Here is a 143,706-nt window from a genome sequence, read left to right as displayed (position 1 = left end):
ATATCTGAGGTTATTGATATTTCTCCCGGCAATCTTATTCCAGCTTGTGCTTCATCCAGGCCAGCCTTTCTCTAGACAATAATAATTTGGGGGTAGGGGAGACTTAGGGGTGGCAGGAACCGACAGTGGAAGGGGGACTTTCCTAGACACACCCCAATGACCTCATAGCTCTGCTGTCCATGAACTGGTCTCGCAGTCCTGTTCCAAGGAGGTGCCAAGGAAGTTCAAGTTCCTGGGAGGAGACACTGTGAGTGACTTCCAGAACAATGGCCTGGAAGTCAGTCTCAGCTTTGCCCAGAACTTGCTGTGTGACCTCAGGAGAATAACTCTCCTTCTCTGAGCTTCAGTTTGGGGTTTTGATTTTTATTGAACTTTCTTGTGAGCAACAGCCAAGTAGTCTGTGTAGTTTGTAATCAGGAATAAAAATCAGCCTCATAAAGCTTTCCTTCTAAAGAAAGCTGCCAAGGGGATGCCAGAATTCCCAAAGTCACATTAGATCATGAACTACAGGGCCACTCTTTTCCTGAGACCTTAGAAGACAGCATGAGGTTAAACCCCGCGAGCACTTCCTGACTGAGGGTTGTCCTGGACTGGAACACTCTCTTCCTTTCTCAGGGTCAGAGGACGGATCGCCTCACTTCCGAGAACAGGATGGGGATCATGGAGAAGCGATGTTCCCATGGAGAAGACGTCCCAGCCTAGTTAAGAATTAACTGGGTCCTTGAGCCAGCCCCCTCCCATCTACAGGCAACTGTTCCCTCATCTTTAGGCGGGAGGGCGGGGAGGATGTCCCTGATTTCCTCCCATCCTGGTGAGTTACTCAGGTTCAGTGCGTTTCCTCTTGCGGCCCCTTAGGACTCTGAGCACCACTTGTCTCTCTTTTACCAAACACAGGAGCCAGATGATGTGAAATCTAGGCAGGGAAGGGTGGGGGATTGACTGAGATGACCTTTTACTCAGGATCCCTTAGGGCCAGGGAAGGGGTCCCAGAGGCCACCTGCATCCTCTGTGACTAGCCACCGCAGCCAAACCTAAAGCCTCGCTCTGTCCACCCCTGATAGCTCAGCCAGCTCCAGGCAGAGGGCAGTTCTACCAGATGCCACTGGAGGTGATCTTACCAAAGGCAGAGTGGTCTCTCTCTCTCATCCACCGGAGCCCTAGAGGAGAGACCAGGGCTGGCCCCACTCACCCTGCCAGCCTGGGCCAGCCATCTCCAGCAGAGAGGGCTGACCCTAACTAGAATGCTTCCCTTCACAGATCTCAGAGCTCTGCAAATCCTTCCTGGTCATTCAAAGCCGACTTCTATCTTCCACCTAAGCCACTGCTGGGGCTTCAGGATGTTAGAGAGCCAGGAAGGGGACCATCTGACTCATCAACTCTCACCCTTTATACAAATCAGAAAAACTGAGGTCCAAACACAGACAAGCCTTGTCCATATCACAACCCAAATCAGCGATACAGGCAGGACTGGATCCCAGCCCTGGACACCCAGGGTGGGTCCTCACCCGTCATCAGTTCTTGCACAAGCACCCTTGCACGGTAGCTCTTGGGCAGGGTGTGGGGCCAGGATGAGGCACTCTGTTTATCCCCTCTCTTTCCTCCCTTAACTCAGTTGCTTTAGCCTCCCCAAGGTTGTAGGTGTTAATCTGGGGGCCTCTGGATTCTACCTTATCAGGTGACAGCAACAGAAACATGAGGGCCCAGAGCCTCCTCCTCCTGGTGACCCTTCTGGGTTTGGGGAGCCAGTTACATGCTGCCTTGGGCAGGAGGAAGGGAGGTGAGTATGGGTAGGTTCCTATGCTTCAAGGACAGAGCTGGTTTCTACCTTTTAGGAGAGAATAAGAGTTTGGGGAAAGGCAGGCAATGAAGTGTAAGTTGTGTGTGTGTGTGTGTGTGTGCGTGTGCCCGCTTCTTAGTACTTCCAGCAGCTTCTCTCTTGTCTGTACATCTTCATGCCTGTCAGCCTGCTTGCATGTGCAGTTGTAAATGTTTTCTTGCCAGTTTCCCGGTGCTTGCCTGTCTACACGTCTGACTGTAGGACTGTGTTCACACACATGAGTCTACCTCTAGTTATACGTGTAGCTTTGTGCCTGAGTGTCGGTGTGATCTGAGTCTGCCCATGTATCCCTAGGGACGACCGCACACATGTGTGTCTGAGCCTGCATGGGCGTCCATGTGAGAACTCGTGTCTTCCTGTGCCTCTGCGGAGGGTGGGAGTGGATGGTTGGTCCCTGCTCTTTGGTGTCTCCATGGGAGTGTCTGGACATGTGGGTCTGCACAGCAGGGAGATGATCTTTTCTGTCATCCTCCATGGCGAACTAGGTCTGGTCTGGCCTCCTGCCCATCTTGTTTGTGTCCTTCTCCAGGCTTCTCTGTCTCCCAGCCCAATCTGTGAAAGGGACTCTGGAGTTGAGTAGTGGGCATGGTCTCCGGAATCCGGGATTTTCGGAAGGAAGCTCTACCTACCCTACCTCTCTCCTCCTCTGCCTCCTTTAAAAGGCTGAGTCTGATGACTGTGGCTTTGTAGTAGAGACTGAATTCAGGCAGGTTGATTCCTCCAGTTCCATTCTTCTTTCTCAAGATTGCTTTGGCTATTCGAGGTTTTTTGTATTTCCATGCAACTTGTGAAATTATTTGTTCTAGTTCTCTGAAAAGTACCTTTGGTAGCTTGATAGGGATTGCATTGAATCTATAGATTGCTTTGTATCATATACTCATTTTTACTCTATTGATTCTTCTCATCCATGAACACGGTATGTTTCTCCATCTATCTGCATCCTCTTTGATTTCTTTCATCAGTGTTTTATCATTTTCTATATATACATCTTTTGTTTCTTTAGGTAGATTTATTCCTAAGTATTTTATTCTTTTCGTTGCAATGGTGAATGGAATTGTTTCCTTAATATCTCTTTCTGTTTTCTCAATGTTAGTGTATAGGAATGCAAGGGATTTCTGTGTATTAATTTTATATCCTGCAACTTTACTATATTCATTGACTAGCTCTAGTAATTTTCTGGTGGAGTCTTTAGGGTTTTCTATGTAGAGGATCATGTCATCTGCTAACAGTGAGAGTTTTACTTCTTCTTTTCCAATCTGGATTCCTTTTATTCTTTTTCTGCTCTGATTGCTGTGGCCAAAACTTCCAAAACTATATTGAATAGTAGTGGTAAGAGTGGGTACCCTTCTCTTGTTCCTGACTTTAGGGGAATTGCTTTCAATTCTTCACCATTGAGGATGATGTTGCTGAGGGTTTGTCATATATAGCTTTTATTATGTTGAGGTATGGTCCTTCAATTCCCGCTTTCTGGAGGGTTGTTATCATAAATGGATGTTGAATTTTGTCAAAGGCTTTTTCTGCATCTATTGAGATAATCATATGGTTTTTATTTTTCAGTTTGTTAATGTGGTGTATTACATTGATTGATTTGTGGATATTGAAGAATCCTTGTATCCCTGGGACAGAGCCCACTTGGTCATGATGTGTGATCTTTGAATATGTCGTTGGATTCTGTTTGCTAGAATTTTGTTAAGGATTTTTGCATCTATGTTCATCAGTGATACTGGCCTATAATTTTCTTTTTTTGTGGCATCTTTGTCAGGTTTTGGATTAAGGTGATGGTGGCCTCATAGAAAGAGTTTGGAAGTTCACCTTCCTCTGCAATTTTCTGGAAGAGTTTGAGTAGGATAGGTGTTAGTTCTTCTCTAAATTATTGGCAGAATTCAGCTGTGAAGCCGTCTGGTCCTGGGCTTTTGTTTGTTGGAAGATTTCTGATTAGAGTTTCAATTTGCTTGCTTGTGATGGGTCTGTTGAGATTGTCTATTTCTTCCTGGTTCAATATTGGAAAGTAGTACTTTTCTAAGAATTTGTCCATTTCTTCCAAGTTGTCCCTTTTATTTGCATACAGTTGCTGGTAGTAGTCTCTTATGATCCTTTGTATTTCAGTGTTGTCTGTTGTGATCTCTCCATTTTTGTTTCTATTTTTGTCAAATTGATTTTTCTCCCTTTGTTTCTTGATGAATCTGGCTAATGGTTTGTCAATTTTATTTACCTTCTCAAAGAACCAGCTTTTGGTTTTGTTGATTTTTGCTATGGTCTCTTTTGCTTCTTTTGCATTTATTTCTACCCTAATTTTTAAGATTTCTTTCCTTCCACTAAACCTGGAGTTCATAATTTCTTCCTTTTCAAGTTGCTTTAGGTGTAGAGTTAGGTTATTTATTTGACTTTTTTCTTGTTTCTTGAGGTAACCCTATATTGCTATGAACCTTCCCCTTAGTACTGCTTTTACAGTGTCCCATAGGTTTTGGGTTGTTGTGTTTTCATTTTTATTCATTTCTATGCATATTTTGATTTTTTTTTTATTTCTTCTGTGATTTGCTGGTTGTTCAGCAGCGTGTTGTTCAGCCTCCATGTGTTGGAATTTTTAATAGTTTTTCTCCTGTAATTGACATCTAATCTTACTGCATTGTGGTCAGAAAAGATGCTTGGAATGATTTCAATTTTTTTGAATTTATCAAGGCTAGATTTATGGCCCAGGATGTGATCTATCCTAGAAAAGGTTCTGTGTGTGCTTGAGAAAAAGGTGAAATTCATTGTTTTGGGGTGTAATGTCCTATAGATATCAGTTAGGTCTAACTGGTCTTTTGTATCATTTAAAGTTTGTGTTTCCTTGTTAATTTTCTGTTTGGTTGATCTATCCATAGGTGTGAGTAGAGTATTAAAGTCTCCCACTATTATTGTGTTATTGTTACTTTCCCCTTTCATACTCATTAGCATTTGTCTCACATATTGCGGTGCTCCTATGTTGGGTGCATATATATTTATGATTGTTATATCTTCTTCTTAGATTGATCCATTGATCATTATGTAGTGTCCATCTTTGTCTCTTTTCACAGCCTTTGTTTTAAAGTCTATTTTATCTGGTATGAGTATTGCTACTCCTTCTTTCTTTTGGTCTCTGTTTGCATGGAATATCTTTTTCCAGCCCTTCACTTTCAGTCTGTATGTGTCCCTTGTTTCGAGGTGGTCTCTTGTAGACAACATATATATGGGTCTTGTTTTTGTATCCAGTCAGCCAGCCTAAGACAGAAATACAGATCAATGGAACAAAATAGAAAGCCCAGAGATAAATCCACACACCTATGGACACCTTATCTTTGACAAAGGAGGCAAGAATATACAATGGAGAAAAGAAAATCTCTTCAACAAGTGGTTCTGGGAAAACTGGTCAACCACTTGGTAAAGAATGAAACTAGAACACTTTTTAAAACCATACACAAAAATAAACTCAAAATGGATTAAAGATCTACATGTAAGACCAGAAACTATAAAACTCCTAGAGGAAAACATAGGCAAAACACTCTCCAACATAAACCACAGCAAGATCCTCTATGACCCACCTCCCAGAATATTGGAAATAAAAGCAAAAATAAACAAATGGGACCTAATTAAAATTAAAAGCTTCTGCACAACAAAGGAAACTATAAGCAAGGTGAAAAGACAGCCTACAGAATGGGAGAAAATAATAGCAAATGAAGCAATGGACAAAGAATTAATCTCAAAAGTATACAAGCAACTCCTGCAGCTCAATTCCAGAAAAATAAACGACCCAATCAAAAAATGGGCCAAAGAACTAAAGAGACATTTCTCCAAAGAAGACATGCAGATGGCTAACAAACACTTGAGAAGATGCTCAACATCACTCATTATCAGAGAAATGCAAATTAAAACCACAATGAGGTACCATTACATGCCAGTCAGAATGGCTGCCATCCAAAAGTGTACAAGCAATAAATGCTGGAGAGGGTGTGGAGAAAAGGGAACCCTCTAACACTGTTGGTGGGAATGCAAACTAGCACAGCCACTATGGAGAACAGTGTGGAGATTGCTTAAAAAACTGGAAATAGAACTCCCATATGACCCAGCAATCCAAATCCTGGGCATACACACCGAGGAAACCAGATCTGAAAGAGACACGTACACCCCAATGTTCATCACAGCACTGTTTATAATAGCCAGGACATGGAAGCAACCTAGATGCCCATCAGCAGATGAATGGATAAGAAAGCTGTGGTACATATACACAATGAAATATAGCTCAGCCATTAAAAAGAATACATTTGAATCAGTTCTAATGAGATGATTGAAACTGGAGCCCATTATACAGAGTGAAGTAAGCCAGAAAGATAAACACCAATACAGTATTCTAACGCATATATATGGATTTAGAAATATGGTAATGATAACGCTGTATGTGAGACAGCAAGAGAGACACAGATGTATTAAACAGTCTTTTGACTCTGTGGGAGAGGGCGAGGGCGGGATGATATGGGAGAATGGCATTCACACATGTAAATTATCATATGTGAAATGAATCACCAGTCCAGGTTCGATGCATGATACAGGATGTTTGGGGCTGGTGCACTGGGATGACCCAGAGGGATGGGATGGGGAGGGAGGTGGGAGGGGGGTTCAGGATGGGGAACACATGTACACCCATGGAGGACTCAAGTCAATGTATGGCAAAACCAATACAATGTTGTAAAGGAAAATAAATTAATTAATTAATTTTTAAAAAAATAAAAAATAAATAAAAGGCTGAGTCTGACCTGTCAACAGATGGGAGAGGCTGGGGCTGCAGAGATAGTCAGAAAGGTGCCTCCCCACCCAGGCGATGCCTCCACCTCCATCCCTTCTGGGCCTGTAACACTCTGACCACACCGGTGTGTGTATATGACTGTGTCTCTGTGTATATGTCTGTGAGTGGGGAGCCTGGATTTGGAGAGAAGGTTAGGGAAGGCAGATGCAAACTTGAGAGTAATGCACGGGGCAAAAAACAGGGCCTGCGAAGAGAAGCAGCTTGGAGTTGATCAGGAGCCGCCAAGTGGAAACAGGGTAGAAGAAGACACCAGAGAGATGGGCTGGGGCCAGACCAGGCACGGTCTAATTGCCCAGGTGGAGATTTTGAACTTTGTTGGTTTTTTTTTTTTCCTCTGCCTTTTATGTCATCTGAGTCTCAAACCAACACTGAGAGGATTCAGTCTAGCTTCCCATTTCAGAGACAGCAAACTGAGGCTTGGAGTACAAAACAAAATAAAACAACAACAACAAAAAAAGCCTTGCCGGCCATTTACAACAGCATGGATGGACCTTGAGGGCATTATGCTAAATGAAATAAATCAGACAGAGAAAGATAAATACTGTATGGTATCATCTAAAAAAATCAAGCTCATAGATACAGAAAACAGTTGGTGGTTGTTGCCAAAAGTAGGGTGTAGGGGTGGGAGTGAAATGGGTGAAGGGGGTCAAAATGTACACACTTCCAGATATAAAATAAGTCACGAAGATATAAGGTACAGCCTGGTGACTACAGTTAATAATGCTACAATTCACATTTGGATGTAGCTGAAAGAATTGATCTTAAAAGTTCTCATCACAAGAAAAAAAATTATAACTATGTATGGTGACCGACGTTAACAAGACACTGTGGTGATCATTCTGCAGGACATACGAAAATAAATCATCACGTTGCACACCTGAAACTGATATATTACATTTCACTTTAGATGTCAATAAAAAAATAAATAAAAAACAAGCAAGCCCATTCCAAAATTTAAAAAAAATATTGCAAACGATGGGCAAAGAAGTATGGAGTGGAGAATTTAGATGGCGCAATCCCCAGGACAGCGCTTATACTGAATTCTGAACTGCCTCCAGTGGCAAAATCTGGGGAGTTCTCTTACAGAGAAGTCTGGGGGCTGCCCACCGGATGACGGGCCCTGCCTCCTCTCGGTGCCTGACCAGTGTCTGCACGACAGCCAGTGTCCCTCAGGGATGAAGTGCTGTCGCCAAGCGTGCTTCCTCCAGTGCGTGCGGAAGGTCTCAGGTAAGGGTCCCTGTCCACCGTGCTGACTCCAGCCAGACCCCAAGCCCCAGGGCCGGTGCACCGGCAGGACTCCCCCGGTCCCTGTGTTGCAGTTAAGATGGGCAGATGCCCCGAGGACCGTCTGCGATGCCTGAGCCCCGCGCAGCACCTCTGCTCCAAGGACTCGGACTGCCAGGGCCGCAAGCGGTGCTGCCTGGGTGCCTGCGGCCGGGACTGCAGAAGCCCTGTCTGAGGTAGGGCTGTGTGTGCTCGGGCCAGCTCCTCCCCTCTCTGAGCCCCAGCCCTAAGAGATCCCTCGAGTTCAGCCAGCTGAACAGGAACCGCCCCAGAAGCCTGGGCCTCCTGTGGCCAGCCCTGGAGAAGTGGATGGGCTGGGAGGGGTCCTCCTATGATGACAGGAACCGGGTGTCCCTGTCCTCTTGTTGAACTTGTATCACCTGGACCACGGCCCTAACGCTCCGAGCTTCAGTTTGCCCCTGTGAAGGAGGGTGGGGGGTCCTGCCCTCCTGGCTGGGCTGATGGGGTCTGGATGGGGGAATCAGACCCAGAGCCCAGAGCTTTATTATGGAAAGGGGGTTAACCTTTTCCTTGTCTCTCCTCAGGCTAATTCTGGCTTAGGATCCATAACTCTGAACCATGGGATGGGGTTCTCTGCAGGAAGAAATGAAGATGGGTGGGGTCTGGGATCCAGCAACCCAGAGAGAAGCTGCCCTGCCAGTGGAAATTCCAACCTTAATAAACTCTGTTCTAGAAGAATTTTCCAAACACCAATCTGTTCACAATGTTCACCATACCTGCAAAATAGCATCATGATATTTTGTGTATTGCCTGTACTCCTATTGACCTAATGTTTTTCTTCCAAGGGACTCACTTTTGTATAAAAATAAATTTACTTGAGAAGAAAAACTGGATATCACTACTTTAAATGGGATAAACAGGGTCACTTGTCACAAACAGAATGTAAGTGTAAAAGCAGATACAACGAAAGCAATTAACTTCCATGTAAGTAAATCATGCCTGATTAAATGATATGAAATAATAATATTAGATTCTGGCTAGATACTGCCACCTGCCTGTGAGCCTGAAGCCTGCTCTCTGTCTCTGTTGTGATAAAGGATGATTAACGAGGGTTAAAGAGATGTTAAAGACACAGACCTCTAATCTGGGATATTCTTGCCAGCATACTCAGCATTGAAAAGAACTTTCTCGATGCAAGAGTCACTGTTGTATGATGTTGCATCCAGACACACCCTAAGATCATTTCAAATTGCTCCACATTTGGGGAAATGTTGTCTGAACAGTTGAGATGTCATTATTTATGGGTGGGTCTGACTCTACCATTGGATAATAAGTCACTGGCCTCTATTTCTTGTGGGCCTGGTCCAAGGCCAGAGCTTAATGAGTGGGGGTGTTAAGGGAATGACAGCCATCCCAAGTGGCACTAGTGGTAAAGAACCTGCCTGCCAATGCAGGAGATGTAAGAGATTATGGTTCAATCCCTGGGTCGGGAAGAGGCCCTGGAGAAGGAAAATGGCAACCCACTCCAGCATTCTTGCCTGCAGAATCCCATGGAGAGGGGAGCCTGGTGGGCTACAGTCCATAGGGTAGCAAAGAGTCAGACACTACTGAAGCAACATAGCGTGCGCGTACACAGGCACACACACACACACAAACACACAGAGCCATCCCAACGGACATTCCTGAGAGTGATCCCTAGCAGACAGCAAGCAGGAAAAGAGGGAGGTCCATCCTACAACCAGAGGGAAATGAATTCTGCCAACACTCTGTGAGCTGGAAGAGAACCCCAAACCCCAGATGAGAACCACGACCCTGGCTGACACCTAACTTCAACCTAGTAAAACGCTGAGTAGAGAATCCAGCCATGTCATGCTCAGATTTCTGACCCACAGAAACTATGAGGTGATTAATTTCATATTTCTTCAAGTTGCTAGGGAGACCAGGTTCCAATCCCTGGTTGGGGAACTAGATCCCACATGCCACAGCTAAGAGTTTGCATGAAGTGAAGTGAAGTCGCTCAGTTGTGTCCGACTCTTTGAGACCCCATGGACTGTAGCCTACCAGGCCCCTCCATCCTTGGGATTTTCCAGGCAAGAGTACTGGAGTGGGTTGCTACTTCCTTCTCCAGGGGACCTTCTCAACCCAGGGATGGAATCTAGGTCTCCTGCATTGCAGGCGGACACTTGACCGTCTGAGCCACCAGGGAAGCCCTGGTGTTTGCATGCTGCAACTAAAAAAAAAGAAAAAAGAACCCCGCATGTTGCAAGTAAAAGAGCCCACATGTGGGGCATCCCTGCTGGTTCAGATCGTAAAGATTCCACACACCGCAGCTAAGACCTGGTACAGACAAATAAATAAATATTAAAAACAACCAACTCCCCCCCAAACAAATACCTGGACTTTGAAGACTTAGCACAAAAATGAAAATGTAAAATGTATCATTCATAATTTCTTTATTGATACCATGTTGAAATTATATTAATAATATTGGGGTGAAATAAAATATAGTAGTAAGACTAATGTTACCCCTCTCTTTTTACTGTTTTTAAAAGTTGCCTTAAGAAAAACTTAAAGTCTATTTGTGGCTCACATTACATCTATCAGACAGTCATGGCCTAGAGGACTCAGAAGTCGACCATATGACCTTGAGCAAGTCACCTTACCTCTCAAAGCCTTACATTTCTTATCTGCAAGATTGGAATAATAATAATAGTGCCTATGTCACAAACATTTTTCAGTTTAAAAGATGAGGTCTATAGAATATTGGAACCAAGCCCAATAAATAAATCATCATTATTAATAACAATATCTGTAAAGTAGGAAACCTTTCTTGTATAGTCCTAATCTTCAGGACCAGGCACACAGTAGGTGTTTAATAAAAGCTTGTGGGTCACACACCTTGACAAAGCTCTTTGGCAGGGTTCTGTCTTACCCTTGCCACTGTGAATCAGGAATTCTGTGGGCAGGTGAGGACACTGAATTTCGGGGGCAAAATGATTTGTTTCAGGCTTCCCTGTTTCAACATGTCCCTGCTGAAATATTGGAATATGTGAGTCCCCATCCCAGGTCCACAAGGTCTAGCTAAGTGCCCTGAGCAAGTGACACTTGTGAAACAGGGATGAGAAGACCCTGTCGGCAAGAACTTAGATAGGTCACCTGAAGCCCAGCCCCTGGCCCATATTAAGCACTCAACTAAGGAAGCTATTATTCCTGCTGTCCTCTAGGGACCCCCCACCAAATTACCCCTCATCCCCTGGCCTCTGACTTGGTGAGGATGCCCGGGCTGTGGGGGCCCAGTCTCCACACACCCTGCTTCTTCTCTCAACCGAGTCAGGAATAGAAACCACCGCTTCCGGGCTCCCTCCCAGGGCAGCGGCAGCGATCAATAGACCTCAGCCACCGGGGACGGAGGAAGGTTGGGCAGAGGCTGCAGGCTGCAGAGGCGCAGAGGGGCCGCGGGGCAGAGCGATCCCGCCAGAAAGCGGCTCTCCAGCCTCTGCGCCTTCGGGAACCACACGGCCCGCGGGCGCCCTGGAAAGGCCCCTACAGGTACGGGACCTCCCTTGCGGGGCGGGATGCGAAGGCGAGGTTAGGGGAAGGGGCGTGGGCTGCAAGAATGGGAAGCCAGGCTGCCCCTGGGATCCGAGTGCCCGAGGCCCCACGATGAGAACTCCCTCAAGGAGTGAGCAGCGTGGAATTGGCTGAACTTTGAGGCTGTTCCATCGGCTCATCTGTACAGAAGGAGTTGAAAATCTCCCAGTCAGGGTTAGTGGAGGGATTAAACTCAGTGAAGAGTATCTAGAGCCCAGAGAATTGACCAGCACATACTAGGTGCTCAAAATTAATATATGGAGAGTCTTGAATCAAAAAGTCTAGTCTCCAGTCTCAACTGTTCCATGGGCTAGCTGGATAATAATTTTCAGCAAATCATTTAATCTTTCTTACTGATATTCAGATTCTTGTCAGAGAAGGTTCGTTAAATTATTCATCCTGTTTCATAGAGCAGGAAGGTGAGTTCTAGGCAAAAGGGAAAAGGATTTGCCCACAGTCATGTGCCTAATGGGTGATGGAACTGGATTAGAAACCCCATCTTTTGAATCCAAGTCCAGTAGAGGCATAGAGGCTGTATCACATATGTATTTATTGCGCATGAATTATGTGCCAGGAATGGTGCTGCCCATAAGCAATTTGCCTCATTTAATCCTCCAAACTTCTCATAGAACCTAAGATGTTCCCCAGTTCGCAGATGAGAAAACCGAAGCTCAGAGAGGGGCATGATTCTGGTCAAGGTCAACAGTTAGTAAATGGCAGACGCAGAATTTGAACCCAAGTCTAATGAGGGAAGTGCCATGAACTGACATTTATTGAGCATCTATTGTGTTCCAGAGGCCTCTGCACATGTACTCACAATAACTCTTCACCGGAATGTATTATGTCCATTCTGTCGATAAGGGAGCTAAAACCCAGAGTTGCAGGAGACTGGCCAGAGGTCACACAAGTGACAGAGATAAGGACGAAATCCCCGCCTACCTAAACACCAGGCCTAGGGTGAGTGAAAGGTACTCTGCGTGCTTCCTGTCAGGCCAGTGGCTAGATACACACTCAGTCTCCGGTCCACCCTGAGAAGCAGGCATTACTGAAGCCACAGACCAGATGAGATTACTGAGGGTCAGGAGGTGAGTCACTAGCCCTTGAATCCAGCAGAGCTTGGAGACAGTGAGTAGTGGAAGGATCTAACATTTCCTGAGTATCCGCTAAGGCTGAGCATGTCCATAACCTACCTTAATCCTCCAGCTTTTGAGAGCAGGTGCTATTGTCTGCATTGTGAATTGTGCATCGTGCCAGAAATAGAAATCTGGAGAAAAGCATCTTCTTCAAGGCTCCAGATGCATCGGGGTGGCAATAAACCCACCTGCCTAACTCTGGGAGACAGTAAAACAGGTGAACGACTTTTCATACCCCTTCTGGAGCCAGGCCTGCTAAAGGCATTAGATAATTTAATATTTTTGACCACTCTTTTTAATAGTTGACAGAAGCTCTGAAAGGTGACATGACTTGCTTATGGTCACACAAGAGTTCAAAATTCAGTCAGGTTGAATCTTATGGTTGCTGTGTAGTCACCAAGTTGTATCTGACACTTTGGGACCCTATGGACTATAGCCCGCCAGGCTCCCCTGTCCATGGGATTTTCCAGGCAATCTACTGGAGTGGGTTGCCATGCCCTCCTCCAGGGCATCTTCCTGACCCAGGAATCAAACCCATGTCTCCTGCATTAGCAGGTGGGTTCTTTACTGCTGAGCCCCCACGGAAGCCCTCTGACAGACTCTACAGATGTTTTAAAAAGTCTAAGCCAATGACTCGCAATCCTGACCGTGCATCAGAATCACCCTCCAAACTTGTTGAAACGCACACTGCTGAATCTCCTCCCCTGAGTTTGTGATTCAGCAAGTCCCCAGCAGGCTAAGAATATGCTGCATCTTTGACAAATCCCCAAGTGATGGTGACTCTGCTAGCTCAGGGAACGCACCTTAAGACCTTCTGGTCTAAATTGATTCTCCCAATAACCCTAGATAGTAAGCATTGCTATCCCATTGTGTAAAAGAGGAAACTGAGGTTCAAAGTACTGGCTTGTCCAAGATCCCGTAGGAATGCTCAGGTGTGCGAAAATCCAGGTTTGGGCAAGGAGACATACTGTATGGGCAGCCAGCAGGTGCCAGGACATCCTGCCTTCAATAGCTCTCATCATCCAAGGTACAGCTCAGCATTTCCTTTATGTAAATGAAGGAGGCGGACTTGGTGATTTGGCCAAAGACCCCCCAGTCGGGGAATGAGAGATATTCAAACCCAAGCCTGACTCTTGAGGCCAGAGGGCACCTGACACTGTGCACCTATGGCATACCAGACGCTTGACATGGAGCCTCCAACACGCCTGGCTGGTGGATGGCGCAGGGGGGAATTTAGACCTGGTCTTTGGGGAAGGGGCTAGGCACTAGGGCCTCCCTGATGACTCAGATGGTAAAGCATCTGCCTGCAATGCACACAGGGTTGGGAAGATCCCCTTGAGAAGGAAATGGCAACCCACTCCAATATTCTTGCCTGGAAAATTCCATGGGTGGAGGAGCCTGGTAGCCTATATATAGTCCATGGGATGGCAGAGTTGGATGCAACTGAGCAACTTTACTGGTTCCCTGGATAGAGGGACTTCCCTGATGGTCCAGTGGCTAAAAACTCCACGCTCCCTATGCAGAGGGCCTGGGTTCAATCCGCAGTCAGGGAACTAGATCCCACATGCTGCAGCTAAACATCCCAAGCACTGCAACTAACACCCTGAGCAACCGAATAAATTAAAAAATAAAATGGGTAGAAAAATGATTCAGATCCATTAAAAGTGACCTTATGAAAGAAACTACTGCTAAGAGAGAAACTGATAAAAGAGGAATCCAATAAGAGAAGGCACGTTCCAGGGCTTTGCCATGGTGACCAGGGAGTGTGGCTTCTGTTTCAGAGGTGGCAACATTTGTGATGTCCCGTTTGTAACCGCCAATGTGAAGACTATCTGGAGTTTCACGGAGAGTAGGCAGAGGGTATCTGATGTTTGTTGACTGCCCCACTGTATTTTGGTACCTGCCTTTTGAGTTCATACCTGAGTCTTTTTAAAAAAAATTTTTTTTATTTACTTGACTGTGTTGAATCTTAGATGTGGCAGGTGGGTTCTTCTATTATGGCAGGATCTTTAGTTGTGGCACGCGGGAACTTTAATTGCAGCATTCAAGCTCTTAGATGCGGCATGTGGGATCTAGTTCCTTGACCAGGGATTGAACCCGGGTCCCCTGCATTGGGAGCATGGAGGATTAGCCCCTGGAACACCAGGGAAGTCCCCACACTTGAGTCTTGAGAGGCATTCTGGACCCCTGCTGCAGACACTGAACAAATCATGCTTCACCCTGATAGCTAGGGCTGCACTAAGATGCCTGGCAAATCTGATGCTCCTACCTGACACTTAGATCTCCACTGAGTGACCCTAAGCAGCAAGGACCAAAGGGCAGCCTTTCGCAGGGCAATGCAGTACTTTCCTCCACAGCAGCACCCAGTCAGGGACCACTGGGGGCTGCGGTGAGTGTTAGGACAGAGTAAAGGTGTTCACATCGCACAGTTGTTGAGCTGTGGTTGGCTGTGACCACGCTGCCTGGACGCTCATTCTTACAGTGCCCTGAGCCTGAAGCCTCATAACTCCATGAGCCACGCTTTGCAAAGTACATTCTCAAGGGAGCAGAAGCTGAGACAGAGTTAGCAGTGCAAGTTTCATGGCAAAGTAACATCTGTGAAAGGGAAGGAGAAGATGCAGGACTAGGTACCAGGAGCATCACCTTGCTGACCTGATCACATCACTGCCAACCCCCTGGGGCAGCTCTGGAGCAAGGATTTTCCATAATGGGGGTCCTCCATTAGGCAGAAAGGGAAAGAGCCTTGAAAGACAGCCTTACTCTGTTCCTGGCCAGGGGCTTCCCCGGGTATAGTGTGATCTCAGCTCAAGTACCAGGTGTCTGAGAGGCACTTCCTGTCCGTGATCAGCTAACACACTCCTCGCAGCTGGGTGGCGAGCTGCTTCTTGAAGGAACTCTGAGCTGCACACCTCCTTCTGCTCTGGGGATCCACATCCCGTTCACACTGGGAACAGCTCTGGTGGGCTCTCTTCCCGTAGGAAACCATAGAGGGTGGGGTCCGTGGGGCAGACTACAGCCGCAGTCCCTGCTGCAGGTGCTCGCCATCGTCATCACCCCTCCTCGTCACCCCATTCGTCTCCTTGTCCTCAGCTACCATCAGAGCTACTCTCAGTGGCTTACCTGGTGGTGTGACCCAAACCCTCATCCTGAGTGTCAGCAAACCCTTCTCAGGCCACGGTCACGGCACTGGTCTGTTTCAGGTCGTGTAGGGAAGGTAACACCAAGACATTATGCTTTTCCTCTGTGCGTCTTCACCGCTCTCCTCCAGTTCTGCTGGGCCTGTTCTCTCTGAGATGCAATTCAAGTTTAGGAAAAATCCCTCTGATTGGCTTGGCAAATCAGCTGTTTAAAAGCCTGTACTCTAAATCTCATGAGCTTTGTTTTCAGTCCCCCTTTGTGACACTGAAATATTATTCAGCCGGCTCATCCTTTACCCAGCCTTCTCATCCTCAGAACCTCGGGGCCAGGACAGCAGCCAAAAGGGGTGAGAAAAGAAGCTCATCTGTGAAATATCTCAGGATCACTTTTTCTCATTCCATGGTGATTTCCACCAACACGCTTTATTATATTTAGTTCTGCTTCTTTCTTTAAAAAAAAAGAACTAATTAAATAGCTCGTGGTCTCACTATTTTGTAGTGTTTAAATAGGACTTTTATTTATTGATTAGATATTCTACTGTTTTCCTATTCCTGATTTTAGAAATTTTAATTATCTTTTTTATTATTTTCCTTTTAGTTGTCCTTTGGTTTACTCTGTATTTTTTTTTTTTAGGTCTTTATGTTAAATTCTTGATTTTTTTCCAACATTTCATTCTATTATTCATGTATATAAATGTTATTCAGCCATTAAAAAATAAGAAAATCTTGCCATTTGTGACAACAGGATGGATCCTGAGGACCCTAGGCTAGGTGAGATCAGTCTGAGATAGACAAACAATATGTGCACTGTTACATTTATTGCCGCGTTTGTCACAAGAGCCAAGGTACGGAAACAACCTAAGTGCCCATAGAGGTGAATGGATAAGGACGATGTGACATATGTAGATCCATATATAATGGAATATTACTCAGCCATGAAAAAGATGGAAAGCCTGCCACCTACAACAACATGGATGGACCTTGAACACATTATGCTAAGTGAGATAAGTCAGACAAAGACGAGTGTTGTATGAAACTACTTATATACGAAATCTAAAAAGCCACACTCATATAGACAGAGAGAAAGATGGTAGTTCTAGGGTATGGGGAGGTATAAGAGATGGATTATTTAAGGGTACAAATTTGTAAAGAGTAGGAAATAAGTCCTAAAGATCTAATCCACAGTAGACTGAATAAGTACAATAATATTGTATTATGATCTTTAAATTTGCTGAGACTAGAATTTATTTCATCCACTAAAAAAAAGATAATTATGTAACATGATGGTGACACTAATTATTGATACAATGGCAATCATATTTCAATATACGTGTATCAAGTTAATATGTGGCACACCTTAAACTTACAGAGTTATATGTCAAATATATTTCCATTTAAAATAAATAAAATAAATGTAAAAGGAGGAGCTGTGACAAGGCAATTAAACTGATCAGAACAGCTCAATAGAAAAGGGAACAAGGACATGAAAAGGCAGCTCATGGAGGGGGAGAAAGTGTTAAGTAACACCTGAATCGATATGAAAGATGCACCATCTCTTTGATCATTAAACACCAGTTTGAAAAACATGATTTCCATTGCATTTTACTACAATATATTTGATTCACTAACAACTTTGGGCAATTCTTTCCCTCCTCTGGGTTTTAGTTCTATCAACTGTAAAATGAGGAAGCTGGAGAGATTATCGCCAAGGGCTCCATCAGTCCCTTAAACAGGGAAAGAGGCTGAAAGATTCTACAGGAGCTGTTGTTCTCAATATTGGGAACCTGGAAAACACAAGGAGCTGAGATCATTGAAAAGGAAGAATAAGGGGGAGCCAGAGACCCCATTGAGAATAATTGCCTTGACATAGAGGATAACTGCCTTGACATTGAGGATAATGGCCTTAACATTGAGAATAGCTGATTCAACAGATTTGTAGAGGATCATCTCAGCCAAATTGCTTCCATCTGCATCATCTTCTCCATTTGTATACGTTTCCATCAACATATTTCCGTGTGCTGTCCCATCACTCAAGAGTATTGATCTCATCTTAGGGACTGCCCTGCAGGAAACAGATTATGCAGTAGTGACAACACGATCAAGAAGTTAGTTCTACATCTTGGTTGTGGACCCAGCTGGAGAAGACGCTGTGACTTTGGAAAGCCCGTCCTCTTCCTCTCTGAGCCTCAGGTTTTTCATGTTTAAGTAAAGAAGTGGTTCATGATCATCTCAAAGTGGACTGCCTGTTCTAACTAGAGGGAAGGCTGTGTGATCAGGGAAGTTGCCAAGAGCTGATAAATACCGGGTGCGTGTTTCTGACGCCTCGGACTGGCACCCCGAGAAGGATGACACACGCCCAGTGGGAAGAGAGCATCGCTGGTCCTGTTCTTAGGGCATCAGAAGCACTCAGAGTTTCCTGTAACCTTTGAGTGATGCTCAGTTGTTCTGCCTCAGGGATGACCAGGAAACCTCAGAGACGGGCAGAAGGCTCCCAGCCTCTGATGGGCGCTCCAGGTTGTTGGATGCTAGATCCAGCAGGTGGAAGTAGGGAGCAAGAATGAGTCCTCCCACTGGCACTGAACATTTGATGTTTGTTCTTCTCAAGCTACTGTGCATAGCTCAAAGGGCTGTGTGTGTGAGTGTGTGTGTGTGTGTGTGACCTCAACAGTGCCTGGAAGTCACAAACCCACTTTCTGACCCTCCCCCTGACTTCCTGCCTGGAGTTATTCACATGTCAGATATGCCTGTATTAGGTTCTAGGTTATTTGGAGTTTTAGTGCAAAGAGCTTGGAAACCTCCACCTGCTCTGGCCTTCTCTTTTACAGATGGTGTCAGTGAGGTCCAGAGAGTGTGTGGAACTTCTCTGAGTCTAAGTGGATTGGGCACAGTACTGCCTGCTTCTGAATCCAGCAAGGACAGAGAATAGCAGGTATCTGGAAGGAATTTGAGGCTGGATGTCTGAATAGGAATGAAAAGACTCTCTCCTCTGCCCAGGTACAGGCTCCCAAGTCAGCAGAACCTGGTCCAAATGGGGACATGGAACCGATGAATCCTTGGTCCAGAGTCATGTTTCCCCATTTGGGCCCCTTATCATGATGTGAATCCCTTCTTTCTTTGAGTGAATAACTCCCCCTTGACACTATACATGATTAAAATTTTTTAATGCCAGTGCGCTCCACGTGTCAGAAGACAAATGTTCAGGCATCAGTCAGAACCAGAGAAATTTACATTTACAAGAGTTTGATCAAATCAGCAAGTTCCAAAGTTAGGTAGAATGAACATTGGTCTAGGAGAGAGGGAATCAGGTCTTGGTGGCCCTGATTTGCTGAGTGAAATTGGTAAAAGCATTTCTTCCTAAATTTCACCTTGTACAACTGATATAAAACAAAGAGGGAAAGTACATCTACCCACAGACTTTTCTTTTTTATATAATTTTATTTATTTATTTTTGGCTGCAATGAGTCTTCACTGCTGTGCATAGGCTTTTCTCTAGTTGCGGTGTGGGGGCTACTCTCTAGTTGCGGTGTGGGGGCTACTCTCTAATTGCGGTGTGGGGGCTACTCTCTAGTTGTGGTGTGCAGGCTTCTCTGCGGTGGCTTTGCTTCCTGCAGAGCATGGGTTTCAGGGCACACAGGCTCAGTGGCTGCAGCTTGTGGGCCTATTTGCCCCACTGTATGTGGGTTCCTAGATCCCGGCCCACGGATCAAACCCATATCCCTTGCATAGGCAGGTGGACCCATCTGAACCACCAAGTGAGTCCCCTCCACAGACATTTTATTGTCCCTGACCCCTTGCTTCATCTTTTGAGCTATTTGAAACCCTAAAAGATGATTCTTGAGAGTTCCTTGGACAGCAAGGAGATCAAGCCAGTCAGTCCTAAAGTCAATGCTGAAGCTGAAGCTCCAGTACTTTGGCCGCCTGATGCGAAGAACTGACTCATTGGAAAAGACCCTGATGCTGGGAAAGACTGAAGGCAGGAGGAGAAGGGGGCAACAGAGGATGAGATGGTTGGATGGCATCACTGACTCGATGGACATGAACTCTGGGAAATGGTTAAGGATGAGGAAGCCTGGCTTGCTGCAGTCCATGGGGTCACAAAGATCGGTCGTGACTGAGTGACTGAACGACCCAACAACAATAACAACCACCCCTTCCTTGGATTGTTTTGTTAATCTGGTGCCAAAATCACCAAGGGAGGCTGTGCAGGGGCAAAGCTATTGCATCCTTGAAAGTTGCTATGAAAGTAGAGCTTTAATGTTCTCACCATAACAACAACAACAATAAAATAGCCCTTACCCGAGGAGAAGGATTTATGAACTATTCATACTGTGGTAAATATGTTGAGTGTATACATATATCAAATCACCAGGTTATACACCTTAAACTTGTACAATGTTATATGTCAATTTTATCTCAATAAAATGGAGGAAAGAGACAAAATCAATGGGGGAAATATTTCTGTCTTCACTATACAGAATCTTCACATTCTGGAACGTGTTAATTATTTATGCAAGGCTTTTTTATTTCCTACTTGAATACTTGTTTACATTTCTTTTTTAAAGTTCTCCCTTCTGTCATTAAGTTTATTTGTTGAGTGGTTTAATTGTGTTGATATTAGTATTGGGAATTTTTCCTATTTTCTGATTATTGCTAGTTTATAATAAAAATAGGATTCATGGGACTTCCCTGGGGGTCCAGTTAGGGCTTGGTGCTTTCACTGCCATGGGCTGGGCCTGAGTTCAATCCTTGGTTGGGGAACTGAGATCCCGTAAGCTGTTTGGTGCAGCCAAATCTTAGGAATAAAATAGGATTTAGTTGCACCCCTATGTTCATATAGCCCTCTTCAAATAGCCAATACATGGAAACAACCAAAATGTCCATCAATAGATGAACAACAGCAACAAAAAAAACAACCCCAAACAAGTGGATGGATAAAGAAGGCGTGGATTTGATATACACAAAATGGAGTGCTATTCAGCCATAAAACAGAATGAAATAATGCCATTTGTAGCAACTTGGGTGAACCTAGAGATTATCACACTAAATGAAGTAAGTCAGAAGGAGAAAGATGAATACTATATGATATCACTTACATGTGGAATCTAACATATGACAAAAAGGACCTTATCTATGAAACAGAAACAGACTCACCGACACAGAGAACAGACTTATGGTTACAAGGGGGTGGGGGTGGGGAGGGGTGGATTGGGAATTTGGGATTCGTAGGTACAAACTGTAATACATAGAATGAATAAACAGCAAGGCCCTCCTGTATAGCACAGGGCACTATATGCAATATCCTGTGATAAACCATAATGGAAAAGCATATTAAAAAAATATATGTATGGATATATATATCTGAATCTCTTTGCTGTATAAAAGAAATGAACACAACATTGTAAATCAGTTATACTTCAATAAAAATTTCAAAAAAACTAGGACTTATCATCACTAACTAGCTCTGTGTCTTTGGGTGATTAATGATGCTTTCATGGCTTCAGTCTTGTTGTTGTTGTTGTTGGCTGTGCTGTGTGGTTTGCAGGATCTCAGTTCCCTGATCGAGGATCAAAGCCATATCCTCTGCACTGGAAGTGCAGAATCTGACCCATTGGATTGCCAGGGAAGTCCCATGGTTTCAATCTTTTAACAAAATTAAAGAGGTGTATATGGCCCATCTGAGGGAGTTCTAATGCGAAATAAGACAACACTTATGACATGTTTAGTACAGGGTCTGGAAGAGACAAAACACTAAAACAGAAACCGTCCTCACTGCCAGTGGTATATTATGTTTCTCAGGCCAGAAGTTTAGGCCCTGCTCTTGTCTGTGCTCCAAGATGCGTGGTCCAGTCCATCCCCTGGAGAATCAGAGGGAAACCCTGGCTCCTGGGGTCGGGGGTAGTGTCTAAGGGACACTGGGCTATCTCTCGCCCCCAACAAGGCCTCTGCTCCCCAACTCCCCTCTAGAATAGCCCAACACACACACACACGAGGAAGAGATGTTTCAGCGCCAGAATATCAGGGCTGAACTGACATTCATTACTAGACTTCCAGCATAATTTCACCCAACTCCCCTCAAACTAAATAGACAAAACCGAGGCTCAGAGAGAGAAAGAGATTTATCTGCAGTCATCTAGCAAGTTGGGAGGAGCCTAGAACTAGAACTCAGGTCTCCTGACTGCCAAGTAGGGTGCCCACTGAACCCCAATGCCCCTCCCACTTCTTCCTGGAGAACTCCATTGCACAACGACAGTGGGGCAGATGAGCCAACAGCAGAGCCATGAGGTCATCCAAGGTTACCCAACATACGCCCTCCTGCTGTCTTCACTCCTCCAGTCTACTCTACCCCAACTTGTATGTCCTCAGAGAACTTTATTCAGCAATCAAATGGAAGATCGATGTGTCTTTCCTCCTCATTCACATCTTGAAATGGAAAGCTGGGAGAGGATATTGCTTCACCCAGAGGAATTGTGTGTTATTGGGGGTCATCTCAGGTGTGAACAGGTGAAATGCTTCGAGAGCAGGGATTTCCTGGCATCTGTCTTTCTGTCTTCTTGGAGGATACAGATTCATGGGAAACGTTAGAGAAAGGGAGGGAGGGAGTCAGAGGTTTAGCCAGGAGGGCTGGCTGGTCACACTGGCAGGGTTGATCATAGCCAGGTCAGAAGTGGAGGTCAATGGGAAGGTTTGGGGGCTTTATTTCCCTGGTCCGAGGCCAGAGGACAAATGTCTAGCTTTCCATCTCCTGGTGAAATGGAGGCTGTGGTTCTTGGGTTGATTTTTGGATTTCTACAGTGAACCCTAGGAACAGGCCTCTTGTTCCTGCCCCTGCTCTCCTTCACACCCCAAGAACATCTGCCATGGGTCCCACTCCACTCTCCACCAGGGACAGGAAGTCTGAAACCCACACCCAGAGCTCTCAGGAGCCCAGAAGTGATAAGAGCCAGAAACAAATGGAGTTGAAAGCAGTCTTTTATTGGAAAGTTCATGAGGGAGGCAGTCCATGCTCAAGCTTGGGCCTCCTGGATGAGAGGAAGAAGGGGCAGTCTGGGAGAGGGTTGTGCGACAGGCACCGGGGCCTACCTCCCTGGGGACATCACAGGTGCAGCAAGAAGACTCTACCTGGTAGAAGAAAAGAGAGTCGGAAATGTGAATCAGCAGGTGAAAGACTCAGAGGCAGTGGGAGGCAGGACCAAGTCTACATGTCATCCTTCTCAGGATCCCAGTTATAGCCTCTGAGACCCCTCAGTCTCTCCATCACCTCCCCATGTCCTTTCCCCCACTAGCCTAGGATCACCCTCCACCAGTCAGCCTCTCTGTACCCTCACGGGTCACCTTTTCCTCCACCCAGTTCTCACCTCACCCAGTTCTCAGACCTGTATGGAAGATCCATACAGGTCTTCCCACAAAAGCCTTCACAGCACTTCTTGGCTCCTGGGCACTGAGCATCTCTCAGACACTTGTTAGGGGGATTCCACAAGGCGCACCGGATCAGAACCCTGGGGCAAGTGCCACGCTTGAATGGAAGGCTGGCTCGTTCTTGTCCTACAATTACATCTTGAACTTTGACTGGATCTTGACCTTTCACTGGATCTTGACTTTTCACTGGGTCTTGTCCTTTGACAGGCGATTGACCATTGATTGGACCCTTTCCATTGACTACAACATTTCCTTTCTTAATGCCTTGACTTTTCGGACTACCTGTTGAAAGAAATATCCCCACATTTAGACCAATGGGTCTGCTTCAACTATCTAGTCTTTGCTCCAGGTCCAGCCACTGCTCACTGCGGTGTCCCTTAAGCTGAGGGACACTGAGACAGAGGAGGCTCACCAGGGCTAGGTGGGGTCTGCACTCTCAGATGGCTGTTCCCTGGGCTTTGGGGAAAAGGTCCATAGGACCAGGTTTCCTATGGGTGTCTGTTTCTTCCCCTCACCCTCCATTCTGAGTCCTGGGCGCTCATGAGGATATGCCAGGGAGGAGTGACTTTCAGGAGATGAGGACACATGGTCATCTTTGAGGAAACTTGGTGGAAGGGCAAGGAGCTGTGAGACACATGCCAGGAGACCTGAGCTCCAGCCTGGCTCTGGAGATTGCCCTGACAATCCCTCACCTCACTCTGGATCTCAGTGTCCTGCTTTGGAAAACAAAAGTCTTCAGACTCCATGATTTCTGAGGCCCTGTTGGCTCTTAACCTCCTTTTCTAGGACTGATGACTCAGGTGCTTTGATGGAGCAAACAGACAGGGAGGAGACCTCCATACCCAGGGCCCAGATTCCTGGGGCTTCTCAACTTCATTTCATGTTCTGTTCAAGTATCAGTGCTTGAGACCAGGTCATGTTACAACACTCCTTCCACAAACAGCCCTGATTTCTCAGTCCTGGGGCAGAATGTACATGGAGTCTAGTGGGCAACTTCTTACTTCTCTGGATACACTCCAGGCTGAAGAGTGGGCTCCAGCTCTGCATGCTGCCCCTTGTCAAGACCCAGGCTGCCCCTAACATCCTCTCCTCAACCCAAGCCAGCCCTACCCAGGCCACTCGTCCACTCACTTGTTATGACAGCTGCCTTTGCCACCAGCGTCCCAAGGACAAGAAGGACCACAATCTGGACCAAGAAGCTTCTGGTCTTCATGTTGTCAGGAAGGTGTATGACTGAGAGCTGTAACTAAGCCTAGTTTTATGCAGCTTCAGCTTGGTCAGGTGCCAAGGGTGCGTCTGTGGTTTCACAAGGGCTAAGACTTACTCTTTCTTAGTTCTACCAGGAAATATCCACCCCCATCCTGGGAGGGACCTTGGGCCCTTCCCCAGGGATTATCCACGGGGAGATATGGTGACTGTTACATCATTTCTAATAGCCCCATGAGCTGTCTCATATTCTCACAAAGAAGTCTGGCAGGCTGGTCTGTAGGCATCATCATGACCAAATTCTTTATACTTAAAGAGTATGAAGCCCAAAGGAGAGAGAGGAATCACCCATAGTCATTCAACAAGTCAGTGGTAGGTCCGGTGTACTGTTTCCATAGCCAAGGTGTTCCCCCATTACTCCTCAGCTCCTGCAAGCCCCACACAGACCTAACAGTTTACCCTTCCCAGCATTATGCTAGGCTTTTCTTTCATTCTCCCCTGATCCCAAGGAAAACTCTCAAAGGCAAATTTTCCTTGAGTGTTTAACGACTAATCATAATACTTTGCTATTTCACAGGCAGTCCCTGAAGTGGGCCAAGAAAGTAATAGGGAAGGTGGCATTCGACATCTGGAGTGGCATGTTGCTCTTGAAATCTCAATAAGAAGACAGAAAACACCCACAAAATAAAAGGAAGAAAGTAGAAATCATCTATAAGGTGGATATCTACAATGTATACATCCAACATGGCTTCTGCCTTTTTAGAACAGGCCCCCTGTTTCTTCCGAAGAACTCCTGGTTCTTTGTACCATCAACTTAGGAATCTGATGGGAATTTTTGAACACGAAAGCCTGACACCCAGTCACAGATCAGGGTGTGTGTGTGTGTGTGTGTGTGTGTGTGTGTGTGTGTGTGTGGTCTATTGATATCCTTTGTTTAAATGGACACTAAGGGGAAGTCCCTCATTTTGGTAAGGGTAGGAGAGATGAGCCTGGAAACTCCTGAAGCTACGGTTCCAGTCTGGGAGGAAGGCAACTGTTTGAGAAAAATAAATCTCATTCAATTAGAAAAGCAGAGAAATTATGGTAAGAGAGGCTTCAGAACGGACCAGTCAGCCCTTCATCCCCCTTTATCTTGAGAGCAGTTCTTCCCACACTTTTCCCGTAGTTCGGTTATGACCCAATAAACTGCCTAAACTAGTCTGAGTTCGTATTTTGTCACTGTTGTCAAAGTTCAGAATAAAAAAAATGAATACCCAGAAGTTAGGTATTGTCAGGGACAGAACCTGAAGTTTGGAAATAACAGTGAGTTCTGGGTGAGACAGGAATGAAAGCAAACTAAGTATTTTGTAGTCAAACAGTTGTTAATATCTCCACCCTTTGTTTCTTTGGACTAGGCCTCATCATGCCCACCAGTGCTGCTAAAACATTAAGGAGCTATAGCAAATACAAGATGTTGGAGTTGGCAGGCTACTTTAAAAAAAAAAAAAAAAAACCCTCATCACAAAATAAATTATACCAACAAAAAAGTGTGTAGAACTGATACTCCTTAAAGAATTAAAACATTAAAATGGCAGCCAGCACTCACTTACCAAAAACAAAAAGAGACTACTTCTTGTATATATGCCATATCAACATTTATTCCTCATCAGTTTCTTTCCTGTCCATTTTCCACAGAGGTAAACACTTTCTTGGATTTTCTAATTTTCTGTTAACTCAAGCATCTTGCTCATTTCTTGCTGAGTTGTCTACCTTTTCTTCATTGTTTTGTAGAGAGAAGAAACTGTCACACATTACTAGTAAGAGTGTATATTCATGCAACCTGTTTGAAAATAAATTTGGCATCGCTAGTAAAATTAAACATGAGCAAAATCTTTTAGATTTTTACCAACCTGATGAGAGAGAAGTGATGCACTGCTTAAGGTTTTAGTTAGCATTTCTCTCAGTTCAGTTCAGTTCATTTCAGTTACTCAGTAGTGTCTGACTCTTGGCAACCCCATGGCCTGCAGCACGCCAGGCTTCCCTGTCCTTCACCAACTCCCGGAGCTTGCTCAAACTCATGTCCATTTAGTCAGTGATGCCATCCAGCCATCTCATCCTCCATTATCCCCTTCTCCTCCTGCCTTCAATCTTTCCCAGCATTAGGGTCTTTTCCAATGAATCAGTTCTTTGCATCAGGTGGCCACCATATTGGAACATCAGTCTTTACAATGGATATTCAGGACTGATTTCCTTTCGGATTGACTGGTTTGATCTCCTTGCAGTCCAAGGAGTCTTCTCCAAAACCACAGTTCAAAAGCATCAATTCTTCAGTGCTCAGCTTTCTTTATGGTCCAACTCTCACATCCATACATGACTACTGGAAAAACCATAGCTTTGACTAGACAGACTTTTGTCAGCAAAGTAATGTCTCTGCTTTTTGGTTGCTGTCTAGGTTGGTCATAGCTTTTCTTCCAAGGAGCAAGTGTCTTTTAATTTCATGGCTTCAGTCACCATCTGCAGTGATTTTAGAGCTCAAGAAAATAAAGGAGTACATCAAGGCTGTATATTGTCACCCTGATTATTTAACTTATATGCAGAGTACATCATGTGAAATGCTGGGCTGGATGAAGCACAAGCTGGAATCAAGATTGCCAGGAGAAATATCAACAACTTCAGATACGCAGATGACACCTCTCTCATGGCAGAAACTGAAGAGGAACTAAAGAGCCTCTTTATGAAAGTGAAAGAGGAGAGTGAAAAGGCTGGCTTAAAACTCAAGATTCAAAAAACTAAAATGGCATCCAGTCCCATCACTTCATGGCAAATAGATGGGACCAACAATGGAAACATTGAGAGACTTTAGCATCTCTCTATCATGAATTATTTCAAGCATTTTTCATATCTTAAAAGCTACTTATATTTCTTTATCTGAAAACATTATTTCTTTTGCTTATTTTCCTATATACTCATTAGCTTTTTTCTTCTCAATTTCTAGCACTCCTTACATATTATAGAGAAAGGTCTTTATCTGTGATATGGTTTGTAAGTAAAAATTTTAACTCATTCTTAGACCTGTTCAAAATAGCTCAGGGTGGCCCTCTTTTCTCCTCTTCTCTAGATAATGCCTACTGTTGTTTGATTATTTCTGCTCTGGACTTATGCATTTCTGCTTCACGATATCCTTAAATTGGTGAAATTGTTTCATTAATTTTTTCAATTCATGTGCCAAAAGAAAATCTAAATGCTACAAAAGGATCCTAGAAAAAATAACTTTCTAAACTGAAACTGCCACAAGAAAAGGTAGAAAACCATTGCAAAGATGGAAACAATAGTCAACAATTTTTGACCAAATAAAAGCACCAGGATCAGACTTCTTTGTAAGCATATTCTATAAGGCAAACAAGGAACAACTAATTCTAATATGACATAAATAGAAAATAAGAAACAATTCCTAGCATGTCATATGAAGTAAACATAATCTTGATAACAGAGCTTAATAAGGACTTATATCAATTATATGTCAATAAAGCTGTTTAAAAATAAAATTATCAACAAGGATTTTATGAAAAAGAAAGATTTTAAGTAAATGTTATTCATAGAACATAGATTCATGAACACAAAAATCAACTGTGTTCATAAAATTGGAAACAGATCTTAAAAATAAATGGAAAAAAAAAGAAACAGATCTACAGATAATTGTTAGAATCAATGAGAATTTATAACAATGGATGCATACAAAGGAAATATACAAAACTCAATGGTACTACATAAATCAACAACACAAATCAGCAAATGAAATTTCAATAATTTTTATAATCATATAAAATATGAAGAGTTTATAAATACACATAATAGATTTTGTACAGAATCACTACAAAGAAAATTATAAAACTTTAGAAAGAGACATATTTTAACACCCCCAAATCAGAAATGTATACCATGTTCATGGATTGCAAGACTCAATATGATAAGTATGCCAATTCTCTTCAAATTGATTTTCAGTCTCAATGTAATCAAACCCCCAGGAAAGTTTTTGCAAAAGTAAACCAAGAGAAACTTGGCAATGCGATTCTGAAATGCATACAAAAATGCAAAAGGCAAGGTAGCCAAAATACTCTTGAAGAAGAATAATTTACTAAGACTTGATGTAGGAGATATCAAGTTTTATTTTAAAGCTGTAATAATTATGATAAAGTGGTATTACAACAACCATAGACAGATATGCAAAAGAAAAAAAATAGAGTCACCAGACAGATGACTTGCACATAATGATAGTATGTTTCTAACTTGGCTATAGTAAACAAATATCGCTACTGTCATATTAAGAAGGCTGCACATCATAATATTAGTATGCTTTCCATAAGTGGTTGAAAGAGGATACAGGTTAAGAAGGCAGGATAGAAGAAAGGAGAAGAAAAATAAATAAGTAAATGTTGCTTTATTAGAAAACTCATCATGTCTGATGGGATCCTGTTACATTTATAAATATATTACCAAAAAATGAATATCACTAGATCTCTGTTTACTAACTTCCAGTGATGTCCATGCAATCTTACCAACAGAAAAAAAGTTGGAGAGTACTATGTGGGTTCTGAAAATATTTCAGTTGAACATAGAACTCCTGTGTATGAAAATACTTATGTGTGAAAAAGGAAAAGTGTTTGAAGGAATAGCCACTGCTGTGAATACTGGTTACATGATGATGATGGGAGAGGAAAGAGAACAAGCATGAATAGCTCTGCCTTTATCCATATTACTTTCTAATTTTTTTCTTGTTACAACGGTCAACAAAAGTTCAGTTAACAATTAAGAAGAAAGGGAATTTTAATTGAACCAGACTGAGGATTATAACCCGGAAGAGAGACTCTCAGAAAGCTCTGAGAAACTGTTCCGCCAGGTGCAAGTTGAAGGCACAGTCATATACATTTTCGAGATAAAGGATCATACATCAAAATGACATCCTGATACTTTACACAAAGTTCACCGAGGACACATAGTGCAGGGAAGCCCGTATAGAGCGGGAAGTCCATGATCCCCTGCAGAGTTGGGAAAGAATGCTATCCTTTGAAGAAATTATATTGCTGATGTCAGAAGAAAGGGGAAAATGTTATCTTTATGGTCAAGCAGATGCTCCTATCTTCGAGGACGTTTGTTTAATATGTAATGCAGGAACACACTACACATTAGGGAGGGAGGGAAGAGGACCAAACAGATGCAGAGAGAGAATTCTGTGTTTAGTTTTTTCTTATCCTGCCAGGAAATAAGAATTTTATTTCATCACAACAAAAATCTCTTATGATCTGAACATATCAAATAAAGAAAATTAAAATTCATAATTTGCTGTTGTTGTTTAGTCGTTAAGTTGTGTTCAACTCTTTTGCAACCTCACGGAGTGTAGCCCCCCCAAGCTCCTCTTTCCATGGGATTTCTCAGGCAAGAATACTGGAGAGGGTTGCCATTTCCTTCTCCAAGGGATCTTCCCAACCCAGGGATCAAACTTACATTTCCTGCATTGGCAGGCAGATTCTTTACCACTGAGCCACCAAAATTCATTATAGGTTAGAATAAAGCACTCAAATAATCAAGTGAGTGGAGAAAACAGGGTAATTGAGAGTTGCTTGGAAAGAAATAATCATTAATGTAAGTAAGTGTTAAAAAGGGATGTGTAAAATATGTCATAATGTAAAAGGAAAACAGTGCATCAATCAGAGGCCGTCAAAAGAAATCACCTAGATAGTTCAAGCAGAGAAAGAATTTCAGCTATTGTATGAGCACATCTCATTGTAAGAACCAAAATCACGTGTGAAATCCTGGATATGAAAGAGTCTGGGAAAAGATAGGCATTTGATTTACAACCCCTGCAGGAAGGCATTCTGGGAGCAGCTGAAATGCATGCAGATGGAGACACTGCACAGTACCTGCCATACCCCAGCTCCCTCCCATACTTACACTTCCAGTTAGAAACTATTCACCTCTCAGAAGGCAAAGCTTGCCCACTTGAGTGGGAGCTGAAGTGAGTGGGTCTGAGAATAAGCAAGGCAGGACACAAGAGCTGGGAGATATGAATGAAGTCAATAGAGAAGAATGCAGGGTATTTATGAGAGCAGTCGTTACCTTGCAGTGCTGGAGTAATATCTCATAGTGGCCAGGGCTGATGGTGGAGCCCTCCTCTCTCAGACAAGTACCTAAGAAAGAGAAGTCCACCTATGTGTTAGGAAAACTGCAAAGGAGGGAGCCCTTGAGCTAAATTAAGAAACCTATTACTTCCAACCCTTCCCACTTAAATAAGATACTCCTTTCAAAAGATAGTCCTTGACTCTGATTTTAAAATAAGAAAGAAATTTGGAAATGATATAAGCTGTATAAAGAGCTTTTTAAAACAACAGAAATGAGAAGCAAACCTTCAGAGCATTTGAAAGAGGAGTCTTAAAATCCCCAGTAAAATATCACCACAAAGCTGAGAAAAACTTATAAACTAAAATAGATTTTTAAAACTAGTGAAGCAAATTAAAGGTATGAGGAGAAGTGAAAGTCACTCAGCCGTGTCCAATCCGCTACCCCATGGATTGTAGCCCACCAGGCTTCTCTGTCCATGGAATTCTCCAGGCAACAATATGGAGTAGGTAGTGTTTCCTTCTCCAGGGGACCTTCCCAACCGAGGGATTGAACCCAGGTCTCCCACACTAAAGGCAGATTCTTTACCATCTAGCCACCAGGGAAGCCCAAAGGTATCAGGAACCATCATAAGACAGAAATATAGAAACTCAAAGAGGAGATAGCAAGGTAACAGGAAGATGTGAAATAGAATCTGATGGAGAGAAGAGAATTGAAGAAAAGGACAAAACTATTTCATAAATAAGGACTAAGTAAAGTAAGGAAGAAAAAGGGAAACATAGGAAAAGCATATAACAGAAAATAAAACTAAAGAAAGAAGTAGCTTAAAAACACAGTCTTAAATATTAAAAAGTCAATGAAGGTCCACCAGACACGAAAATCAAGTCCTACCAGGAAGAAAACCAAGTCAAAAACAAAAATTATTTAAAACAATGTTTGAGGAAAATATTTCTGAAATAAAAGATTTGAGTCTACATATTAAAAGCTCACATTATAGTAAACATAAGATGAATGAAAGTAAAAATTGTGGTCTTTCAAGATAAAAATAGAAGCCTTCAGGAGGCCAACACTCTCCCCTCCAACTAAAAAAGAAACAAAACCATAAAAAATCAGGTTATAAGATAGCAATGCTCAATGCCAGAAAACAGTGAAGCAAAACTTAGACACTCTATGAAAGAAAATATGCACTGACGAATTTCATACAACTAATTTGTCTTTGACCTAAATATATTTCCAAATGTTCAAGAACTCAAGAAATATTATTTCTGAGAACTTTCCTGGGGAGTTTCCAAGAGACAAGATTTATTCAATCAAGAAATGTTTGTGGAAATTAGGAACATGATTATTATTGTTGTACTGAACATTTTAATTGTGGAATTAAGTCTGATGAAGGAGTAATAAATAGTATGTAAATATGACCTTCTGTGATAAGGTACAAATAGCAAAACTTCCATCAGATAGGAGGATGATGGAAAGAGGTAGATCAAAGAATAAGTCCACTGAGTGCTTTATATATAATAGCTTCAAGTCAAAGGATATTTAAAACACATATGGTTCAACAAAATTAAAAACTTGTGCATCAAAGGATCCTACCAGGAGAGTGAGAAGATCCTGCTGAGAAGAAGAAACAAACCAGGTCTCTGATGAGGGCCTGTGACCCAGACTATACGAAGATCTCTCACCACTCCACATTCAAAAGATGAACACCCCAATTAAAAAATGGGCAAAGAAAAAAAAATAAAAAAAATTTTTAAAAATGGGCAAAGAACTTAGACATTTCTGAAGATACCCAATTGGCCAGTGAAAAGATGCTCAACATCATTAGTCCTTCAGTTCAGTTCAGTCACTCAGTTGTGTCTGAATCTTTGCGACCCCATGAATCACAGCACACCAGGCCTCCCGGTTCATCACCAACACCCGGAGTTTACACAAACTCATGTCCATTGAGTCGGTGATGCCATCCAGCCATCTCATCCTCTGCCATCCCCTTCTCTTCCTGCCCCCGATCCCTCCCAGCATCAGGGTCTTTTCAAATGAGTCAGCTCTTCCCATCTGGTGGGCAAAGTACTGGAGTTTCAGCATCAGCATCAGTCCTTACAATGAACACCCAGGACTGATCTCCTTTAGGATGGACTGGTTGGATCTCCTTGCTGTCCAAGGGACTCTCAAGGGTCTTTTCCAACAACACAGTTCAAAAGCATCAAATTTTTGGTGCTCAGCTTTCTTCACAGTCCAACCCTCACATCCATACACGACCACTGGAAAAACCATAGCCTTTATTAGACGGACCTTTGTTGGCAAAGTAATATCTCTGCTTTTTAATATGCTATCTAGGTTGGTCATAAGTTTCTTCCAAGAAATAAGCATCTTTTAATTTCATGGCTGTGATCACCATCTGCAGTTATTTTGGAGCCCTCAAAAATAAAGTCTGACACTGTTTCCACTGTTGCCCCATCTATTTGCCATGAAATGATGGGACCAGATGCCATGATCTTAGTTTTCTGAATGTTGAGCTTTAAGCCAACTTTTCCACTCTCCTCTTTCACTTTCATCAAGAGGCTCTTTAGTTCTTCTTCCCTTTCTGCCATAACAGTGGTGTCATCTGCATATCTGAGGTTATTGATATTTTTCCCGGGAAACTTGATTCCAGCTTGTGCTTCTTCCAGCCCAGCATTTCTCATGATGTACCCTGAATATAAGTTAAATAAGTAGGGTGACAATACACAGCCTTCACGTACTTGTTTTCCTATTTGGAACCAGTGTGTTGGTCCATGTCAAGTTCTAACTCTTGCTTCCTGACCTGCATATAGGTTTCTCAAGAGGTGGGTCAGGTGGTCTGGTATTCCCTTCTCTTTCAAAATTTTCCAGAGTTTATTGTGATCCACACAGTCAAAGGCTTTGGCATAGTCAAAAAAGCAGAAATTAGTCATTAGGCAGATGCAAATAAAAACCACAAGATACCACTTCATACCCAATAGTGTGATTATAAGAAAGAAACATTTAATGGAAAATGACAAGCATCGGCTAGGAGGTGAAGAAATTGGAACCCTTGTACATAGCTGGGAAGAAGGTAAAATGGTGCAAACTCTGTGGAAAACAGCCTGACAGTTCCTCCAAAAGGTCAGCATAGAATCACCAGATGACTCAGCAATTCCACTCCGAGATGTATATGTACAAGAACAGAAAACAGAAAGTTCTGGTCCATGACTGAGACACAGGAGGCTCCTCAACTCACCTCCACCCCTGCTCACACAAAGTTGACAGCTACAACACAAAGCCATTGAAAGAAATCCAGTAATGAGTTGAGCCAGTGCTACAGATTGGGCAAGCAAGAAAATACTCACATTGGAGAGGACCTTGGCACACCCTCAAGCCACGAAGAACAAAGAAGGCGGCTTGGACAATTACAAGGGTTCAAGACACAAGCAAGAGCTTGGGAAGGTGGGACGATGAGGTTCCTCTCCTATATGTGGTCACGTGGTCAAGACTGGAAGACATTGCTATTTGATCTAATGCCCAGAAGCCAGTACAGACTGTGGAGGAAAATGAAGTCTCCACACTGGGTCTTGCACATTTGAAAATCCCTTCCCCACACCTGCAGGTAGCTCCCTACTGGGCACACCCACTTGCACTGCAGGCTCCAACCCAACCACCGACCCTCAGCTCTGCTCCACCAACCCTCAGCTCTGCTAGCCCTGCCAATCCACCTTGTTATGTCCCAGGAATATCAGAAAGTGTTGCTACAACAGTTTACTGGGAGGTCCCTGCTCTTTACACATCTCTCCTGTTAGAGTCTGAGACTTAGCTCCACTGGCAGGCACTCCATCTGCCTGGATGGCATAGTTACCTCCTTCCTGTGGTCTCTTTTGAGAAATAAATGATAAGGCAAAACACCCTGAGTCTCTGATATGTTAGAATAACTTAGTGGCATGAGCCATCCTCTCAGTTCAGTTCGCTTCAGTTGCTCAGTCGTGTCCGACTCTGCAAACCCATGGACTACAGCACACCAGACCTCCCTGTCCATCACCAACTGCTGGAGTTTACCCAAACTCATGTCCATTGAGTCAGTGATGCCATCCAACCATCTCATCCTCTGTCGTCCCCTTCTCCTCCCGCCTCCAATCTTTCCCAGCATCAGGGTCTTTTCACATGAGTCAGCTCTTCGCATCAGGTGGCCAAAGTATTGGAGTTTCAACTTCAACAGCAGTCCTTCCAATGAACACTCAGGACTGATCTTTAGGATGGACTGGTTGGATCTTGCAGTCCAAGGGACTCTCAAGAGTCTTCTCCAACACCACAGTTCAAAAGCATCAATTCTTCGGCACTCAACTTTCTTGACAGTCATCTCTCACATCCATACATGACTACTGGAAAAACCAAAGCCTTTACTAGATCGACCTCTGTTGACAAAGTAATGTCTCTGATTTTTAATATGCTGTCTAGGTTGGTCATAACTTTCCTTCCAAGGAGTACGCGTCTTTTAATTTCATGGCTGCAATCACCATCTGCAGTGATTTTGGAGCCCGTAAAAATAAAGTCTGTCACTGTTTCCCCATCTATCTGCCATGAAGTGATGGAACTGGATGCCATGATCTTAGTTTTCTGAATGTTGAGCTTTAAGTCAACTTTTTCACTTTCATCAAGAGCCTCTTTAGTTCTTCACTGCTTTTTGCCATAACAGTGGTGTCATCTGCATATCTGAGGTTATTGATATTTTTCCCGGCAATCTTATTTCCAGCTTGTGCTTCATCCAGGCCAGCCTTTCTCTAGACAATAATAATTTGGGGGTAGGGAAGACTTAAGGGGTGGCAGGAACCTACAGTGGAAGGGGGACCTTCCTAGACAGACCCCAATGACCTCATGGCTCTGCTGTCTATGCACTGGTCTCGCAGTCCTGTTCCAAGGAGGTGCCAAGGAAGGTCAAGTTCCTGGGAGGTGACACTGTGAGTGACTTCCAGAACAATGGCCTGGAAGTCAGTCTCAGCTTTGCCCAGAACTTGCTGTGTGACCTCAGGAGAATAACTCTCCTCTGAGCTTCAGTTTGGGGTTTTGATTTTTATTGACCTTGCTTGTGAGCAACAGCCAAGTAGTCTGTTTAGTTTGTAATCAGGAATAAAAATCAGCCTCATAAAGCTTTCCTTCTAAAGAAAGCTGCCAAGGGGATGCCAGAATTCCCAAAGTCACATCAGATCATGAACTACAGGGCCGCTCTTTTCCTGAGAGGTTAGAAGACAGCATGAGGTTAAACCCCCGCAAGCACTTCCTGACTGTGAGGGTTGTCCTGGGCTGGAACACTCTCTTCCTTTCTCAGGGTCAGAGGAGGGATCGCCTCACTTCTGAGAACAGGATGGGGATCATGGAGAAGCGATGTTCCCATGGAGAAGACGTCCCAGCCTAGTTAAGAATTAACTGTGTCCTTGAGCCAGCCCCCTCCCATCTACAGCCGGCTGTTCTCTCATCTTTCAGACAGGAGGGTGGGGAGAATGTCCCTGATCTCCTCCCATCCTGGTGAGTTATTCAGGTTCAGTGCATTTCCACCTGGGGCCCCTTAGGACTCTGAGCGCCACTTGTCTCTCTTCCACCAAACACAGGAGCTGGATGATGTAAAATCTAGGTGGGGGGCGTGGGTGGGGGGCGGGTTGGCTGAGATGACCTTTTGCTCAGGATCCCTTAGGGCCAGGGAAGGGGTCCCAGAGGCCACCTGCATCCTCTGTGACTAGCCACTGCAGCCAAACCTAAAGCCTCCCTCTGTGCACCCCTGATAGCTCAGCCAGCTTCAGGCAGAGGGCAGTTCTACCAGATGCCACTGGAGGTGATCTTACCAAAGGCAGAGTGGTCTCTCTCTCTCTCATCCACCAGAGCCCTAGAGGAGAGACCAGGGCTGGCCCCACTCACTGTGCCAGCCTGGGCCAGCCATCTCCAGCAGAGAGCGCTGACCATAATTCCAATGCTTCCCTTCACAGGCCTCAGAGCTCTGCAAACCCTTCCTGGACATTCAAAGCCGAGTTCTATCCTCCACCTAAGCCACTGCTGGGGCTTCAAGATGTTAGAGAGCCAGGAAAGGGACCAACTGACTCATCAACTCTCACCCTTTATACAAATCAGAAAAACTGAGGTCCAAACACGAACAAGGCTTGTCCATATCACAACCCAAATCGGCGATACAGGCAGGACTGGATCCCAGCCCCGGACACCCAGGGCGGGTCCTCACCCGTCATCAGTTCTTGCACAAGCACCCTTGCACAGTGGCTCTTGGGCAGGGGGTGGGGCCAGGATGAGGCAGACACATACCACTCTGTTTATCCCCTCTCCTTCCTCCCTCAACTCAGTTACTCTAGCCTCCCCCAGGTTAGTAGGTGTTAATCTGGGGGCCTCTGGATTCTACCTTATCAGGTGTCAGCAACAGAAACATGAGGGCCCAGAGCTTCCTCCTCCTGGTGGCCCCCCTGGGTTTGGGGAGCCAGTTACATGCTGCCTTGGGCAGGAGGAAGGGAGGTGAGTATGGGTAGGTTCCTATGCTCCAAGGACAGTGCTGGTTTCTACCTTTTAAGAGAGAATAAGAGTTTGGGGAAAGGCAGGCAATGAAGTGTAAATTGTGTGTGTGTGTGTGTGTGTGTGTGTGTGTGCATGTGCCCGCTTCTTAGTACTTCCAGCAGCTTGTCTCTTGTCTGTACATCTTCATGCCTGTCAGCCTGCTTGCATGTGCAGCTGTAAATGTTTTCTTGCCAGTTTCCCAGTGCTTGCCTGTCCACAAGTCTGACTGTAGGATTGTGTTCACACACATGCGTCTACCTCTAGTTATATGTGTAGCTTTGTGCCTGCTTGTTGGTGTGACCTGCATCTACCCATGTATACCTAGGGACGACCACACACATGTGTGTCTGAGCCTGCATGGGTGTCCTAGTGAGAACACGTGTCTTCCTGTGCCTCTGCGGGGTGTGGGAGTGGACGGTCAGTCCCTGTTCTTGGTGTCTCCATGGGGGTGTCTGGACCTGTGGGTCTGCAAGGCAGGGAGATGATCTTTTCTGTCACTCCATGGCCAATTAGGTCTGGTCTGGCCTCCTGCCCATCTTGTTTGTGTCCTGCTCCAGGCTTCTCAGTCTCCTAGCCCAATCTGTGAAAGGGTCTCCGGAGTTGAGTACGGGGCATGGTCTCTGGGATCCGGGATTGTTAAAAGGAAGCTCTACCTACCCTACCTCTCTCCTCCTCTGCCTCCTTTAAAAGGCTGAGTCTGATGACTGTGGCTTTGTAGTAGAGACTGAATTCAGGCAGGTTGATTCCTCCAGTTCCATTCTTCTTTCTCAAGATTGCTTTGGCTATTTGAGGTTTTTTGTATTTCCATACAAATTGTGAAATTATTTGTTCTAGTTCTTTGAAAAATACCTTTGGTAACTTGATAGGGATTACATTGAATCTATAGGTTGCTTTGGGTGGTATACTCATTTGCACTATATTGATTCTTCTCATCCATGACGGTGTATTTCTCCATCTATCTGCATCCTCTTTGATTTCTTTCATCAGTGTTTTATAGTTTTCTATATATAGATCTTTTGTTTCTTTAGGTAGATTTATTCCTAAGTATTTTATTCTTTTTGTTGCAATGGTGAATGGAATTGTTTCCTCAATTTCTCTTTCTGTTTTCTCATTGTTAGTGTATAGGAATGCAAGGGATTTCTGTGTGTTAATTTTATATCCTGCAACTTTACTATATTCATTGACTAGCTCTAGTAATTTTCTGGTGGAGTCTTTAGGGTTTTCTATGTAGAGGATCATGTCATCTGCTAACAGTGAGAGTTTTACTTCTTCTTTTCCAATCTGGATTCCTTTTATTTCTTTTTCTGCTCTGATTGCCATGGCCAAAACTTCCAAAACTATATTGAATAGTAATGGTGGGAGTGGGCACCCTTGTCTTGTTCCTTACTTTAGGGGAATTGCTTTCAATTTTTCACCATTGAGGATAATGTTTGCTGAGCGTTTGTCATATATAGCTTTTATTATGTTAGGTATGGCCCTTCTATTCCTGCTTTCTGGAGGGTTTTTTTTTTTTTTTTTTTAATCATAAATGGGTGTTGAATTTTGTCAAAGGCTTTTTCTGCATCTATTGAGATAATCATATGGTTTTTATGTTTCAATCTGTTTGTGTGGTGTATTACACTGATTGATTTGTGGATATTGAAGAATCCTTGCATCCCTGGGATAAAGCCCACTTGGTCGTGATGTATGATCTTTTTAATATGTTGTTGGGTTCTGTTTGTTAGAATTTTGTTAAGGATTTTTGCATCTATGTTCATCAGTGATATTGGCCTATAGATTTCTTTTTTGGTGGCATCTTTGTCAGGTTTTGATATTAAGGTGATAGTGGCCTCATAGAAAGAGTTTGGAAGTTTACCTTCCTCTGCAATTTTCTGGAAGAGTTTGAGTAGGATAGGTGTTAGTTCTTCTCTAAATTTTTGGTAGAATTCAGCTGTGAAGCCGTCTGGTCCTGGGCTTTTGTTTGTTGGAAGATTTCTGATTAGAGTTTCAATTTGCTTGCTTGTGATGGGTCTGTTGAGATTGTCTATTTCTTCCTGGTTCAATTTTGGAACATTGTACTTTTCTAAGAATTTGTCCATTTCTTCCAAGTTGTCCATTTTATTTGCATACAGTTGCTGATAACAGTCTCTTATGATCCTTTGTATTTCAGTGTTGTCTGTTGTGATCTCTCCATTTTTGTTTCTATTTTTGTTGATTTGATTTTTCTCCCTTTGTTTCTTGATGAATCTGGCTAATGGTTTGTCAATTTTATTTACCTTCTCAAAGAACCAGCTTTTGGTTTTGTTGATTTTTGCTATGGTCTCTTTTGCTTCTTTTGCATTCATTTCTGCCCTAATTTTTAAGATTTCTTTCCTTCCACTAAACCTGGAGTTCATAATTTCTTCCTTTTCAAGTTGCTTTAGGTGTAGAGTTAGGTTATTTATTTGACTTTTTTCTTGTTTCTTGAGGTAAGCCTGTATTGCTGTGAACCTTCCCCTTAGTACTGCTTTTACAGTGTCCCATAGGTTTTGGGTTGTTGTGTTTTCATTTTCATTCATTTCTATGCATATTTTGATTTCTTTTTTGATTTCTTCTGTGATTTGCTGGTTGTTCGGCAGCGTGTTGTTCAGCCTCCATGTGTTGGAATTTTTAATAGTTTTTCTCCTGTAATTGACATCTAATCTTACTGCATTGTGGTCAGAAAAGATGCTTGGAATGATTTCAATTTTTTTGAATTTACCAAGACTAGATTTATGACCTGGGATGTGATCTATCCTGGAGAAGTTTCCCTGTGAACTCGAGAAAAAGGTGAAATTCATTGTTTTGGGATGTAATGTCCTATAGATATCAATTAGGTCTAACTGGTCTATTGTATCATTTAAAGTTTGTGTTTCCTTGTTAATTTTCTGTTTGGTTGATCTATCCATAGGTGTGAGTGGAGTATTAAAGTCTCCCACTATTATTGTGCTATTGTTACTTTCCCCTTTCATACTCATTAGCATTTGTCTTACATTTTGCGGTGCTCCTATGTTGGGTGCATATATTTTACAATTGCTATATCTTCTTCTTGAATTGATCCATTGATCATTATGTAGTGTCTATCTTTGTCTCTTTTCACAGCCTTTGTTTTAAAGTCTATTTTATCTGATATGAGTATTGCTACTCCTGCTTTCTTTTGGTCTCTGCTTGCATGGAATATCTTTTTCCAGCCCTTCACTTTCAGTCTGTATGTGTCCCTTGTTTCGAGGTGGGTCTCTTGTAGACAACATATATATGGGTCTTGTTTTTGTATCTAGTCAGCCAGTCTAAGACAGAAATATAGATCAATGGAACAAAATAGAAAGCCCGGAGATAAATCCACACACCTATGGACACCTTATCTTTGACAAAGGAGGCAAGAATATACAATGGAGAAAAGAAAATCTCTTCAACAAGTGGTTCTGGGAAAACTGGTCAACCAGTTGGTAAAGAATGAAACTAGAACACTTTCTAACACCATACACAAAAATAAACTCAAAATGGATTAAAGATCTAAATGCAAGACCAGAAGCTATAAAACTCCTAGAGGAAAACATAGGCAAAACACTCTCCGACATAAACAACAGCAGGATCCTCTATGACCCACCTCCCAGAATATTGGAAATAAAAGCAAAAATAAACAAATGGGACCTAATTAAAATTAAAAGCTTCTGCACAACAAAGGAAACTATAAGCAAGGTGAAAAGACAGCCTACAGAATGGGAGAAAATAATAGCAAATGAAGCAATGGACAAAGAATTAATCTCAAAAGTATACAAGCAACTCCTGCAGCTCAATTCCAGAAAAATAAACGACCCAATCAAAAAATGGGCCAAAGAACTAAACAGACATTTCTCCAAAGAAGACATGCAGATGGCCAACAAACACTTGAGAAGATGCTCAACATCACTCATTATCAGAGAAATGCAAATTAAAACCACAATGAGGTACCATTACACGCCAGTCAGAATGGCTGCTATCCAAAAGTGTACAAGCAATAAATGCTGGAGAGGGTGTGGAGAAAAGGGAACCCTCTTACACTGTTGGTGGGAATGCAAACTAGTACAGCCACTATGGAGAACAGTGTGGAGATTGCTTAAAAAACTGGAAATAGAACTCCCACATGACCCAGCAATCCAAATCCTGGGCATACACACCGAGGAAACCAGATCTGAAAGAGACACGTATACCCCAATGTTCATCACAGCACTGTTTATAATAGCTAGGACATGAAAGCAACCTAGATGCCCATCAGCAGATGAATGGATAAGAAAGCTGTGGTACATATACACAATGGAATATTACTCAGCCACTAAAAAGAATACATTTGAATCAGTTCTGATGAGATGGATGAAACTGGAGCTTATTATACAGAGTGAGGTAAGTCATAAAGAAAAACAACAATACAGTATACTAGCGCATATATATGGAATTTAGAAAGATGGTAACGATAACCCTGTATGCAAGACAGCAAGAGAGACACAGATGTATTGAACAGTCCTTGGACTCTGTGGGAGAGGGCGAGGGTGGGATGATATGGGAGAATGGCATTCACACATGCAAATTATCATGTGTGAAATGAATCACCAGTCTAGGTTTGATGCATGATACAGGATGTTCAGGCCTGGTCCACTGGGATGACCCAGAGGGATGGAATGGGGAGGCAGGTGGGAGAGAGGTTCAGGATGGGGAACACATGTACACCCATGGAGGATTCAAGTCAATGTATGGCAAAACCAATACAATGTTGTAAAGTAAAATAAATAAAGTAATTAATTAAAAAAAAATAAAAGGCTGAATCTGACCTGTCAACAGATGGGAGAGGCTGGGGCTGCAGAGATAGTCAGAAAGGTGCCTCCCCACCCAGGTGATGCCTCCACCTTCATCCCTTCTGGGTCTGTAACACTCTGACCACACCAGTGTGTGTATATGACTGTGTCTCTGTGTATATGTCTGTGAGTAGGGAGCCTGGATTTGGAGAGAAGGTTAGGGAAGGCAGATGCAAACTTGAGAGTAATACACGGGGCAAAAAACAGGGCCTGCAAAGAGAAGCAGCTTGGAGCTGATCAGGAGCTGCCAAGTGGAAACAGGGTAGAAGAAGACACCAGAGAGATGGGCTGGGGCCAGACCAGGCACGGTCTAATTGCCCAGGTAGAGATATTGAACTTCGTTGGTTTTTTTTTCCTCTGCCTTTTATGTCATCTGAGTCTCAAACCAACCCTGAGAGGATTCAGTCTAGCTTCCCATTTCAGAGACAGAAAACTGAGGCTTGGAGTACAAACCAAACCAAAACAACAAAAACAAAAAAAAGCCTTGCCGGCCATTTACAACAGCATGGATGGACCTTGAGGGCATTATGCTAAATGAAATAAATCAGACAGAGAATGATAAATACTGTATGGTATCATCTTAAAAAAATCAAGCTCATAGATACAGAAAACAGTTGGTGGTTGTTGCCAAAAGTAGGGTGTAGGGGTGGGAGTGAAATGGGTGAAGGGGGTCAAAATGTACACACTTCCAGATATAAAATAAATCACAAAGATATAATGTACAGCCTGGTGACTGCAGTTAATAATGCTACAATTCACATTTGGATGTAGCTGAAAGAATTGATCTTAAAAGTTCTCATCACCCCACTGAAATCTTGTGAAGTAATTAGCCTCCAACTAATAAAAAAATGAAAAAAATAAAAAAGTTCTCATCACAAAAAAAAAAATTATAACTATGTATGGTGACCGACATTAACGAGACACTGTGGTGATCATTCTGCAAGACACACAAAAATAAATCATCATGTTGAACACCTGAAACTAATATAATGTTACATTTCACTTTAGATGTCAATAAAAAAATAAATAAAAAACAGCAAGTCAATTCCAAAATTTAAAAAAAAAAATTGCAAACGATGGGCAAAGAAGTATGGAGTGGAGAATTTAGATCGAGCGATCCCCAGGATAGCGCTTATACTGAATTCTAAACTGCCTCCAGCGGCAAAATCTGGGGAGTTCTCTTACAGAGAAGTCTGGGGGCTGCCCACCCGATGACGGGCCCTGCCTCCTCTCGGTGCCTGACCAGTGTCTGCACGACAGCCAGTGTCCCTCAGGGATGAAGTGCTGCCGCCAAGCGTGCTTCCTCCAGTGCGTGCGGAAGGTCTCAGATAAGGGTCCCTCTCCACTGTGCTGACCGCCAGCCAGACCCCAAGCCCCAGGGCCGGGGCACCGGCAGGACTCCCCCGGTCCCTGTGTTGCAGTTAAGATGGGCAGATGCCCCGAGGACCGTCTGCGCTGCCTGAGCCCTGCGCAGCACCTCTGCTCCAAGGACTCGGACTGCCAGGGCTGCAAGCGGTGCTGCCTGGGTGCCTGCGGCCGGGACTGCAGAAGCCCTGTCTGAGGTAGGGCTGTGTGTGCTCGGGCCAGCTCCTCCCCTCTCTGAGCCCCAGCCCTAAGAGATCCCTCGAGTTCAGCCAGCTGAACAGGAACCTTCCCAGAAGCCTGGGCCTCCTGTGGCCAGCCCTGGAGAAGTGGATGGGGTGGGAGGGGTCCTCCTAGCATCACAGAGGAACCGGGTGTCCCTGTCCTCTTGTTGAACTTGTATCACCTGGACCACGGCCCTAACGCTCTGAGCTTCAGTTTGCCCCTGTGAAGCAGGGTGGGGAGTCCTGCCCTCCTGGCTGGGCTGATGGGGTCTGGATGGGGGAATCAGACCCAGAACCCAGAGCTTTATTATGGAAAGGGGGTTAACCTTTTCCTTGTCTCTCCTCAGGCTAATTCTGGGTTAAGATCCATAACTCTGAACCTCGGGATGGGGTTCTCTGCAGGAAGATATGAAGATGCGCGGGGTCTGGGACCCAGCAACCCAGACAGAAGCTGCCCTGCCAGTGGAAATTCCAACCTTAATAAACTCTGTTCTAGAAGAATTTTCCAAACGTCAATCTGTTCACAATGTTCGCCATACCTGCAAAATAGCATCATGATATTTTGTGTATTGCCTGTACTCCTATTGACCTAATGTTTTTCTTCCAAGGGACTCACTTTTGTATAAAAATAAATTTACTTGAGAAGAAAAACTGGATATCACTACTTTAAATGGGATAAACAGGGTCACTTCTCACAAACAGAATGTAAGTGTAAAAGCAGATGCAACTAAAGCAATGAAGTTCCATGTAAGTAAATCATGTCTGATTAAATGATATGAAATAATAATATTAGATTCTGGCTAGATACTGCCACCTCCCAGAACTGTGAGCCTGAAGCCTGCTCTCTGTCTCTGTTGTGATAAAGGATGATTAACGAGGGTTAAAGAGACGTTAAAGACACAGACCTCTAATCTGGGATATTCTTGCTGGTATACTCAGGATTGAAAAGAACTTTCTCAATGCAAGAGTCACTGGTGTACGATGTTGCATCGAGACTCACGCTAAGATCATTTCAAATTGCTCCACATTTGGGGAAATGTTCTCTGAACAGTTGAGATGTCATTATTTATGGGTGGGTCTGACTCTACCATTGGATAATAAGTCACTGGCCTCTATTTCTTGTGGGCCTGGTCCATGGCCAGAGCTTAATGAGTGGGGGTGTTAAGGGAATGACAGCCATCCAAGTGGCACTAGTGGTAAAGAACCTGCCTGCCAATGCAGGAGATGTAAGAGATTAGGGTTCGATCCGTGGGTCGGAAGAGGCCCTGGAGAAGGAAAATGGCAACCCACTCCAGCATTCTTGCCTGCAGAATCCCATGGAGAGGGGAGCCTGGTGGGCTACAGTCCATAGGGTAGCAAAGAGTCAGACACTACTGAAGCGACTTAGTTCACGTGGACACACACACACACACACAAACACACAGAGCCATCCCAATGGACATTCCTGAGAGTGATCCCCAGCAGACAGCAAGCAGGAAAAGAGGGAGGTCCATCCTACAACCAGAGGGAAATGAATTTTGCCAACACTCTGTGAGCTGGAAGAGAAACCCAAACCCTAGATGAGAACCACCACCCTGGCTGACATCTAACTTCAACCTAGTAAAACGCTGAGTAGAGAATCCAGCCATGTCATGCTCAGATTTCTGACCCACAGAAACTATGAGGTGATTAATTTCATATTTCTTCAAGTTGCTAGGGAGACCAGGTTCCAATCCCTGGTTGGGAAACTAGATCCCACATGCCACAGCCAAGAGTTTGCATGAAGTGAAGTGAAGTCATTCAGTTGTGTTCGACTCTTTGAGACCCCATGGACTGCAGCTTCCCAGGCCCCTCTGTTCTTGGGATTTTCCAGGCAAGAGTACTGGAGTGGGTTGCCATTTCCTTCTCCAGGGGACCTTCTCAACCCAGGGATCAAATCTAGGTCTCCTGCATTGCAGGCGGACACTTGACCGTCTGAGCCACCAGGGAAGCCCTGGTGTTTGCATGCTGCAACTAAAAAAAAGAAAAAAGAACCCCGCATGTTGCAAGTAAAAGAGCCCACATGTGGGGTCTCCCTGGTGGTTCAGATGGTAAAGATTCCACACACCGCAGCTAAGACCTGGTACAGACAAATAAATAAATATTCAAAACAAACAACCCCCCAAACAAATACCTGGATTTTGAAGACTTAGCACAAAAATGAAAATGTAAAGTATCTCATTCATAATTTCTTTATTGATTCCATGTTGAAATTATTTTAATAATATTGGGGTGAAACAAAATATAGCAGTAAGACTAATGTTACCCCTTTCTTTTTACTGTTTTTAAAAGTTGCCTTAAGAAAAATTTAAAGTCTATTTGTGGCTCACATTACATCTATCAGACAGTCATGGCCTAGAGGACTCAGAAGTCGACCATATGACCTTGAGCAAGTCACCTCACCTCTCAAAGCTTTACATTTCTTATCTGCAAGATTGGAATAATAATAATAGTGCCTATGTCACAAACATTTTTCAGTTTAAAAGATAAGGTCTATAGAATATTGGAACCAAGGTAAGTGCTCAATAAATAAATCATCATTATTAATAACAATATCTGTAAAGTAGGAAACCTTTCTTGTATGGTCCTAATCTTCAGGACCAGGCACACAGTAGGTGTTTAATAAAAGCTTGTGGGTCACACACCTTGACAAAGCTCTTTGGCAGGGTTCTGTCTTACCCTTGCCACTGTGAATCAGGAATTCTGTGGGCAGGTGAGGACACTGAATTTCGGGGGCAAAATGATTTGTTTCAGGCTTCCCTGTTTCAACATGTCCCTGCTGAAATATTGGAATATGTGAGTTCCCATCCCAGGTCCACAAGGTCTAGCTAAGTGCCCTGAGCAAGTGACACTTGTGAAACAGGGAAGAGAAGACCCTGTCGGCAAGAACTTAGATAAGTCACCTGAAGCCCAGCCCCTGGCCCATATTAAGCACTCAACTAAGGAAGCTATTATTCCTGCTGTCCTCTAGGGACCCCCCACCAAATTACCCCTCATCCCCTGGACTCTGACTTGGTGAGGATGCCTGGGCTGCGGGGGCCCAGTCTCCACACACCCTGCTTCTTCTCTCAACCGAGTCAGGAATAGAAACCACCGCTTCCGGGCTCCCTCCCCGGGCAGCGGCAGCGATCAATAGACCTCAGCCACCGGGGACGGAGGAAGGTTGGGCAGAGGCTGCAGGCTGCAGAGGCGCAGAGGGGCCGCGGGGCATAGCGATCCCGCCGGAAAGCGGCTCTCCAGCCTCTGCGCCTTCGGGAACCACACGGCCCGCGGGCGCCCTGGAAAGGCCCCTACAGGTACGGGACCTCCCTTGCGGGGCGGGAAGCGAAGACGAGGTTAGGGGAAGGGGCGTGGGCTGCAAGAATAGGAAGCCAGGCTGCCCCCGGGGTTCCCAGTGCCCGCGGCCCCACTATGAGAACTCCCTCAAGGAGTGAGCAGCGTGGAACTGGCTGAGCTTTGGGGCTGTCCCATCGGCTCATCTGTACAGAAGGAGTCGAAAACCTCCCAGTCAGGGTTAGTGGAGGGATTAAACTCAGTGAAGTGTATCTAGAGCCCAGAGAATTGTCCAGCACATACTAGGTGCTCAAAATTAATATATGGAGCGTCTTGAATCAAAAAGTCTAGCCTCCAGCCTCAACTGTTCCATGGGGTAGCTGAATAATAATTTTCAGCAAATCATTTGATCTTTCTTACTGAGATTCAGATTCTTGTCAGAGAAGGTTTGTTAAATTATTCATCCTGTTTCATAGAGCAGGAAAGTGAGTTCTAGAAAAAAGGAAAAAGAATTTGCCCACAGTCATGTGCCTAATGGGTGATGGAACTGGATTAGAAACCCCATCTTTTGAATCCAAGTCCAGTAGAGGCATAGGAGCTGCATCACATATATATTTATTGTGCACGAATTATGTGCCAGGAATGGTGCTGCCCATAAGCAATTCGCCTCATTTAATCCTCCAAACTTGTCATAGAACCTAAGATGTTCCCCAGTTCACAGATGAGAAAACCGAAGCTCAGAGAGGGGCATGATTCTGGTCAAGGTCAACAGTTAGTAAATGGCAGTCGCAGAATTTGAACCCAAGTGTAATGAGGGAAGTGCAATGAACTGACATTTATTGAGCATCTATTGTGTTCCAGGGGCCTCTGCACACATACTCACAATAACTCTTCACCGGAATGTATTATCTCCATTCTGTAGATAAGGGAACTAAAACCCAGAGCTGCAGGAGACTGGCCAGAGGTCACACAAGTGACGGAGGTAAGGACGAAATCCCCACCTACTTAAACACCAGGTCTAGGGTGAGTGACAGGTACTCTGCGTGCTTCCTGTCAGGCACTGGGCCAGCGACTGGATAGGCACTCAGTCCCCGGTCCAGCCTGAGAAGCAGGCATTACTGAAGTAATCTCAGTAATCTGATGAGATTACTGAGGGTCAGGAGGTGAGTCACTAGCCCTTGAATCCAGCAGAGCTTGGAGGCAGTGAGCAGTGGAAGGAGCTAACATTTCCTGAGTATCCACTAAGGCTGATCATGTCCATAACCTACCTTAATCCTCCAGCTTTCGAGAGCAGGTGCTATTGTCTGCATTGTGAATTGTGCATCGTGCCAGAAATAGAAATCTGGAGAAAAGCATCTTCTTCAAGGCTCCAGATGTATCGGGGTGGTGATGAACCCACCTGCCTAACTCTGGGAGACAGTAAAACAGGTGAAAGACTTATCATACCCCTTCTGGAGCCAGGCCTGCTAAAGGCATTAGGTCATTTAATATTTTTGACCACTCTTTTTAATAGTTGACAGAAGCTCTGAAAGGTGACATGACTTCCTTACGGTCACACAAGAGTGCCAAAATTCAGTCAGGTTGAATCTTATGGTTGCTGTGTAGTCACTAAGTTGTATCTGACACTTTGGGACCCTATGGACTATAGCCCGCCAGGCTCCCCTGTCCTTGGGATTTTCCAGGCAATCTACTGGAGTGGGTTGCCATGCCCTCCTCCAGGGCATCTTCCTGACCCAGGAATCAAACCCATGTCTCCTGCATTAGCAGGTGGGTTCTTTACTGCTGAGCCCCCACGGAAGCCCTCTGACAGACTCTACAGATGTTTTAAAAAGTCTAAGCCAATGACTCGCAATCCTGACCGTGCATCAGAATCACCCTCCAAACTTGTTGAAACGCACACTGCTGAATCTCCTCCCCTGAGTTTGTGATTCAGCAAGTCCCCAGCAGGCTAAGAATATGCTGCATCTTTGACAAATCCCCAAGTGATGGTGACTCTGCTAGCTCAGGGAACGCACCTTAAGACCTTCTGGTCTAAATTGATTCTCCCAATAACCCTAGATAGTAAGCATTGCTATCCCATTGTGTAAAAGAGGAAACTGAGGTTCAAAGTACCGGCTTGTTTAAGATCCTGTAGGAAACCTCTGGTGTGCAAAAACCCAAGTTTGGGCAAGGAGACATACTGTATGGGCAGCCAGCAGGTGCCAGGACATCCTGCCTTCAATAGCTCTCATCATCCAAGGTACAGCTCAGCATTTCCTTTATGTAAATGAAGGAGGCAGACTCGGTGATTTGGCCAAAGACCCCCCAGTCGGGGAATGAGAGATATTCAAACCCAAGCCTGACTCTTGAGGCCAGAGGGCACCTGACACTGTGCACCTATGGCATACCAGACGCTTGACATGGAGCCTCCAACACGCCTGGCTGGTGGATGGCGTGGGGAGGGAATTTAGACCTGGTCTTTGGGGAAGGGGCTAGGCACTAGGGCCTCCCTGATGACTCAGATGGTAAAGCATCTGCCTGCAATGCACACAGGGTTGGGAAGATCCCCTTGAGAAGGAAATGGCAACCCACTCCAATATTCTTGCCTGGAAAATTCCATGGGTGGAGGAGCCTGGTATGCTACAGTCCATGGGATGGCAGAGTCGGTTGCGACTGAGCAACTTTACTGGTTCCCTGGATAGAGGGACTTCCCTGATGGTCCAGTGGCTAAGAACTCCACGCTCCCTATGCAGAGGGCCTGGGTTCAATCCCCAGTCAGGGAACTAGATCCCACATGCTGCAGCTAAACAGCCCAAGCGCTGCAACTAACACCCAGAGCAACCGAATAAATTAAAAAATAAAATGGATAGAAAAATTATTCAGATCCATTAAAAGTGACCTTGTGAAAGAAACTCCTGCTAAGAGAGAAACTGGTGGAAGAGGAGTCTGATAAGAGAAGCACTTTCCAGGGCTTTGCCATGGTGACCAGGGAGTGTGGCTTCTGTTTCAGAGGCGGCAACATTTGTGATGTCCCCTGTGAAACCGCCAATGTGAAGACTCTCTGGAGTTTCATGGGGAGTAGGCAGAGGGCATCTGATGTTTGTTGACTGCCCCACTGTATTTTGGTGCCTCCCTTTTGAGTTAATACCTGAGTCTTTTAAAAAAAAATTTTTATGTATTTGGCTGCGTTGGATCTTAGATGTGGCAGGTGGGTTCTTTTATTTTGGCAGGATCTTTGGCTGTGGCATGAGGGAACATTATTTGCAGCATTCGAGCTCTTAGTTGCAGCATGTGGGATCTAGATCCTTGACCAGGGATTGAACCCGGGTCCCTGCATTGGGAGCATGGAGGATTAGCCCCTGGAACACCAGGGAAGTCCCCATACTTGAGTCTTGAGGGACATTCTGGACCCCTGCTGCAGACACTGAACAAATCATGCTTCACCCTGATAGCTAGGGCTGCACTAAGATGCCTGGCAAATCTGATGCTCCTACCTGACACTTAGATCTCCACTGAGTGACCCTAAGCAGCAAGGACCAAAGGGCAGCCTTTCGCAGGGCAATGCAGTACTTTCATCGTCAGCAGCACCCAGTCAGGGACCACTGGGGGCTGCGGTGAGTGTTAGGACAGAGTAAAGGTGTTCACATCACACAGTTGTTGAGCTGTGGTTGGCTGTGACCACGCTGCCTGGACGCTCATTCTTACAGTGCCCTGAGCCTGAAGCCTCATAACTCCATGAGCCACGCTTTGCAGATTACATTCTCAAGGGAGCAGAAGCTGAGACAGAGTTAGCAGTGCAAGTTTCATGGCAAAGTAACATCTGTGAAAGGGAAGGAGAGGATGCAGGACTAGGTACCAGGAGCATCACCTTGCTGACCTGATCACATCCCTGCCAGCCCCCTGGGGCAGCTCTGGAGCAAGGATTTTCCATAAGAGGGGGTCCTCCATTAGGCAGAAAAGGAAAGAGCCTTGAATGACAGCCTTACTCTGTTCCTGGCCAGGGGCTTCCCCGGGTATAGTGTAATCTCAGCTCAAGTACCAGGTGTCTGAGAGGCACTTCCTGTCCGTGATCAGCTAACACACTCCTCGCAGCTGGGTGGCGAGCTGCTTCTTGAAGGAGCTCTGAGCTGCACACCTCCTTCTGCTCTGGGGATCCACATCCCGTTCACACTGGGAACAGCTCTGGTGGGCTCTCTTCCCGTAGGAAACCATAGAGGGTGGGGTCCGTGGGGCAGACTACAGCCGCAGTCCCTGCCACAGATGCTCGCCACCGTCATCACCCCTCCTCGTCACCCCATTCGTCTCCTTGTCCTCAGCTACCATCAGAGCTACTCTCAGTGGCTTACCTGGTGGTGTGACCCAAACCCTCATCCTGAGTGTCAGCAAACCCTTCTCAGGCCACGGTCACGGCACTGGTCTGTTTCAGGTCGTGTAGGGAAGGTAACACCAAGACATTATGCTTTTCCTCTGTGCGTCTTCACCGCTCTCCTCCAGTTCTGCCGGACCTCTCCTCTCTGAGATGCAATTCAAGTTTAGGAAAAATCCCTTCTGATTGGCTTGGCAAATCAGCTACTTAGAAGCCTGTACTCTAAATCTCATGAGCTTTGTTTTCAGTCCCCCTTTGTGACACTGAAATATTATTCAGCCGGCTCATCCTTTACCCAGCCTTCTCATCCTCAGAACCTCGGGGCCAGGACAGCAGCTAAAAGGGGCGAGAAAAGAAGCTCATCTGTGAAATATCTCAGGATCACTTTTTCTCATTCCATGGTGATTTCCACCAACACGCTTTATTATATTTAGTTCTGCTTCTTCCTTTAAAAAAAAAGAACTAATTAAATAGCTCGTGGTCTCACTATTTTGTAGTGTTTAAATAGGACTTTTATTTATTGATTAGATATTCTACTGTTTTCCTATTCCTGATTTTAGAAATTTTAATTATCTTTTTTATTATTTTCCTTTTAGTTCTCCTTTGGTTTACTCTGTATTTTTTTTTTTAGGTCTTTATGTTAAATTCTTGATATTTTTCCAACATTTCATTCTATTATTCATGTATATAAATGTTATTCAGCCATTAAAAAATAAGAAAATCTTGCCATTTGTGACAACAGGATGGATCCTGAGGACCCTAGGCTAGGTGAGATCAGTCTGAGATAGACAAACAATATGTGCACTGTTACATTTATTGCCGCGTTTGTCACAAGAGCCAAGGTACGGAAACAACCTAAGTGCCCATAGAGGTGAATGGATAAGGACGATGTGACATATGTAGATCCATTTATAATGGAATATTACTCAGCCATGAAAAAGATGGAAAGCCTGCCACCTACAACAACATGGATGGACCTTGAACACATTATGCTAAGTGAGATAAGTCAGACAAAGACGAGTGTTGTATGAAACTACTTATATACGAAATCTAAAAAGCCACACTCATATAAACAGAGAGAAAAATGGTAGTTCTAGGAATGGGGAGGTATAAGAGATGGATTATTTAAGGGTACAAATTTGTAAAGAGTAGGAAATAAGTCCTAAAGATCTAATCCACAGTAGACTGAATAAGTACAATAATATTGTATTATGATCTTTAAATTTGCTGAGACTAGAATTTATTTCATCCACTAAAAAAAAGATAATTATGTAACATGATGGTGACACTAATTATTGATACAATGGCAATCATATTTCAATATATGTGTATCAAGTTAATATGTGGCACACCTTAAACTTACAGAGTTATATGTCAAATATATTTCCATTTAAAATAAATAAAATAAATGTAAAAGGAGGAGCTGTGACAAGGCAATTAAACTGATCAGAACAGCTCAATAGAAAAGGGAACAAGGACATGAAAAGGCAGCTCATGGAGGGGGAGAAAGTGTTAAGTAACACCTGAATCGATATGAAAGATGCACCATCTCTTTGATCATTAAACACCAGTTTGAAAAACATGATTTCCATTGCATTTTACTACAATATATTTGATTCACTAACAACTTTGGGCAATTCTTTCCCTCCTCTGGGTTTTAGTTCTATCAACTGTAAAATGAGGAAGCTGGAGAGATTATCGCCAAGGGCTCCATCAGTCCCTTAAACAGTGAAAGAGGCTGAAAGATTCTACAGGAGCTGTTGTTCTCAATATTGGGAACCTGGAAAACACAAGGAGCTGAGATCATTGAAAAGGAAGAATAAGGGGGAGCCAGAGACCCCATTGAGAATAATTGCCTTGACATAGAGGATAACTGCCTTGACATTGAGGATAATGGCCTTAACATTGAGAAATGCTGATTCAACAGATTTGTAGAGGATCATCTCAGCTAAATTGCTTCCATCTGCACCATCTTCTCCATTTGTATACGTTTCCATCAACATATTTCCGTGTGCTGTCCCATCACTCAAGAGTATTGATCTCATCTTAGGGACTGCCCTGCAGGAAACAGATTATGCAGTAGTGACAACACGATCAAGAAGTTAGTTCTACATCTTGGTTGTGGACCCAGCTGGAGAAGACGCTGTGACTTTGGAAAGCCCGTCCTCTTCCTCTCTGAGCCTCAGGTTTTTCATGTTTAAGTAAAGAAGTGGTTCATGATCATCTCAAAGTGGACTGCCTGTTCTAACTAGAGGGAAGGCTGTGTGATCAGGGAAGTTGCCAAGAGCTGATAAATACCGGGTGCGTGTTTCTGACGCCTCGGACTGGCACCCCGAGAAGGATGACACACGCCCAGTGGGAAGAGAGCATCGCTGGTCCTGTTCTTAGGGCATCAGAAGCACTCAGAGTTTCCTGTAACCTTTGAGTGATGCTCAGTTGTTCTGCCTCAGGGATGACCAGGAAACCTCAGAGATGGGCAGAAGGCTCCCAGCCTCTGATGGGCGCTCCAGGTTGTTGGATGCTAGATCCAGCAGGTGGAAGTAGGGAGCAAGAATGAGTCCTCCCACTGGCACTGAACATTTGATGTTTGTTCTTCTCAAGCTACTGTGCATAGCTCAAAGGGCTGTGTGTGTGTGGGTGTGTGTGTGGGTGGGTGTGTGTGTGTGACCTCAACAGTGCCTGGAAGTCACAAACCCACTTTCTGACCCTCCCCCTGACTTCCTGCCTGGAGTTATTCGCATGTCAGATATGCCTGTATTAGGTTCTAGGTTATTTGGAGTTTTAGTGCAAAGAGCTTGGAAACCTCCACCTGTTCTGGCCTTCTCTTTTACAGATGGTGTCAGTGAGGTTCAGAGAGTGTGTGGAACTTCTCTGAGTCTAAGTGGATTGGGCACAGTACTGCCTGCTTCTGAATCCAGCAAGGACAGAGAATAGCAGGTATCTGGAAGGAATTTGAGGCTGGATGTCTGAATAGGAATGAAAAGACTCTCTCCTCTGCCCAGGTACAGGCTCCCAAGTCAGCAGAACCTGGTCCAAATGGGGACATGGAACCGATGAATCCTTGGTCCAGAGTCATGTTTCCCCATTTGGGCCCCTTATCATGATGTGAATCCCTTCTTTCTTTGAGTGAATAACTCCCCCTTGACACTATACATGATTAAAATTTTTTAATGCCAGTGCGCTCCACGTGTCAGAAGACAAATGTTCAGGCATCAGTCAGAACCAGAGAAATTTACATTTACAAGAGTTTGATCAAATCAGCAAGTTCCAAAGTTAGGTAGAATGAACATTGGTCTAGGAGAGAGGGAATCAGGTCTTGGTGGCCCTGATTTGCTGAGTGAAATTGGTAAAAGCATTTCTTCCTAAATTTCACCTTGTACAACTGATATAAAACAAAGAGGGAAAGTACATCTACCCACAGACTTTTCTTTTTTATATAATTTTATTTATTTATTTTTGGCTGCAATGAGTCTTCACTGCTGTGCATAGGCTTTTCTCTAGTTGCGGTGTGGGGGCTACTCTCTAGTTGCGGTGTGGGGGCTACTCTCTAATTGCGGTGTGGGGGCTACTCTCTAGTTGTGGTGTGCAGGCTTCTCTGCGGTGGCTTTGCTTCCTGCAGAGCATGGGTTTCAGGGCACACAGGCTCAGTGGCTGCAGCTTGTGGGCCTATTTGCCCCACTGTATGTGGGTTCCTAGATCCCGGCCCACGGATCAAACCCATATCCCTTGCATAGGCAGGTGGACCCATCTGAACCACCAAGTGAGTCCCCTCCACAGACATTTTATTGTCCCTGACCCCTTGCTTCATCTTTTGAGCTATTTGAAACCCTAAAAGATGATTCTTGAGAGTTCCTTGGACAGCAAGGAGATCAAGCCAGTCAGTCCTAAAGTCAATGCTGAAGCTGAAGCTCCAGTACTTTGGCCGCCTGATGCGAAGAACTGACTCTGATTGGAAAAGACCCTGATGCTGGGAAAGACTGAAGGCAGGAGGAGAAGGGGGCAACAGAGGATGAGATGGTTGGATGGCATCACTGACTCGATGGACATGAGTTTGAGCAAACTCTGGGAAATGGTTAAGGATGAGGAAGCCTGGCTTGCTGCAGTCCATGGGGTCACAAAGATCGGTCGTGACTGAGTGACTGAACGACCCAACAACAATAACAACCACCCCTTCCTTGGATTGTTTTGTTAATCTGGTGCCAAAATCACCAAGGGAGGCTGTGCAGGGGCAAAGCTATTGCATCCTTGAAAGTTGCTATGAAAGTAGAGCTTTAATGTTCTCACCATAACAACAACAACAATAAAATAGCATTACCTGAGGAGAAGGATTTATTAGCTATTCTTACTGTGGTAAATATGTTGAGTGTATACATATATCAAATCACCAGGTTATACACCTTAAACTTGTACAATGTTATATGTCAATTTTATCTCAATAAAATGGAGGAAAGAGACAAAATCAATGGGGGAAATATTTCTGTCTTCACTATACAGAATCTTCACATTCTGGAACGTGTTAATTATTTATGCAAGGCTTTTTTATTTCCTACTTGAATACTTGTTTACATTTCTTTTTTAAAGTTCTCCCTTCTGTCATTAAGTTTATTTGTTGAGTGGTTTAATTGTGTTGATATTAGTATTGGGAATTTTTCCCATTTTCTGATTATTGCTAGTTTATAATAAAAATAGGATTCATGGGACTTCCCTGGGGGTCCAGTTAGGACTTGGTGCTTTCACTGCCGTGGGCTGGGCCTGGGTTCAATCCTTGATTGGGGAACTGAGATCCCGTAAGCTATGTGGTGCAGCCCTATCTTAAAAATAAAATAGGATTTAGTTGCACCCCTATGTTCATATAACCCTCTTCAAATAGCCAATACATGGAAACAACCGAAATGTCCATCAATAGATGAACAAAAAAAACCAAAAACAAATGGATGGATAAAGAAGATGTGATATACACAAAATGGAGTGCTATTCAGCCATAAAACAGAATGAAATAATGCCATTTGTAGCAACTTGGGTGAACCTAGAGATTATCACACTAAATGAAGTAAGTCAGAAGGAGAAAGATGAATACTATATGATATCACTTACATGTGGAATCTAACATATGACAAAAAGGACCTTATCTATGAAACAGAAACAGACTCACCGACACAGAGAACAGACTTATGGTTACAAGGGGGTGGGGGTGGGGAGGGGTGGATTGGGAATTTGGGATTCGTAGGTACAAACTGTAATACATAGAATGAATAAACAGCAAGGCCCTCCTGTATAGCACAGGGCACTATATGCAATATCCTGTGATAAACCATAATGGAAAAGCATATTAAAAAAATATATGTATGGATATATATATCTGAATCTCTTTGCTGTATAAAAGAAATGAACACAACATTGTAAATCAGTTATACTTCAATAAAAATTTCAAAAAAATTAGGACTTATCATCACTAACTAGCTCTGTGTCTTTGGGTGATTAATGATGCTTTCATGGCTTCAGTCTTGTTGTTGTTGTTGTTGGCTGTGCTGTGTGGTTTGCAGGATCTCAGTTCCCTGATCGAGGATCAAAGCCATGTCCTCTGCACTGGAAGTGCAGAATCTGACCCATTGGATTGCCAGGGAAGTCCCATGGTTTCAATCTTTTAACAAAATTAAAGAGGTGTATATGGCCCATCTGAGGGAGTTCTAATGCGAAATAAGACAACACTTATGACATGTTTAGTACAGGGTCTGGAAGAGACAAAACACTAAAACAGAAACCGTCCTCACTGCCAGTGGTATATTATGTTTCTCAGGCCAGAAGTTTAGGCCCTGCTCTTGTCTGTGCTCCAAGATGCGTGGTCCAGTCCATCCCCTGGAGAATCAGAGGGAAACCCTGGCTCCTGGGGTCGGGGGTAGTGTCTAAGGGACACTGGGCTATCTCTCGCCCCCAACAAGGCCTCTGCTCCCCAACTCCCCTCTAGAATAGCCCAACACACACACACACGAGGAAGAGATGTTTCAGCGCCAGAATATCAGGGCTGAACTGACATTCATTACTAGACTTCCAGCATAATTTCACCCAACTCCCCTCAAACTAAATAGACAAAACCGAGGATCAGAGAGAGAAAGAGATTTATCTGCAGTCATCTAGCAAGTTGGGAGGAGCCTAGAACTAGAACTCAGGTCTCCTGACTGCCAAGTAGGGTGCCCACTGAACCCCAATGCCCCTCCCACTTCTTCCTGGAGAACTCCATTGCACAACGACAGTGGGGCAGATGAGCCAACAGCAGAGCCATGAGGTCATCCAAGGTTACCCAACATACGCCCTCCTGCTGTCTTCACTCCTCCAGTCTACTCTACTCCAACTTGTATGTCCTCAGAGAACTTTATTCAGCAATCAAATGGAAGATCGATGTGTCTTTCCTCCTCATTCACATCTTGAAACGGAAAGCTGGGAGAGGATATTGCTTCACCCAGAGGAATTGTGTGTTATTGGGGGTCATCTCAGGTGTGAACAGGTGAAATGCTTCGAGAGCAGGGATTTCCTGGCATCTGTCTTTCTGTCTTCTTGGAGGATACAGATTCATGGGAAACGTTAGAGAAAGGGAGGGAGGGAGTCAGAGGTTTAGCCAGGAGGGCTGGCTGGTCACACTGGCAGGGTTGATCATAGCCAGGTCAGAAGTGGAGGTCAATGGGAAGGTTTGGGGGCTTTATTTCCCTGGTCCGAGGCCAGAGGACAAATGTCTAGCTTTCCATCTCCTGGTGAAATGGAGGCTGTGGTTCTTGGGTTGATTTTTGGATTTCTACAGTGAACCCTAGGAACAGGCCTCTTGTTCCTGCCCCTGCTCTCCTTCACACCCCAAGAACATCTGCCATGGGTCCCACTCCACTCTCCACTGGGGACAGCAAGTCCCAAACCCACACCCAGAGCTCTCAGGAGCCCAGAAGTGATAAGAGCCAGAAACAAATGGAGTTGAAAGCAGTCTTTTATTGGAAAGTTCATGAGGGAGGCAGTCCATGCTCAAGCTTGGGCCTCCTGGATGAGAGGAAGAAGGGGCAGTCTGGGAGAGGGTTGTGCGACAGGCACCGGGGCCTCCCTCCCTGGGGACATCACAGGTGCAGCAAGAAGACTCTACCTGGTAGAAGAAAAGAGAATCGGAAATGTGAATCAGCAGGTGAAAGACTCAGAGGCAGTGGGAGGCAGGACCAAGTCTACATGTCATCCTTCTCAGGATCCCAGTTATAGCCTCTGAGACCCCTCAGTCTCTCCATCACCTCCCCATGTCCTTTCCCCCACTAGCCTAGGATCACCCTCCACTAGTCAGCCTCTCTGTACCCTCACGGGTCACCTTTTCCTCCACCCAGTTCTCACCTCACCGGGGATCCATACAGGTCTTCCCACAAAAGCCTTCACAGCACTTCTTGGCTCCTGGGCACTGAGCATCTCTCAGACACTTGTTAGGGGGATTCCACAAGGCGCACCGGATCAGAACCCTGGGGCAAGTGCCACGCTTGAATGGAAGGCTGGCTCGTTCTTGTCCTACAATTACATCTTGAACTTTGACTGGATCTTGACCTTTCACTGGACCTTGACCTTTCACTGGATCTTGACTTTTCACTGGGTCTTGTCCTTTGACAGGCGACTGACCATTGATTGGACCCTTTCCATTGACTACAACATTTCCTTTCTTAATGCCTTGACTTTTCGGACTACCTGTTGAAAGAAATATCCCCACATTTAGACCAATGGGTCTGCTTCAAATATCTAGTCTTTGCTCCAGGTCCAGCCACTGCTCACTGCGGTGTCCCTTAAGCTGAGGGACACTGAGACAGAGGAGGCTCACCAGGGCTAGGTGGGGTCTGCACTCTCAGATGGCTGTTCCCTGGGCTTTGGGGAAAAGGTCCATAGGACCAGGTTTCCTATGGGTGTCTGTTTCTTCCCCTCACCCTCCATTCTGAGTCCTGGGCACTCATGAGGATATGCCAGGGAGGAGTGACTTTCAGGAGATGAGGACACATGGTCATCTTTGGGGAAACTTGGTGGAAGGGCAAGGAGCTGTGAGACACATGCCAGGAGACCTGAGCTCCAGCCTGGCTCTGGAGATTGCCCTGACAATCCCTCACCTCACTCTGGATCTCAGTGTCCTGCTTTGGAAAACAAAAGTCTTCAGACTCCATGATTTCTGAGGCCCTGTTGGCTCTTAACCTCCTTTTCTAGGACTGATGACTCAGGTGCTTTGATGGAGCAAACAGACAGGGAGGAGACCCCCATACCCAGGGCCCAGATTCCTGGGGCTTCTCAACTTCATTTCATGTTCTGTTCAAGTATCAGTGCTTGAGACCAGGTCATGTTACAACACTCCTTCCACAAACAGCCCTGATTTCTCAGTCCTGGGGCAGAATGTACATGGAGTCTAGTGGGCAACTTCTTACTTCTCTGGATACACTCCAGGCTGAAGAGTGGGCTCCAGCTCTGCATGCTGCCCCTTGTCAAGACCCAGGCTGCCCCTAACAACCTCTCCTCAACCCAAGCCAGCCCTACCCAGGCCACTCGTCCACTCACTTGTTATGACAGCTGCCTTTGCCACCAGCGTCCCAAGGACAAGAAGGACCACAATCTGGACCAAGAAGCTTCTGGTCTTCATGTTGTCAGGAAGGTGTATGACTGAGAGCTGTAACTAAGCCTAGTTTTATGCAGCTTCAGCTTGGCCACGTGCCAAGGGTGCGTCTGTGGTTTCACAAGGGCTAAGACTTACTCTTTCTTAGTTCTACCAGGAAATATCCACCCCCATCCTGGGAGGGACCTTGGGCCCTTCCCCAGGGATTATCCACGGGGAGATATGGTGACTGTTACATCATTTCTAATAGCCCCATGAGCTGTCTCATATTCTCACAAAGAAGTCTGGCAGGCTGGTCTGTAGGCATCATCATGACCAAATTCTTTATACTTAAAGAGTATGAAGCCCAAAGGAGAGAGAGGAATCACCCATAGTCATTCAACAAGTCAGTGGTAGGTCCGGTGTACTGTTTCCATAGCCAAGGTGTTCCCCCATTACTCCTCAGCTCCTGCAAGCCCCACCCAGACCTAACAGTTTACCCTTCCCAGCATTATGCTAGGCTTTTCTTTCATTCTCCCCTGATCCCAAGGAAAACTCTCAAAGGCAAATTTTCCTTGAGTGTTTAACGACTAATCATAATACTTTGCTATTTCACAGGCAGTCCCTGAAGTGGGCCAAGAAAGTAATAGGGAAGGTGGCATTCGACATCTGGAGTGGCATGTTGCTCTTGAAATCTCAATAAGAAGACAGAAAACACCCACAAAATAAAAGGAAGAAAGTAGAAATCATCTATAAGGTGGATATCTACAATGTATACATCCAACATGGCTTCTGCCTTTTTAGAACAGGCCCCCTGTTTCTTCCGAAGAACTCCTGGTTCTTTGTACCATCAACTTAGGAATCTGATGGGAATTTTTGAACACGAAAGCCTGACACCCAGTCACAGATCAGGGTGTGTGTGTGTGTGTGTGTGTGTGTGTGTGTGTGTGTGTGTGTGTGTGTGGTCTATTGATATCCTTTGTTTAAATGGACACTAAGGGGAAGTCCCTCATTTTGGTAAGGGTAGGAGAGATGAGCCTGGAAACTCCTGAAGCTACGGTTCCAGTCTGGGAGGAAGGCAACTGTTTGAGAAAAATAAATCTCATTCAATTAGAAGAGCAGAGAAATTATGGTAAGAGAGGCTTCAGAACGGACCAGTCAGCCCTTCATCCCCCTTTATCTTGAGAGCAGTTCTTCCCACACTTTTCCCGTAGTTCGGTTATGACCCAATAAACTGCCTAAACTAGTCTGAGTTCGTATTTTGTCACTGTTGTCAAAGTTCAGAATAAAAAAAATGAATACCCAGAAGTTAGGTATTGTCAGGGACAGAACCTGAAGTTTGGAAATAACAGTGAGTTCTGGGTGAGACAGGAATGAAAGCAAACTAAGTATTTTGTAGTCAAACAGTTGTTAATATCTCCACCCTTTGTTTCTTTGGACTAGGCCTCATCATGCCCACCAGTGCTGCTAAAACATTATGGAGCTATAGCAAATACAAGATGTTGGAGTTGGCAGGCTACTTTAAAAAAAAAAAAAAAAAAACCCTCATCACAAAATAAATTATACCAACAAAAAAGTGTGTAGAACTGATACTCCTTAAAGAATTAAAACATTAAAATGGCAGCCAGCACTCACTTACCAAAAACAAAAAGAGACTACTTCTTGTATATATGCCATATCAACATTTATTCCTCATCAGTTTCTTTCCTGTCCATTTTCCACAGAGGTAAACACTTTCTTGGATTTTCTAATTTTCTGTTAACTCAAGCATCTTGCTCATTTCTTGCTGAGTTGTCTACCTTTTCTTCATTGTTTTGTAGAGAGAAGAAACTGTCACACATTACTAGTAAGAGTGTATATTCATGCAACCTGTTTGAAAATAAATTTGGCATAGCTAGTAAAATTAAACATGAGCAAAATCTTTTAGATTTTTACCAACCTGATGAGAGAGAAGTGATGCACTGCTTAAGGTTTTAGTTAGCATTTCTCTCAGTTCAGTTCAGTTCATTTCAGTTACTCAGTAGTGTCTGACTCTTGGCAACCCCATGGCCTGCAGCACGCCAGGCTTCCCTGTCCTTCACCAACTCCCGGAGCTTGCTCAAACTCATGTCCATTTAGTCAGTGATGCCATCCAGCCATCTCATCCTCCATTATCCCCTTCTCCTCCTGCCTTCAATCTTTCCCAGCATTAGGGTCTTTTCCAATGAATCAGTTCTTTGCATCAGGTGGCCACCATATTGGAACATCAGTCTTTACAATGGATATTCAGGACTGATTTCCTTTCGGATTGACTGGTTTGATCTCCTTGCAGTCCAAGGAGTCTTCTCCAAAACCACAGTTCAAAAGCATCAATTCTTCAGTGCTCAGCTTTCTTTATGGTCCAACTCTCACATCCATACATGACTACTGGAAAAACCATAGCTTTGACTAGACAGACTTTTGTCAGCAAAGTAATGTCTCTGCTTTTTGGTTGCTGTCTAGGTTGGTCATAGCTTTTCTTCCAAGGAGCAAGTGTCTTTTAATTTCATGGCTTCAGTCACCATCTGCAGTGATTTTAGAGCTCAAGAAAATAAAGGAGTACATCAAGGCTGTATATTGTCACCCTGATTATTTAACTTATATGCAGAGTACATCATGTGAAATGCTGGGCTGGATGAAGCACAAGCTGGAATCAAGATTGCCAGGAGAAATATCAACAACTTCAGATACGCAGATGACACCTCTCTCATGGCAGAAACTGAAGAGGAACTAAAGAGCCTCTTTATGAAAGTGAAAGAGGAGAGTGAAAAGGCTGGCTTAAAACTCAAGATTCAAAAAACTAAAATGGCATCCAGTCCCATCACTTCATGGCAAATAGATGGGACCAACAATGGAAACATTGAGAGACTTTAGCATCTCTCTATCATGAATTATTTCAAGCATTTTTCATATCTTAAAAGCTACTTATATTTCTTTATCTGAAAACATTATTTCTTTTGCTTATTTTCCTATATACTCATTAGCTTTTTTCTTCTCAATTTCTAGCACTCCTTACATATTATAGAGAAAGGTCTTTATCTGTGATATGGTTTGTAAGTAAAAATTTTAACTCATTCTTAGACCTGTTCAAAATAGCTCAGGGTGGCCCTCTTTTCTCCTCTTCTCTAGATAATGCCTACTGTTGTTTGATTATTTCTGCTCTGGACTTATGCATTTCTGCTTCATAATATCCTTAAATTGGTGAAATTGTTTCATTAATTTTTTCAATTCATGTGCCAAAAGAAAATCTAAATGCTACAAAAGGATCCTAGAAAAAATAACTTTCTAAACTGAAACTGCCACAAGAAAAGGTAGAAAACCATTGCAAAGATGGAAACAATAGTCAACAATTTTTGACCAAATAAAAGCACCAGGATCAGACTTCTTTGTAAGCATATTCTATAAGGCAAACAAGGAACAACTAATTCTAATATGACATAAATAGAAAATAAGAAACAATTCCTAGCATGTCATATGAAGTAAACATAATCTTGATAACAGAGCTTAATAAGGACTTATATCAATTATATGTCAATAAAGCTGTTTAAAAATAAAATTATCAACAAGGATTTTATGAAAAAGAAAGATTTTAAGTAAATGTTATTCATAGAACATAGATTCATGAACACAAAAATCAACTGTGTTCATAAAATTGGAAACAGATCTTAAAAATAAATGGAAAAAAAAAGAAACAGATCTACAGATAATTGTTAGAATCAATGAGAATTTATTACAATGGATGCATACAAAGGAAATATACAAAACTCAATGGTACTACATAAATCAACAACACAAATCAGCAAATGAAATTTCAATAATTTTTATAATCATATAAAATATGAAGAGTTTATAAATACACATAATAGATTTTGTACAGAATCACTACAAAGAAAATTATAAAACTTTAGAGAGAGACATATTTTAACACCCCCAAATCAGAAATGTATACCATGTTCATGGATTGCAAGACTCAATATGATAAGTATGCCAATTCTCTTCAAATTGATTTTCAGTCTCAATGTAATCAAACCCCCAGGAAAGTTTTTGCAAAAGTAAACCAAGAGAAACTTGGCAATGCGATTCTGAAATGCATACAAAAATGCAAAAGGCAAGGTAGCCAAAATACTCTTGAAGAAGAATAATTTACTAAGACTTGATGTAGGAGATATCAAGTTTTATTTTAAAGCTGTAATAATTATGATAAAGTGGTATTACAACAACCATAGACAGATATGCAAAAGAAAAAAAATAGAGTCACCAGACAGATGACTTGCACATAATGAGAGTATGTTTCTAACTTGGCTATAGTAAACAAATATCGCTACTGTCATATTAAGAAGGCTGCACATCATAATATTAGTATGCTTTCCGTAAGTGGTTGAAAGAGGATACAGGTTAAGAAGGCAGGATAGAAGAAAGGAGAAGAAAAATAAATAAGTAAATGTTGCTTTATTAGAAAACTCATCATGTCTGATGGGATCCTGTTACATTTATAAATATATTACCAAAAAATGAATATCACTAGATCTCTGTTTACTAACTTCCAGTGATGTCCATGCAATCTTACCAACAGAAAAAAAGTTGGAGAGTACTATGTGGGTTCTGAAAATATTTCAGTTGAACATAGAACTCCTGTGTATGAAAATACTTATGTGTGAAAAAGGAAAAGTGTTTGAAGGAATAGCCACTGCTGTGAATACTGGTTACATGATGATGATGGGAGAGGAAAGAGAACAAGCATGAATAGCTCTGCCTTTATCCATATTACTTTCTAATTTTTTTCTTGTTACAACGGTCAACAAAAGTTCAGTTAACAATTAAGAAGAAAGGGAATTTTAATTGAACCAGACTGAGGATTATAACCCGGAAGAGAGACTCTCAGAAAGCTCTGAGAAACTGTTCCGCCAGGTGCAAGTTGAAGGCACAGTCATATACATTTTCGAGATAAAGGATCATACATCAAAATGACATCCTGATACTTTACACAAAGTTCACCGAGGACACATAGTGCAGGGAAGCCCGTATAGAGCGGGAAGTCCATGATCCCCTGCAGAGTTGGGAAAGAATGCTATCCTTTGAAGAAATTATATTGCTGATGTCAGAAGAAAGGGGAAAATGTTATCTTTATGGTCAAGCAGATGCTCCTATCTTCGAGGACGTTTGTTTAATATGTAATGCAGGAACACACTACACATTAGGGAGGGAGGGAAGAGGACCAAACAGATGCAGAGAGAGAATTCTGTGTTTAGTTTTTTCTTATCCTGCCAGGAAATAAGAATTTTATTTCATCACAACAAAAATCTCTTATGATCTGAACATATCAAATAAAGAAAATTAAAATTCATAATTTGCTGTTGTTGTTTAGTCGTTAAGTTGTGTTCAACTCTTTTGCAACCTCACGGAGTGTAGCCCCCCCAAGCTCCTCTTTCCATGGGATTTCTCAGGCAAGAATACTGGAGAGGGTTGCCATTTCCTTCTCCAAGGGATCTTCCCAACCCAGGGATCAAACTTACATTTCCTGCATTGGCAGGCAGATTCTTTACCACTGAGCCACCAAAATTCATTATAGGTTAGAATAAAGCACTCAAATAATCAAGTGAGTGGAGAAAACAGGGTAATTGAGAGTTGCTTGGAAAGAAATAATCATTAATGTAAGTAAGTGTTAAAAAGGGATGTGTAAAATATGTCATAATGTAAAAGGAAAACAGTGCATCAATCAGAGGCCGTCAAAAGAAATCACCTAGATAGTTCAACCAGAAAAAGAATTTCAGCTATTGTATGAGCACATCTCATTGTAAGAACCAAAATCACGTGTGAAATCCTGGATATGAAAGAGTCTGGGAAAAGATAGGCATTTGATTTACAACCCCTGCAGGAAGGCATTCTGGGAGCAGCTGAAATGCATGCAGATGGAGACACTGCACAGTACCTGCCATACCCCAGCTCCCTCCCATACTTACACTTCCAGTTAGAAACTATTCACCTCTCAGAAGGCAAAGCTTGCCCACTTGAGTGGGAGCTGAAGTGAGTGGGTCTGAGAATAAGCCAGGTAGGACACAAGAGCTGGGAGATATGAATAAAATCAATAGAGAAGAATGCAGGGTATTTATGAGAGCAGTCGTTACCTTGCAGTGCTGGAGTAATATCTCATAGTGGCCAGGGCTGACGGTGGAGCCCTCCTCTCTCAGACAAGTACCTAAGAAAGAGAAGTCCACCTATGTGTTAGGAAAACTGCAAAGGAGGGAGCCCTTGAGCTAAATTAAGAAACCTATTACTTCCAACCCTTCCCACTTAAATAAGATACTCCTTTCAAAAGATAGTCCTTGACTCTGATTTTAAAATAAGAAAGAAATTTGGAAATGATATAAGCTGTATAAAGAGCTTTTTAAAACAACAGAAATGAGAAGCAAACCTTCAGAGCATTTGAAAGAGGAGTCTTAAAATCCCCAGTAAAATATCACCACAAAGCTGAGAAAAACTTATAAACTAAAATAGATTTTTAAAACTAGTGAAGCAAATTAAAGGTATGAGGAGAAGTGAAAGTCACTCAGCCGTGTCCAATCCGCTACCCCATGGATTGTAGCCCATAAGGCTTCTCTGTCCATGGAATTCTCCAGGCAACAATATGGAGTAGGTAGTGTTTCCTTCTCCAGGGGACCTTCCCAACCGAGGGATTGAACCCAGGTCTCCCACACTAAAGGCAGATTCTTTACCATCTAGCCACCAGGGAAGCCCAAAGGTATCAGGAACCATCATAAGACAGAAATATAGAAACTCAAAGAGGAGATAGCAAGGTAACAGGAAGATGTGAAATAGAATCTGATGGAGAGAAGAGAATTGAAGAAAAGGACAAAACTATTTCATAAATAAGGACTAAGTAAAGTAAGGAAGAAAAAGGGAAACATAGGAAAAGCATATAACAGAAAATAAAACTAAAGAAAGAAGTAACTTAAAAACACAGTCTTAAATATTAAAAAGTCAATGAAGGTCCACCAGACACGAAAATCAAGTCCTACCAGGAAGAAAACCAAGTCAAAAACAAAAATTGTTTCAAACAATGTTTGAGGAAAATATTTCTGAAATAAAAGATTTGAGTCTACATATTAAAAGCTCACATTATAGTAAACATAAGATGAATGAAAGTAAAAATTGTGGTCTTTCAAGATAAAAATAGAAGCCTTCAGGAGGCCAACACTCTCCCCTCCAACTAAAAAAGAAACAAAACCATAAAAAATCAGGTTATAAGATAGCAATGCTGAATGCCAGAAAACAGTGAAGCAAAACTTAGACACTCTATGAAAGAAAATATGCACTGACGAATTTCATACAACTAATTTGTCTTTGACCTAAATATATTTCCAAATGTTCAAGAACTCAAGAAATATTGTTTCTGAGAACTTTCCTGGGGAGTTTCCAAGAGACAAGATTTATTCAATCAAGAAATGTTTGTGGAAATTAGGAACATGATTATTATTGTTGTACTGAACATTTTAATTGTGGAATTAAGTCTGATGAAGGAGTAATAAATAGTATGTAAATATGACCTTCTGTGATAAGGTACAAATAGCAAAACTTCCATCAGATAGGAGGATGATGGAAAGAGGTAGATCAAAGAATAAGTCCGCTGAGTGCTTTATATATAATAGCTTCAAGTCAAAGGATATTTAAAACACATATGGTTCAACAAAATTAAAAACTTGTGCATCAAAGGATCCTACCAGGAGAGTGAGAAGATCCTGCTGAGAAGAAGAAACAAACCAGGTCTCTGATGAGGGCCTGTGACCCAGACTATACGAAGATCTCTCACCACTCCACATTCAAAAGATGAACACCCCAATTAAAAAATGGGCAAAGAAAAAAAAATAAAAAAAATTTTTAAAAATGGGCAAAGAACTTAGACATTTCTGAAGATACCCAATTGGCCAGTGAAAAGATGCTCAACATCATTAGTCCTTCAGTTCAGTTCAGTCACTCAGTTGTGTCTGACTCTTTGCGACCCCATGAATCACAGCACACCAGGCCTCCCGGTTCATCACCAACACCCGGAGTTTACACAAACTCATGTCCATTGAGTCGGTGATGCCATCCAGCCATCTCATCCTCTGCCATCCCCTTCTCTTCCTGCCCCCGATCCCTCCCAGCATCAGGGTCTTTTCAAATGAGTCAGCTCTTCCCATCTGGTGGGCAAAGTACTGGAGTTTCAGCATCAGCATCAGTCCTTACAATGAACACCCAGGACTGATCTCCTTTAGGATGGACTGGTTGGATCTCCTTGCTGTCCAAGGGACTCTCAAGGGTCTTTTCCAACAACACAGTTCAAAAGCATCAAATTTTTGGTGCTCAGCTTTCTTCACAGTCCAACCCTCACATCCATACACGACCACTGGAAAAACCATAGCCTTTATTAGACGGACCTTTGTTGGCAAAGTAATGTCTCTGCTTTTTAATATGCTGTCTAGGTTGGTCATAAGTTTCTTCCAAGAAATAAGCATCTTTTAATTTCATGGCTGTGATCACCATCTGCAGTTATTTTGGAGCCCTCAAAAATAAAGTCTGACACTGTTTCCACTGTTGCCCCATCTATTTGCCATGAAATGATGGGACCAGATGCCATGATCTTAGTTTTCTGAATGTTGAGCTTTAAGCCAACTTTTCCACTCTCCTCTTTCACTTTCATCAAGAGGCTCTTTAGTTCTTCTTCCCTTTCTGCCATAACAGTGGTGTCATCTGCATATCTGAGGTTATTGATATTTTTCCCGGGAAACTTGATTCCAGCTTGTGCTTCTTCCAGCCCAGCATTTCTCATGATGTACCCTGAATATAAGTTAAATAAGTAGGGTGACAATACACAGCCTTCACGTACTTGTTTTCCTATTTGGAACCAGTGTGTTGGTCCATGTCAAGTTCTAACTCTTGCTTCCTGACCTGCATATAGGTTTCTCAAGAGGTGGGTCAGGTGGTCTGGTATTCCCTTCTCTTTCAAAATTTTCCAGAGTTTATTGTGATCCACACAGTCAAAGGCTTTGGCATAGTCAAAAAAGCAGAAATTAGTCATTAGGCAGATGCAAATAAAAACCACAAGATACCACTTCATACCCAATAGTGTGATTATAAGAAAGAAACATTTAATGGAAAATGACAAGCATCGGCTAGGAGGTGAAGAAATTGGAACCCTTGTACATAGCTGGGAAGAAGGTAAAATGGTGCAAACTCTGTGGAAAACAGCCTGACAGTTCCTCCAAAAGGTCAGCATAGAATCACCAGATGACTCAGCAATTCCACTCCGAGATGTATATGTACAAGAACAGAAAACAGAAAGTTCTGGTCCATGACTGAGACACAGGAGGCTCCTCAACTCACCTCCACCCCTGCTCACACAAAGTTGACAGCTACAACACAAAGCCATTGAAAGAAATCCAGTAATGAGTTGAGCCAGTGCTACAGATTGGGCAAGCAAGAAAATACTCACATTGGAGAGGACCTTGGCACACCCTCAAGCCACGAAGAACAAAGAAGGCGGCTTGGACAATTACAAGGGTTCAAGACACAAGCAAGAGCTTGGGAAGGTGGGACGATGAGGTTCCTCTCCTATATGTGGTCACGTGGTCAAGACTGGAAGACATTGCTATTTGATCTAATGCCCAGAAGTCAGTACAGACTGTGGAGGAAAATGAAGTCTCCACACTGGGTCTTGCACATTTGAAAATCCCTTCCCCACACCTGCAGGTAGCTCCCTACTGGGCACACCCACTTGCACTGCAGGCTCCAACCCAACCACCGACCCTCAGCTCTGCTCCACCAACCCTCAGCTCTGCTAGCCCTGCCAATCCACCTTGTTATGTCCCAGGAATATCAGAAAGTGTTGCTACAACAGTTTACTGGGAGGTCCCTGCTCTTTACACATCTCTCTTGTTGGAGTCTGAGACTTAGCTCCACTGCCAGGCACTCCATCTGCCTGGATGGCATAGTTACCTCCTTCCTGTGGTCTCTTTTGAGAAATAAATGATAAGGCAAAACACCCTGAGTCTCTGATATGTTAGAATAACTTAGTGGCATGAGCCATCCTCTCAGTTCAGTTCGCTTCAGTTGCTCAGTCGTGTCCGACTCTGCAAACCCATGGACTACAGCACACCAGACCTCCCTGTCCATCACCAACTGCTGGAGTTTACCCAAACTCATGTCCATTGAGTCAGTGATGCCATCCAACCATCTCATCCTCTGTCCTCCCCTTCTCCTCCCGCCTCCAATCTTTCCCAGCATCAGGGTCTTTTCACATGAGTCAGCTCTTCGCATCAGCTGGCCAAAGTATTGGAGTTTCAACTTCAACAGCAGTCCTTCCAATGAACACTCAGGAGTGATCTTTAGGATGGACTGGTTGGATCTTGAAGTCCAAGGGACTCTCAAGAGTCTTCTCCAACACCACAGTTCAAAAGCATCAATTCTTCGGCACTCAACTTTCTTGACAGTCATCTCTCACATCCATACATGACTACTGGAAAAACCAAAGCCTTTACTAGATCGACCTCTGTTGACAGAGACCTCTGTCTCTGATTTTTAATATGCTGTCTAGGTTGGTCATAACTTTCCTTCCAAGGAGTACGCGTCTTTTAATTTCATGGCTGCAATCACCATCTGCAGTGATTTTGGAGCCCGTAAAAATAAAGTCTGTCACTGTTTCCCCATCTATCTGCCATGAAGTGATGGAACTGGATGCCATGATCTTAGTTTTCTGAATGTTGAGCTTTAAGCCAACTTTTTCACTTTCATCAAGAGCCTCTTTAGTTCTTCACTGCTTTTTGCCATAACAGTGGTGTCATCTGCATATCTGAGGTTATTGATATTTTTCCCGGCAATCTTATTTCCAGCTTGTGCTTCATCCAGGCCAGCCTTTCTCTAGACAATAATAATTTGGGGGTAGGGAAGACTTAAGGGGTGGCAGGAACCTACAGTGGAAGGGGGACCTTCCTAGACAGACCCCAATGACCTCATGGCTCTGCTGTCTATGCACTGGTCTCACAGTCCTGTTCCAAGGAGGTGCCAAGGAAGGTCAAGTTCCTGGGAGGTGACACTGTGAGTGACTTCCAGAACAATGGCCTGGAAGTCAGTCTCAGCTTTGCCCAGAACTTGCTGTGTGACCTCAGGAGAATAACTCTCCTCTGAGCTTCAGTTTGGGGTTTTGATTTTTATTGACCTTGCTTGTGAGCAACAGCCAAGTAGTCTGTTTAGTTTGTAATCAGGAATAAAAATCAGCCTCATAAAGCTTTCCTTCTAAAGAAAGCTGCCAAGGGGATGCCAGAATTCCCAAAGTCACATCAGATCATGAACTACAGGGCCGCTCTTTTCCTGAGAGGTTAGAAGACAGCATGAGGTTAAACCCCCGCAAGCACTTCCTGACTGTGAGGGTTGTCCTGGGCTGGAACACTCTCTTCCTTTCTCAGGGTCAGAGGAGGGATCGCCTCACTTCCGAGAACAGGATGGGGATCATGGAGAAGCGATGTTCCCATGGAGAAGACGTCCCAGCCTAGTTAAGAATTAACTGTGTCCTTGAGCCAGCCCCCTCCCATCTACAGCCGGCTGTTCTCTCATCTTTCAGACAGGAGGGTGGGGAGAATGTCCCTGATCTCCTCCCGTTCTGGTGAGTTATTCAGGTTCAGTGCATTTCCACCTGGGGCCCCTTAGGACTCTGAGCACCACTTGTCTCTCTTCCACCAAACACAGGAGCTGGATGATGTAAAATCTAGGTGGGGGGCGTGGGTGGGGGGCGGGTTGGCTGAGATGACCTTTTGCTCAGGATCCCTTAGGGCCAGGGAAGGGGTCCCAGAGGCCACCTGCATCCTCTGTGACTAGCCTGCAGCCAAACCTAAAGCCTCCCTCTGTGCACCCCTGATAGCTCAGCCAGCTTCAGGCAGAGGGCAGTTCTACCAGATGCCACTGGAGGTGATCTTACCAAAGGCAGAGTGGTCTCTCTCTCTCTCATCCACCAGAGCCCTAGAGGACAGACCAGGGCTGGCCCCACTCACTGTGCCAGCCTGGGCCAGCCATCTCCAGCAGAGAGCGCTGACCATAATTCCAATGCTTCCCTTCACAGGCCTCAGAGCTCTGCAAACCCTTCCTGGACATTCAAAGCCAAGTTCTATCCTCCACCTAAGCCACTGCTGGGGCTTCAAGATGTTAGAGACCCAGGAAAGGGACCAACTGACTCATCAACTCTCACCCTTTATACAAATGAGAAAAACTGAGGTCCAAACACGAACAAGGCTTGTCCATATCACAACCCAAATCGGCGATACAGGCAGGACTGGATCCCAGCCCCGGACACCCAGGGCGGGTCCTCACCCGTCATCAGTTCTTGCACAAGCACCCTTGCACAGTGGCTCTTGGGCAGGGGGTGGGGCCAGGATGAGGCAGACACATACCACTCTGTTTATCCCCTCTCTTTCCTCCCTCAACTCAGTTACTCTAGCCTCCCCCAGGTTAGTAGGTGTTAATCTGGGGGCCTCTGGATTCTACCTTATCAGGTGTCAGCAACAGAAACATGAGGGCCCAGAGCTTCCTCCTCCTGGTGGCCCCCCTGGGTTTGGGGAGCCAGTTACATGCTGCCTTGGGCAGGAGGAAGGGAGGTGAGTATGGGTAGGTTCCTATGCTCCAAGGACAGTGCTGGTTTCTACCTTTTAAGAGAGAATAAGAGTTTGGGGAAAGGCAGGCAATGAAGTGTAAATTGTGTGTGTGTGTGTGTGTGTGTGTGTGTGTGTGCATGTGCCCGCTTCTTAGTACTTCCAGCAGCTTGTCTCTTGTCTGTACATCTTCATGCCTGTCAGCCTGCTTGCATGTGCAGCTGTAAATGTTTTCTTGCCAGTTTCCCGGTGCTTGCCTGTCCACATGTCTGACTGTAGGATTGTGTTCACACACATGCGTCTACCTCTAGTTATATGTGTAGCTTTGTGCCTGCTTGTTGGTGTGACCTGCATCTGCCCATGTATACCTAGGGACGACCACACACATGTGTGTCTGAGCCTGCATGGGTGTCCTAGTGAGAACACGTGTCTTCCTGTGCCTCTGCGGGGTGTGGGAGTGGACGGTCAGTCCCTGTTCTTGGTGTCTCCATGGGGGTGTCTGGACCTGTGGGTCTGCAAGGCAGGGAGATGATCTTTTCTGTCACTCCATGGCCAATTAGGTCTGGTCTGGCCTCCTGCCCATCTTGTTTGTGTCCTGCTCCAGGCTTCTCTGTCTCCTAGCCCAATCTGTGAAAGGGTCTCCGGAGTTGAGTACGGGGCATGGTCTCTGGGATCCGGGATTGTTAAAAGGAAGCTCTACCTACCCTACCTCTCTCCTCCTCTGCCTCCTTTAAAAGGCTGAGTCTGATGACTGTGGCTTTGTAGTAGAGACTGAATTCAGGCAGGTTGATTCCTCCAGTTCCATTCTTCTTTCTCAAGATTGCTTTGGCTATTTGAGGTTTTTTGTATTTCCATACAAATTGTGAAATTATTTGTTCTAGTTCTTTGAAAAATACCTTTGGTAACTTGATAGGGATTACATTGAATCTATAGGTTGCTTTGGGTGGTATACTCATTTGCACTATATTGATTCTTCTCATCCATGAACACGGTGTATTTCTCCATCTATCTGCATCCTCTTTGATTTCTTTCATCAGTGTTTTATAGTTTTCTATATATAGATCTTTTGTTTCTTTAGGTAGATTTATTCCTAAGTATTTTATTCTTTTTGTTGCAATGGTGAATGGAATTGTTTCCTCAATTTCTCTTTCTGTTTTCTCATTGTTAGTGTATAGGAATGCAAGGGATTTCTGTGTGTTAATTTTATATCCTGCAACTTTACTATATTCATTGACTAGCTCTAGTAATTTTCTGGTGGAGTCTTTAGGGTTTTCTATGTAGAGGATCATGTCATCTGCTAACAGTGAGAGTTTTACTTCTTCTTTTCCAATCTGGATTCCTTTTATTTCTTTTTCTGCTCTGATTGCCATGGCCAAAACTTCCAAAACTATATTGAATAGTAATGGTGGGAGTGGGCACCCTTGTCTTGTTCCTTACTTTAGGGGAATTGCTTTCAATTTTTCACCATTGAGGATAATGTTTGCTGAGCGTTTGTCATATATAGCTTTTATTATGTTAGGTATGGCCCTTCTATTCCTGCTTTCTGGAGGGTTTTTTTTTTTTTTTTTTTTTTAATAAATGGGTGTTGAATTTTGTCAAAGGCTTTTTCTGCATCTATTGAGATAATCATATGGTTTTTATGTTTCAATCTGTTTGTGTGGTGTATTACACTGATTGATTTGTGGATATTGAAGAATCCTTGCATCCCTGGGATAAAGCCCACTTGGTCGTGATGTATGATCTTTTTAATATGTTGTTGGGTTCTGTTTGTTAGAATTTTGTTAAGGATTTTTGCATCTATGTTCATCAGTGATATTGGCCTATAGATTTCTTTTTTGGTGGCATCTTTGTCAGGTTTTGATATTAAGGTGATAGTGGCCTCATAGAAAGAGTTTGGAAGTTTACCTTCCTCTGCAATTTTCTGGAAGAGTTTGAGTAGGATAGGTGTTAGTTCTTCTCTAAATTTTTGGTAGAATTCAGCTGTGAAGCCGTCTGGTCCTGGGCTTTTGTTTGTTGGAAGATTTCTGATTAGAGTTTCAATTTGCTTGCTTGTGATGGGTCTGTTGAGATTGTCTATTTCTTCCTGGTTCAATTTTGGAACATTGTACTTTTCTAAGAATTTGTCCATTTCTTCCAAGTTGTCCATTTTATTTGCATACAGTTGCTGATAACAGTCTCTTATGATCCTTTGTATTTCAGTGTTGTCTGTTGTGATCTCTCCATTTTTGTTTCTATTTTTGTTGATTTGATTTTTCTCCCTTTGTTTCTTGATGAATCTGGCTAATGGTTTGTCAATTTTATTTACCTTCTCAAAGAACCAGCTTTTGGTTTTGTTGATTTTTGCTATGGTCTCTTTTGCTTCTTTTGCATTCATTCCTACCCTAATTTTTAAGATTTCTTTCCTTCCACTAAACCTGGAGTTCATAATTTCTTCCTTTTCAAGTTGCTTTAGGTGTAGAGTTAGGTTATTTATTTGACTTTTTTCTTGTTTCTTGAGGTAAGCCTGTATTGCTGTGAACCTTCCCCTTAGCACTGCTTTTACAGTGTCCCATAGGTTTTGGGTTGTTGTGTTTTCATTTTCATTCATTTCTATGCATATTTTGATTTCTTTTTTGATTTCTTCTGTGATTTGCTGGTTGTTCGGCAGCGTGTTGTTCAGCCTCCATATGTTGGAATTTTTAATAGTTTTTCTCCTGTAATTGACATCTAATCTTACTGCATTGTGGTCAGAAAAGATGCTTGGAATGATTTCAATTTTTTTGAATTTACCAAGACTAGATTTATGACCTGGGATGTGATCTATCCTGGAGAAGTTTCCCTGTGAACTCGAGAAAAAGGTGAAATTCATTGTTTTGGGATGTAATGTCCTATAGATATCAATTAGGTCTAACTGGTCTATTGTATCATTTAAAGTTTGTGTTTCCTTGTTAATTTTCTGTTTGGTTGATCTATCCATAGGTGTGAGTGGAGTATTAAAGTCTCCCACTATTATTGTGTTATTGTTACTTTCCCCTTTCATACTCATTAGCATTTGTCTCACATATTGCGGTGCTCCTATGTTGGGTGCATATATTTTACAATTGCTATATCTTCTTCTTGAATTGATCCATTGATCATTATGTAGTGTCTATCTTTGTCTCTTTTCACAGCCTTTGTTTTAAAGTCTATTTTATCTGATATGAGTATTGCTACTCCTGCTTTCTTTTGGTCTCTGTTTGCATGGAATATCTTTTTCCAGCCCTTCACTTTCAGTCTGTATGTGTCCCTTGTTTCGAGGTGGGTCTCTTGTAGACAACATATATATGGGTCTTGTTTTTGTATCTAGTCAGCCAGTCTAAGACAGAAATATAGATCAATGGAACAAAATAGAAAGCCCGGAGATAAATCCACACACCTATGGACACCTTATCTTTGACAAAGGAGGCAAGAATATACAATGGAGAAAAGAAAATCTCTTCAACAAGTGGTTCTGGGAAAACTGGTCAACCAGTTGGTAAAGAATGAAACTAGAACACTTTCTAACACCATACACAAAAATAAACTCAAAATGGATTAAAGATCTAAATGCAAGACCAGAAGCTATAAAACTCCTAGAGGAAAACATAGGCAAAACACTCTCCGACATAAACAACAGCAGGATCCTCTATGACCCACCTCCCAGAATATTGGAAATAAAAGCAAAAATAAACAAATGGGACCTAATTAAAATTAAAAGCTTCTGCACAACAAAGGAAACTATAAGCAAGGTGAAAAGACAGCCTACAGAATGGGAGAAAATAATAGCAAATGAAGCAATGGACAAAGAATTAATCTCAAAAGTATACAAGCAACTCCTGCAGCTCAATTCCAGAAAAATAAACGACCCAATCAAAAAATGGGCCAAAGAACTAAACAGACATTTCTCCAAAGAAGACATGCAGATGGCCAACAAACACTTGAGAAGATGCTCAACATCACTCATTATCAGAGAAATGCAAATTAAAACCACAATGAGGTACCATTACACGCCAGTCAGAATGGCTGCTATCCAAAAGTGTACAAGCAATAAATGCTGGAGAGAGTGTGGAGAAAAGGGAACCCTCTTACACTGTTGGTGGGAATGCAAACTAGTACAGCCACTATGGAGAACAGTGTGGAGATTGCTTAAAAAACTGGAAATAGAACTCCCACATGACCCAGCAATCCAAATCCTGGGCATACACACCGAGGAAACCAGATCTGAAAGAGACACGTACACCCCAATGTTCATCACAGCACTGTTTATAATAGCTAGGACATGAAAGCAACCTAGATGCCCATCAGCAGATGAATGGATAAGAAAGCTGTGGTACATATACACAATGGAATATTACTCAGCCACTAAAAAGAATACATTTGAATCAGTTCTGATGAGATGGATGAAACTGGAGCTTATTATACAGAGTGAGGTAAGTCATAAAGAAAAACAACAATACAGTATACTAGCGCATATATATGGAATTTAGAAAGATGGTAACGATAACCCTGTATGCAAGACAGCAAGAGAGACACAGATGTATTGAACAGTCCTTGGACTCTGTGGGAGAGGGCGAGGGTGGGATGATATGGGAGAATGGCATTCACACATGCAAATTATCATGTGTGAAATGAATCACCAGTCTAGGTTTGATGCATGATACAGGATGTTCAGGCCTGGTCCACTGGGATGACCCAGAGGGATGGAATGGGGAGGCAGGTGGGAGAGAGGTTCAGGATGGGGAACACATGTACACCCATGGAGGATTCAAGTCAATGTATGGCAAAACCAATACAATGTTGTAAAGTAAAATAAATAAAGTAATTAATTAAAAAAAAATAAAAGGCTGAATCTGACCTGTCAACAGATGGGAGAGGCTGGGGCTGCAGAGATAGTCAGAAAGGTGCCTCCCCACCCAGGTGATGCCTCCACCTTCATCCCTTCTGGGTCTGTAACACTCTGACCACACCAGTGTGTGTATATGACTGTGTCTCTGTGTATATGTCTGTGAGTAGGGAGCCTGGATTTGGAGAGAAGGTTAGGGAAGGCAGATGCAAACTTGAGAGTAATACACGGGGCAAAAAACAGGGCCTGCAAAGAGAAGCAGCTTGGAGCTGATCAGGAGCTGCCAAGTGGAAACAGGGTAGAAGAAGACACCAGAGAGATGGGCTGGGGCCAGACCAGGCACGGTCTAATTGCCCAGGTAGAGATTTTGAACTTCGTTGGTTTTTTTTTCCTCTGCCTTTTATGTCATCTGAGTCTCAAACCAACCCTGAGAGGATTCAGTCTAGCTTCCCATTTCAGAGACAGAAAACTGAGGCTTGGAGTACAAACCAAACCAAAACAACAAAAACAAAAAAAAGCCTTGCCGGCCATTTACAACAGCATGGATGGACCTTGAGGGCATTATGCTAAATGAAATAAATCAGACAGAGAATGATAAATACTGTATGGTATCATCTTAAAAAAATCAAGCTCATAGATACAGAAAACAGTTGGTGGTTGTTGCCAAAAGTAGGGTGTAGGGGTGGGAGTGAAATGGGTGAAGGGGGTCAAAATGTACACACTTCCAGATATAAAATAAATCACAAAGATATAATGTACAGCCTGGTGACTGCAGTTAATAATGCTACAATTCACATTTGGATGTAGCTGAAAGAATTGATCTTAAAAGTTCTCATCACCCCACTGAAATCTTGTGAAGTAATTAGCCTCCAACTAATAAAAAAATGAAAAAAATAAAAAAGTTCTCATCACAAAAAAAAAAATTATAACTATGTATGGTGACCGACATTAACGAGACACTGTGGTGATCATTCTGCAAGACACACAAAAATAAATCATCATGTTGAACACCTGAAACTAATATAATGTTACATTTCACTTTAGATGTCAATAAAAAAATAAATAAAAAACAGCAAGTCAATTCCAAAATTTAAAAAAAAAAATTGCAAACGATGGGCAAAGAAGTATGGAGTGGAGAATTTAGATCGAGCGATCCCCAGGATAGCGCTTATACTGAATTCTGAACTGCCTCCAGCGGCAAAATCTGGGGAGTTCTCTTACAGAGAAGTCTGGGGGCTGCCCACCGGATGACGGGCCCTGCCCCCTCTCGGTGCCTGACCAGTGTCTGCACGACAGCCAGTGTCCCTCAGGGATGAAGTGCTGTCGCCAAGCGTGCTTCCTCCAGTGCGTGCGGAAGGTCTCAGATAAGGGTCCCTCTCCACTGTGCTGACCGCCAGCCAGACCCCAAGCCCCAGGGCCGGGGCACCGGCAGGACTCCCCCGGTCCCTGTGTTGCAGTTAAGATGGGCAGATGCCCCGAGGACCGTCTGCGCTGCCTGAGCCCTGCGCAGCACCTCTGCTCCAAGGACTCGGACTGCCAGGGCTGCAAGCGGTGCTGCCTGGGTGCCTGCGGCCGGGACTGCAGAAGCCCTGTCTGAGGTAGGGCTGTGTGTGCTCGGGCCAGCTCCTCCCCTCTCTGAGCCCCAGCCCTAAGAGATCCCTCGAGTTCAGCCAGCTGAACAGGAACCTTCCCAGAAGCCTGGGCCTCCTGTGGCCAGCCCTGGAGAAGTGGATGGGGTGGGAGGGGTCCTCCTAGCATCACAGAGGAACCGGGTGTCCCTGTCCTCTTGTTGAACTTGTATCACCTGGACCACGGCCCTAACGCTCTGAGCTTCAGTTTGCCCCTGTGAAGGAGGGTGGGGAGTCCTGCCCTCCTGGCTGGGCTGATGGGGTCTGGATGGGGGAATCAGACCCAGAACCCAGAGCTTTATTATGGAAAGGGGGTTAACCTTTTCCTTGTCTCTCCTCAGGCTAATTCTGGGTTAAGATCCATAACTCTGAACCATGGGATGGGGTTCTCTGCAGGAAGATATGAAGATGCGCGGGGTCTGGGACCCAGCAACCCAGACAGAAGCTGCCCTGCCAGTGGAAATTCCAACCTTAATAAACTCTGTTCTAGAAGAATTTTCCAAACGTCAATCTGTTCACAATGTTCGCCATACCTGCAAAATAGCATCATGATATTTTGTGTATTGCCTGTACTCCTATTGACCTAATGTTTTTCTTCCAAGGGACTCACTTTTGTATAAAAATAAATTTACTTGAAAAGAGAAACTGGATATCACTACTTTAAATGGGATAAACAGGGTCACTTCTCACAAACAGAATGTAAGTGTAAAAGCAGATGCAACTAAAGCAATGAAGTTCCATGTAAGTAAATCATGTCTGACTAAATGATATGAAATAATAATATTAGATTCTGGCTAGATACTGCCACCTCCCAGAACTGTGAGCCTGAAGCCTGCTCTCTGTCTCTGTTGTGATAAAGGATGATTAACGAGGGTTAAAGAGATGTTAAAGACACAGATCTCTAATCTGGGATATTCTTGCTGGTATACTCAGGATTGAAAAGAACTTTCTCAATGCAAGAGTCACTGGTGTACGATGTTGCATCGAGACTCACGCTAAGATCATTTCAAATTGCTCCACATTTGGGGAAATGTTGTCTGAACAGTTGAGATGTCATTATTTATGGGTGGGTCTGACTCTACCATTGGATAATAAGTCACTGGCCTCTATTTCTTGTGGGCCTGGTCCATGGCCAGAGCTTAATGAGTGGGGGTGTTAAGGGAATGACAGCCATCCAAGTGGCACTAGTGGTAAAGAACCTGCCTGCCAATGCAGGAGATGTAAGAGATTAGGGTTCGATCCGTGGGTCGGAAGACGCCCTGGAGAAGGAAAATGGCAACCCACTCCAGCATTCTTGCCTGCAGAATCCCATGGAGAGGGGAGCCTGGTGGGCTACAGTCCATAGGGTAGCAAAGAGTCAGACACTACTGAAGCGACTTAGTTCACGTGGACACACACACACACACACAAACACACAGAGCCATCCCAATGGACATTCCTGAGAGTGATCCCCAGCAGACAGCAAGCAGGAAAAGAGGGAGGTCCATCCTACAACCAGAGGGAAATGAATTTTGCCAACACTCTGTGAGCTGGAAGAGAAACCCAAACCCTAGATGAGAACCACCACCCTGGCTGACATCTAACTTCAACCTAGTAAAACGCTGAGTAGAGAATCCAGCCATGTCATGCTCAGATTTCTGACCCACAGAAACTATGAGGTGATTAATTTCATATTTCTTCAAGTTGCTAGGGAGACCAGGTTCCAATCCCTGGTTGCGAAACTAGATCCCACATGCCACAGCCAAGAGTTTGCATGAAGTGAAGTGAAGTCGCTCAGTTGTGTTCGACTCTTTGAGACCCCATGGACTGCAGCTTCCCAGGCCCCTCCGTTCTTGGGATTTTCCAGGCAAGAGTACTGGAGTGGGTTGCTACTTCCTTCTCCAGGGGACCTTCTCAACCCAGGGATGGAATCTAGGTCTTCTGCATTGCAGGCGGACACTTGACCGTCTGAGCCACCAGGGAAGCCCTGGTGTTTGCATGCTGCAACTAAAAAAAAGAAAAAAGAACCCCGCATGTTGCAAGTAAAAGAGCCCACATGTGGGGTCTCCCTGGTGGTTCAGATGGTAAAGATTCCACACACCGCAGCTAAGACCTGGTACAGACAAATAAATAAATATTAAAAACAAACAACCCCCCAAACAAATACCTGGATTTTGAAGACTTAGCACAAAAATGAAAATGTAAAATATATCATTCATAATTTCTTTATTGATTCCATGTTGAAATTATTTTAATAATATTGGGGTGAAACAAAATATAGCAGTAAGACTAATGTTACCCCTTTCTTTTTACTGTTTTTAAAAGTTGCCTTAAGAAAAATTTTAAGTCTATTTGTGGCTCACATTACATCTATCAGACAGTCATGGCCTAGAGGACTCAGAAGTCGACCATATGACCTTGAGCAAGTCACCTCACCTCTCAAAGCTTTACATTTCTTATCTGCAAGATTGGAATAATAATAATAGTGCCTATGTCACAAACATTTTTCAGTTTAAAAGATAAGGTCTATAGAATATTGGAACCAAGGTAAGTGCTCAATAAATAAATCATCATTATTAATAACAATATCTGTAAAGTAGGAAACCTTTCTTGTATGGTCCTAATCTTCAGGACCAGGCACACAGTAGGTGTTTAATAAAAGCTTGTGGGTCACACACCTTGACAAAGCTCTTTGGCAGGGTTCTGTCTTACCCTTGCCACTGTGAATCAGGAATTCTGTGGGCAGGTGAGGACACTGAATTTCGGGGGCAAAATGATTTGTTTCAGGCTTCCCTGTTTCAACATGTCCCTGCTGAAATATTGGAATATGTGAGTTCCCATCCCAGGTCCACAAGGTCTAGCTAAGTGCCCTGAGCAAGTGACACTTGTGAAACAGGGATGAGAAGACCCTGTCGGCAAGAACTTAGGTAAGTCACCTGAAGCCCAGCCCCTGGCCCATATTAAGCACTCAACTAAGGAAGCTATTATTACTGCTGTCCTCTAGGGACCCCCCACCAAATTACCCCTCATCCCCTGGCCTCTGACTTGGTGAGGATGCCTGGGCTGCGGGGGCCCAGTCTCCACACACCCTGCTTCTTCTCTCAACCGAGTCAGGAATAGAAACCACCGCTTCCGGGCTCCCTCCCCGGGCAGCGGCAGCGATCAATAGACCTCAGCCACCGGGGACGGAGGAAGGTTGGGCAGAGGCTGCAGGCTGCAGAGGCGCAGAGGGGCCGCGGGGCAGAGCGATCCCGCCAGAAAGCGGCTCTCCAGCCTCTGCGCCTTCGGGAACCACACGGCCCGCGGGCGCCCTGGAAAGGCCCCTACAGGTACGGGACCTCCCTTGCGGGGCGGGAAGCGAAGACGAGGTTAGGGGAAGGGACGTGGGCTGCAAGAATAGGAAGCCAGGCTGCCCCCGGGGTTCCCAGTGCCCGTGGCCCCACTATGAGAACTCCCTCAAGGAGTGAGCAGCGTGGAACTGGCTGAGCTTTGGGGCTGTCCCATCGGCTCATCTGTACAGAAGGAGTCGAAAACCTCCCAGTCAGGGTTAGTGGAGGGATTAAACTCAGTGAAGTGTATCTAGAGCCCAGAGAATTGTCCAGCACATACTAGGTGCTCAAAATTAATATATGGAGCGTCTTGAATCAAAAAGTCTAGCCTCCAGCCTCAACTGTTCCATGGGGTAGCTGAATAATAATTTTCAGCAAATCATTTGATCTTTCTTACTGATATTCAGATTCCTGTCAGAGAAGGTTTGTTAAATTATTCATCCTGTTTCATAGAGCAGGAAAGTGAGTTCTAGAAAAAAGGAAAAAGAATTTGCCCACAGTCATGTGCCTAATGGGTGATGGAACTGGATTAGAAACCCCATCTTTTGAATCCAAGTCCAGTAGAGGCATAGGAGCTGCATCACATATATATTTATTGTGCACGAATTATGTGCCAGGAATGGTGCTGCCCATAAGCAATTCGCCTCATTTAATCCTCCAAACTTGTCATAGAACCTAAGATGTTCCCCAGTTCACAGATGAGAAAACCGAAGCTCAGAGAGGGGCATGATTCTGGTCAAGGTCAACAGTTAGTAAATGGCAGTCGCAGAATTTGAACCCAAGTGTAATGAGGGAAGTGCAATGAACTGACATTTATTGAGCATCTATTGTGTTCCAGGGGCCTCTGCACACATACAATAACTCTTCACCGGAATGTATTATCTCCATTCTGTAGATAAGGGAACTAAAACCCAGAGCTGCAGGAGACTGGCCAGAGGTCACACAAGTGACGGAGGTAAGGACGAAATCCCCACCTACTTAAACACCAGGCCTAGGGTGAGTGACAGGTACCCTGCGTGCTTCCTGTCAGGCACTGGGCCAGCGACTGGATAGGCACTCAGTCCCCGGTCCAGCCTGAGAAGCAGGCATTACTGAAGTAATCTCAGTAATCTGATGAGATTACTGAGGGTCAGGAGGTGAGTCACTAGCCCTTGAATCCAGCAGAGCTTGGAGGCAGTGAGCAGTGGAAGGATCTAACATTTCCTGAGTATCCACTAAGGCTGATCATGTCCATAACCTACCTTAATCCTCCAGCTTTCGAGAGCAGGTGCTATTGTCTGCATTGTGAATTGTGCATCGTGCCAGAAATAGAAATCTGGAGAAAAGCATCTTCTTCAAGGCTCCAGATGTATCGGGGTGGTGATGAACCCACCTGCCTGACTCTGGGAGACAGTAAAACAGGTGAAAGACTTACCATACCCCTTCTGGAGCCAGGCCTGCTAAAGGCATTAGGTCATTTAATATTTTTGACCACTCTTTTTAATAGTTGACAGAAGCTCTGAAAGGTGACATGACTTCCTTACGGTCACACAAGAGTGCCAAAATTCAGTCAGGTTGAATCTTATGGTTGCTGTGTAGTCACCAAGTTGTATCTGACACTTTGGGACCCTATGGACTATAGCCCGCCAGGCTCCCCTGTCCTTGGGATTTTCCAGGCAATCTACTGGAGTGGGTTGCCATGCCCTCCTCCAGGGCATCTTCCTGACCCAGGAATCAAACCCATGTCTCCTGCATTAGCAGGTGGGTTCTTTACTGCTGAGCCCCCACGGAATCCCTCTGACAGACTCTACAGATGTTTTAAAAAGTCTAAGCCAATGCCTCTCAATCCTGACCGTGCATCAGAATCACCCTCCAAACTTGTTGAAACACACACTGCTGAATCTCCTCCCCTGAGTTTGTGATTCAGCAAGTCCCCAGCAGGCTAAGAATATGCTGCATCTTTGACAAATCCCCAAGTGATGGTGACTCTGCTAGCTCAGGGAACGCACCTTAAGACCTTCTGGTCTAAATTGATTCTCCCAATAACCCTAGATAGTAAGCATTGCTATCCCATTGTGTAAAAGAGGAAACTGAGGTTCAAAGTACCGGCTTGTTTAAGATCCCGTAGGAAACCTCTGGTGTGCAAAAACCCAAGTTTGGGCAAGGAGACATACTGTATGGGCAGCCAGCAGGTGCCAGGACATCCTGCCTTCAATAGCTCTCATCATCCAAGGTACAGCTCAGCATTTCCTTTATGTAAATGAAGGAGGCGGACTCGGTGATTTGGCCAAAGACCCCCCAGTCGGGGAATGAGAGATATTCAAACCCAAGCCTGACTCTTGAGACCAGAGGGCACCTGACACTGTGCACCTATGGCATACCAGACGCTTGACATGGAGCCTCCAACACGCCTGGCTGGTGGATGGCGCGGGGAGGGAATTTAGACCTGGTCTTTGGGGAAGGGGCTAGGCACTAGGGCCTCCCTGATGACTCAGATGGTAAAGCATCTGCCTGCAATGCACACAGGGTTGGGAAGATCCCCTTGAGAAGGAAATGGCAACCCACTCCAATATTCTTGCCTGGAAAATTCCATGGTTGGGGCAGCCTGGTATGCTACAGTCCATGGGATGGCAGAGTCGGTTGCGACTGAGCAACTTTACTGGTTCCCTGGATAGAGGGACTTCCCTGATGGTCCAGTGGCTAAGAACTCCACGCTCCCTATGCAGAGGGCCTGGGTTCAATCCCCAGTCAGGGAACTAGATCCCACATGCTGCAGCTAAACAGCCCAAGCGCTGCAACTAACACCCAGAGCAACCGAATAAATTAAAAAATAAAATGGATAGAAAAATTATTCAGATCCATTAAAAGTGACCTTGTGAAAGAAACTCCTGCTAAGAGAGAAACTGGTGGAAGAGGAGTCTGATAAGAGAAGCACTTTCCAGGGCTTTGCCATGGTGACCAGGGAGTGTGGCTTCTGTTTCAGAGGCGGCAACATTTGTGATGTCCCCTGTGAAACCGCCAATGTGAAGACTCTCTGGAGTTTCATGGGGAGTAGGCAGAGGGCATCTGATGTTTGTTGACTGCCCCACTGTATTTTGGTGCCTCCCTTTTGAGTTAATACCTGAGTCTTTTAAAAAAATTTTTTTATGTATTTGGCTGCGTTGGATCTTAGATGTGGCAGGTGGGTTCTTTTATTTTGGCAGGATCTTTGGCTGTGGCATGAGGGAACATTATTTGCAGCATTCGAGCTCTTAGTTGCAGCATGTGGGATCTAGATCCTTGACCAGGGATTGAACCCGGGTCCCTGCATTGGGAGCATGGAGGATTAGCCCCTGGAACACCAGGGAAGTCCCCATACTTGAGTCTTGAGGGACATTCTGGACCCCTGCTGCAGACACTGAACAAATCATGCTTCACCCTGATAGCTAGGGCTGCACTAAGATGCCTGGCAAATCTGATGCTCCTACCTGACACTTAGATCTCCACTGAGTGACCCTAAGCAGCAAGGACCAAAGGGCAGCCTTTCGCAGGGCAATGCAGTACTTTCATCGTCAGCAGCACCCAGTCAGGGACCACTGGGGGCTGCGGTGAGTGTTAGGACAGAGTAAAGGTGTTCACATCGCACAGTTGTTGAGCTGTGGTTGGCTGTGACCACGCTGCCTGGACGCTCATTCTTACAGTGCCCTGAGCCTGAAGCCTCATAACTCCATGAGCCACGCTTTGCAAAGTACATTCTCAAGGGAGCAGAAGCTGAGACAGAGTTAGCAGTGCAAGTTTCATGGCAAAGCAACATCTGTGAAAGGGAAGGAGAGGATGCAGGACTAGGTACCAGGAGCATCACCTTGCTGACCTGATCACATCCCTGCCAGCCCCCTGGGGCAGCTCTGGAGCAAGGATTTTCCATAATGGGGGTCCTCCATTAGGCAGAAAGGGAAAGAGCCTTGAAAGACAGCCTTACTCTGTTCCTGGCCAGGGGCTTCCCCGGGTATAGTGTGATCTCAGCTCAAGTACCAGGTGTCTGAGAAGCACTTCCTGTCCGTGATCAGCTAACACACTCCTCGCAGCTGGGTGGCGAGCTGCTTCTTGAAGGAGCTCTGAGCTGCACACCTCCTTCTGCTCTGGGGATCCACATCCCGTTCACACTGGGAACAGCTCTGGTGGGCTCTCTTCCCGTAGGAAACCATAGAGGGTGGGGTCCGTGGGGCAGACTACAGCCGCAGTCCCTGCTGCAGGTGCTCGCCACCGTCATCACCCCTCCTCGTCACCCCATTCGTCTCCTTGTCCTCAGCTACCATCAGAGCTACTCTCAGTGGCTTACCTGGTGGTGTGACCCAAACCCTCATCCTGAGTGTCAGCAAACCCTTCTCAGGCCACGGTCACGGCACTGGTCTGTTTCAGGTCGTGAAGGGAAGGTAACACCAAGACATTATGCTTTTCCTCTGTGCATCTTCACCGCTCTCCTCCAGTTCTGCCGGGCCTCTCCTCTCTGAGATGCAATTCAAGTTTAGGAAAAATCCCTTCTGATTGGCTTGGCAAATCAGCTACTTAGAAGCCTGTACTCTAAACCTCATGAGCTTTGTTTTCAGTCCCACTTTGTGACACTGAAATATTATTCAGCCGGCTCATCCTTTACCCAGCCTTCTCATCCTCAGAACCTCGGGGCCAGGACAGCAGCCAAAAGGGGCGAGAAAAGAAGCTCATCTGTGAAATATCTCAGGATCACTTTTTCTCATTCCATGGTGATTTCCACCAACACACTTTATTATATTTAGTTCTGCTTCTTCCTTTAAAAAAAAGGAACTAATTAAATAGCTCGTGGTCTCACTATTTTGTAGTGTTTAAATAGGACTTTTATTTATTGATTAGATATTCTACTGTTTTCCTATTCCTGAGTTTAGAAATTTTAATTATCTTTTTTATTATTTTCCTTTTAGTTCTCCTTTGGTTTACTCTGTATTTTTTTTTTTTAGGTCTTTATGTTAAATTCTTGATTTTTTTCCAACATTTCATTCTATTATTCATGTATATAAATGTTATTCAGCCATGAAAAAATAAGAAAATCTTGCCATTTGTGACAACAGGATGGATCCTGAGGACCCTAGGCTAGGTGAGATCAGTCTGAGATAGACAAACAATATGTGCACTGTTACATTTATTGCCACGTTTGTCACAAGAGCCAAGGTACGGAAACAACCTAAGTGCCCCTAGAGGTGAATGGATAAGGACGATGTGACATATGTAGATCCATATATAATGGAATATTACTCAGCCATGAAAAAGATGGAAAGCCTGCCACCTACAACAACATGAATGGACCTTGAACACATTATGCTAAGTGAGATAAGTCAGACAAAGACAAGTGTTGTATGAAACTACTTATATACGAAATCTAAAAAGCCACACTCATATAAACAGAGAGAAAAATGGTAGTTCTAGGAATGGGGAGGTATAAGAGATGGATTATTTAAGGGTACAAATTTGTAAAGAGTAGGAAATAAGTCCTAAAGATCTAATCCACAGTAGACTGAATATGTGCTATAATATTGTATTATGATCTTTAAATTTGCTGAGACTAGAATTTATTTCATCCACTAAAAAAAAGATAATTATGTAACATGATGGTGACACTAATTATTGATACAATGGCAATCATATTTCAATATATGTGTATCAAGTTAATATGTGGCACACCTTAAACTTACAGAGTTATATGTCAAATATATTTCCATTTAAAATAAATAAAATAAATGTAAAAGGAGGAGCTGTGACAAGGCAATTAAACTGATCAGAACAGCTCAATAGAAAAGGGAACAAGGACATGAAAAGGCAGCTCATGAAGGGGGAGAAAGTGTTAACTAACACCTGAATCGATATGAAAGATGCACCATCTCTTTGATCATTAAACGCCAGTTTGAAAAACATGATTTCCATTGCATTTTACTACAATATATTTGATTCACTAACAACTTTGGGCAATTCTTTCCCTCCTCTGGGTTTTAGTTCTATCAACTGTAAAATGAGGAAGCTGGAGAGATTGTGGCCAAGGGCTCCATCAGTCCCTTAAACAGTGAAAGAGGCTGAAAGATTCTACAGGAGCTGTTGTTCTCAATATTGGGAACCTGGAAAACACAAGGAGCTGAGATCATTGAAAAGGAAGAATAAGGGGGAGCCAGAGACCCCATTGAGAATAATTGCCTTGACATTGAGGATAACTGCCTTGACATTGAGGATAATAGCCTTAACATTGAGAATAGCTGATTCGACAGATTTGTAGAGGATCATCTCAGCCAAATTGCTTCCATCTGCACCATCTTCTCCATTTGTATACGTTTCCATCAACATATTTCCGTGTGCTGTCCCATCACTCAAGAGTATTGAGCTCATCTTAGGGACTGCCCTGCAGGAAACAAATTATGCAGTAGTGACAACACGATCAAGAAGTTAGTTCTACATCTTGGTTGTGGACCCAGCTGGAGAAGACGCTGTGACTTTGGAAAGCCCGTCATCTTCCTCTCTGAGCCTCAGGTTTTTCATGTTTAAGTAAAGTGGTGGTTCATGATCATCTCAAAGTGTACTGCCTGTTCTAACTAGAGGGAAGGCTGTGTGATCAGGGAAGTTGCCAAGAGCTGATAAATACCGGGTGCGTGTTTCTGACGCCTCGGACTGGCACCCCGAGAAGGATGACACACACGCCCAGTGGGAAGAGAGCATCGCTGGTCCTGTTCTTAGGGCATCAGAAGCACTCAGAGTTTCCTGTAACCTTTGAGTGATGCTCAGTTGTTCTGCCTCAGGGATGACCAGGAAACCTCAGAGACGGGCAGAAGGCTCCCAGCCTCTGATGGGCGCTCCAGGTTGTTGGATGCTAGATCCAGCAGGTGGAAGTAGGGAGCAAGAACGAGTCCTCCCACTGGCACTGAACATGTGATGTTTGTTCTTCTCAAGCTACTGTGCATCGCTCAAAGGGCTGTGTGTGTGAGTGTGTGTGTGTGTGTGTGTGACCTCAACAGTGCCTGGAAGTCACAAACCCACTTTCTGACCCTCCCCCTGACTTCCTGCCTGGAGTTATTCACATGTCAGATATGCCTGTATTAGGTTCTAGGTTATTTGGAGTTTTAGTGCAAAGAGCTTGGAAACCTCCACCTGCTCTGGCCTTCTCTTTTACAGATGGTGTCAGTGAGGTTCAGAGAGTGTGTGGAACTTCTCTGAGTCTAAGTGGATTGGGCACAGTACTGCCTGCTTCTGAATCGAGCAAGGACAGAGAATAGCAGGTACCTGGAAGGAATATGAGGCTGGATGTCTCAATAGGAATGAAAAGACTCTCTTCTCTGCCCAGGTACAGGCTCCCAAGTCAGCAGAACCTGGTCCAAATGGGGACATGGAACCGATGAATCCTTGGTCCAGAGTCATGTTGCCCCATTTGGGCCCCTTATCATGATGTGAATCCCTTCTTTCTTTGAGTGAATAACTCCCCCTTGACACTATACATGATTAAAATTTTTTAATGCCAGTGCGCTCCACGTGTCAGAAGACAAATGTCCAGGCATCAGTCAGAATCAGAGAAATTTACATTTACAAGAGTTTGATCAAATCAGCAAGTTCCAAAGTTAGGTAGAATGAACATTGGTCTAGGAGAGAGGGAATCAGGTCTTGGTGGCCCTGATTTGCTGAGTGAAATTGGTAAAAGCATTTCTTCCTAAATTTCACCTTGTACAACTGATATAAAACAAAGAGGAAAAGTACATCTGCCCACAGACTTTTCTTTTTTATATAATTTTATTTATTTATTTTTGGCTGCAATGAGTCTTCACTGCTGTGCATAGGCTTTTCTCTAGTTGCGGTGTGGGGGCTACTCTCTAGTTGCGGTGTGGGGGCTACTCTCTAGTTGCGGTGTGCAGGCTTCTCTGCGGTGGCTTTGCTTCCTGCAGAGCATGGGCTTCAGGGCACACAGGCTCAGTGGCTGCAGCTTGTGGGCCTATTTGCCCCACTGTATGTGGGTTCCTAGATCCCGGCCCACGGATCAAACCCATATCCCTTGCATAGGCAGGTGGACCCATCTGAACCACCAAGTGAGTCCCCTCCACAGACATTTTATTGTCCCTGACCCCTTGCTTCATCTTTTGAGCTATTTGAAACCCTAAAAGATGATTCTTGAGAGTTCCTTGGACAGCAAGGAGATCAAGCCAGTCAGTCCTAAAGTCAATGCTGAAGCTGAAGCTCCAGTACTTTGGCCGCCTGATGCGAAGAACTGACTCATTGGAAAAGACCCTGATGCTGGGAAAGACTGAAGGCAGGAGGAGAAGGGGGCAACAGAGGATGAGATGGTTGGATGGCATCACTGACTCGATGGACATGAGTTTGAGCAAACTCTGGGAAATGGTTAAGGATGAGGAAGCCTGGCTTGCTGCAGTCCATGGGGTCACAAAGATCGGTCGTGACTGAGTGACTGAACGACCCAACAACAATAACAACCACCCCTTCCTTGGATTGTTTTGTTAATCTGGTGTCAAAATCACCAAGGGAGGCTGTGCAGGGGCAAAGCTATTGCATCCTTGAAAGTTGCTATGAAAGTAGAGCTTTAATGTTCTCACCATAACAACAACAACAATAAAATAGCATTACCTGAGGAGAAGGATTTATTAGCTATTCTTACTGTGGTAAATATGTTGAGTGTATACATATATCAAATCACCAGGTTATACACCTTAAACTTGTACAGTGTTATATGTCAATTTTATCTCAATAAAATGGAGGAAAGAGACAAAATCAATGGGGAAAATATCTCTGTCTTCACTATACAGAATCTTCACATTCTGGAACGTGTTAATTATTTATGCAAGGCTTTTTTATTTCCTACTTGAATACTTGTTTACATTTCTTTTTTAAAGTTCTCCCTTCTCTCATTAAGTTTATTTGTTGAGTGGTTTAATTGTGTTGATATTAGTATTGGGAATTTTTCCCATTTTCTGATTATTGCTAGTTTATAATAAAAATAGGATTCACAAAACCACAATGAGGTACCATTACACGCCAGTCAGGATGGCTGCTATCCAAAAGTCTACAAGCAATAAATGCTGGAGAGGCTGTGGAGAAAAGGGAACCCTCTTACACTGTTGGTGGGAATGCAAACTAGTACAGCCACTATGGAAAACAGTGTGGAGATTCCTTAAAAAACTGAAAATAGAACTGCCATATGACCCAGCAATACCACTTCTGGGCATACACACTGAGGAAACCAGATCTGAAAGAGACACGTGCACCCCAATGTTCATCGCAGCACTGTTTATAATAGCCAGGACATGGAAGCAACCTAGATGCCCATCAGCAGATGAATGGATAAGGAAGCTGTGGTACATATACACCATGGAATTTTACTCAGCCGTCAAAAAGAATTCATTTGAACCAGTCCTAATGAGATGGATGAAACTGGAGCCCCTTATACAGAGTGAAGTAAGCCAGAAAGATAAAGAACATTACAGCATACTAACACATATATATGGAATTTAGAAAGATGGTAACGATAACCCTATATGCAAAACAGAAAAAGAGACACAGAAATACAGAACAGACTTTTGAACTCTGTGGGAGAATGTGAGGGTGGGATGTTTCAAAAGAACAGCATGTATACTATCTATGGTGAAACAGATCACCAGCCCAGGTGGGATGCATGAGACAAGTTCTCCGGCCTGGTGCACTGGGAAGACCCAGAGGAATCGGGTGGAGAGGGAGATGGGGGGGGTATCGGGATGGGGAATAAGTGTAAATCTATGGCTGATTCATATCAATGTATGACAAAACCCACTGAAATGTTGTGAAGTAATTAGCCTCCAACTAATAAAAAAATTTTAAAAAATAAATAAATAAATAAATAAATAAAAATAGGATTCATGGGACTTCCCTGGGGGTCCAGTTAGGACTTGGTGCTTTCACTGCCGTGGGCTGGGCCTGGGTTCAATCCTTGATTGGGGAACTGAGATCCCGTAAGCTATGTGGTGCAGCCCTATCTTAAAAATAAAATAGGATTTAGTTGCACCCCTATGTTCATATAACCCTCTTCAAATAGCCAATACATGGAAACAACCGAAATGTCCATCAATAGATGAACAAAAAAAAACCAAAAACAAATGGATGGATAAAGAAGATGTGATATACACAAAATGGAGTGCTATTCAGCCATAAAACAGAATGAAATAATGCCATTTGTAGCAACTTGGGTGAACCTAGAGATTATCACACTAAATGAAGTAAGTCAGAAGGAGAAAGATGAATACTATATGATATCACTTACATGTGGAATCTAACATATGACAAAAAGGACCTTATCTATGAAACAGAAACAGACTCACAGACATAGAGAACAGACTTATGGTTACAAGGGGGGGGGGGTGGGGAGGGGTGGATTGGGAATTTGGGATTCGTAGGTACAAACTGTAATACATAGAATGAATAAACAGCAAGGCCCTCCTGTATAGCACAGGGCACTATATGCAATATCCTGTGATAAACCATAATGGAAAAGCATATTAAAAAAATATATGTATGGATATATATATCTGAATCTCTTTGCTGTATAAAAGAAATGAACACAACATTGTAAATCAGTTATACTTCAATAAAAATTTCAAAAAAACTAGGACTTATCATCACTAACTAGCTCTGTGTCCTTGGGTGATTAATGATGCTTTCATGGCTTCAGTCTTGTTGTTGCTGTTGTTGTTGGAAGTGCTGTGTGGTTTGCAGGATCTCAGTTCCCTGATCGAGGATCAAAGCCATATCCTCTGCACTGGAAGTGCAGAGTCTGACCCATTGGATTGCCAGGGAAGTCCCATGGTTTCAATCTTTTAACAAAATTAAAGAGGTGTATATGGCCCATCTGAGGGAGTTCTAATGCAAAATAAGACAACACTTATGACATGTTTAGTACAGGGTCTGGAAGAGACAAAACACTAAAACAGAAACCGTCCTCACCGCCTGTGGTGTATTATGTTTCTCAGGCCAGAAGTTTAGGCCCTGCTCTTGTCTGTGCTCCAAGATGCGTGGTCCAGTCCATCCCCTGGAGAATCAGAGGGAAACCCTGGCTCCTGGGGTCGGGGGTAGTGTCTAAGGGACACTGGGCTATCTCTCGCCCCCAACAAGGCCTCTGCTCCCCAACTCCCCTCTAGAATAGCCCAACACACACACACAAAGAAGACATGTTTCAGCGCCAGAATATCAGGGCTGAACTGACATTCATTACTAGACTTCCAGCATAATTTCACCCAACTCCCCTCAAACTAAATAGACAAAACTGAGGCTCAGAGAGAGAAAGAGATTTATCTGCAGTCATCTAGCAAGTTGGGAGGAGCCTAGAACTAGAACTCAGGTCTCCTGACTGCCAAGTGGGGTGCCCACTGAACCCCAATGCCCCTCCCACTTCTTCCTGGAGAACTCCATTGCACAACGACAGTGGGGCAGATGAGCCAACAGCAGAGCCATGAGGTCATCCAAGTTTACCCAACATACGCCCTCCTGCTGTCTTCACTCCTTCAGTCTACTCTACCCCAACTTGTATGTCCTCAGAGAACTTTATTCAGCAATGAAATGGAAGATCAATGTGTCTTTCCTCCTCATTCACATCTTGAAATGGAAAGCTGGGAAAGGATATTGCTTCACCCAGAGGAATTGTGTGTTATTGGGGGTCATCTCAGGTGTGAACAGGTGAAATGCTTCGAGAGCAGGGGTTTCCTGGCATCTGTCTTTCTGTCTTCTTGGAGGATACAGATTCATGGGAAACGTTAGAGAAAGGGAGGGAGGGAGTCAGAGGTTTAGCCAGGAGGGCTGGCTGGTCACACTGGCAGGGTTGATCATAGCCAGGTCAGAAGTGGAGTCAATGGGAAGGTTTGGGGGCTTTATTTCCCTGGTCCGAGGCCAGAGGACAAATGTCTAGGTTTCCATCTCCTGGTGAAATGGAGGCTGTGGTTCTTGGGTTGATTTTTGGATTTCTACAGTGAACCCTAGGAACAGGCCTCTTGTTCCTGCCCCTGCTCTGCTTCACACCCCAAGAACATCAGCCATGGGTCCCACTCCACTCTCCACTGGGGACAGCAAGTCCCAAACCCACACCCAGAGCTCTCAGGAGCCCAGAAGTGATAAGAGCCAGAAACAAATGGAGTTGAAAGCAGTCTTTTATTGGAACGTTCATGAGGGAGGCAGTCCATGCTCAAGCTTGGGCCTCCTGGATGAGAGGAAGAAGGGGCAGTCTGGGAGAGGGTTGTGCGACAGGCACCGGGGCCTACCTCCCTGGGGACATCACAGGTGCAGCAAGAAGACTCTACCTGGTAGAAGAAAAGAGAGTCGGAAATGCGAATCAGCAGGTGAAAGACTCAGAGGCAGTGGGAGGCAGGACCAAGTCTACATGTCATCCTTCTCAGGATCCCAGTTATAGCCTCTGAGACCCCTCAGTCTCTCCATCACCTCCCCATGTCCTTTCCCCCACTAGCCTAGGATCACCCTCCACCAGTCAGCCTCTCTGTACCCTCATGGGTCACCTTTTCCTCCACCCAGTTCTCACCTCACCGGGGATCCATACAGGTCTTCCCACAAAAACCTTCACAGCACTTCTTGGCTCCTGGGCACTGAGCATCTCTCAGACACTTGTTAGGGGGATTCCACAAGGCGCACCGGATCAGAACCCTGGGGCAAGTGCCACGCTTGAATGGAAGGCTGGCTCGTTCTTGTCCTACAATTACATCTTGTCCTTTGACTGGATCTTGACCTTTCACTGGACCTTGACCTTTCACTGGATCTTGACTTTTCACTGGGTCTTGTCCTTTGACAGGCGATTGACCATTGATTGGACCCTTTCCGTTGACTACAACATTTCCTTTCTTAATGCCTTGACTTTTCGGACTACCTGTTGAAAGAAATATCCCCACATTTAGACCAATGGGTCTGCTTCAAATATCTAGTCTTTGCTCCAGGTCCAGCCACTGCTCACTGCGGTGTCCCTTAAGCTGAGGGACACTGAGACAGAGGAGGCTCACCAGGGCTAGGTGGGGTCTGCACTCTCAGATGGCTGTTCCCTGGGCTTTGGGGAAAAGGTCCATAGGACCAGGTTTCCTATGGGTGTCTGTTTCTTCCCCTCACCCTCCATTCTGGGTCCTGGGCCCTCATGAGGATATGCCAGGGAGGAGTGACTTTCAGGAGATGAGGACACATGGTCATCTTTGGGGAAACTTGGTGGAAGGGCAAGGAGCTGTGAGACACATGCCAGGAGACCTGAGCTCCAGCCTGGCTCTGGAGATTGCCCTGACAATCCCTCACCTCACTCTGGATCTCAGTGTCCTGCTTTGGAAAACAAAAGTCTTCAGATTCCATGATTTCTGAGGCCCTGTTGGTTCTTAACCTCCTTTTCTAGGACTGATGACTCAGGTGCTTTGATGGAGCAAACAGACAGGGAGGAGACCCCCACACCCAGGGCCCAGATTCCTGGGGCTTCTCAACTTCATTTCATGTTCTGTTCAAGTATCAGTGCTTGAGACCAGGTCATGTTACAACACTCCTTCCACAAACAGCCCTGATTTCTCAGTCCTGAGGCAGAATGTACATGGAGTCTAGTGGGCAACTTCCTACATCTCTGGATACACTCCAGGCTGAGGAGTGGGCTCCAGCTCTGCATGCTGCCCCTTGTCAAGACCCAGGCTGCCCCTAACATCCTCTCCTCAACCCAAGCCAGCCCTACCCAGGCCACTCGTCCACTCACTTGTTATGACAGCTGCCTTTGCCACCAGCGTCCCAAGGACAAGAAGGACCACAATCTGGACCAAGAAGCTTCTGGTCTTCATGTTGTCAGGAAGGTGTATGACTGAGAGCTGTAACTAAGCCTAGTTTTATGCAGCTTCAGCTTGGTCAGGTGCCAAGGGTGCGTCTGTGGTTTCACAAGGGCTAAGACTTACTCTTTCTTAGTTCTACCGGGAAATATCCACCCCCATCCTGGGAGGGACCTTGGGCCCTTCCCCAGGGATTATCCACAGGGAGATATGGTGACTGTTACATCATTTCTAATAGCCCCATGAGCTGTCTCATATTCTCACAAAGAAGTCTGGCAGGCTGGTCTGTAGGCATCATCATGACCAAATTCTTTATACTTAAAGAGTATGAAGCCCAAAGGAGAGAGAGGAATCACCCATAGTCATTCAACAAGTCAGTGGTAGGTCCGGTGTACTGTTTCCATAGCCAAGGTGTTCCCCCATTACTCCTCAGCTCCTGCAAGCCCCACCCAGACCTAACAGTTTACCTTTCCCAGCATCATGCTAGGCTTTTCTTTCATTCTCCCCTGATCCCAAGGAAAACTCTCAAAGGCAAATTTTCCTTGAGTGTTTAACGACTAATCATAATACTTTGCTATTTCACAGGCAGTCCCTGAAGTGGGCCAAGAAAGTAATAGGGAAGGTGGCATTCGACATCTGGAGTGGCATGTTGCTCTTGAAATCTCAATAAGAAGACAGAAAACACCCACAAAATAAAAGGAAGAAAGTAGAAATCTCTATAAGGTGGATATCTACAATGTATACATCCAACATGGCTTCTGCCTTTTTAGAACAGGCCCCCTGTTTCTTCCGAAGAACTCCTGGTTCTTTGTACCATCAACTTAGGAATCTGATGGGAATTTTTGAACACGAAAGCCTGACACCCAGTCACAGATCAGGGTGTGTGTGTGTGTGTGTGTGTGTGGTCTATTGACATCCTTTGTTTAAATGGACACTAAGGGGAAGTCCCTCATTTTGGTAAGGGTAGGAGAGATGAGCCTGGAAACTCCTGAAGCTACGGTTCCAGTCTGGGAGGAAGGCAACTGTTTGAGAAAAATAAATCTCATTCAATTATAAAAGCAGAGAAATTATGGTAAGAGAGGCTTCAGAACGGACCAGTCAGCCCTTCATCCCCCTTTATCTTGAGAGCAGTTCTTCCCACACCTTTCCCATAGTTCGGTTATGATCCAATAAACTGCCTAAACTAGTCTGAGTTCGTATTTTGTCACTGTTGTCAAAGTTCAGAATAAAAAAAATGAATACCCAGAAGTTAGGTATTGTCAGGGACAGAACCTGAAGTTTGGAAATAACAGTGAGTTCTGGGTGAGACAGGAATGAAAGCAAACTAAGTATTTTGTAGTCAAACAGTTGTTAATATCTCCACCCTTTGTTTCTTTGGACTAGGTCTCATCATGCCCACCAGTGCTGCTAAAACATTAAGGAGCTATAGCAAATACAAGATGTTGGAGTTGGCAGGCTACTTTAAAAAAAAAAAAAAAAACCCTCATCACAAAATAAATTATACCAACAAAAAAGTGTGTAGAACTGATACTCCTTAAAGAATTAAAACATTAAAATGGCAGCCAGCACTCACTTACCAAAAACAAAAAGAGACTACTTCTTGTATATATGCCATATCAACATTTATTCCTCATCAGTTTCTTTCCTGTCCATTTTCCACAGAGGTAAACACTTTCTTGGATTTCCTAATTTTCTGTTAACTCAAGCATCTTGCTCATTTCTTGCTGGGTTGTCTACCTTTTCTTCATTGTTTTGTAGAGAGAAGAAACTGTCACACATTACTAGTAAGAGTGTATATTCATGCAACCTGTTTGAAAATAAATTTGGCATAGCTAGTAAAATTAAACATGAGCAAAATCTTTAAATTTTTACCAATCTGATGAGAGAGAAGTGATGCACTGCTGAAGATTTTAGTTAGCATTTCTCTCAGTTCAGTTCAGTTCATTTCAGTTACTCAGTAGTGTCTGACTCTTGGCAACCCCATGGCCTGCAGCACGCCAGGCTTCCCTGTCCTTCACCAACTCCCGGAGCTTGCTCAAACTCATGTCCATTTAGTCAGTGATGCCATCCAGCCATCTCATCCTCCATTATCCCCTTCTCCTCCTGCCTTCAATCTTTCCCAGCATTAGGGTCTTTTCCAATGAATCAGTTCTTTGCATCAGGTGGCCACCATATTGGAACATCAGTCTTTACAATGAATATTCAGGACTGATTTCCTTTCGGATTGACTGGTTTGATCTCCTTGCAGTCCAAGGAGTCTTCTCCAACACCACAGATCAAAAGCATCAATTCTTCAGTGCTCAGCTTTCTTTATGGTCCAACTCTCACATCCATACATGACTACTGGAAAAACCATAGCTTTGACTAGACAGACTTTTGTCAGCAAAGTAATGTCTCTGCTCTTTGGTTGCTGTCTAGGTTGGTCATAGCTTTTCTTCCAAGGAGCAAGTGTCTTTTAATTTCATGGCTGCAGTCACCATCTGCAGTGATTTTAGAGCTCAAGAAAATAAAGGAGTACATCAAGGCTGTATATTGTCACCCTGATTATTTAACTTATATGCAGAGTACATTATGTGAAATGCTGGGCTGGATGAAGCACAAGCTGGAATCAAGATTGCCAGCAGAAATATCAACAACTTCAGATACGCAGATGACACCTCTCTCATGGCAGAAACTGAAGAGGAACTAAAGAGCCTCTTTATGAAAGTGAAAGAGGAGAGTGAAAAGGCTGGCTTAAAACTCAAGATTCAAAAAACTAAAATGGCATCCAGTCCCATCACTTCATGGCAAATAGATGGGACCAACAATGGAAACACTGAGAGACTTTAGCATCTCTCTATCATGAATTATTTCAAGCATTTTTCATATTTTAAAAGCTACTTATATTTCTTTATCTGAAAACATTATTTCTTTTGCTTATTTTCCTATATACTCATTAGCTTTTTTCTTCTCAATTTCTAGCACTCCTTACATATTATAGAGAAAGGTCTTTATCTGTGATACAGTTTGTAAGTAAAAATTTTAACTCATTCTTAGACCTGCTCAAAATAGCTCAGGGTGGCCCTCTTTTCTCCTCTTCTCTAGATAATGCCTACTGTTGTTTGATTATTTCTGCTCTGGACTTATGCATTTCTGCTTCATAATATCCTTAAATTGGTGAAATTGTTTCATTAATTTTTTCAATTCATGTGCCAAAAGAAAATCTAAATGCTACAAAAGGATCCTAGAAAAAATAACTTTCTAAACTGAAACTGCCACAAGAAAAGGTAGAAAACCATTGCAAAGATGGAAACAATAGTCAACAATTTTTGACCAAATAAAAGCACCAGGATCAGACTTCTTTGTAAGCATATTCTATAAGGCAAACAAGGAACAACTAATTCTAATATGACATAAATAGAAAATAAGAAACAATTCCTAGCATGTCATATGAAGTAAACATAATCTTGATAACAGAGCTTAATAAGGACTTATATCAATTATATGTCAATAAAGCTGTTTAAAAATAAAATTATCAACAAGGATTTTATGAAAAAGAAAGATTTTAAGTAAATGTTATTCATAGAACATAGATTCATGAACACAAAAATCAACTGTGTTCATAAAATTGGAAACAGATCTTAAAAATAAATGGAAAAAAAAAGAAACAGATCTACAGATAATTGTTAGAATCAATGAGAATTTATTACAATGGATGCATACAAAGGAAATATACAAAACTCAATGGTACTACGTAAATCAACAACACAAATCAGCAAATGAAATTTCAATAATTTTTATAATCATATAAAATATGAAGAGTTTATAAATACACATAATAGATTTTGTACAGAATCACTACAAAGAAAATTATAAAACTTTAGAGAGAGACATATTTTAACACCCCCAAATCAGAAGTGTATACCATGTTCATGGATTGCAAGACTCAATATGATAAGTATGCCAATTCTCTTCAAATTGATTTTCAGTCTCAATGCAATCAAACCCCCAGGAAAGTTTTTGCAAAAGTAAACCAAGAGAAACTTGGCAATGCGATTCTGAAATGCATACAAAAATGCAAAAGGCAAGGTAGCCAAAATACTCTTGAAGAAGAATAATTTACTAAGACTTGATGTAGGAGATATCAAGTTTTATTTTAAAGCTGTAATAATTATGATAAAGTGGTATTACAACAACCATAGACAGATATGCAAAAGAAAAAAAATAGAGTCACCAGACAGATGACTTGCACATAATGAGAGTATGTTTCTAACTTGGCTATAGTAAACAAATATCGCTACTGTCATATTAAGAAGGCTGCACATCATAATATTAGTATGCTTTCCATAAGTGGTTGAAAGAGGATACAGGTTAAGAAGGCAGGATAGAAGAAAGGAGAAGAAAAATAAATAAGTAAATGTTGCTTTATTAGAAAACTCATCATGTCTGATGGGATCCTGTTACATTTATAAATATATTACCAAAAAATGAATATCACTAGATCTCTGTTTACTAACTTCCAGTGATGTCCATGCAATCTTACCAACAGAAAAAAAGTTGGAGAGTACTATGTGGGTTCTGAAAATATTTCAGTTGAACATAGAACTCCTGTATATGAAAATACTTATGTGTGAAAAAGGAAAAGTGTTTGAAGGAATAGCCACTGCTGTGAATACTGGTTACATGATGATGATGGGAGAGGAAAGAGAACAAGCATGAATAGCTCTGCCTTTATCCATATTACTTTCTAATTTTTTTCTTGTTACAACGGTCAAAGAAAGTTCAGTTAACAATTAAGAAGAAAGGGAATTTTAATTGAACCAGACTGAGGATTATAACCCGGAAGAGAGACTCTCAGAAAGCTCTGAGAAACTGTTCCGCCAGGTGCAAGTTGAAGGCACAGTCATATACATTTTCGAGATAAAGGATCATACATCAAAATGACATCCTGATACTTTACACAAAGTTCACCGAGGACACATAGTGCAGGGAAGCCCATATAAAGAGAGCGGGAAGTCCATGATCCCCCGCAGAGTTGGGAAAGAATGCTATCCTTTGAAGAAATTATATTGCTGATGTCAGAAGAAAGGGGAAAATGTTATCTTTATGGTCAAGCAGATGCTCCTATCTTCGAGGACGTTTGTTTAATATGTAATGCAGGAACACACTACACATTAGGGAGGGAGGGAAGAGGACCAAACAGATGCAGAGAGAGAATTCTGTGTTTAGTTTTTTCTTATCCTGCCAGGAAATAAGAATTTTATTTCATCACAACAAAAATCTCTTATGATCTGAACATATCAAATAAAGAAAATTAAAATTCATAATTTGCTGTTGTTGTTTAGTCGTTAAGTTGTGTTCAACTCTTTTGCAACCTCACGGAGTGTAGCCCCCCCAAGCTCCTCTGTCCATGGGATTTCTCAGGCAAGAATACTGGAGAGGGTTTCCATTTCCTTCTCCAAGAGATCTTCCCAATCAAGGGATCAAACTCACATCTCCTGCATTGGCAGGCAGATTCTTTACCACTGAGCCACCAAAATTCATTATAGGTTAGAATAAAGCACTCAAATAATCAAGTGAGTGGAGAAAACAGGGTAATTGAGAGTTGCTTGGAAAGAAATAATCATTAATGTAAGTAAGTGTTAAAAAGGGATGTGTAAAATATGTCATAATGTAAAAGGAAAACAGTGCATCAATCAGAGGCCGTCAAAAGAAATCACCTAGATAGTTCAAGCAGAGAAAGAATTTCAGCTATTGTATGAGCACATCTCATTGTAAGAACCAAAATCACGCATGAAATCCTGGATATGAAAGAGTCTGGGAAAAGATAGGCATTTGATTTACAACCCCTGCAGGAAGGCATTCTGGGAGCAGCTGAAATGCATGCAGATGGAGACACTGCACAGTACCTGCCATACCCCAGCTCCCTCCCATACTTACACTTCCAGTTAGAAACTATTCACCTCTCAGAAGGCAAAGCTTGCCCACTTGAGTGGGAGCTGAAGTGAGTGGGTCTGAGAATAAGCAAGGCAGGACACAAGAGCTGGGAGATATGAATAAAATCAATAGAGAAGAATGCAGGGTATTTATGAGAGCAGTCGTTACCTTGCAGTGCTGGAGTAATATCTCATAGTGGCCAGGGCTGACGGTGGAGCCCTCCTCTCTCAGACAAGTACCTAAGAAAGAGAAGTCCACCTATGTGTTAGGAAAACTGCAAAGGAGGGAGCCCTTGAGCTAAATTAAGAAACCTATTACTTCCAACCCTTCCCACTCAAATAAGATACTCCTTTCAAAAGACAGTCCTTGACTCTGATTTTAAAATAAGAAAGAAATTTGGAAATGATATAAGCTATATAAAGAGCTTTTTAAAACAACAGAAATGAGACGCAAACCTTCAAAGCATTTGAAAGAGGAGTCTTAAAATCCCCAGTAAAATATCACCACAAAGCTGAGAAAAACTTATAAACTAAAATAGATTTTTAAAACTAGTGAAGCAAATTAAAGGTATGAGGAGAAGTGAAAGTCACTCAGCCGTGTCCAATCCGCTACCCCATGGATTGTAGCCCACCAGGCTTCTCTGCCCATGGAATTCTCCAGGCAACAATATGGAGTAGGTAGTGTTTCCTTCTCCAGGGGACCTTCCCAACCAAGGGATTGAACCCAGGTCTCCCACACTAAAGGCAGATTCTTTACCATCTAGCCACCAGGGAAGCCCAAAGGTATCAGGAACCATCATAAGACAGAAATATAGAAACTCAAAGAGGAGATAGCAAGGTAACAGGAAGATGTGAAATAGAATCTGATGGAGAGAAGAGAATTGAAGAAAAGGACAAAACTATTTCATAAATAAGGACTAAGTAAAGTAAGGAAGAAAAAGGGAAACATAGGAAAAGCATATAACAGAAAATAAAACTAAAGAAAGAAGTAGCTTAAAAACACAGTCTTAAATATTAAAAAGCCAATGAAGGTCCACCAGACACGAAAATCAAGTCCTACCAGGAAGAAAACCAAGTCAAAAACAAAAATTATTTAAAACAATGTTTGAGGAAAATATTTCTGAAATAAAAGATTTCAGTCTACATATTAAAAGCTCACATTATAGTAAACATAAGATGAATGAAAGTAAATATTGTGGTCTTTCAAGATAAAAATAGAAGCCTTCAGGAGGCCAACACTCTCCCCTCCAACTAAAAAAGAAACAAAACCATAAAAAATCAGGTTATAAGATAGCAATGCTCAATGCCAGAAAACAGTGAAGCAAAACTTAGACACTCTATGAAAGAAAATATGCACTGACGAATTTCATACAACTAATTTGTCTTTGACCTAAATATATTTCCAAATGTTCAAGAACTCAAAAAATATTGTTTCTGAGAACTTTCCTGGGGAGTTTCCAAGAGACAAGATTTATTCAATCAAGAAATGTTTGTGGAAATTAGGAACATGATTATTATTGTTGTACTGAACATTTTAATTGTGGAATTAAGTCTGATGAAGGAGTAATAAATAGTATGTAAATATGACCTTCTGTGATAAGGTACAAATAGCAAAACTTCCATCAGATAGGAGGATGATGGAAAGAGGTAGATCAAAGAATAAGTCCACTGAGTGCTTTATATATAATAGCTTCAAGTCAAAGGATATTTAAAACACATATGGTTCAACAAAATTAAAAACTTGTGCATCAAAGGATCCTACCAGGAGAGTGAGAAGATCCTGCTGAGAAGAAGAAACAAACCAGGTCTCTGATGAGGGCCTGTGACCCAGACTATACGAAGATCTCTCACCACTCCACATTCAAAAGATGAACACCCCAATTAAAAAATGGGCAAAGAAAAAAAAATAAAAAAAATTTTTAAAAATGGGCAAAGAACTTAGACATTTCTGAAGATACCCAATTGGCCAGTGAAAAGATGCTCAACATCATTAGTCCTTCAGTTCAGTTCAGTTCAGTCACTCAGTTGTGTCTGACTCTTTGCGACCCCATGAATCACAGCACACCAGGCCTGCCGGTTCATCACCAACACCCGGAGTTTACACAAACTCATGTCCATTGAGTCGGTGATGCCATCCAGCCATCTCATCCTCTGTCGTCCCCTTCTCTTCCTGCCCCCGATCCCTCCCAGCATCAGGGTCTTTTCAAATGAGTCAGCTCTTCCCATCTGGTGGGCAAAGTACTGGAGTTTCAGCATCAGCATCAGTCCTTCCAATGAACACCCAGGACTGATCTCCTTTAGGATGGACTGGTTGGATCTCCTTGCTGTCCAAGGGACTCTCAAGGGTCTTTTCCAACAACACAGTTCAAAAGCATCAATTTTTTGGCACTCAGCTTTCTTCACAGTCCAACCCTCACATCCATACACGACCACTGGAAAAACCATAGCCTTTATTAGACGGACCTTTGTTGGCAAAGTAATGTCTCTGCTTTTTAATATGCTATCTAGGTTGGTCATAAGTTTCTTCCAAGAAATAAGCATCTTTTAATTTCATGGCTGTGATCACCATCTGCAGTTATTTTGGAGCCCTCAAAAATAAAGTCTGACACTGTTTCCACTGTTGCCCCATCTATTTGCCATGAAATGATGGGACCAGATGCCATGATCTTAGTTTTCTGAATGTTGAGCTTTAAGCCAACTTTTCCACTCTCCTCTTTCACTTTCATCAAGAGGCTCTTTAGTTCTTCTTCCCTTTCTGCCATAACAGTGGTGTCATCTGCATATCTGAGGTTATTGATATTTTTCCCGGGAAACTTGATTCCAGCTTGTGCTTCTTCCAGCCCAGCATTTCTCATGATGTACCCTGAATATAAGTTAAATAAGTAGGGTGACAATACACAGCCTTCACGTACTTGTTTTCCTATTTGGAACCAGTGTGTTGGTCCATGTCCAGTTCTAACTCTTGCTTCCTGACCTGCATATAGGTTTCTCAAGAGGTGGGTCAGGTGGTCTGGTATTCCCTTCTCTTTCAAAATTTTCCAGAGTTTATTGTGATCCACACAGTCAAAGGCTTTGGCATAGTCAAAAAAGCAGAAATTAGTCATTAGACAGATGCAAATAAAAACCACAAGATACCACTTCATACCCAATAGTGTGATTATAAGAAAGAAACATTTAATGGAAAATGACAAGCATCGGCTAGGAGGTGAAGAAATTGGAACCCTTGTACATAGCTGGGAAGAAGGTAAAATGGTGCAAACTCTGTGGAAAACAGCCTGACAGTTCCTCCAAAAGGTCAGCATAGAATCACCAGATGACTCAGCAATTCCACTCCCAGATGTATATGTAAAAGAACAGAAAACAGGAAGTTCTGGTCCACGACTGAGACACAGGAGGCTCCTCAACTCACCTCCACCCCTGCTCACACAAAGTTGACAGCTACAACACAAAGCCATTGAAAGAAATCCAGAAATGAGTTGAGCCAGTGCTACAGATTGGGCAAGCAAGAAAATACTCACATTGGAGAGGACCTTGGCACACCCTCAAGCCACGAAGAACAAAGAAGGCGGCTTGGACAATTACAAGGGTTCAAGACACAAGCAAGAGCTTGGGAAGGTGGGACGATGAGGTTCCTCTCCTATATGTGGTCACGTGGTCAAGACTGGAAGACATTGCTATTTGATCTAATGCCCAGAAGCCAGTACAGACTGTGGAGGAAAATGAAGTCTCCACACTGGGTCTTGCACATTTGAAAATCCCTTCCCCACACCTGCAGGTAGCTCCCTACTGGGCACACCCACTTGCACTGCAGGCTCCAACCCAACCACCGACCCTCAGCTCTGCTCCACCAACCCTCAGCTCTGCTAGCCCTGCCAAGCCACCTTGTTATGTCCCAGGAATATCAGAAAGTGTTGCTGCAACAATTTACTGGGAGGTCACTGCTCTTTACACATCTCTCCTGTTGGAGTCTGAGACTTAGCTCCACTGGCAGGCACTCCATCTGCCTGGATGGCATAGTTACCTCCTTCCTGTGGTCTCTTTTGAGAAATAAATGATAAGGCAAAACACCCTGAGTCTCTGATATGTTAGAATAACTTAGTGGCATGAGCCATCCTCTCAGTTCAGTTCGCTTCAGTTGCTCAGTCGTGTCCGACTCTGCAAACCCATGGACTACAGCACACCAGACCTCCCTGTCCATCACCAACTGCTGGAGTTTACCCAAACTCATGTCCATTGAGTCAGTGATGCCATCCAACCATCTCATCCTCTGTCGTCCCCTTCTCCTCCCTCCTCCAATCTTTCCCAGCATCAGGGTCTTGTCACATGAGTCAGCTCTTCGCATCAGGTGGCCAAAGTATTGGAGTTTCAACTTCAACAGCAGTCCTTCCAATGAACACTCAGGACTGATCTTTAGGATGGACTGGTTGGATCTTGCAGTCCAAGGGACTCTCAAGAGTCTTCTCCAACACCACAGTTCAAAAGCATCAATTCTTCGGCACTCAACTTTCTTTACAGTCATCTCTCACATCCATACATGACTACTGGAAAAACCAAAGCCTTTACTAGATCGACCTCTGTTGACAAAGTAATGTCTCTGATTTTTAATATGCTGTCTAGGTTGGTCATAACTTTTCTTCCAAGGAGTACGTGTCTTTTAATTTCATGGCTGCAATCACCATCTGCAGTGATTTTGGAGCCCGTAAAAATAAAGTCTGTCACTGTTTCCCCATCTATCTGCCATGAAGTGATGGGACCAGATGCCATGACCTTAGTTTTCTGAATGTTGAGCTTTAAGCCAACTTTTTCACTTTCATCAAGAGCCTCTTTAGTTCTTCACTGCTTTTTGCCATAACAGTGGTGTCATCTGCATATCTGAGGTTATTGATATTTCTCCCGGCAATCTTATTTCCAGCTTGTGCTTCATCCAGACCAGCCTTTCTCTAGACAATAATAATTTGGGGGTAGGGAAGACTTAAGGGGTGGCAGGAACCTACAGTGGAAGGGGGACCTTCCTAGACAGACCCCAATGACCTCATGGCTCTGCTGTCTATGCACTGGTCTCGCAGTCCTGTTCCAAGGAGGTGCCAAGGAAGGTCAAGTTCCTGGGAGGTGACACTCTGAGTGACTTCCAGAACAATGGCCTGGAAGTCAGTCTCAGCTTTGCCCCGAACTTGCTGTGTGACCTCAGGAGAATAACTCTCCTTCTCTGAGCTTCAGTTAGGGGTTTTGATTTTTATTGACCTTGCTTGTGAGCAACAGCCAAGTAGTCTGTTTAGTTTGTAATCAGGAGTAAAAATCAGCCTCATAAAGCTTTCCTTCTAAAGAAAGCTGCCAAGGGGATGCCAGAATTCCCAAAGTCACATCAGATCATGAACTACAGGGCCGCTCTTTTCCTGAGAGCTTAGAAGACAGCATGAGGTTAAACCCCCGCAAGCACTTCCTGACTGAGGGTTGTCCTGGGCTGGAACACTCTCTTCCTTTCTCAGGGTCAGAGGAGGGATCGCCTCACTTCCGAGAACAAGATGGGGATCACGGAGAAGCGATGTTCCCATGGAGAAGACGTCCCAGCCTAGTTAAGAATTAACTGTGTCCTTGAGCCAGCCCCCTCCCATCTACAGCCGGCTGTTCTCTCATCTTTCAGACAGGAGGGTGGGGAGAATGTCCCTGATCTCCTCCCGTTCTGGTGAGTTATTCAGGTTCAGTGCATTTCCACCTGGGGCCCCTTAGGACTCTGAGCACCACTTGTCTCTCTTCCACCAAACACAGGAGCTGGATGATGTAAAATCTAGGTGGGGGGCGTGGGTGGGGGGCGGGTTGGCTGAGATGACCTTTTGCTCAGGATCCCTTAGGGCCAGGGAAGGGGTCCCAGAGGCCACCTGCATCCTCTGTGACTAGCCACTGCAGCCAAACCTAAAGCCTCCCTCTGTGCACCCCTGATAGCTCAGCCAGCTTCAGGCAGAGGGCAGTTCTACCAGATGCCACTGGAGGTGATCTTACCAAAGGCAGAGTGGTCTCTCTCTCTCATCCACCGGAGCCCAAGAGGAGAGACCAGGGCTGGCCCCACTCACCCTGCCAGCCTGGGCCAGCCATCTCCAGCAGAGAGCGCTGACCATAATTCCAATGCTTCCCTTCACAGGCCTCAGAGCTCTGCAAACCCTTCCTGGTCATTCAAAGCCGAGTTCTATCCTCCACCTAAGCCACTGCTGGGGCTTCAAGATGTTAGAGACCCAGGAAAGGGACCCCCTGACTCATCAACTCTCACCCTTTATACAAATGAGAAAAACTGAGGTCCAAACACGAACAAGGCTTGTCCATATCACAACCCAAATCGGCGATATAGGCAGGACTGGATCCCAGCCCCGGACACCCAGGGCGGGTCCTCACCCGTCATCAGTTCTTGCACAAGCACCCTTGCACAGTGGCTCTTGGGCAGGGGGTGGGGCCAGGATGAGGCAGACACATACCACTCTGTTTATCCCCTCTCCTTCCTCCCTCAACTCAGTTACTCTAGCCTCCCCCAGGTTAGTAGGTGTTAATCTGGGGGCCTCTGGATTCTACCTTATCAGGTGTCAGCAACAGAAACATGAGGGCCCAGAGCATCCTCCTCCTGGTGGCCCCCCTGGGTTTGGGGAGCCAGTTACCTGCTGCCTTGGGCAGGAGGAAGGGAGGTGAGTATGGGTAGGTTCCTATGCTCCAAGGACAGTGCTGGTTTCTACCTTTTAAGAGAGAATAAGAGTTTGGGGAAACGCAGGCAATGAAGTGTAAATTGTGTGTGTGTGTGTGTGTGTGTGTGTGCATGTGCCCGCTTCTTAGTACTTCCAGCAGCTTGTCTCTTGTCTGTACATCTTCATGCCTGTCAGCCTGCTTGCATGTGCAGCTGTAAATGTTTTCTTGCCAGTTTCCCAGTGCTTGCCTGTCCACATGTCTGACTGTAGGATTGTGTTCACACACATGCGTCTACCTCTAGTTATATGTGTAGCTTTGTGCCTGCTTGTTGGTGTGACCTGCATCTGCCCATGTATACCTAGGGACGACCACACACATGTGTGTCTGAGCCTGCATGGGTGTCCTAGTGAGAACACGTGTCTTCCTGTGCCTCTGCGGGGGGTGGGAGTGGACGGTCAGTCCCTGTTCTTGGTGTCTCCATGGGGGTGTCTGGACCTGTGGGTCTGCAAGGCAGGGAGATGATCTTTTCTGTCATTCCATGGCCAATTAGGTCTGGTCTGGCCTCCTGCCCATCTTGTTTGTGTCCTGCTCCAGGCTTCTCAGTCTCCTAGCCCAATCTGTGAAAGGGTCTCCGGAGTTGAGTACGGGGCATGGTCTCTGGGATCCGGGATTGTTGAAAGGAAGCTCTACCTACCCTACCTCTCTCCTCCTCTGCCTCCTTTAAAAGGCTGAGTCTGATGACTGTGGCTTTGTAGTAGAGACTGAATTCAGGCAGGTTGATTCCTCCAGTTCCATTCTTCTTTCTCAAGATTGCTTTGGCTATTCGAGGTTTTTTGTATTTCCATACAAATTGTGAAATTATTTGTTCTAGTTCTTTGAAAAATACCTTTGGTAACTTGATAGGGATTACATTGAATCTATAGGTTGCTTTGGGTAGTATACTCATTTGCACCAAATTGATTCTTCTCATCCATGAACACTGTGTATTTCTCCATCTATTTGTTTCCTCTTTGATTTCTTTCATCAGTGTTTTATAGTTTTCTATATATAGATCTTTTGTTTCTTTAGGTAGATTTATTCCTAAGTATTTTATTCTTTTTGTTGCAATGGTGAATGGAATTGTTTCCTCAATTTCTCTTTCTGTTTTCTCATTGTTAGTGTATAGGAATGCAAGGGATTTCTGTGTGTTAATTTTATATCCTGCAACTTTACTATATTCATTGACTAGCTCTAGTAATTTTCTGGTGGAGTCTTTAGGGTTTTCTATGTAGAGGATCATGTCATCTGCTAACAGTGAGAGTTTTACTTCTTCTTTTCCAATCTGGAGTCCTTTTATTTCTTTTTCTGCTCTGATTGCCATGGCCAAAACTTCCAAAACTATATTGAATAGTAATGGTGGGAGTGGGCACCCTTCTCTTGTTCCTTACTTTAGGGGAAATGCTTTCAATTTTTCACCATTGAGGATAATGTTTGCTGAGCGTTTGTCATATATAGCTTTTATTATGTTAGGTATGGCCCTTCTATTCCTGCTTTCTGGAGGGTTTTTTTTTTTTTATCATAAATGGGTGTTGAATTTTGTCAAAGGCTTTTTCTGCATCTATTGAGATAATCATATGGTTTTTATGTTTCAATCTGTTTGTGTGGTGTATTACACTGATTGATTTGTGGATATTGAAGAATCCTTGCATCCCTGGGATAAAGCCCACTTGGTCGTGATGTATGATCTTTTTAATATGTTGTTGGAGTCTGTTTGCTAGAATTTTGTTAAGGATTTTTGCATCTATGTTCATCAGTGATATTGGCCTATAGATTTCTTTTTTGGTGGCATCTTTGTCAGGTTTTGATATTAAGGTGATAGTGGCCTCATAGAAAGAGTTTGGAAGTTTACCTTCCTCTGCAATTTTCTGGAAGAGTTTGAGTAGGATAGGTGTTAGTTCTTCTCTAAATTTTTGGTAGAATTCAGCTGTGAAGCCGTCTGGTCCTGGGCTTTTGTTTGTTGGAAGATTTCTGATTAGAGTTTCAATTTGCTTGCTTGTGATGGGTCTGTTGAGATTGTCTATTTCTTCCTGGTTCAATATTGGAAAGTAGTACTTTTCTAAGAATTTGTCCATTTCTTCCAAGTTGTCCCTTTTATTTGCATACAGTTGCTGATAACAGTCTCTTATGATCCTTTGTATTTCAGTGTTGTCTGTTGTGATCTCTCCATTTTTGTTTCTATTTTTGTTGATTTGATTTTTCTCCCTTTGTTTCTTGATGAATCTGGCTAATGGTTTGCCAATTTTATTTACCTTCTCAAAGAACCAGCTTTTGGTTTTGTTGATTTTTGCTATGGTCTCTTTTGCTTCTTTTGCATTCATTTCTGCCCTAATTTTTAAGATTTCTTTCCTTCCACTAAACCTGGAGTTCATAATTTCTTCCTTTTCAAGTTGCTTTAGGTGTAGAGTTAGGTTATTTATTTGACTTTTTTCTTGTTTCTTGAGGTAAGCCTGTATTGCTGTGAACCTTCCCCTTAGCACTGCTTTTACAGTGTCCCATAGGTTTTGGGTTGTTGTGTTTTCATTTTCATTCATTTCTATGCATATTTTGATTTCTTTTTTGATTTCTTCTGTGATTTGCTGGTTGTTCGGCAGCGTGTTGTTCAGCCTCCATATGTTGGAATTTTTAATAGTTTTTCTCCTGTAATTGACATCTAATCTTACTGCATTGTGGTCAGAAAAGATGCTTGGAATGATTTCAATTTTTTTGAATTTACCAAGACTAGATTTATGACCTGGGATGTGATCTATCCTGGAGAAGTTTCCCTGTGAACTCGAGAAAAAGGTGAAATTCATTGTTTTGGGATGTAATGTCCTATAGATATCAATTAGGTCTAACTGGTCTATTGTATCATTTAAAGTTTGTGTTTCCTTGTTAATTTTCTGTTTGGTTGATCTATCCATAGGTGTGAGTGGAGTATTAAAGTCTCCCACTATTATTGTGCTATTGTTAATTTCCCCTTTCATACTTGTTAGCATTTGTCTTACATATTGCGGTGCTCCTATGTTGGGTGCATATATTTTACAATTGCTATATCTTCTTCTTGAATTGATCCATTGATCATTATGTAGTGTCCATCTTTGTCTCTTTTCACAGCCTTTGTTTTAAAGTCTATTTTATCTGATATGAGTATTGCTACTCCTGCTTTCTTTTGGTCTCTGTTTGCATGGAATATCTTTTTCCAGCCCTTCACTTTCAGTCTGTATGTGTCCCTTGTTTCGAGGTGGGTCTCTTGTAGACAACATATATATGGGTCTTGTTTTTGTATCTAGTCAGCCAGTCTAAGACAGAAATACAGATCAATGGAACAAAATAGAAAGCCCAGAGATAAATCCACACACCTATGGACACCTTATCTTTGACAAAGGAGGCAAGAATATACAATGGAGAAAAGAAAATCTCTTCAACAAGTGGTTCTGGGAAAACTGGTCAACCACTTGGTAAAGAATGAAACTAGAACACTTTCTAACACCATACACAAAAATAAACTCAAAATGGATTAAAGATCTAAATGCAAAACCAGAAGCTATAAAACTCCTAGAGGAAAACATAGGCAAAACACTCTCCGACATAAACCACAGCAAGATCCTCTATGACCCACCTCCCAGAATATTGGAAATAAAAGCAAAAATAAACAAATGGGACCTAATTAAAATTAAAAGCTTCTGCACAACAAAGGAAACTATAAGCAAGGTGAAAAGACAGCCTACAGAATGGGAGAAAATAATAGCAAATGAAGCAATGGACAAAGAATTAATCTCAAAAGTATACAAGCAACTCCTGCAGCTCAATTCCAGAAAAATAAACGACCCAATCAAAAAATGGGCCAAAGAACTAAACAGACATTTCTCCAAAGAAGACAAGCAGATGGCTAACAAACACTTGAGAAGATGCTCAACATCACTCATTATCAGAGAAATGCAAATTAAAACCACAATGAGGTACCATTACACGCCAGTCAGAATGGCTGCCATCCAAAAGTGTACAAGCAATAAATGCTGGAGAGAGTGTGGAGAAAAGGGAACCCTCTTACACTGTTGGTGGGAATGCAAACTAGTACAGCCACTATGGAGAACAGTGTGGAGATTGCTTAAAAAACTGGAAATAGAACTCCCATATGACCCAGCAATCCAAATCCTGGGCATACACACCGAGGAAACCAGATCTGAAAGAGACACGTATACCCCAATGTTCATCACAGCACTGTTTATAATAGCTAGGACATGGAAGCAACCTAGATGCCCATCAGCAGATGAATGGATAAGAAAGCTGTGGTACATATACACAATGGAATATTACTCAGCCACTAAAAAGAATACATTTGAATCAGTTCTGATGAGATGGATGAAACTGGAGCTTATTATACAGAGTGAGGTAAGTCATAAAGGAAAAACAACAATACAGTATACTAGCGCATATATATGGAATTTAGAAAGATGGTAACGATAACCCTGTATGCAAGACAGCAAGAGAGACACAGATGTATTGAACAGTCCTTGGACTCTGTGGGAGAGGGCGAGGGTGGGATGATATGGGAGAATGGCATTCACACATGCAAATTATCATATGTGAAATGAATCACCAGTCTAGGTTTGATGCATGATACAGGATGTTCAGGCCTGGTCCACTGGGATGACCCAGAGGGATGGAATGGGGAGGCAGGTGGGAGAGAGGTTCAGGATGGGGAACACATGTACACCCATGGAGGATTCAAGTCAATGTATGGCAAAACCAATACAATGTTGTAAAGTAAAATAAATAAAGTAATTAATTCAAAAAAAATAAAAGGCTGAATCTGACCTGTCAACAGATGGGACAGGCTGGGGCTGCAGAGATAGTCAGAAAGGTGCCTCCCCACCCAGGTGATGCCTCCACCTTCATCCCTTCTGGGTCTGTAACACTCTGACCACACCGGTGTGTGTATATGACTGTGTCTCTGTGTATATGTCTGTGAGTAGGGAGCCTGGATTTGGAGAGAAGGTTAGGGAAGGCAGATGCAAACTTGAGAGTAATACACGGGGCAAAAAACAGGGCCTGCAAAGAGAAGCAGCTTGGAGCTGATCAGGAGCCGCCAAGTGGAAACAGGGTAGATGAAGACACCAGAGAGATGGGCTGGGGCCAGACCAGGCATGGTCTAATTGCCCAGGTAGAGATTTTGAACTTCGTTGGTTTTTTTTTCCTCTGCCTTTTATGTCATCTGAGTCTCAAACCAACCCTGAGAGGATTCAGTCTAGCTTCCCATTTCAGAGACAGCAAACTGAGGCTTGGAGTACAAACCAAACTAAAACAACAACAACAAAAAAAGCCTTGCCGGCCATTTACAACAGCATGGATGGACCTTGAGGGCATTATGCTAAATGAAATAAATCAGACAGAGAACGATAAATACTGTATGGTATCATCTTAAAAAAATCAAGCTCATAGATACAGAAAACAGTTGGTGGTTGTTGCCAAAAGTAGGGTGTAGGGGTGGGAGTAAAATGGGTGAAGGGGGTCAAAATGTACACACTTCCAGATATAAAATAAGTCACGAAGATATAAGGTACAGCCTGGTGACAACAGTTAATAATGCTACAATTCACATTTGGATGTAGCTGAAAGAATTGATCTTAAAAGTTCTCATCACCCCACTGAAATCTTGTGAAGTAATTAGCCTCCAACTAATAAAAAAATGAAAAAAATTAAAAAGTTCTCATCACAAAATAAAAAATTATAACTATGTATGGTGACCGACATTAACGAGACACTGTGGTGATCATTCTGCAAGACACACAAAAATAAATCATCATGTTGAACACCTGAAACTAATATAATGTTACATTTCACTTTAGATGTCAATAAAAAAATAAATAAAAAACAGCAAGTCAATTTCAAAATTTAAAAAAAAAAAATTGCAAACGATGGGCAAAGAAGTATGGAGTGGAGAATTTAGATTGCGCGATCCCCAGGATAGCGCTTATACTGAATTCTGAACTGCCTCCAGCGGCAAAATCTGGGGAGTTCTCTTACAGAGAAGTCTGGGGGCTGCCCACCGGATGACGGGCCCTGCCTCCTCTCGGTGCCTGACCAGTGTCTGCACGACAGCCAGTGTCCCTCAGGGATGAAGTGCTGTCGCCAAGCGTGCTTCCTCCAGTGCGTGCGGAAGGTCTCAGGTAAGGGTCCCTGTCCACCGTGCTGACTCCAGCCAGACCCCAAGCCCCAGGGCCGGGGCACCGGCAGGACTCCCCCGGTCCCTGTGTTGCAGTTAAGATGGGCAGATGCCCCGAGGACCGTCTGCGCTGCCTGAGCCCCGCGCAGCACCTCTGCTCCAAGGACTCGGACTGCCAGGGCTGCAAGCGGTGCTGCCTGGGTGCCTGCGGCCGGGACTGCAGAAACCCTGTCTGAGGTAGGGCTGTGTGTGCTCGGGCCAGCTCCTCCCCTCTCTGAGTCCCAGCCCTAAGAGATCCCTCGAGTTCAGCCAGCTGAACAGGAACCTTCCCAGAAGCCTGGGCCTCCTGTGGCCAGCCCTGGAGAAGTGGATGGGGTGGGAGGGGTCCTCCTAGCATCACAGAGGAACCGGGTGTCCCTGTCCTCTTGTTGAACTTGTATCACCTGGACCACGGCCCTAACGCTCTGAGCTTCAGTTTGCCCCTGTGAAGGAGGGTGGGGGGTCCTGCCCTCCTGGCTGGGCTGATGTGGTCTGGATGGGGGAATCAGACCCAGAACCCAGAGCTTTATTATGGAAAGGGGGTTAACCTTTTCCTTGTCTCTCCTCAGGCTAATTCTGGGTTAAGATCCATAACTCTGAACCTCGGGATGGGGTTCTCTGCAGGAAGATATGAAGATGGGCGGGGTCTGGGACCCAGCAACCCAGACAGAAGCTGCCCTGCCAGTGGAAATTCCAACCTTAATAAACTCTGTTCTAGAAGAATTTTCCAAACGTCAATCTGTTCACAATGTTCGCCATACCTGCAAAATAGCATCATGATATTTTGTGTATTGCCTGTACTCCTATTGACCTAATGTTTTTCTTCCAAGGGACTCACTTTTGTATAAAAATAAATTTACTTGAGAAGAAAAACTGGATATCACTACTTTAAATGGGATAAACAGGGTCACTTGTCACAAACAGAATGTAAGTGTAAAAGCAGATATAACGAAAGCAATGAAGTTCCATGTAAGTAAATCATGCCTGATTAAATGATATGAAATAATAATATTAGATTCTGGCTAGATACTGCCACCTCCCAGAACTGTGAGCCTGAAGCCTGCTCTCTGTCTCTGTTGTGATAAAGGATGATCAACGAGGGTTAAAGAGATGTTAAAGACACAGATCTCTAATCTGGGATATTCTTGCTGGTATACTCAGGATTGAAAAGAACTTTCTCAATGCAAGAGTCACTGGTGTACGATGTTGCATCCAGACTCACGCTAAGATCATTTCAAATTGCTCCACATTTGGGGAAATGTTGTCTGAACAGTTGAGATGTCATTATTTATGGGTGGGTCTGACTCTACCATTGGATAATAAGTCACTGGCCTCTATTTCTTGTGGGCCTGGTCCATGGCCAGAGCTTAATGAGTGGGGGTGTTAAGGGAATGACAGCCATCCAAGTGGCACTAGTGGTAAAGAACCTGCCTGCCAATGCAGGAGATGTAAGAGATTAGGGTTCGATCCGTGGGTCGGAAGAGGCCCTGGAGAAGGAAAATGGCAACCCACGCCAGCATTCTTGCCTGCAGAATCCCATGGAGAGGGGAGCCTGGTGGGCTACAGTCCATAGGGTAGCAAAGAGTCAGACACTACTGAAGCGACTTAGTTCACGTGGACACACACACACAAACACACAGAGCCATCCCAATGGACATTCCTGAGAGTGATCCCTAGCAGACAGCAAGCAGGAAAAGAGGGAGGTCCATCCTACAACCAGAGGGAAATGAATTTTGCCAACACTCTGTGAGCTGGAAGAGAAACCCAAACCCCAGATGAGAACCACCACCCTGGCTGACATCTAACTTCAACCTAGTAAAACGCTGAGTAGAGAATCCAGCCATGTCATGCTCAGATTTCTGATCCACAGAAATTATGAGGTGATTAATTTCATATTTCTTCAAGTTGCTAGGGAAACCAGGTTCCAATCCCTGGTTGGGAAACTAGATCCCACATGCCACAGCCAAGAGTTTGCATGAAGTGAAGTGAAGTCACTCAGTTGTGTTCGACTCTTTGAGACCCCATGGACTGCAGCTTCCCAGGCCCCTCCGTTCTTGGGATTTTCCAGGCAAGAATACTGGAGTGGGTTGCCATTTCCTTCTCCAGGGGACCTTCTCAACCCAGGGATGGAATCTAGGTCTCCTGCATTGCAGGCGGACACTTGACCGTCTGAGCCACCAGGGAAGCCCTGGTGTTTGCATGCTGCAACTAAAAAAAAGAAAAAAGAACCCCGCATGTTGCAAGTAAAAGAGCCCACATGTGGGGTCTCCCTGGTGGTTCAGATGGTAAAGATTCCACACATCGCAGCTAAGACCTGGTACAAACAAATAAATAAATATTAAAAACAAACAACCCCCCAAACAAATACCTGATTTTGAAGACTTAGCACAAAAATGAAAATGTAAAGTATCTCATTCATAATTTCTTTATTGATTCCATGTTGAAATTATTTTAATAATATTGGGGTGAAACAAAATATAGCAGTAAGACTAATGTTACCCCTTTCTTTTTACTGTTTTTAAAAGTTGCCTTAAGAAAAATTTAAAGTCTATTTGTGGCTCACATTACATCTATCAGACAGTGATGGCGTAGAGGACTCAGAAGTTGACCATATGACCTTGAGCAACTCACCTCACCTCTCAAAGCTTTACTTTTCTTATCTGCAAGATTGGAATAATAATAATAGTGCCTATGTCACAAACATTTTTCAGTTTAAAAGATAAGGTCTATAGAATATTGGAACCAAGGTAAGTGCTCAATAAATAAATCATCATTATTAATAACAATATCTGTAAAGTAGGAAACCTTTCTTGTATAGTCCTAATCTTTAGGACCAGGCACACAGTAGGTGTTTAATAAAAGCTTGTGGGTCACACACCTTGACAAAGCTCTTTGGCAGGGTTCTGTCTTACCCTTGCCACTGTGAATCAGGAATTCTGTGGGCAGGTGAGGACACTGAATTTCGGGGGCAAAATGATTTGTTTCAGGCTTCCCTGTTTCAACATGTCCCTGCTGAAATATTGGAATATGTGAGTTCCCATCCCAGGTCCACAAGGTCTAGCTAAGTGCCCTGAGCAAGTGACACTTGTGAAACAGGGAAGAGAAGACCCTGTCGGCAAGAACTTAGATAAGTCACCTGAAGCCCAGCCCCTGGCCCATATTAAGCACTCAACTAAGGAAGCTATTATTACTGCTGTCCTCTAGGGACCCCCCACCAAATTACCCCTCATCCCCTGGCCTCTGACTTGGTGAGGATGCCCGGGCTGTGGGGGCCCAGTCTCCACACACCCTGCTTCTTCTCTCAACCGAGTCAGGAATAGAAACCACCGCTTCCGGGCTCCCTCCCCGGGCAGCGGCAGCAATCAATAGACCTCAGCCACCGGGGACGGAGGAAGGTTGGGCAGAGGCTGCAGGCTGCAGAGGCGCAGAGGGGCCGCGGGGCAGAGCGATCCCGCCAGAAAGCGGCTCTCCAGCCTCTGCGCCTTCGGGAACCACACGGCCCGCGGGCGCCCTGGAAAGGCCCCTACAGGTACGGGACCTCCCTTGCGGGGCGGGAAGCGAGGGCGAGGTTAGGGGAAGGGGCGGGAGCTGCAACAGTGGGAAGCCAGGCTGCCCCGGGGATCCCAGTGCCCGAGGCCCCACGATGAGAACTCCCTCAAGGAGTGAGCAGCATGGAATTGGCTGAGCTTTGGGGCTGTCCCATCGGCTCATCTGTACAGAAGGAGTCGAAAACCTCCCAGTCAGGGTTAGTGGAGGGATTAAACTCAGTGAAGTGTATCTAGAGCCCAGAGAAATGACCAGCACATACTAGGTGCTCAAAATTAATGTATGTAGAGTCTTGAATCAAAAAGTCTAGTCTCCAGCCTCAACTGTGCCATAGGCTAGCTGGATAATAATTTTCAGCAAATCATTTAATCTTTATTACTGATATTCAGATTCTTGTCCGAGAAGGTTCGTTATTCATCCTGTTTCATAGAGCAGGAAAGTGAGTTCTAGAAAAAAGGGAAAAAGATTTGCCCACAGTCATGTGCCTAATGGGTAATGGAACTGGAATAGAAACCCCATCTTTTGACTCCAAGTCCAGTAGAGGCATAGGAGCTGCATCACATATATATTTATTGTGCATGAATTATGTGCCAGGAATGGTGCTGCCCATAAGCAATTCGCCTCATTTAATCCTCCAAACTTGTCATAGAACCTAAGATGTTCCCCAGTTCACAGATGAGAAAACCGAAGCTCAGAGAGGGGCATGATTCTGGTCAAGGTCAACAGTTAGTAAATGGCAGACGCAGAATTTGAACCCAAGTGTAATGAGGGAAGTGCGATGAACTGACATTTATTGAGCATCTATTGTGTTCCAGGGGCCTCTGCACACATACAATAACTCTTCACCGGAATGTATTATCTCCATTCTGTCGATAAGGGAGCTAAAACCCAGAGCTGCAGGAGACTGGCCAGAGGTCACACAAGTGACGGAGGTAAGGACGAAATCCCCACCCACTTAAACACCAGGCCTAGGGTGAGTGACAGGTACCCTGCGTGCTTCCTGTCAGGCACTGGGCCAGCGGCTGGATAGGCACTCAGTCCCCAGTCCAGCCTGAGAAGCAGGCATTACTGAAGTAATCTCAGTAATCTGATGAGATTACTGAGGGTCAGGAGGTGAGTCACTAGCCCTTGAATCCAGCAGAGCTTGGAGGCAGTGAGCAGTGGAAGGAGCTAACATTTCCTGAGTATCCACTAAGGCTGAGCATGTCCATAACCTACCTTAATTCTCCAGCTTTCGAGAGCAGGTGCTATTGTCTGCATTGTGAATTGTGCATCGTGCCAGAAATAGAAATCTGGAGAAAAGCATCTTCTTCAAGGCTCCAGATGTATCGAGGTGGTGATGAACCCACCTGCCTAACTCTGGGAGACAGTAAAACAGGTAAATGACTTATCATACCCCTTCTGGAGTCAGGCCTGCTAAAGGCATTAGGTCATTTAATATTTTTGACCACTCTTTTTAATAGTTGACAGAAGCTCTGAAAGGTGACATGACTTGCTTATGGTCACACAAGAGTGCCAAAATTCAGTCAGGTTGAATCTTATGGTTGCTGTGTAGTCACTAAGTTGTATCTGACACTTTGGGACCCTGTGGACTATAGCCCGCCAGGCTCCCCTGTCCATGGGATTTTCCAGGCAATCTACTGGAGTGGGTTGCCATGCCCTCCTCCAGGGCATCTTCCTGACCCAGGAATCAAACCCATGTCTCCTGCATTAGCAGGTGGATTCTTCACTGCTGAGCCCCCACGGAAGCCCTCTGACAGACTCTACAGATGTTTTAAAAAGTCTAAGCCAATGCCTCTCAATCCTGACCGTGCATCAGAATCACCCTCCAAACTTGTTGAAACGCACACTGCTGAATCTCCTCCCCTGAGTTTGTGATTCAGCAAGTCCCCAGCAGGCTAAGAATATGCTGCATCTTTGACAAATCCCCAAGTGATGGTGACTCTGCTAGCTCAGGGAACGCACCTTAAGACCTTCTGGTCTAAATTGATTCTCCCAATAACCCTAGATAGTAAGCATTGCTATCCCATTGTGTAAAAGAGGAAACTGAGGTTCAAAGTACCGGCTTGTTTAAGATCCTATAGGAAACCTCTGGTGTGCGAAAATCCAGGTTTGGGCAAGGAGACATACTGTATGGGCAGCCAGCAGGTGCCAGGACATCCTGCCTTCAATAGCTCTCATCATCCAAGGTACAGCTCAGCATTTCCTTTATGTAAATGAAGGAGGCGGACTCGGTGATTTGGCCAACGACCCCCCAGTCAGGGAATGAGAGATATTCAAACCCAAGCCTGACTCTTGAGGCCAGAGGGCACCTGACACTGTGCACCTATGGCATACCAGACGCTTGACATGGAGCCTCCAACACGCCTGGCTGGTGGATGGCATGGGGCGGGGGGATTTAGACCTGGTCTTTGGGGAAGGGGCTAGGCACTAGGGCTTCCCTGATGACTCAGATGGTAAAGCGTCTGCCTGCAATGCACACAGGGTTGGGAAGATCCCCTTGAGAAGGAAATGGCAACCCACTCCGATATTCTTGCCTGGAAAATTCCATGGGTGGGGGAGCCTGGTATTCTACAGTCCATGGGATGGCAGAGTCGGTTGCGACTGAGCAACTTTACTGGTTCCCTGGATAGAGGGACTTCCCTGATGGTCCAGTGGCTAAGAACTGCACGCTCCCTATGCAGAGGGCCTGGGTTCAATCCCCAGTCAGGGAACTAGATCCCACATGCTGCAGCTAAACATCCCAAGCGCTGCAACTAACACCCAGAGCAACCGGATAAATTAAAAAATAAAATGGGTAGAAAAATGATTCAGATCCATTAAAAGTGACCTTGTGAAAGAAACTCCTGCTAAGAGAGAAACTGGTGGAAGAGGAGTCCGATAAGAGAAGCGCTTTCCAGGGCTTTGCCATGGTGACCAGGGAGTGTTGCTTCTGTTTCAGAGGCGGCAACATTTGTGATGTCCCCTGTGAAACCGCCAATGTGAAGACTCTCTGGAGTTTCACAGGGAGTAGGCAGAGGGCATCTGATGTTTGTTGACTGCCCCACTGTATTTTGGTACCTCCCTTTTGAGTTAATACCTGAGTCTTTTTAAAAAAATTTTTTATGTATTTTGCTGTGTTGGATCTTAGATGTGGCAGGTGGGTTCTTTTATTTTGGCAGGATCTTTGGCTGTGGCATGAGGGAACATTATTTGCAGCATTCGAGCTCTTAGTTGCAGCATGTGGGATCTAGATCCTTGACCAAGGATTGAACCCGGATCCCCTGCATTGGGAGCATGGAGGATTAGCCCCTGGAACACCAGGGAAGTCCCCACACTTGAGTCTTGAGGGACATCTGGACCCCTGCTGCAGACACTGAACAAATCATGCTTCACCCTGATAGCTAGGGCTGCACTAAGATGCCTGGCAAATCTGATGCTCCTACCTGACACTTAGATCTCCACTGAGTGACCCTAAGCAGCAAGGACCAAAGGGCAGCCTTTCGCAGGGCAATGCAGTACTTTCCTCCACAGCAGCACCCAGTCAGGGACCACTGGGGGCTGCGGTGAGTGTCCAGGACCAGAGTAAAGGTGTTCACATCGCACAGTTGTTGAGCTGTGGTTGGCTGTGACCACGCTGCCTGGACACTCATTCTTACAGTGCCCTGAGCCTGAAGCCTCATAACTCCATGAGCCACGCTTTGCAGATTACATTCTCAAGGGAGCAGAAGCTGAGACAGAGTTAGCAGTGCAAGTTTCATGGCAAAGCAACATCTGTGAAAGGGAAGGAGAGGATGCAGGACTAGGTACCAGGAGCATCACCTTGCTGACCTGATCACATCCCTGCCAGCCCCCTGGGGCAGCTCTGGAGCAAGGATTTTCCATAATGGGGGTCCTCCATTAGGCAGAAAGGGAAAGAGCCTTGAATGACAGTCTTACTCTGTTCCTGGCCAGGGGCTTCCCCGGGTATAGTGTGATCTCAGCTCAAGTACCAGGTGTCTGAGAGGCACTTCCTGTCCGTGATCAGCTAACACACTCCTCGCAGCTGGGTGGCGAGCTGCTTCTTGAAGGAGCTCTGAGCTGCACACCTCCTTCTGCTCTGGGGATCCACATCCCGTTCACACTGGGAACAGCTCTGGTGGGCTCTCTTCCCGTAGGAAACCATAGAGGGTGGGGTCCGTGGGGCAGACTACAGCCGCAGTCCCTGCTGCAGGTGCTCGCCATCGTCATCACCCCTCCTCGTCACCCCATTCGTCTCCTTGTCCTCAGCTACCATCAGAGCTACTCTCAGTGGCTTACCTGGTGGTGTGACCCAAACCCTCATCCTGAGTGTCAGCAAACCCTTCTCAGGCCACGGTCACGGCACTGGTCTGTTTCAGGTCGTGAAGGGAAGGTAACACCAAGACATTATGCTTTTCCTCTGTGCATCTTCACCGCTGTCCTCCAGTTCTGCTGGGCTTGTCCTCTCTGAGATGCAATTCAAGTTTAGGAAAAATCCTTTCTGATTGGCTTGGCAAATCAGCTACTTAGAAGCCTGTACTCTAAATCTCATGAGCTTTGTTTTCAGTCCCCCTTTGTGACGCTGAAATATTATTCAGCCGGCTCATCCTTTACCCAGCCTTCTCATCCTCAGAACCTCGGGGCCAGGACAGCAGCCAAAAGGGGCGAGAAAAGAAGCTCATCTGTGAAATATCTCAGGATCACTTTTTCTCATTCCATGGTGATTTCCACCAACACGCTTTATTATATTTAGTTCTGCTTCTTTTTTTTTTTTTTAAAAAGAAAACTAATTAAATAGCTCATGGTCTCACTATTTTTTAGTGTTTAAATAGGACTTTTATTTATTGATTAGATCTTCTACTGTTTTCCTATTCCTGAGTTTAGAAATTTTATGATTTTATCTTTTTTATTATTTTCCTTTTAGTTCTCCTTTGGTTTACTCTGTATTTTTTTAGGTCTTTATGTTGAATTCTTGATTTTTTCCCAACATTTCATTCTATTATTCATGTATGTAAGTGATATTCAGCCATTAAAAAATAAGAAAATCTTGCCATTTGTGACAACAGGATGGACCCTGAGGACCCTAGGCTAGGTGAGATCGGTCTGAGATAGACAAACAATATGTGCACTGTTACATTTATTGCCGCGTTTGTCACAAGAGCCAAGGTATGGAAACAACCTAAGTGCCCATAGAGGTGAATGGATAAGGACGATGTGACATATGTAGATCCATATATAATGGAATATTACTCAGCCATGAAAAAGATGGAAATCCTGCCACCTACAACAACATGGATGGATCTTGAACACATTATGCTAAGTGAGATAAGTCAGACAAAGATGAGTGTTGTATGATACTACTTATATACGAAATCTAAAAAGCCATACTCATATAGACAGAGAGAAAGATGGTAGTTCTAGGGTATGGGGAGGTATAAGAGATGGATTATTTAAGGGTACAAATTTGTAAAGAGTAGGAAATAAGTCCTAAAGATCTAATCCACAGTAGACTGAATAAGTACAATAATATTGTATTATGATCTTTAAATTTGCTGAGACTAGAATTTATTTCATCCACTCAAAAAAATATAATTATGTAACATGATGGAGACACTAATTATTGATACAATGGCAATCATTTCAATATATGTGTATCAAGTTAATATGTGGCACACCTTAAACTTACAGAGTTATATGTCAAATATATTTCCATTTAAAATAAATAAAATAAATGTAAAAGGAGGAGCTGTGACAAGGCAATTAAACTGATCAGAACAGCTCAATTAAAAGGGAACAAGGACATGAAAAGGCAGCTCATGGAGGGGGAGAAAGTGTTAAGTAACACCTGAATCGATATGAAAGATGCACCATCTCATTGATCATTAAACGCCAGTATCAACAACTTTGGGCAATCCTTTCCCTCCTCTGGGTTTTAGTTCTATCAACTGTAAAATGAGGAAGCTGGAGAGATTATCGCCAAGGGCTCCATCAATCCCTTAAACAGTGAAAGAGGCTGAAAGATTCTACAGGAGCTGTTGTTCTCAATATTGTGAACCTGGAAAACACAAGGAGTCGAGATCATTGAAAAGGAAGAATAAGGGGGAGCCAGAGACCCCATTGAGAATAATTGCCTTGACATTGAGGATAACTGCCTTGACATTGAGGATAATTGCCTTAACATTGAGAATAGCTGATTCGACAGATTTGTAGAGGATCATCTCAGCCAAACTGCTTCCATCTGCACCATCTTCTCCATTTGTATATGTTTCCATCAACATATTTCCATGTGCTGTCCCATCACTCAAGAGTATTGATCTCATCTTAGGGACTGCCCTGCAGGAAACAGATTACGCAGTACTGACCACACGGTCAGGAAGGCAGCTCTACATCCTGGTTGTGGACCCAGCTCGAGAGCACTCTGTGACTTTGGAAAGCCCGTCATCTTCCTCTCTGAGCCTCAGGTTTCTCATGTTTAAGTAAAGAAGTGGTTCATGATCATCTCAAAGTGTACTGCCTGTTCTAACTAGATGGAAGGCTGTGTGATCAGGGAAGTTGAAAGAGCTGATAAATACCGGGTGCGTGTTTCTGACGCCTCAGACTGGCACCCTGAGAAGGACGACACACACGCCCAGTGGGAAGAGAGCATCGCTGGTCCTGTTCTTAGGGCATCAGAAGCACTCGGAGTTTCCTGTAACCTTTGAGTGATGCTCAGTTGTTCTGCCTCAGGGATGACCAGGAAACCTCAGAGACGGGCAGAAGGCTCCCAGCCTCTGATGGGCGCTCCAGGTTGTTGGATGCTAGATCCAGCAGGTGGAAGTAGGGAGCAAGAAGGAGTCCTCCCACTGGCACTGAACATGTGATGTTTGTTCTTCTCAAGCTACTGTGCATCGCTCAAAGGGCTGTGTGTGTGTGGGTGTGTGTGTGTGTGGGTGTGTGTGTGTGACCTTAACAGTGCCTGAAGTCACAAACCCACTTTCTGACCCTCCCCCTGACTTCCTGCCTGGAGTTATTCACATGTCAGATATGCTTGTATTAGGTTCTAGGTTATTTGGGGTTTTAGTGCAAAGAGCTTGGAAACCTCCACCTGTTCTGGCCTTCTCTTTTACAGATGGTGTCAGTGAGGTCCAGAGAGTGTGTGGAACTTTTATGAGTCTAAGTGGATTGGGCACAGTACTGCCTGCTTCTGAATCGAGCAAGGACAGAGAATAGCAGGTATCTGGAAGGAATATGAGGCTGGATGTCTGAATAGGAATGAAAAGACTCTCTTCTCTGCCCAGGTACAGGCTCCCAAGTCAGCAGAACCTGGTCCAAATGGGGACATGGAACCGATGAATCCTTGGTCCAGAGTCATGTTTCCCCATTTGGGCCCCTTATCATGATGTGAATCCCTTCTTTCTTTGAGTGAATAACTCCCCCTTGACACTATACATGATTAAAATTTTTTAATGCCAGTGCGCTCCACGTGTCAGAAGACAAATGTTCAGGCATCAGTCGGAATCAGAGAAATTTACATTTATAAGAGTTTGATCAAATCAGCAAGTTCCAAAGTTAGGTAGAATGAACATTGGTCTAGGAGAGAGGGAATCAGGTCTTGGTGGCCCTGATTTGCTGAGTGAAATTGGTAAAAGCATTTCTTCCTAAATTTCTCCTTGTATAAAGGGAAAGTACATCTGCCCACAGACTTTTCTTTTTTATATAATTTTATTTATTTATTTATTTTTGGCTGCAATGAGTCTTCATTGCTGTGCATAGGCTGTTCTCTAGTTGCAGCGAAAGGGGGCTATTCTCTAGTTGCGGTGTGCAGGCTTCTCTGCGGTGGCCTTTCTTCCTGCAGAGCATGGGCTTCAGAGCACACAGGCTCAGTGGCTGCAGCTTGTGGGCCTATTTGCCCCACTGTATGTGGGTTCTTAGATCTCAGCCCACGGATCAAACCCATGTCACTTGCATTGGCAGGTGGACCCAACTGAACCAAGTGAATCCCCTCTGCAGACATTTTATTGTCCCTAACCCCTTGCTTCATCTTTTGAGCTATTTGAAACCCTAAAAGATGATTCTTGAGAGTTCCTTGGACAGCAAGGAGATCAAGCCAGTCAGTCCTAAAGTCAATGCTGAAGCTAAATCTCCAATACTTTGGCCACCTGATGCAAAGAACTGACTCATTGGAAAAGACCGTGATGCTGGGAAAGACTGAAGGCAGGTGGAGAAGGGGGCAACAGAGGATGAGATGGTTGGATGGCATCACTGACTCAATGGACATGAGTTTGAGCAAACTCTGGGAAATGGTTAATGATGAGGAAGCCTGGCTTGCTGCAGTCCATGGGTCACAAAGAGTCAGTTGTGACTGAGTGACTGAATGACCCAACAACAATAACAACCACCCCTTCCTTGGATTATTTTGTTAATCTGGTGCCAAAGTCACCAAGGGAGGCTGTGCAGGGGCAAAACTATTGCATCCTTGAAAGTTGCTATGAAAGTAGAGCTTTATTTCCCCTGAAATCAGGAACAAGACAAGGGTGCCCACTCTCACCACTACTATCAACATAGTTTTGAAAGTTTTGGCCACAGCAATCAGAGCAGAAAAAGAAATAAAAGGAATCCAAATAGGAAAAGAAGAAGTGAAACTCTCGCTGTTTGCAGATGACATGATCCTCTACATAGAAAACCCTAAAGACTCTACCTGAAAATTACTAGAGCTAATCAACGAATATAGTAAAGTTGCAGGATATAAAATTAACACACAGAAATCCCTTGCATTCCTATACACTAACAATGAGAAAACAGAAAGAGAAATACGGAAACAATACCATTCACCATTGCAACAAAAAGAATAAAATACTTAGGAGTATATCTACCTAAAGAAACAAAAGACCTATACATAGAAAACTATAAAACACTGATGAAAGAAATCAAAGAGAACACAAACAGATGGAGAAACATACCATGTTCATGGGTTGGAAGAATCAATATTGTCAAAATGGCTATTCTACCCAAAGCAATCTATAGATTCAATGCAACCCCTATCAAGCTACCAACGGTGTTTTTCACAGAACTAGACCAAAGAATTTCACAATTTGTATGGAAATATAAAAAACCTCGAATAGCCAAAGTAATCTTGAGAAAGAAGAATGGAACTGGGGGAATCAACCTGCCTGACTTCAGACTCTACTACAAAGCCACAGTCATCAAGACAGTATGGTACTGGCACAAAGACAGAAATATAGATCAATGGAACAGAATAGAAAGCCCAGAGATAAATCCATGAACCTATGGACACCTTATCTCCGACAAAGGAGGCAAGGATATACAATGGAAAAAAGACAACCTCTTTAACAAGTGGTGCTGGGAAAACTGGTCAACCACTTGCAAAAGAATGAAACTAGAACACTTTCTAACACCATACACAAAAATAAACTCAAAATGGATTAAAGATCTAAATGTAAGACCAGAAACTATAAAACTCCTGGAGGAGAACATAGACAAAACACACTCCGATATAAATCACAGCAAGATCCTCTATGACCCACCTCCCAGAATACTGGAAATAAAAGCAAAAATAAACAAATGGGACCTAATTAAAATTAAAAGCTTTTGCACAACAAAGGGAACTATAAGCAAGGTGAAAAGACAGCCTACAGAATGGGAGAAAATAATAGCAAATGAAGCAACAGACAAAGGACTAATCTCAAAAATATACAAGCAACTCCTGAAGCTCAATTCCAGAAAAATAAATGACCCAATCAAAAAACGGGCCGAAGAACTAAACAGACATTTCTCCAAAGAAGACATACAGATGGCTAACAAACACATGAAAAGATGCTCCACATTACTCATTATCAGAGAAATGCAAATCAAAACCACAATGAGGTACCATTACACACCAGTCAGGATGGCTGCTATCCAAAAGTCTACAAGCAATAAATGCCGGAGAGGGTGTGGAGGAAAGGGAACCCTCTTACACTGTTGGTGGCAATGCAAACTAGTACAGCCACTATGGAAAACAGTGTGGAGATTGCTTAAAAAACTGGAAATAGAACTGCCATGTGACCCAGCAATACCACTTCTGGGCATACACACCGAGGAAACCAGATCTGAAAGAGACACGTGCACCCCAATGTTCATAACAGCACTGTTTACAATAGCCAGGACATGAAAGCAACCTAGATGCCCATCAGCAGACGAATGGATAAGGAAGCTGTGGTACATATACACCACGGAATATTACTCAGCCATTAAAAAGGATTCATTTGAATCAGATCTAATGAGATGGATGAAACTGGAGCCCATTATACAGAGTGAAGTAAGCCAGAAAGATAAAGAACATTACAGCATACTAACACATATATATGGAATTTAGAAAGATGGTAATGATAACCCTATATGCAGGACAGAAAAAGAGACACAGATGTACAGAACAGATTTTTGGACTCTGTGGGAGAAGGCGAGGGTGGGATGTTTCGAGAGAACAGCATGTATATTATCTATAGTGAAACAGATCACCAGCCCAGGTGGGATGCATGAGACAAGTGCTCGGGTCTGGTGCACTGGGAAGACCCAGAGGAATCGGGTGGAGAGGGAGGTGGGAGGGGGGATTGGGATGGGGAATACATGTAACTCCATGGCTGATTAATGTCAATGTATGACATAACCCACTGCAATGTTGTGAAGTAATTAGCCTCCAACTAATAAAAAAAAAATAAATATTAAAAAATAAATAAATAAAGAGGAACTAGTTAAAAAAAAAAAAAAGAAAGTAGAGCTTTAATGTTCTCACCATAACAACAACAACAATAAAATAGTCATTACCTGAGGAGAAGGATTTATTCACTATTCTTATTGTGGTAAATATTTTGCAGTGTATACATATATCAAATCACCAGATTATACACCTTAAACTTATACAATGTTATATGTCAATTTTATCTCAATATAATGGAGGAAAGAGACAAAATCGAAGGGGTAAGTATTTCTGTCTTCACTATACAGAATCTTCACATTCTGGAACATGTTAATTCTTTATGCAAGACTTTTTAATTTGCTACGTGAATACTTGTTTACATTTCTTTTTTAAAGTTCTCCCTTCTGTCATTAAGTTTATTTGTTGAGTGGTTTAATTGTGTTGATATTAGTATTGGGAATTTTTCCCATTTTCTGATTATTGCTAGTTTATAATAAAAATAGGATTCATGGGAGTTCCCTGGGGGTCTAGTTAGGACTTGGTGCTTTCACTGCCATGGGCTGGGCCTGAATTCAATCCTTGGTTGGGGGACTGAAATCCCGTAAGCTGTGTGGTGCAGCCAAATCTTAAGAATAAAATAGGATTTAGTTGCACCCCTATGTTCATATAACCCTCTTCAAATAGCCAATACATGGAAACAACCAAAATGTCCATCAATAGATGAACAACAACAACAAAAAAACCCCAAACAAATGGATGGATAAAGAAGGTGTGGGTGTGATATACACAAAATGGAGTGCTATTCAGCCATAAAAAAGAATGAAATAATGCCATTTGTAGCAACCTGGGTGAACCTAGAGATGATCACACTAAATGAAGTAAGTCAGAAGGAGAAAGACAAATACTATATGATATCACTTACATGTGGGATCTAACATATGACAAAAAGGACCTTATCTATGAAACAGAAACAGACTCACAGACATAGAGAACAGATTACGGTTTCAAGGGGGTGGGGCTGGGGAGGGATGGATTGGGAATTTGGGATTCGTAGGTGCAAACTATAATACATAGAATGAATAAACAACAAGGTCCTCCTGTATAGCACAGGGCACTATATGCAATATCCTGTGATAAACCATAATGGAAAAGCATATGAAAAAATATGTGTATGGATATATAGATCTGAATCTCTTTGCTGTACAAAAGACATGAACACAACATTGTAAATCAGTTATACTTCAATAAAAAATTTTGAAAAAATTGGACTTATCATCACTTACTAGCTCTGTGTCTTTGGGTGACTAATAATGTTTTCATGACTTCAATCTTTTCTCTTTTGGCTGTGCTGTGTGGTTTGCAGGATCTCAGTTCCCTGATCGATTATTCCCTGCCCTGGAAGGGCTGAGTCTGACCCATTGGATTGCCAGGGAAGTCCCATGGTCTCAATCTTTTAACAAAATTAAAGAGGTGTATATGGCCCATCTGAGGGAGTTCTAATGAGAAATAAGACAACACTTATGACATGTTTAGTACAGGATCTGGAAGAGACAAAACACTAAAACAGAAACCATCCTCACCACCAGTGGTGTATTATGCTTCTCAGACCAGAAGTTTAGGCCCTGCTCTTGTCTGTGCTCCAAGATGCGTGGTCCAGTCCGTCCCCTGGAGAATCAGAGGGGAACCCTGGCTCCTGGGGTGGGGGGGGGTGGTGTCTAAGGGACACTGGGCTATCTGTTCTCTCGCCCCCAACAAGGCCTCTGCTCCCCAACTCCCCTCTAGCAGAGCCCAACACACACACGCAAAGAAGAGATGTTTCAGCGCCAGAATATCAGGGCTGAACTGACATTCATTACTAGACTTCCAGAATATTTTCACCCAACTCCCCTCAAACTGAACAGACAAAATTGAGGCTCAGAGAGAGAAAGAGATTTATCTGCAGTCATCTAGCAAGTTGGGAGGAGCCTAGAGCTAGAACTCAGGTCTCCTGACTGCCAAGTGGGGTGCCCACTGAACCCCAATGCCCCTCCCACTTCTTCCTGGAGAACTCCATTGCACAAGGGCAGTGGGGCAGATGAGCCAACAGCAGAGCCATGAGGTCATCCAAGGTTACCCAACATACACCTTCCCGCTGTCTTCACTCCTCCAGTCTACTCTACCCCAACTTGTATGTCCTCAGAGAACTTTATTCAGCAATGAAATGGAAGATCAATGTGTCTTTCCTCCTCATTCACATCTTGAAATAGAAAGCTGGGAGGGGATATTGCTTCACCCAAAGGAATTGTGTGTTATTGGAGGTCATCTCAGGTGTGAACAGGTGAAATGCTTCGAGAGCAGGGATTTCCTGGCATCTGTCTTTCTGTCTTCTTGGAGGATACAGATTCATGGGAAACGTTAGAGAAAGGGAAGGAGGGAGTCAGAGGTTTAGCCAGGAGGGCTGGCTGGTCACACTGGCAGGGTTGATCATAGCCAGGTCAGAAGAGGTCAATGGAAAGGTTTGGGGGCTTTATTTCCCTGGTTCGAGGCCAGAGGCAAATGTCTAGGTTTCCATCTCCTGGTGAAATGGAGGCTGTGGTTCTTGGGTTGATTTTTGGATTTCTACAGTGAACCCTAGGAACAGGCCTCTTGTTCCTGCCCCTGCTCTCCTTCACACCCCAAGAACATCAGCCATGGGTCCCACTCCACTCTCCACCGGGGACAGGAAGTCTCAAACCCACACCCGGAGGTCTCAGGAGCCCAGAAGTGATAAGAGCCAGAAACAAATGGAGTTGAAAGCAGTCTTTTATTGGAAAGTTCATGAGGGAGGCAGTCCATGCTCAAGCTTGGGCCTCCTGGATGAGAGGAAGAAGGGGCAGAGTGGGAAAGGGTCGTGCGACAGGCACCGGGGCCTACCTCCCTGGGGACATCACAGGTGCAGCAAGAAGACTCTACCTGGTAGAAGAAAAGAGAATCGGAAATGTGAATCAGCAGGTGAAAGACTCAGAGGCAGTGGGAGGCAGGACCAAGTCTACATGTCATCCTTCTCAGGATCCCAGTTATAGCCTCTGAGACCCCTCAGTCTCTCCATCACCTCCCCATGTCCTTTCCCCCACTAGCCTAGGATCACCCTCCACCAGTCAGCCTCTCTGTGCCCTCATGGGTCACTTTTTCCTCCACCCAGTTCTCACCTCACCGGGGATCCATACAGGTCTTCCCACAAGAGCCTTCACAGCACTTCTTGGCTCCTGGGCACTGAGCATCTCTCAGACACTTGTTAGGGGGATTCATCATGAGGCACCGGATCAGGACCCTGGGGCAGGAGCCACGCTTAGTGAGGAATGGACCTCCTACTCGGTCTTGTCCTTTGACTGGATCTTGAACTTTGACTGGATCTTGTCCTTTGACTGGTTCTTGTACTTTGACTGGATCTTGTCCTCTGACTGGACCTTGACGTTTCACTGGACGTTGACTTTTCACTGGACCTTGACATTTCACTGGACCTTGACATTTCACTGGACCTTGACCTTTCACGGGACCTTGACCTTTCACTGGACCCTGACTTTTGACTGGACCTTGACCTTTCACTGGACCTTGACTTTTGACTGGACCTTTACCTTTCACTGGACCTTGACCTTTCACTGGATCTGGTCTTTTGACAGGATGTTGACCATTGATTGGACCCTTTCCATTGCCTAAAACATTTCCTTTCTTACTGCCTTGACCTTTTGGACGACCTGTTGAAAGAAATATCCGTACTATTATTAATATTTAGACCAGCATGTCTGCTTCAACTATATAGTCTTTCCTCCAGGTCCAGCCACTGCTCACTGCAGTGTCCCTTAAGCTGAGGGAGACTGAGACAGAGGAGGCTCACCAGGGTTAGCTGGGGTCTGCACTCTCAGATGGCTGTTCCCTGGGCTTTGGGGGAAAGGTCCATAGAACCAGGTTTCCTATGGGTGTCTGTTTCTTCCCCTCACCCTCCATTCTGGGTCCTGGGCCCTCATGAGGATATGCCAGGGAGGAGTGGCTTTCAGGAGATGAGGACACATGGTCATCTTTGAGGAAACTTGGTGGAAGGGCAAGGAGCTGTGAGACACATGCCAGGAGACCTGAGCTCCAGCCTGGCTCTGGAGATTGCCCTGACAATCCCTCACCTCACTCTGGATCTCAGTGTCCTGCTTTGGAAAACAAAAGTCTTCAGACTCCATGATTTCTGAGGCCCTATTAGTTCTTAACCTTCCCTTACAGGACTGATGACTCAGGTACTTTGATGGAGAAAAATGCAAGGAAGAGACACCACCCAGGGCCCAGATTCCTGGGGCTCCTCAACTTCATTTCATGTTCTGTCCAAGTATCAGTGCTTGAGGCCAAGGTCATGTTACAACACTCCTTCCACAAACAGCCCTGATTTCTCAGTCCTGGGGCGGAATGTACATGGAGTCTAGTGGGCAACTTCCTACTTCTCTGGATACACTCAAAACTTTAGCCTGCTATCCAGGCTAAAGAGTGGGCTCCATCTCTGCATGCTGCCCCTTGTCAAGACCCAGGCTGCCCCTAACAACCTCTCCTCAACCCAAGCTGGCCTCACCCAGGCCACTTGTCCACTCACCTCTTACAATAGCTGCCTCTGCCACCAGTGTCCCAAGGACGAGAAGGACCACAACCTGGACCAAGAAGCTTCTGGTCTTCATGTTGTCAGGAAGGTGTATGACTGAGAGCTGAAGCTAAGCCTAGTTTTATGTGGCTTCAGCTTGGTCAGGTGCCAAGGGTGGGTCTGTGGTTTCCCAAGGGACAAGACTTAAATTTTTTTAGTGCTACCGGGAAATATCCACCCCCATCCTGGGAGGGACCTTGGGCCCTTCCCCAGGGATTATTCACAGGGAGATATGGTGACTGTTACATCATTTCTAATAGCCCCAAGAGCTATCTCACATTCTCACAAAGAAGTCGGGCTGGCTGGTCTGTTGGTAGCATCAGGACCAAATTCTTTATACTTGAAGAGTATGAAGCCCAAAGGAGAGAGAGGAATCACCCACAGTCATTCAACAAGTCAGTGGTAGGTCCGGTGTAGCCAAGATGTTCCCCCATTACTCCTCAGCTCCTGCAAGCCCCACCCAGATCTAACAGTTTACCCTTCCCAGCATCATGCTAGGCTTTTCTTTCATTCTCCCTCTGATCCCAAGAAAAGCTCTCAAAGGCAAATTTGCCTTGAGTGTTTAACGACTAATCATAATACTTTGCTATTTCACAGGCAGTCCCTGAAGTGGACCAAGAAAGTAATAGGGAAGGTGGCATTCGACATCTGGAGTGGCATGACACTCTTGAAATCTCAGTAAGAAGACAGAAAACACCCATAAAATAAAAGGAAGGAAGTAGAAATCATCTATAAGGTGGATATTTACAATGTATACATCCAACATGGCTTCTGCCTTTTTAGAACAGGCCCCCTGTTTCTTCCGAAGAACTCCTGGTTCTTTGTACCATCAACTTAGGAATCTGATGGGAATTTTTGATCATGAAAGCCTGATACCCAGTGACAGATCAGGGTGTGTGTGCGTGTGTGTGTATGTGTGGTCTATTGACATCCTTTATTTAAATAGACACTAAGGGGAAGTCCCTCATTTTGGTAAAGGTAGGAGAGATGAGCCTGGAAACTCCTGAAGCTATGGTTCCAGTCTGGGAGAAGGGGAACTTTTTTGAGAAAAATAAATCTAATTCAATTAGAAAAGCAGAGAAATGATGGTAAGAGAGGCTTCAGAAGGGACCAGTCAGCCCTTCATTCCCCTTTATCTTGAGAGCAGTTCTTTCCACACCTTTCCCATAGTTCAGTTATGACCCAATAAACTGCCTAAGCTAGTCTGAGTTGGTATTTTGTCACTGTTGTAAAAGTTCAGAGTAAAAAAAATGAATACCCAGAAGTTAGGTATTGTCAGGGACAGAACCTGAAGTGTGGCAATAACAGTTGAGTTCTGGGTGAGACAGGGATGAAAGTAAACTAAGTATTTTATAGTCAAACAGTTGTTAATATCTCCACCCTTTGTTTCTTTGGACTAGATCTCATCATGCCCACCAGTGCTGCTGAAACATTAAAGAGCTATAGCAAATACAAGATGTTGGAGTTGGCAGGCTACTTAAAAAAAAAAAAAAAAGCTCATCACAAAATAAATTATACAAACAAACAAGTGTGTAGAATTGATACTCCTTAAAGAATTAAAACATTAAAATGGCAGCCTGCACTCACCTACCAAGAACAAAAAGATTATTTTTTGTATATATGCCATATCAACATTTATTCCTCACCAGTTTCTTCCCTGTCCATCTTCCACAGAGGTAACCACTTTCTTGGATTTTCTAATTTTCTGTTAACTCAAGCATCTTGCTCATTTCTTGCTGGGTTGTCTACCTTTTCTTCATTGTTTTGTAGAGAGAAGAAACTGTCACACATTACTAGTAAGAGTGTATATTCATGCAACCTGTTTGAAAATAAATTTGGCATCGCTAGTAAAATTAAATATTAGCAAAATCTTTTAGATTTTTGCCAATCTGATGAGTGAGAAGTGATGCACTGCTGAAGGTCTTAGTTAGCATTTCTCGCAGTTCAGTTCAGTCTCTCAGTAGTGTCCGACTCTTGGCAACCCCATGGCCTGCAGCACGCCAGGCTTCCCTGTCCTTCACCTACTCCCGGAGCTTGCTCAAACTCATGTCCATTTAGTCAGTGATGCCATCCAGCCATCTCATCCTCCATCATCCCCTTCTCCTCCTGCCTTCAGTGTTTCCCAGTATTAGGGTCTTTTCCAATGAATCAGTTCTTTGCATCAGGTCACCAGCTTATTGGTGTTTCAGCTTTAGCACCAGTTTTTACAATGAATATTCAGGACTGATTTCCTTTCGGATTGACTGGTTTGATCTCCTTGCAGTCCAAGGAGTCTTCTCCAACACCACAGATCAAAAGCATCAGTTCTTCAGTGCTCAGCTTTCTTTATAGTCCAGCTCTCACATCCATACATGACTACTGGAAAAACCATAGCTTTGACTAGACAGACTTTTGTCAGCAAAGTAATGTCTCTGCTTTTTAGTATGCTGTCTAGGTTGGTCATAGCTTTTCTTCCAAGGAGCAAGTGTCTTTTAATTTCATGGCTGCAGTCACCATCTGCAGTGATTTTAGAGCTCAAGAAAATAAAGGAGTACATCAAGGCTGTATATTGTCACCCTGATTATTTAACTTATATGCAGAGTACATCATGTGAAATGCTGGGCTGGATGAAACACAAGCTGGAATCAAGATTGCCAGGAGAAATATCCACAACCTCAGATATGCAGATGACACCTCTCTTATGGCAGAAAGTGAAGAGAAACTAAAGAGCCCCTTGATGAAAGTGAAAGAGGAGAGTGAAAAAACTGGCTTAAAACTCAAGATTCAAAAAACTAAGATTATGGCATCCGGTCCCATCACTTCATGGCAAATAGACGGGGAAACAATGGAAACAGTGAGAGATTTTAGCATTTCTCTATCATGAATTATTTCAAGCATTTTTCATATCTTAAAAGCTACTTATATTTCTTTATCTGAAAACATTATTTCTTTTGCTCATTTTCCTATATACTCATTAGCTTTTTTCTTCTGAATTTCTAGCACTCCTTACATATTATAGAGAAAGGTCTTTATCTGTGATACAGTTTGTAAGTAAAAATTTTAACTCATTCTTAGACCTGCTCAAAATGGCTCAGGGTGGCCCTCTTTTCTCCTCTTCTCTAGATAATGCCTACTGTTGTTTGATTATTTCTGCTCTGGACTTATGCATTTCTGCTTCATGATATCCTTAAATTCGTGAAATTGTTTCATTAAGTTTTTCAACTCACGGGCCAAAAAAAATCTAAATGCTACAAAAGTATCATAGAAAAAATAGCTTTCTAAACTGAAATTGCCACAAGAAAAAGTAGAAAACCATTGCAAAGATGGAAACAATAGTCAACAATATTTGACCAAAAAAAGCACCAGGATCAGACCTCTTTGTAAGCATATTCTATAAGGCAAACAAGGAACAACTAATTCTAATATGACATAAATAGAAAATAAGAAACAATTCCAAGCATGTCATATGAAGTAAACATAATCTTGATACCAGAGTTTAATAAGGACTTATGTCAATTATATGTCAATAAAGCTATTTAAAAATAAAATTATAAACAAGGATTCTATGAAAAAGGAAGATTTTAAGTAAATCTTATTCATAGAACATAGATTCATGAACATAAAAATCAACTATGTTCATAAAATTTCAAACAGATCTACAGATAATTGTTAGAATCAATGAGAATTTATCACAATGGATGCATACCAAGAAATATACAAAACTCAATGGTACTACATAAACCAACAATACAAATCAGCAAATGAAATTTCAATAATTTTTATAATCATATAAAATATGAAGAGCTTATAAATACACATAATAGATTTTGTACAGAATCACTACAAAGAAAATTATAAAACTTTGGTGAGAAACATTTTTTAACACCCCCAAATCAGAAATGTATACCATGTTCATGGATTGCAAGACTCAATATGATAAGTATGCCAATTCTCTTCAAATTGATTTTCAGTCTCAATGCAATCAAACCCCCAGGAAAGTTTTTGCAAAAGTAAACCAAGAGAAACTTGGCAATGCAATTCTGAAATGCACACAAAAAATGCAAAAGGCAAGATAGCCAAAATACTCTTGAAGAATAATTTACTAAGACTTGATGTAGGAGATATCAAGCTTTATTTTAAAGCTGTAATAGTTATGATAAAGTGGTATTACAACAACCATAGACAGATATGCAAGTGAAACAGAAAAGAGAGTCCTCAAACAGATGACTTGCACATAATGAGACTATGTTTCTAACTTGGCTATAGTAAACAAATATCGCTACTGTCATATTAAGAAGGCTGCACATCATAATATTAATATACATTCCCTAAGTGGTTGACGGAGGATTCAGGTTATGAAGCCAGGATGGAAGGAAGGAGAAGAAAAATAAATAAATAAATGTTGCTTTACAAAAAAACTCATCATGTCTGATGGGATCCTGTTACATTTATAAATATATTACCAAAAAATGAATATCACTGGATCTCTGTTTACTGACTTCCAGTGACGTCCATGCTATCTTACCAACAGAAAAAAAGTTGGAGAGTACTATGTGGGTTTTGATAATATTTCAGTTGAACATAGAACTTCTGTATATGAAAATACTTATTTGTGAAAAAGGAAAAGTGTTTAAAGGAATAGTCACTGCTGTGAATACTGGTTACATGATGATGAGGGGAGAGGAAAGAGAACAAGCATGAGTAGCTCTGCCTTTATCCATATTACTTTCTAATTTTTTCTTGTTACAACGGTCAAAGAAAGTTCAGTTAACAATTAAGAAGAAAGGGAATTTTAATTGAACCAGACTGAGGATTATAACCCGGAAGAGAGACTCTCAGAAAGTTCTGAGAAACTGTTCCGCCAGGTGCAAGTTGAAGGCACAGTCATATACATTTTCAAGATAAAGGATCATACATCAAAATGACATCCTGATATTTTATACAAAGTTCACCGAGGACACATAGTGCAGGTAAGCATGTATAAAGAGATCAGGAAGTCCATGATCCCCTGCAGAGTTGGGAAATAATGCCATCCTTTGAAGAAATTATATTGTTAATGTCAGAAGAAAGGGGAAAATGTTATCTTTATGGTCAAGCAGCTGCTCCTATCTTCAAGGACGTTTGTTTAATATGTAATGCAGGAACACACTACACATTAGGGAGGGAAGGAAGAGGCCCAAACGGATGCAGAGAGAGAATTTTGTGCTTAATTTTTTCTTATCCTGCCTGGAAATAAGAATTTTATTTCATCACAGCAAAAATCTCTTATGATCTGAACATAGCGAATAAAGAAAATTAAAATTCATAATTTGCTGTTGTTGTTTAGTCGTTAAGTTGTGTCCAACTCTTTTGCAACCTCATGGAATGTAGCACCCGCAGGCTCCTCTGTCCATGGGATTTCTCAGGCAAGAATACTGGAGAGGGTTGCCATTTCCTTCTCCAAGGGATCTTCCCAATCCAGGGATCAAACTTACATCTCCTGCATTGGCAGGCAGATTCTTTACCACTGAGCCACCAAAATTCATTATAGGTTAGAATAAAGCACTCAAATAATCACGTGAATGGAGAAAACAGGGTAACTGAGAGTTGCATCTAAAGAAATAATCATTAATGTGTTACAAAGGGATGTTTAAAATATGTCATAATGTAAAAGGAAAACAGTGCATCAATCAGAGGCTGTCAAAAGAAATCACCTAGGTAGTTCAAGCAGAAAAAGAATTTCAGCTATTGTATGAGTACATCGCATTGTAAGAATCCGAATAACGCGTGAAATCCTGGATATGAAAGAGTCTGGGAAAAGATGGGCATTTGATTTACAACCCCTGCAGGAAGGCATTCTGGGAGCAGCTGAAATGCATGCAGATGGAGACACTGCACAGTATCTGCCATACCCCAGCTCCCTCCCATACTTACACGTCCAGTTAGAAACTATTCACCTCTCAGAAGGCAAAGCTTGCCCACTTGAGTGTGAGCTGAAGTGAGTGGGTCTGAGAATAAGCAAGGCAGGACACAAGAGCTGGGAGATATGAATGAAGTCAATAGAGAAGAATGCAGGGTATTTACGAGAGCAGTCGTTACCTTGCAGTGCTGGAGTAATATCTCATAGTGGCCAGGGCTGACGGTGGAGCCCTCCTCTCTCAGACAAGTACCTAAGAAAGAGAAGTTCACGTACGTATTAGGAAAACTGCAACAGAGGAGGGAGCCCTTGAACTGCATTAAGAAACTTATTACTTCCAACCCTTCCCACTCAAATAAGATACTCTTCTCAAAAGATAGTCCCTGACTCTGATTTTAAAATAAGAAAGAAATTTGGAAATCATATAAGCTGTATATAGAGACTCCTTTTTTTTTTAAATTTTTTATTAGTTGGAGGCTAATTACTTCACAACATTTCAGTGGGTTTTGTCATACATTGATATGAATCAGCCATAGATTTACACGTATTCCCCATCCCGATCCCCCCTCCCACCTCCCTCTCCACCCGATTCCTCTGGGTCTTCCCAGTGCACCAGGCCCGAGCACTTGTCTCATGCATCCCACCTGGGCTGGGGATCTGTTTCACCATAGATAGTATACATGCTGTTCTTTTGAAATATCCCACCCTCACATTCTCCCACATAGTTCAATAGTCTGTTCTGTATTTCTGTGTCTCTTTTTCTGTTTTGCATATAGGGTTATCGTTACCATCTTTCTAAATTCCATATATATGTGTTAGTATGCTGTAATGTTCTTTATCTTTCTGGCTTACTTCACTCTGTATAAGGGGCTCCAGTTTCATCCATATCATTAGGACTGGTTCAAATGAATTCTTTTTAACGGCTGAGTAATATTCCATGGTGTATATGTACCACAGCTTCCTTATCCATTCATCTGCTGATGGGCATCTAGGTTGCTTCCATGTCCTGGCTATTATAAACAGTGCTGCAATGAACATTGGGGTGCATGTGTAGAGACTCCTTTTTAAAACAACAGAAATGAGAAGCAAACCTTCAAAGCAGTTGAAAGAGGAGTTCTAAAATTCCCAGTAAAATATCACCACAAAGCTGAGAAAAAATTATAATCTAAAATAGATTTTTAAAACTAGTGAAGCAAATTAAAGGTATGAGGAGAAGTGAAAGTTGCTCAGCCATGTCCAACTCTGCTACCCCATGGATTGTAGCCCACCAGGCTTCTCTGTCCATGGAATTCTCTAGGCAAAAATACTGGATTGGTAGCCATTTCCTTCTCCAGGGGATCTTCCCAACCGAGGGATTGAACCCATGCTTCCCACACTAAAGGCAGATTCTTTACCATCTGAGCCACCAGGGAAGCCTAAAAATATGAGGAACCATCATAAAACAGAAATATAGAAACTCAAAGAGGAGATAGCAAGGTAACAGGAAGATGTGAAATAGAAACTGATGGAGAGAAGAGAAATTGAAGAAAAGGACAAAACTATTTCATAAATAAGGACTAAGTAAAGTAAGGAAGAAAAGGGGAAACATAAGAAAAGCATATAACATAAAATAAAACTAAAGAAAGAAGTAGCTTAAAAACACAGTCTTAAATATTAAAGTCAATGAAGGTCCACCAGACACGAAAATCAAGTCTTACCAAGAAGAAAACCAAGTCAACAAAACAGAAGAATTATTTAAAACAATGTTTGAGGAAAATATTTCTGAAATAAAAGATTTCAGTCTACATATTAAAAGCTCACATTATAGTAAACATAAGATGAATGAAAGTAAATATTGTGGTCTTTCAAGATAAAAATAGAAGCCTTCAGGAGGCCAACACTCTCCCTTCCAACTAAAAAAGAAACAAAATCTTAAAAAATCAGGTTGTAAGATAGCAATGTTCAATGCCAGAAAACAGTGAAGCAAAACTTAGACACTCTATGAAAGAAAATATGCAGTGATGAATTTTATACAACTAATTTGTCTTTGACCTAAATATATTTCCAAATAGAAATATTGTTTCTGAGAACTTTCCTGGGGAGTTTCCAAGAGATAAGATTTATTCAATCAAGAAACATTTGTGGAAATTAGCAACATGATTATTATTGAGTACTGAATATTTTAATTGTGGAATTAAGTCTGATGAAGGAATAATAAATAGTATGTAAATATGACCTTCTGTGATAATGTACAAATAGCAAAACTTCCATCAGAAAGGAGAATGATGGAAAGAGGTAGATCAAAGAATAAGTCCACTGACTTCTTTATATATAGTAGCTTCAAGTCAAAGGATATTTAAAACACATAAGGCTCAACAAAATTAAAAATTGTGCATTAAAGGATCCTACCAGGAGAGTGAGAAGATCCTGTTGAGAAGAAGAAACAAACCAGGTCTCTGATAAGGGCCTGTGACCCAGACTATACGAAGATCTCTCACCACTCCACATTCAAAAGATGAACACCCCAATTTAAAAACAGGCAAAGAACTTAGACATTTCTCTGAAGATACACAAGTGGCCAGTGAGCACCAGGAAAAGATGCTGAACATCATTAGTCCTTCAGTTCAGTTCAGTCGCTCAGTCGTGTCTGACTCTTTGCGACCCCATGAATCACAGCACGCCAGGCCTCCCTGTTCATCACCAACTTCCGGAGTTTACTCAAACTCATGTCCATTGAGTCGGTGATGCCATCCAGCCATCTCATCCTCTGTCATCCCATTCTCCTCCTGCCCCCGAACCCTCCGAACATCAGGGGCTTTTCAAATGAGACAGCTCTTCCCATCAGGTGGCCAAAGTATTGGAGTTTCAGCTTCAACATCAATCGCTCCAATGAACACCCAGGACTGATCTCCTTTAGGATGGACTGGTTGGATCTCCTTGCAGTCCAAGGGACTCTCAAGAGCCTTTTCCAACACCACAGTTCAAAAGCATCAATTTTTTGGCACTCAGCTTTCTTCACAGTCCAACCCTCACATCCAAACATGACCACTGGAAAAACCATAGCCTTTATTAGACAGACCTTTGTTGGCAAGTAAGTCTCTGCTTTTTAATATGCTATCTAGGTTGGTCATAAGTTTCTTCCAAGAAGTAAGTGTCTTTTAATTTCATGGCTGCAATCACCATCTGCAGTGATTTTGGAGCCCCAAAAAATAAACTCTGACACTGCTTCCACTGTTTCCCCATCTATTTCCCATGAAGTGATGGGACCAGACTAAGATGAACTTAGTTTTCTGAATGTTGAGCTTTAAGCCAACTTTTTCACTCTCCTCTTTCACTTTCATCAAGAGGCTGTTTAGTTCTTCTTCGCATTCTGCCATAAGGGTGGTGTCATCTGCATATCTGAGACCTCATATCTGAGGTTATTGATATTTCTCCCAGGAAACTTGGTTCCAGCTTGTGCTTCTTCCAGCCCAGCGTTTCTCACGATGTACTCTGATTAGAAGTTAAATAAGTAGGGTGACAATATACAGCCTTGACATACTCTTTTTACTATTTGGAACCAGTGTGTTGGTCCATGCCCAGTTCTAACTGTTGCTTCCTGACCTGCATATAGGTTTCTCAAGAGGTGGGTCAGGTGGTCTGGTATTCCCTTCTCTTTCATAATTTTCCAGAGTTTATTGTGATCCACACAGTCAAAGGCTTTGGCATAGTCAATAAAGCAGAAATTAGTCATTAGGCAGATGCAAATCAAAATCACAAGATACCACTTCATACCCAATAGTGTGACTAGAAGAAAAAAAATTTAATGGAAAATGACAAGCATCGGCTAGGAGGTGAAGAAATTGGAACTCTTGTACATTGCTGGGGAGAAGGTAAAATGGTGCAAACTCTGTGGAAAACAGCCTGACAGTTCCTCCAAAAGGTCAGCATAGAATCACCAAATGACTCAGCAATTCCACTCCCAGATGTATATGTAAAAGAACTGAAAACAGAAAGTTCTGGTCCATGACTGAGACACAGGAGGCTCCTCAACTCACCTCCACCCCTACTCACACAAAGTTGACAGCTACAACACAAAGCCATTGAAAGAAATCCAGAAATGAGTTGAGCCAGTGCTACAGATTGGGCAAGCAAGAAAATACTCACATTGCAGAGGGTCTTGGCACACCCTCAAGCCACGAAGAACAAAGAAGGCAGCTGGACAATTACAAGGGTTCCAGACACAACCAATAGCTTGGGAAGGTGGGACGGTGAGGTTCCTCTCCTATATGTGGTCACGTGGTCAAGACTGGAAGACATTACTATTTGATCTAATGCCCAGAAGCCAGTACAGACTGTGGAGGAAAATGAAGTCTCCACACTGGGTCTTGCACATTTGAAAAT

The 143,706-nt window shown here is 43.5% G+C and overlaps 5 protein-coding genes and 2 non-coding genes across 8 annotated transcripts; 5 read left to right on the top strand and 2 right to left on the bottom strand.

Moving 5' to 3' along the window:
• Positions 1-1,692: 1,692 nt before the first annotated feature.
• LOC122681928 (WAP four-disulfide core domain protein 5-like) lies at positions 1,693-8,622 on the top strand. Its single transcript, XM_043884528.1, has 4 exons — positions 1,693-1,777; positions 7,743-7,883; positions 7,976-8,116; positions 8,486-8,622. Exons 1-3 carry the CDS (start codon positions 1,693-1,695, stop codon positions 8,113-8,115), a joined length of 366 nt encoding a protein of 121 aa, XP_043740463.1. The 3' UTR covers position 8,116; positions 8,486-8,622.
• Positions 8,623-36,887: 28,265 nt separating this feature from the next.
• Positions 36,888-44,048, top strand: LOC122682124 (WAP four-disulfide core domain protein 5-like). Its single transcript, XM_043884897.1, has 4 exons — positions 36,888-36,972; positions 43,025-43,171; positions 43,259-43,399; positions 43,771-44,048. Exons 1-3 carry the CDS (start codon positions 36,888-36,890, stop codon positions 43,396-43,398), a joined length of 372 nt encoding a protein of 123 aa, XP_043740832.1. The 3' UTR covers position 43,399; positions 43,771-44,048.
• Positions 44,049-49,402: 5,354 nt separating this feature from the next.
• TRNAR-CCU lies at positions 49,403-49,476 on the top strand. The gene has a single exon. It is a non-coding gene; the product is annotated as a tRNA-Arg (tRNA).
• A 35,233-nt stretch (positions 49,477-84,709) lies between these two features.
• TRNAR-CCU lies at positions 84,710-84,783 on the top strand. Its single transcript has one exon. It is a non-coding gene; the product is annotated as a tRNA-Arg (tRNA).
• Positions 84,784-94,215: 9,432 nt separating this feature from the next.
• Positions 94,216-139,568, bottom strand: LOC122681878 (elafin-like). Of its 2 annotated transcripts, XM_043884433.1 has the most exons (4): positions 139,527-139,568; positions 133,425-133,589; positions 132,004-132,549; positions 131,600-131,767 (listed from the first exon to the last, which is right to left on the bottom strand). In XM_043884433.1, the coding sequence occupies exons 2-3, from the start codon at positions 133,504-133,506 to the stop codon at positions 132,005-132,007; spliced, it is 627 nt and encodes a 208-aa protein (XP_043740368.1). In that variant the 5' UTR covers positions 133,507-133,589; positions 139,527-139,568; the 3' UTR covers positions 131,600-131,767; position 132,004. The 2 variants fall into 2 exon arrangements, with proteins under 2 accessions (XP_043740369.1, XP_043740368.1); XM_043884434.1 differs by lacking the exons at positions 131,600-131,767; positions 139,527-139,568 and adding an exon at positions 94,216-94,338 and having other exon boundaries at positions 133,425-133,580.
• LOC122681118 (elafin-like) lies at positions 94,576-95,847 on the bottom strand. Its single transcript, XM_043882832.1, has 2 exons — positions 95,766-95,847; positions 94,576-94,916 (listed from the first exon to the last, which is right to left on the bottom strand). Exons 1-2 carry the CDS (start codon positions 95,845-95,847, stop codon positions 94,576-94,578), a joined length of 423 nt encoding a protein of 140 aa, XP_043738767.1.
• Positions 108,259-115,483, top strand: LOC122681879 (WAP four-disulfide core domain protein 5-like). The gene is made up of 4 exons (XM_043884435.1): positions 108,259-108,415; positions 114,461-114,601; positions 114,694-114,834; positions 115,206-115,483. Exons 1-3 carry the CDS (start codon positions 108,331-108,333, stop codon positions 114,831-114,833), a joined length of 366 nt encoding a protein of 121 aa, XP_043740370.1. The 5' UTR covers positions 108,259-108,330; the 3' UTR covers position 114,834; positions 115,206-115,483.
• Positions 139,569-143,706: the final 4,138 nt, after the last annotated feature.

Source organism: Cervus elaphus, chromosome 23, assembly GCF_910594005.1.
Source record: "Cervus elaphus chromosome 23, mCerEla1.1, whole genome shotgun sequence".
Lineage (NCBI taxonomy): Eukaryota > Metazoa > Chordata > Mammalia > Artiodactyla > Cervidae > Cervus > Cervus elaphus.
Note: the sequence above shows the minus strand (reverse complement) of the source record. Positions and strands in the feature narration are given on the sequence as shown.

What these genes read in the sequence shown, in the direction of transcription:
- LOC122681928 (XM_043884528.1), top strand. Translation starts at nt 1,693, where the DNA reads ATGAGGGCCCAGAGCCTCCTCCTCCTGGTGACCCTTCTGGGTTTGGGG. An exon ending in CTTGGGCAGGAGGAAGGGAG is followed by an intron (nt 1,778 to 7,742) that starts GTGAGTATGGGT and finishes GTTCTCTTACAG; the next exon opens with AGAAGTCTGGGGGCTGCCCA. An exon ending in GTGCGTGCGGAAGGTCTCAG is followed by an intron (nt 7,884 to 7,975) that starts GTAAGGGTCCCT and finishes CCTGTGTTGCAG; the next exon opens with TTAAGATGGGCAGATGCCCC.
- LOC122682124 (XM_043884897.1), top strand. Translation starts at nt 36,888, where the DNA reads ATGAGGGCCCAGAGCTTCCTCCTCCTGGTGGCCCCCCTGGGTTTGGGG. An exon ending in CTTGGGCAGGAGGAAGGGAG is followed by an intron (nt 36,973 to 43,024) that starts GTGAGTATGGGT and finishes GTTCTCTTACAG; the next exon opens with AGAAGTCTGGGGGCTGCCCA. An exon ending in GCGGAAGGTCTCAGATAAGG is followed by an intron (nt 43,172 to 43,258) that starts GTCCCTCTCCAC and finishes CCTGTGTTGCAG; the next exon opens with TTAAGATGGGCAGATGCCCC.
- LOC122681118 (XM_043882832.1), bottom strand. Translation starts at nt 95,847, where the DNA reads ATGAAGACCAGAAGCTTCTTGGTCCAGATTGTGGTCCTTCTTGTCCTT. An exon ending in AAAGGCAGCTGTCATAACAA is followed by an intron (nt 94,917 to 95,765) that starts GTGAGTGGACGA and finishes TTCTTTCAACAG; the next exon opens with GTAGTCCGAAAAGTCAAGGC.
- LOC122681879 (XM_043884435.1), top strand. Translation starts at nt 108,331, where the DNA reads ATGAGGGCCCAGAGCATCCTCCTCCTGGTGGCCCCCCTGGGTTTGGGG. An exon ending in CTTGGGCAGGAGGAAGGGAG is followed by an intron (nt 108,416 to 114,460) that starts GTGAGTATGGGT and finishes GTTCTCTTACAG; the next exon opens with AGAAGTCTGGGGGCTGCCCA. An exon ending in GTGCGTGCGGAAGGTCTCAG is followed by an intron (nt 114,602 to 114,693) that starts GTAAGGGTCCCT and finishes CCTGTGTTGCAG; the next exon opens with TTAAGATGGGCAGATGCCCC.
- LOC122681878 (XM_043884433.1), bottom strand. Translation starts at nt 133,506, where the DNA reads ATGAAGACCAGAAGCTTCTTGGTCCAGGTTGTGGTCCTTCTCGTCCTT. An exon ending in AGAGGCAGCTATTGTAAGAG is followed by an intron (nt 132,550 to 133,424) that starts GTGAGTGGACAA and finishes TTCTTTCAACAG; the next exon opens with GTCGTCCAAAAGGTCAAGGC.